Raw genomic sequence first — 144,179 nt, forward strand, 5'->3', positions numbered from 1 at the left:
TACCTCCAGCCCTATTTTATTTTATTTTTTGAAACAGGATCATGCTAAGTTGCTGAGGCTGGCCTTGAACCTGAGATCCTCCTGTCTCAGCCTCCCATGTACTAGATTTACAGATGTTTGGCACTAAACCTAGCTAGGGTATTTTTTTTTTTTTTTTTTTTTTTTTTTTGGTGGTGGTGGTACTGGGGTTCCTGGAAGCCCTTCTACCTCCGGGCTATACTCCCAGACCTATTTTTACATTTTTATTTGGAAACAGGGTCTCCTAAGCCAGCGCGCGCGGCTGGCTTCGAACCTGCGCGATTCTCCTGTCTCTGCCTCCCAAGCACGGGGATTACAAGCGTGCGCCACCACACCCGGCATAGCTAGAGTATTTTTTTTAATTTATTGTTATTGGTGCATTGTAATCATATATCACATTGGAATACAAGACTTGAGAGGACATAGAAACACACATCATCCAATTATCCCTCATCCAGTCCCCATCCCATTCCTTCCCCCTCCCTCGATCCCATGCTTGTTTGGTGATTAACTTTGATACATTTGTTTATGTACCTCCTGTGTTTTAAAGAGGCTCCATCCTCCCCTATTCCATACCCTCTGATTGGTCACCTTAAGTGCTTTGCTATAGGACCCTTTCTATAGCTCAACCTCTTCCTGTTGTCCCTTTCCTCCTAATTATTGCTGATTAGGGGAAGCATCTGGTTTTATTTTCTGAGATATTTCTCTGTGCATGCTGCATTGCAAGTACCCATCCCACTCTTGACAGCCCCAGTAGTGGCCTGGCTACCTGGTGGACTGATCCAAACCTCTCTGGCTCAAGCAGCGGCCTTGCCTTATGGGAGGCCCCGATTCTGATCTCACTGGCCCCCACACCAGCCTAACCCCTCGGCTGGCTCCAATCCCAGCCTCGGTGGCCCCAGCACTGGCCTAGCCTCAAGGCAGGCTCCGATCCTGGCCTCAGAGGCCTCAGTAGCGGCCTTGCCTCACGACAGGCTCCAATGTCGGCCACTGGCCCCGGCACCAGCCTAACCCCTTGGCAGGCTTCGATAGCTAGAGTATTTTTAATGTCAAGTGTTTCTTGCTCAATGTTGGTATACAGAAAAGCAACTAACTTTTTTTTATTAATCTTATCTCTTGCAACTCTATAACTAGTTATTCATTTCAAGAGGTTTTGTTGATTCAGATTTCCTAAATAGATATTTTTCCTTCCAACTCTGTAAGGGTTCAATTACATTGTTGGAAAGCAATGGTGAGTGAAGAAACCCTTCTATTGTTCTTGATCGTAAAAGAAAAGCTTCAAGTTTCTCATTAAGCAGGATGTTAACTGTAGGATTTTTCGTTAGACATTCTTTTTCAAATTGAGGAAGTTTACTTCTATTATATGTTTCTATCATGAATGATACTGATTTTTGTTAAATGCTTTTTCTATATTCTGCCTCTGATTCCTCAAATAAACTTTAAAATGGGTTTGTTAATATTCACAAAATAATTGATCTGATAATGTGATTTATCTTGTTGATGTGATAGACCACATTAACTGATTTTAGAATGATGAACCAGCCTTGTACATTTAGGATAAAATCCAACTGGTTGTGATGTAGAATTCTTTTTTGTATGTTGTTGTATTCTGTTTGCTAATATTTGTTAAGGATTTTTGCATCTATGCTCATATGAGATATTGGTTGTAGCTGTTTTGTAATGTCTTTATCTGGCTGGGGGATTGGAGTTATGCTAGCTTCATACATTGTATTAGGAAGTATTCCCTCTATCTTCTGAAAGAGATAGTAGATAATTTATATTTTTTCCTTAAATGTTTGATAGCATTATCCATTGAACCAATCTGGGCCTAGTACTTTGAGAAGGTTATTAATTATTAATTCAGTTCTTCAATATATACATGAGCCTATTCAGATTATCTATTTCTTTTTAAAATCTTTAAGCATGGCTTAATAGGAAAAGGAAATTTTTTGATTGAGACATAATATTTGTGTATATTTCTTGTATAAATTATGGCAACTCGATAGATAAATATAATGCATAATAATAAATCAGGGTGATATGTATTTTTATATTTTTTAACATTAATCACTTTAATATTAGAAATTTTTTATTCTTATAGTTATTGAAATATATTATAAATTGTTTTAACCAATAGTTACTCTGTTGATTTAAAGAGCCAGAAGTATTTCCTCCTTTCTAAGTTTTGGTGCCTTTGATTTTGATTTGCATTTCTCTGATAATTAGTGAAACTGAATATTCTTTTCTTATGTGTTGGTTATTTGCATGTCTTCTTTACAGAAGTGTCTGCTCTTTTGCCTATTTTAATAAGATTTTTAATAGATTTTTTGTGTTCACTTTTTGATTTCCTTATATATTCTGGATACCAATTTTTTTGACATTTACAATTCTACAAACATTTAACACGAACTCAATTTCCATTAATTTTTCCCCCTTTCTATTGCATGAATGTACCCCTCAGCAAAGGAATAAGGACATCGAATCGGTCATAAACTGCTTCGAGCTGTATAGGGGTGCAGTTGGGGGGCCTCAGCTTTAGGTAATATTCATGCATGTAGTTGGCATGGGGGAATCAGATGGGTCCGTGCCGTGTGCATCTATGACGATCCAAAGGGCCTCGATAGATGTCTGTCAGGTTCTGTCTGTCAGAAAGCTTTAACCCTATGAGACAACACTTACAATACAGGTTACCATGAAAACCTTAACATAGCACTTAAATGAGAAATTAAAACCTGTTTTGCTGACTTAAGCTGAAACACACAAAAGTAAGATGTATTAAGTTTATTTTGTACCACATGAATCCAGAAATTAGTGCTATGGAGACCTGAAATAGGCTTTGGAATAAAGATTTTAGATGATTTGATGAGTACCAGGTTACCTGGACAAACAGAATTTACCCTTTTCCTCTGGCACTGTTTGAAATTTACTTAGAACTTGCTGGTACACTGACAATAGGGTAACATTGTTATCTAGGACTAAGTCCCAGCCAGAAAAGATCTAAAAGTTTCCCTTGGCATGAGTGAAACCAAGCTGCCAATCTTCACCTGGACATGTATTTCTAGATTGCTTGCCTGGTGGACTTAACAAGCTATTTAATTAATTTCTAAGGCAAATTTCGAATCCCTATATGATATGACTTAGTCTCCTGTAACTTTTCTGGTAAACAACCTTGAAGCCAATTTTAAAGAATTATTACAGACTTTGGGGTCTCCCAATTTCATTGCCAAAAGTAATCCTCTATAGACTCTCTACATCTATCTTTGGAGTTACATACAAGCAAACCCCCAAAAAACATACCATTTAATAATGTTGTTCATATGCCAGCAATTTAAAAAAAAACATTTAAAAGACTTAACTGTTACTTTAAACCTTATGAAGTTAAGAGCATTTTAAAGCATTGCATTTGGCATTTTTCTAACTTCATAATTGAACTATAGATCACATGGGAAATTAAGACATTAGATAAATACCACTAACACCTTAAAACCTTAATTTCGCAAAAGGAGTGATATTAAAGACAATGCATATCTGATTTGACCACACACCTTAAAAACTGTATTGTAAATTACCACAGAAATCCACAACATCATAAATGCCTTCCTAGTGTCTTAAAACATTGATTTTGTCAACAGAAGATAACTGTAAGGTTTGAGTCGCTCCTGCCCCACAGGGGGCAGGGCCAGAAGCTAGGAGGTGGAGCTCTGCGATTCCGGGAGGGAACCAGGCCTCCCGGGTCCAGAAGAAGAGTGTGCAGAGTTCAGAGAGGAGCCCGAGAGGGAGGGACACACTCTCTCCCCCGCCACCAGCCCCCCATGCGGGGGGCTGGAGGCCGATCTCCCATGAATAAAGATATCCATAATATTTACTATGGATCTCCGCGAAGCTAGGAGGTGGAGCTCTGCGATTCCGGGAGGGAACCAGGCCTCCCAGGTCCGGAAGAAGAGTGTGCAGAGTTCAGAGAGGAGCCCGAGAGGGAGGGATGCACTCTCTCCCCCGCCACCAGCCCCCCACGTGGGGGGTTGGAGGCCGATCTCCCACGAATAAAGATATCCATAATATTTACTATGGATCTCCGCGTGTCTCTATGTGCCAGTGGGACTCGCCTAATAATATATTATCATTCATTTGGTGCCGATATACCCGCATCGGACTTATGGGACTTGGTTTGGATCTCAGCTTATTTAACTACATGCGCGGCCTCTGTGCGCCTGCCCGCCCGGCCCGCGGGCTTCTACAAAGAGCTGAAAGAAGACTGGACCTCACCGCCCCCGCCCTTGCCGCGCCCCAGCCCGAGCCACCCGCCGCCTGGATGGGCTGCACCTCGGCGGGCCCGAGCTGTGCCCCGCCCGGCCCGAGCCGCGTCCCAGCCCGAGCTGCCTGCCCGCCGCCTGGATGGGCCGGCGAGACCGCGCCGCGCCCCTCCGCCTGGACTAGACCGCACCGCTGCCACTGCCTAAAGGGGCCGTGCCCACCCGCGCAGCGTCCGCGGACCCCGCGCCACGCTGGACTGTGCCGCGCGCCTATGCTTTCTCTGCGCCTACCGCCGCGCCCGCGGACCCAGGATGAGCCCGCACTGCCGGCGCGCGCCGCTCCCATCACTGGGACAGGTCCGCGGCCCCGTGACCCCACCGCGCCAGACTGTGCTGCTTTGCGCCGCCACTCTGCCAAACGGCGCCACTCTCCCCCGGCCCGCTAAGTCCAGCCAGTGCCACACATGCCTTCTCTGCGCCTGGCGTGCTTAGACCCGCCCGCCCCTGCCTGCCAGATGGCGCAGGCCCCTGCGCCAGCTCTCTGCTGATTGCACCCTTCACCCTCTGCCTGCCCACCCCCGCTGCCCGGGTCCGGCCATTCCAGTAAGCACCCACATGGGATCACTGTGGGGGGAGGCCGCAAGCTTTGGCCCGCCATCTTTGGCCCACGTGTAATCACTGGGGATCCGCCATCTTTAACCCCTCCCACCTCATGGCCTCGCTGGAGGTCCGCCATCTTTAACCCCTCCCACCTCATGGCCTCACTGGAGACCTCAAATCCCTCCCACTTTCCACTCCTAACCAATCCTAGGAGTCGGCAGCTATTTTTTAAAAACTTTTCGCAGCCATCTTCAGGCCAGATCTCCACAGCAGCCTCTCTCAGCGGTAAGCTTCCTCTTAAGGGAGTAAGTGGGTTCTGCCTAACTCGGAGGATTCTGACTGACTGACTGACTGCTATTAAACCCGGTATACCGGTATCCTCCAGTTTTCCAATCGTTCAGGACGATTGCGAGATGTGTACAGAGACAAGAGACGTCTTCTCTCTGGCACACCTTATCTGTATTACCGAACTAGGCAAGGCCCTGGGACGCTGGGGGTACCTGCCTTTGTTCTTGCCCACTTACAAGTCATGGGGGGAAGTCAGCCATCAAAGATTGAGATTGACCCTCAGTCTCCGCTGGGCCGTGTATTAATTAATCTGCAGGCTCTGGGATTCTTTGGGAAACTGTCCCCTGAAAAACTCGTATCTCTTTGCACTAAGATCTGGCCGACATATGACCTAACCAATAACTTTCGATGGCCTCCCATGGGCACGCTAGATCCTAGGACGCTGATGGCTCTCAGTGAATTTTGCACGCGGTCAGCAAAATGGTGTGACCTCGAGTATGTACAGCCCTTCTGGCGGCTGCATTTTCTGTTTTCTCCCTCTACTGCTGCCCAGGGCATGCTGGCTGGAGTATCCCGTCAGCCACAGCCGCCATCTTGGACACCACGTGGCAACTCACAGGCGCCACCTGGTGGCCCTTCTGGGTCACATGCTTACAATTCTGCGGACCCACAGCCACCATCTTGCGATAAAACGTGGGGGCCGGGGTCTGACCCAGCTGGGTTACAAGCCCCATCTTCCTCTCTCCTGGCCCCACTTCGCGAAGTGGCTGGGACAGAAGGGGTGGTCTGGGTCCATGTCCCCTTTTCCCTTCCTGACCTCACTCAACTGGAAAAGAGACTGGGGTCCTTTTCTGCCAATCCTTATGGTTTTATCAAGTCATTCTAACCTCTTCTCTAAATCCAGACGAACGTGACCGGATCCTGAAGGCAGCCAGAGAGAGGGCTGACCAGACTCATTTAACAGATCCAGGGCTTCCTATCAGTGCAGCTGCAGTTCCATGTGAGGAGCCCCACTGGAATTATAATGTAAAGGAGGGAATAGAAATGAGAAATTATATGATACAATGTCTTCTTGATGGTATGCGAGATGCTTCCCATAAGGCGGTTAATTATGATAAGCTTAGGGAAATCACCCAGGGTCCAAATGAAAACCCAGCAGTTTTTCTTAACCGGTTGTGAGAGGCCCTTACACGCTATACCCGTCTAGACCCATCCTCTGAGGCAGGCTCGATCATATTGGCCACCCATTTCATTGGGCAAGCGGCTCCTGACATAAGAAAAAAGCTAAAGAAAGCTGAGGATGGCCCACAGACTCCTGTTCGAGATTTGATGAACATGGCATTTAAAGTCTTTAATTCCAGAGAGGAACAGGCCGAAGTGGAGCGTACTCTCCATCTTCGTCAGATGGCGGACTTACAGTCCCAGGCCCTGATAGCAGCCTTGAGGCCGGAGGAGGAAGGGCAGCTTTCCGGGTGGCAAGCACCACCCAGGAGAGGACGACAGTAAAGACAACCACCTCCAGGAGCCTGTTTCAGGTGTGGAGTATATGGCCATTGGAAAGGTGAGTGTCCTTTAAAAAGTGGTGGACCTCAGGTACCTCACTACAGGGGGTCTACCCTTCTGGACAAGGACCCGCCGCTGGCCCTATTTGGTCTGACCAAGGACTGACAGCTCCTGGGATCCCTCGTCCTCCTTCCTCCATCTTCCTTGCTGGCCCAGGGTAACTGCAGGTACAGGGTAAGCCAGTTTCCTCTTTGGTGGCGTGCTCGATCTTTCAGGCCTTAGTCTCCTTCTCAAATCTCGGTTCAGGGTGATGACGGCAGGGACAAATTCTCTTGCACGGTGTTGGGACCCACTAAACTTTGTTTCTCTCGACATAACTCTCTTTGATGTTTATATTTTAGCAGGTCCACTTGTTTACATACTATGGTGCTCTCCCTCCTCGGATGCCAAATTGCCTAAGTATTAAACTTCTAAAATGGGCAACTGATGCTCCTAATGCAGTAACAGGTGTTTGACCAGACAAATCCATACTCACTCAATGCTGAAAAGAGTGGTGTGGGGTCTGCTTCGGGAGTTGCTGCTATTAATAACTCTGGTCTAATGAAAAACTGGTAAAGGGGCGGTAGACGTTCTCCTCAGGAAAATGTTGCTATTTAAGTTAGTAGATCTAGTGACTGCCTTGTGTCTAAAAGGGCTTCTGCCCAGCCTGGGTTCCGCTCTCACGATTTTCTTTTTCTTTAATAGCACCTTGCCTGTTAGTCTCCTCAAAGCAAACCAGTCACCGAGCTCTCCAGGGTAACCTCCAACTCTCGCTGCGACCACAGCCACCTGCTCCCTTCCGGCGGCTCAGATTCCGATTTCTCCCAACCTGGGGCCCTTGACTGACGTCGCCCCTTATCAGCATGAAGTCGCTAGATGAGCAAAAAACCCCGCCCTTCTGCACCCCTTAGTCAAAGAGGTCAGAATGTAAGGTTTGAGTCGCCCCTGCCCCACAGGGGGCAGGGCCGGAAGCTAGGAGGTGGAGCTCTGCGATTCTGGGAGGGAACCAGGCCTCCCGGGTCCAGAAGAAGAGTGTGCAGAGTTCAGAGAGGCGCCCGAGAGGGAGGGACGCACTCTCTCCCCCGCCACCAGCCCCCCACGTGGGGGGCTGGAGGCCGATCTTCCACGAATAAAGATATCCATAATATTTACTATGGATCTCCGCGTGTCTCTATGCGCCAGTGGGACTCGCCTAATAATATATTATCATTCAATAACCTTATTTAACCACATCTCACAGGAGTCTAATTGGACAATTTTTCTGGTTACCATTTAACCAAGACTGATTGAGATTAAAAAAATGTATCTTTGAGCAATAACTTTAGTGCAGCCAGCAAAAGGAAAAAAAATATCTTTTGTTAGCAGAGGAGCTGAATTCTCTGGTGTGGCTAAGAATGGGAGAACAAAAGGTCATTCTGGACACCACAGGCTAAATCTGGAGTAAAGAGATGGCTCAGGGCTGGCCTGTTAAGCCCCCCTGCCCACACACACACACATTGGCTAAGCTTTTGGACCTTGGGCCGGGAAAGACGGGCAACACCTTAGATCTGGCCTCTGAGATCTCACTGTGATCACCTAAGGCTCTTTTAGTCAACTCAGGTGGTGGTAATTTACTGGGAACCTAGGTCTGGGGACCCCAGTTCTGGAGGGAACTGGGGGTGCTCAGCCATTTAATGGTCCCCCTTTGCACTGTGAGCCAGGCCTCAGAGGGCCTTTTTGGCATCCTGGTTGAGAGCATTTACTCCAGAGACATCTTTGCTTTCCACCCTTAAACAGACTTGAGCCTAGGCTTCTGTGCTCGGCCAGAGTTCTTTCATGGCTTTTGTCCATCTGTCTTTCCCTTTTCAAGTCCCTGTTAAACAAAATTGGCAGCCTGCAGTAGTAGACTTTGTCTGAGGATGGCCTCCCATTCTACCGGGTAAAGATTTAAGAATGCCAACACCTATTCTTTGAGCTGGTGATATTGCTCTAAACTCAGCCCTTAAGAAAAAAACTGCATATGGACAGATCGAACTTAAAACTCTCCCTCCCCACACTAGCTTAGCCAAGGCTGCCACAATTGTCTCAACCCTGCAATCATTAAAGAAATCTGGGTGGTCTCTGAAGTTAAAGAACAGCTGAAGATAAGCTACTTCAAACCTCTCTGGCTGGGCCACGTGTCTTTGATCCCCAGTGCATACTGTAGCCATACTTGGGTGCAGAAAAAAAAAAAATGAGAGCTTTAACATTTGGGATCCAGCTTTTTCCTCCGCTTTGGAGAACACATGCAAGTGGAGATCCGACACTTCTGGGATCCCCTTGAGAGAGAAAGGGTGGGGTTTTAGTGGCCTGTCTGAGCAGAGTCACCTCTGCCTCCCCAGAGCTTACCACTCAAAAACTGATGGATTTGCCTAGCATTTAGGATATTACTCCTAAAGCCAGTGGTCCAGCTGGGAGCGTCCAGCATGGACCGCATGGACCAGTTTTAGTGGCATCACTGTCCACCAGAAAGCCGGGGCAGATACGGAGTTAAAAGCCACCTCCCTCCTGTTCTGCCCACGGAATTCACAGCGCTTACCCCGTCTCTCAATGAGGTTTTGTTTTTTTTAGCTGAAAAGATTGCCATTTTCCATTAAAAAAAATGGTCTTATTAATTTACTTCCTTGTATCTATATCACTTTCTGAAAGGCCTAAGAATCCCAAGGCGCCAGTGGCTGGGCATGGCCTCCTAGTGAGCTTCCTCCTCCCTGAGGGCTTTTCTTATGCAAATGGAGCTGTCCTGCCAATTGAATGCCAGACAAGGACTCCTGGGTCTGGCCATTCAACCAGCAGACCTGCCTGGTTGAAACTTTTACTAGGTTTTTTTTTTTTTTTTTCTTTTTGAGCTTTTGGAAAAGCTTACCCATTAAGGCTTCCACTAGTTGCTGGTGACTACAACCTGCCATAGCGACCAACAGGGTGCATGTGGCCACAGTTGCTAATGGCCACACTTCCTAGACCCTGCCGCTAAAAGCAAACTAGAATCTATTTCTAACCACTGGGGGAAAAAAAAATTACTACCATTTGCTGGCTTGCGTCTCCTGTTTGGGGAGTTTTTTCTGTCCATTTACCCTCGTTTAGCTTATCACCTTAGAATCTGTTTCCCATTGCCGGGGGAAAAAACCTCACTGCTATTTAGAAATGGGGGCTGTCTCGTGTCTCCTGTTTGGGAATTTTTCTGGAGGTGGGCCATGGGCATTTCTCTTAGGTTTAACCTTGCATAGGAATAATAAGTGTCCCATGTGTGATGTGGGCAGACTGGATGGGCACTCATTGAGCCTATCAAAGGGGTTTCTTCCTGGAGGGATTCGACGCGGGCTAATTCCTTGGTCGGGGATTCCCCACGAACCAGAATTGCCTCCCAGACGCCGGACGATCACGGTCATTCTGTGGGAACTCCTTATCGCTCCAGGAAGGAACATACCTTTTGGGGTGCAGTGGTACTAGGACCACCGACGAGATGACCTGGAACTCACTTTCAGAGATGCCGTGATGCAAAGGCTGCTCTATAGTTGTTTTAAAGCTCAACAGCTCAACAGCTGGAACTAAAGCTGCTGCTGCCCACCGACCCATAGGCCAAAAAGTCCCGTGAAAAAATACAGAGTCATGTTCTCTGCGTTGCCCCAAGATGTTGGGCACCAAATACGATACGGTTTGGCACCCAAAACAAAGTCAGCCATGTGTGGGCGCCAAATATGTTATGGTTTGGGAAACTGTCCCCAGGGATCTTTTTTAGACCCCTGGGAACAACTTCCCGAAGACTCCCCAAAGAAAGAAAGAAAGAAAGAAACAAACAAACAAACAAAAAAAAAAAAAACCCAGAAAAACTGAAAAACACAGAAAAACAGAAAAAGAAGAAAAGATAGAAATAGAGAAGATAGTTATAGCCCCATGCCAAAATGGCATGGGGGGGGTGATTCAAAATGAATACACCCTACCAATTTATTTTTGAATGAATAGTTTGCAAATATTTTCCCCTATTCTGTAGGTGGTCTATTTGTTTGTTTTTTGCAGAATTGGAGGTTGAAAAACCTCTAACTACATCCCCAAACCTGTTTTTTTATTATTTATTTTGAAACAGTGTTTCACTAAGTTATGAGGGCCTCTAAGTAGCTAAGGCTGGCTGTGAACCTGGATCCTGTCTCAACCTCCCAAGTAATGGGATTACAAATGTGTGCCACCATACTTGTAGGCTGTCTCTTAATACTACTGATTGTTTCCTTTTTCGTGCAGAAGCTTCATAGTTTGATATGACCACAGTTGTCTATTTTTACTTTCATTACCTGTGTCTTCAGGGTCCTATGAGTCCTATAAAAAATGCCTACACTAATATCTAGAACTGTTTCCCCTATATTTTCTTGGAGTACATAATGTGAGTGTAAGATTAAATGAAGTGCAGGTGTGCCCCATTAGCATAGAGACACGCCGAGATCCATAATAAGTTACGAGAGGCTTTATTCGTGGGGGGTCAACCCCCAGCCCCCGCGTGGCCGCGGGGGCCGGTGGCCGGCGGGAGAGTGGCTCCCTCCCTCTCCCGGTCCTCTCTGAACTCTGCTCTGAACTCCCTTCTTCCGGGCCGGGAGGTCTGGTCCCCGGAATCGCAGGCTCCACCTCCTAGCTCTCGGCCCTGCCCCCACTTTACATTCCGACCTCTTTGACTCAGGGGTGCAGAAGGGCGTGGTTTTTGCTCATCTAGCGGCTTCATGCTGATACTGGGCGACGTCAATCAAGGGCCCCAGTCAAAGACCCCAGGTCGGGAGAAGTCGGAATTTGAGCCGCCGGAAGGGAGCAGGTGGCTGTGGTCGGAGAGTTGGAGGTTACCCTGGAGAGCTCGGTGACCGGTTTGCTTTGAGGAGACTAACAGGCAAGGTGCTATTAAAGAAAAAGAAAATTGTGAGAACGGAACCCAGGCTGGGCAGAAGCCCTTTTAGACACAAGGCAGTCACTAGATCTACTAACTTAAATAGCAACATTTTCCTGAGGAGAGCGTCTATCGCCCCTTTACCAGTTTTTCATTAGACCAGAGTTATAAATAGCAGCAACTCCCGAAGCAGACCCACACCACTCTTTTTAGCATTGAGTGAGTATGGATATGTCTGGTTAAACACCTGTCACTGCCTTGGGAGCATAAGTTACCCATTTTAGAAGTTTAATACTTAGGCAATTTGGCATCCGAGGAGGGAGAGCACCATAGTACGTAAACAAGTGGACCTGCTAAAATATAAACATCAAAGAGAGTTATGTTGAAAGAAACAAAGTTTAGTGGATCCCAACACCGTGTAAGAGAATTTGTCCCTGGAGCTGTTGTAACAGAGCCCTTTTAGATATGGCCTAAGCTGTGGGCAGAGGCTGCAGGGCTTGCCTCATCATCCTGAACCGAGACTTGAGAAGGAAACTAAGGCCTGAAAGATCGAGCAGGCCACCAAAGAGGAAACTGGCTTACCCTGTACCTGCAGTTACCCTGGGCCAGCAAGGAAGATGGAGGAAGGAGGACGAGGGATCCCAGGAGCTGTCAGTCCTTGGTCAGACCAGATAGGGCCAGCGGCGGGTCCTTGTCCAGAAGGGTAGACCCCCTGTAGTGAGGTACCTGAGGTCCACCGCTTTTTAAAGGACATTCGCCTTTCCATGGCCATATACTCCACACCTGAAACAGGCTCCTGGAGGTGGTTGCTTTTACTGTCGTCCTCTCCTGGGTGGCGCTTGCCACCCGGAGGGCTGACCTTCCTCCTCCGGCCTCAGGGCTGCAATCAGGGCCTGGGACTGTAAGTCCACCATCTGACGAAGATGGAGAGTACGCTCTGCTTTGGCCTGTTCCTCTCTGGAATTAAAGACTTTAAATGCCATGTTCATCAAGTCTCGAATAGGAGTCTGTGGGCCATCCTCAACTTTCTTTAGCTTTTTTCTTATATCAGGAGCCGCTTGCCCAATGAAATGGGTGGCCAATATGATCGAGCCTGCCTCAGAGGATGGATCTAAACGGGTATAGCGTGTAAGAGCCTCTTGCAACCGATTAAGAAAAACTGCTGGGTTTTCATTTGGACCCTGGGTGATTTCCCTGAGCTTATCATAATTAACCGCCTTATGGGAAGCATCTCGCATACCATCAAGAAGACATTGTATCATATAATTTCTCATTTCTATTCCCTCCTTTACATTATAATTCCAATGGGGCTCCTCAGATGGAATTGCAGCCGTACCAATAGGAAGCCCTGGATCTGTTAAATGACTCTGGTCAGCCCTCTCTCTGGCTGCCTTCAGGATCTGATCACGTTCGTCTGGAGTTAGAGAAGAGGTTAGAATGACATGCAAATCCCGCCACATTAGATCATATGCCTGCACAATATGCTGGAATTCCTTGATAAAACCAGAAGGATTGGAAGAAAAGGACCCCAGTCTCTTTTCCAGTTGAGTGAGGTCAGGAAGGGAAAAAGGAACATGGACCCGAATCATCCCTTCTGCTCCAGCCACTTCGCGAAGTGGGGCCAGGAGAGAGGAAGATGGGGCTTGTAACCCAGCTGGGTCAGACCCCGGCCCCCATGTTTTATCGCATGATGGCTGCTGTGGGTCCGCAGAATTGTAAGCCTGTGACCCAGAATGGCCACCAGGTGGCGCCTGTGAGTTGCCACGTGGTGTCCAAGATGGCGGCTGTGGCTGGCTGGATACTCCAGCCAGCATGCCCTGGGCAGCAGTAGAGCCGGTAGAGGGAGAAAACAGGAAATGCAGCCACCAGAAGGGCTGTAAATATAACAGGTCAGACCATTTTGCTGACCGGGTGCAATATTCACTGAGAGCCATCAGCGTCCTAGAGTCTAGCGTGCCCATGGCAGGCCATCGAATGTCATTGGCTAAATTATATGTCGGCCAGATCTTAGTACAAAGAGAAATAAGTCTCTCTGGGGACAGTTCCCCTGAGAATCCAAGAGCCTGCAGATTATATAACGCACGGCCCAGCGGGGATTGAGAATCGATCTCAATCTTAGATGGCTGGCTTCCCCCCATGAGTTGTAAGTGGGCGAGCGAGAACAAAGGCAGGAAACTCCAGCGTCCCAGGGCCCTGCCTAGTTCGGTACAGAGTAGGTGTGACCGAGAAAAGACGTCTCTTTTCTCTTTTACACACCTCGTAATCGTCCTGGACGATCGGAGAACTGGAGGATACCAGTATACCGGATTTTACAGCAGTCAGTCAGTCAGAACCCTCCGAGTTAGGCAGAACCCACTTATTCCCTTAAGAGGAAGCTTACCGCTGAGAGAGGCTGCTTTGGAGATCTGGCCTGAAGATGGCTGCGAAAAGTTTTTTAAAAATGGCCGCCGACTCCTAGGATTGGTTAGGAATGGAAAGTGGGCGGGAATAAAGATGGCGGGGCCTCCAGCAAGGCCATGAGGTGGGAGGGGTCAAATATGGCGGGGCCTCCAGTGAGGCCATGAAGGGGGAGGGGTTAAAGAAACATGGCAAACCTCCAGCGAGGCCTTGAGGGGGGAGGGGTTAAAGAAACATGGCGAACCTCCAGCGAGGCCGTGAGGGGGGAGGGGTTAAAGAAACATGGCGGCTCCTCAGTGATTACACGTGGGCCAAAGATGGTGGGCCAAAGCTTGCGGCCTCCCCCCCACAGTGATCCCATGTGGGTGCTTACTGGAATGGCCGGGCCGGGCAGCAGGGGTGGGCGGGCAGAGGGTGAAGGGCGCAATCAGCAGAGAGCCGGCGCAGGGGCCTGCGCCATGTGGCAGGCAGGGGCGGGCAGGTCTAAGCACGCCAGGCGCAGAGAAGGCATGTGCGGCACAGGCTGGACTTGGCGGGCCGGGGGAGAGTGGCGCCGTTTGGCAGAGTGGCGGCGCAAAGCAGCACAGTCTGGCGCAGCGGGGTCGCGGTGCTGGCGTGGCAGTCCGCGGGGCCAGGGGCTTGCCCCGGTGATGGGAGCGGGGCGCGCCGGCAGCTCAGGCCCATCCTATAGGTTCACGGGCACGGCGGCGTGGTCGGGCGCCCAGAGTGGCGTGGGCGCGGCGCCAGGCACAGAGAAAGCCAAGGCGCGCCAAGTGGCACAGTCCGGTGGGGTCCGCGGACGCCGCGCGGGCGGGCGGCTGGCGGCTCGGGGCCGTGGGCGTGCTCGCCGCGCGGCTCGGACCCGGGCGCGCGGTCTTGTCCTGGCGCGCTGCTCGGTGGGTCGGCGCATAGAAGCGGCGGGCGGGGCGGCTCGGGCCAGAGGCGCGGGGCGTGCGGGTGCGGGGCGGGCGGGCGGCGCAGGTGCCCATTACAGCAGAAGCGGCTCAAGCCGAGGCGTGCCACAGGCGGGCGGGCGCCGCAGCCCATCCCGGCGGCGCCGCGTACCTTTTTTCAGCTTTTTGCAGAAGTCCGCGGGCCGGGCGGGCGGGTGCGCAGAGAGGGGATGGAAAGTCCGAGTCCAGTAAGCGCAGATTCAAGCCAGGTCCCATAAGTCCGATACGAGTTTCGACACCAAAATGTAAGATTAAATGAAATGCGGGGATGCCCCATTAGCATAGAGACACGCCGAGATCCATAATAAGTTACGAGAGGCTTTATTCGTGGGGGGTCAACCCCCAGCCCCCGCGTGGCCGCGGGGGCCGGTGGCCGGCGGGAGAGTGGCTCCCTCCCTCTCCCGGTCCTCTCTGAACTCTGCTCTGAACTCCCTTCTTCCGGGCCGGGAGGTCTGGTCCCCGGAATCGCAGGCTCCACCTCCTAGCTCTCGGCCCTGCCTCCACTTTACAGTGAGGTTTAACATTTAGGTTTTTGATCCATTTTGAGTTTATTTTTGTGTATAGTAAGAGGAAGGGATCTAGTTTCATTATTCTGCGTATGCATTTCCAGTTTTGCCAGCACTATTTATGAGAGACTGACTTATCCATCGTATCTTCTTGGAACCTTTGTCAAAATTCAGATGGCTATATGTATAAGGATTAATTTCTGGATTCTCCAGTCTGTGTCTATTTTTATTTCTGTACCATGCTGTTTTAGTTGTTATACCTTTTGTGCATATGTGTGTGGTGCTCCGGATCGAACCCTGGGACATTCTACCTCCAAACTACCTGCCCAGTCCTGTTCTACTTTAATTTGAAACAAGATTTTGCTAGTGTGCTTAGAGCCTTGCTGGGTTGCTGAGACTGGACCAGAACTGTGATCCAACCTCCCAATTACTCGGATTACAGGTGTGCACCACCAAGCCTGGCTTAGTTGCCCTCTTTTTAGGATGTTTTGGAGTTGGTTATTGTAATGCATACAGTGTTTTTTGTTTTGTTGTTTTTGTTTTGTTTTGTTTGTCTTTCAGCTTAAAACTGCTTTGGCTATTCTGTGTCTTTTGCAGTTCCATATGAATCTTAGGACTGTATTTTTCTATTTCTGTAAAAAAGTTATAGCATTTTGATGGGATTTGCACTGATTCTATAAATTTCTCTGGGGAGTAAGTCATTTTAACAATATTGGTTCTTCCAGTCTACACACACAAGATATCTTTCTATTTTTTGTATTCTTTATAATTTATTTCAAAGATGTTTTGTAATTTTTATTGTAGAGATCTTTCACTTCCTTGGATTAAGTTTATTCCTAAATAATTTTTGTAGCTATTATGAATGGGCTTGCTTTCCTAATTTATTTAATCAAGCTCATTAACAATGTATAAAAATGCTAATGTTTTTGTATGCTGATTTTGTATCTTGCAACTTACTTAATTTGGTATATTCACATATGTATACACAGTAGATGGTAGTATTTCCATCTTCCCCTACCCTTTCCTTATACCACCTCCCTGGTACCCTGGCTCCACTGAGGTTTCTCCTCCCTTATCTGGAGTCTCTCTGGTATCCCAATTACTCACTAGCTCAAGTATATTAGAAAAAAATACATTCCTCCACTTTCTGTGACAGGCTAATTTTACTTAACATGTCCTTTCATTTTTCCTGAAAATGACAAATTTATTCTTCTTTATTGCTGAGTAGAATTCCATTGTTTATTTCCCATACTTTTGTAATCTATTCATCTGTTGACAGACTCTTAGGTTGGTTTCATAATTTGGCTATTGTGAATTATGCTGCTATTAACATGGGTATGCATACAACTGTACTTTTCTGATTTTAGCCTCTTTGGAAAAATACCCAGAAATGGTATAGCTGGTGGATTCATTCCTAGTTTTCTGAGAAATTTCTGTGATGATCTCCATAGTGGTTTTTAAAGTTTGCAGTCCCACCAACAGTATAGAAGACTTCCTATTTCTTGATGATTGCCATTCTGATTGGGGTTAGGTGGAATCTCAGTGTAGTTTTGATTTGCATGCCACTGATTGCTAATGACAAACATTTTTTCATACATCTATTGGCCATTTGTATCTCTTCTTTTTATGAAGTATCTATTAAGTTCAATTGCCTGTTTCTTGATGTGGTTATTTTTTTAGTGAAGAGTCCTTTATGTTCTTGTATATTCTAAATATTAGTCCTCTATCAGAGGGATAACTGGAGAAGATCTTTTCCCATTCCATAGGATTTCTCTTTAGACTCTTTGTAGTTTACTTTGATGGATAGAAGCTTTTTAGTTTAATGTCATCCCACTTAATAATTCTTATTTTAATTTCCTGAGCTTTGGAGGTCTTTTTGAATAAGTTTCTACCTGTATTTGTATGCTGGAATATTGGACCTAAGCTCTCCTCTGGTGGCTTCACAGTCTCTGGTCTAACTTCCAGATCTCTAATCCATCTCAAATTGACTCCTGTGTAGGGTGAAAGGTAAGGATTTAGTACCATTTTTCTACAAATAGAAAACCAGTTTTCCAAAACCATTTGTTGAAGAGCCTGTCTTCTCCAACATATATGTCTGGCACCTTTGTATAAATCAATTGTCTATAAGTGTTTGGGTTTGTTTCTGTATCATCTATTCAGTTTCATTGGACTATGTGTCTGTTTTTGTGCCAATACCATACTGTTTTTATTGCTATTGCTCTGTAGTATAATTTAAGGTCAAGAATTGTGATGCCTCCTACATGGTTCTTATTGCGGAAAATGCTTTGGCTAGTCTGGGTCTTTTGTTTCTTCATATGAAGTTTCTGACTGATTTTTCTACGTCTGTGAAGAGTGACATTGGTATTTTGATAGGAATTGTGTTGACTCTGTAAATCACTTTTGGTAGAATGGCCATTTTGATAATATTTATTCTGCCTATCCAAGAGCAAGGGAGAACTTCCCATCTTCTGAGATCTTAAAGTTTCTTTCCGTAGTGCTTTATAATTTTCGTTGTAGAGATCTTTTTAGCTCCTTGGTTAGGATTATCCCTAGGTATTTTGTTACTTTTGAGGTTATTGTGAATGGGATTGTTTTCTGTACTTGTTTCTCAGTGGATTCCTGATTGGCATATAGAAAAGCTACTGAATAATTTTTTAGGTTTATTTTGTATTCTGTTAGTTTGCTGAATTTGTAAATCAGCCCTAGTAGTCTTTTGGTTGATTTTTTTTTTTTTTTTGGTGTCTTCTAGGTATAGAATCATGTCATCTGCGAATAAAGATAATTTTTTTTGTGGTACTGGGGGTGGAACCCAGGGATTTCCTACCTCTGGGCTATACTCCCAGACCTATTTTATATTTGATTTGGAAACAGGGTCTCACTTAGTTGCTGAGAGCCTCACTAAGTAGCTGAGGCTGGCTTCGAACCTGTGTGATCCTCTAGTCTCAGCCTCCCAAGCATGGGGATTACAAGTGTGTGCCACCACGCCCAGCAAAGATAATTTTAATTCTTCTTTTCCTATTTGAAATCCTTTGATATCCTTCTCTTGTCTTATTGCTTTAGCAAGAGTATCAAGGATTATATTGAATAGAAGTGGTGATAGTGGGCATTCTTGTCTTGTTCCTGATTTTAAAGGGAATTCCCACAGTTTTTCCCCATTCAATATGATGTTGGTTTGGGGCTTATTGTATATTGTCTTAATGATGTTGAATTATATACTCCTGTTCTGATCTTCTGCAGTGTTTTTAAAAATTATAAATGGATATTTATATTACCAAATATTTTTCAGCATCTATTGAGATGATCATGTAATTTTTGCCATTAGTTCTATTTATGTGATGAATAACATGTATTGATTTGCATATGTTGAACCAGCCTTGCATTCTTGGGATGAAACCAACCTGGTCATGGTGTACAATTTTCATGCTGTGGTTTTTGAATGAGCATGGATAGTATTTTGTTAAGGATTTTTACATCTTATGTTCATCAATGATATTGGCCAGTAATTTTATTTTCTTTGGTTTTGTTATTAATGTGATACTGATATCATAGAAAGAATTTGGAAAAATTTCCATGCCTTTCAATTTCATAGAATAGTTGTGAAGCACTGGGTTTAGTTTATCTGTAGTTTTTGTATAATTCAGCTGGAAATCCATCTGGACCTGGGCTTTTTTTGATGGCAGGCTTTTTATTGACCTTTCTACCTCTTCGCTTGATGTTGGCCTGTTTAGTTTTATTTTTTATATATCTTATTGGTTCAATTTAGGTAGATTGTATAGGATTAGAAATCTGTTGATTTCTTCCATGTTTTTCAGTTTATTGGAATATAATTTTTCAAAATAGTTTCTGATAATCTTATAAATTTTCCCACTGTCTCTGGTGATGTCTCCTTTTTCATTTCTGATTTTAATAAATTGGGTTGATTTTCTCTTTCTTTTGGTTAGGTCGGCTAGGGGTTTGTCAATCTTGTTAATCTTTTCAAAGAAACAACTTTTTGTTTTGGTAATGTTGGGCCAGGACTATTTGAGGATGAAGAGAGCCACACACCAACAGGTTATTAAAAAATTAAAGGAATTTGAAAGAATTTAGCACAAAAGAAAATTACCAGCTAGTTGGGGCTACAATTCTCAAGCCAATTATTAGAGCTGTCCACTCTTTCAGGCAGCCAGGCCCTTTTTATGAAGGAGAAATCATAAAACCCTTAACTACATTTGATCTTTTTCCTTATTGGCTACACCCCCTTAACTGAGACAGGTATTAGTTTTTGATTGGCTAGCCCCCTCTTATATTCATGTCTAGAAACCAATTTATTTTCTTAAGGTTTCCCCAGCGGAGGGGTTGAACTTTGTGCTGAGAAGTTTACCTGCAGTTTATTCAAGAACAAAGGGAGGGGGAAGAGTGGTGATTACATTCAAGGGGTAGTTACAATTTCAAGAAGGCATAGGTTAAATTTTGGGAAAACAGTGCAAAGGTTAAATGGGGTTCAACATGTACATACATTCCAGAATTACAGCACTGAGTTGTAACAAAATGAAGTCTTATACAAGATGGAGTCACGTTGGCCCTTCAGGGATACTTTGTATTTTTAGATTTTCTATTTCATTGATTTTTGCTCTGATTTTAATTACCTCCTGCCTTCTACTGTCATTGGGATTAGACAATTCCTGTTTTTCTAGGTCCATGAGGTATGTCATTAGATTGTTTATTTGATGACTTTGTTTTTCTTATGTGGGCATTCAGTACAATCACCTCTTAACACTGCCTTCAAGGTGTACTATAAATTTTGAACATCATGTCTCTATATTTGTTTAATTCCAGGAATTTTTATTTCTTCCATTATTTCTTCTCTGATCCAGTCCTCAATCACATGACTGATTGATTCATGTTAAAAACACTGAATCAATCATCAGTCTCCTTGTATTTATATAATTAATTTTGGTTTTTCTGTTGTTGATTTATACTTTAATTCTGTTGTGATCTGAGAAGATGCAAGGAATTACATTTTTTAATTTGCTGGTGCTTACTTTGTGTCACAGAATGTGGTCTAATTTGGAATAGGTACCATGAGCAGCTGAGAAGAATATGTATTCAGCTATTCCTGGTTGAAATATTCTGTGTATGTCTATTAGGTCCATTTGGTTTATAGTGTTTTTTAAGTATAAAGAGTCTCTATGCATCTTTTGTTTGGAGGATCAATCTAGTGGCATGAGTGTTGTGTTGAAGTCTCCTATATTATTGTATTTGAGTCTATTTGAAACTTGATGTCCTAGAGTTTGTTTTACATAAGTGAGTATACCCATGTTTGGAGTATAAATGTTTACTATCATTATATTCTTGTTGGATTGTTCCTTTTCTTAATAAGAAGTGATAAGCTTTGTCTGTTCTGATATGTTTTAGCTTAAAGTCTTTTGTCAGATATGAGTGTTGCTACCCTTGCTTGTTTTCTTTCTCCATTTATATGGCATATATCTTTTTCCATCCTTTCACCTTTGCATATAGATGTCTTTGGCTATAAGGTGAGTTCCTTATAGCTGGATTGTGTTTTTTAATCCACATTGCCAGTCTATATATTTTAATTGAGGAGTTAAGACTTTTGACATTCAGTGTTATTATTAAGATATGCTTTTTGTTTCTTGTCATTTTGAGAGAATGCTATAACATTTCATGTTATCTTTCTTAGCATATCAGGTAGGTATATTTCTTTGGTTAATTTTTTCTGTGGTTGCTCTTGAGTTTGCAATATACTTTTATAACCAAACCAAGTCCCCTGTCAACACTATACCACAGGTAGTACAAGTACCTTATAATAACAAAATAATCCTAATTCCTCCCTTTCTTCCCTTGTAACACTGCTTCATTCCTTTTATTTATATATAAAAATATGCAATTGAATATTGCCCATCAAAGGCATTCTTCGTTTCTGTTAGTGTTTTTGAGCTCTGGCAATTCTTTTTGATTTTTTGAATTTCTCTTTGTCTGCCTAGATTATCCAAAAGTTCTTGCTTACTGGTCTACTTTTTATCTTATAGCCCTTAGCATATTATAGTTTTATAAAAATCCTGGTGTGATTAATTCCAACATTATGGCCACATGTGATTTGGTTCTGATGCTGTTATTATTAATAAACATTTTTGACTCAAATAAGTTTTATTAACCTTTACTTATTAATTATATGTTGCTCTTTTTATGTAAATTCAAGTTTCCTTCTTTCAGCAGAACTTTTTTTTTAAAACATTTATTTGATAGAGAACAATGAAAACTAATATTTGCATAGTTGTCAGAAGTGTTTAAAGAATTACCACATTTTTTTCAAAATAACATTTCTTACCATATCAGAAATATAACACATTTATTCTGTTAAGATATATAATTTAAAGTTAAATTTTGGAAGATGGTGGCAGGGTGAAACTTTAGCAGTGAATTTTTAGACTTAATGAAAAGCTGTGAGAAAGAGTATGTAGAGTTAGTTTTAGTAACTAAATCCGTTTCTGAGAAGAATTTCTATCACTGGACATTTAATTTCATAGATTGAATTTGTTAATAATTGGCACACTGTGAAGAGCTTTTTAAAAAAAACTTCTTGAAAGTTCTACTAGTAAAACAAAACAAAACAAAAACAACAACAAAAAAATCCTTGCCGGGTATGGTGATGCACACTTGTAATCCCAGGGATTGGGAGGTGAGACAGGTTCAAAGCCAGCCTCAGTTACTTAGGGAGGCTCTCAGCAACTTAATGAGACCCTGTTTCCAAATAAAGTATAAAATAGGTCTGGAAATATAATCCAGAGGTAGAAAAGGCCCTGGGCACCACCCCCAGTACCACACACACAAAATACTCTCAAAGTTTATATTTCTTCTACTTTTTTTTTAACTCTTAAATGATCATTTTGCAATCCATAGAAGTGTTTTTTTAATTTTTTAAAAATTTTATTGATTCAGTATATTCATACATCATATTGGGGTAAAAACTTGTGTGCAGATATATGTATATATCACCCATTAGCCCCTACCCAATTCCCACCCCATTCCCTCCTCATCCCTCCTTCCCTTGCTTGGCTTAGTGGTTGACTCCGATATGTTTAAGTACATCATGTTTTAGAGAATTTCATTCTTCCTCCCTCCCATTCCCTCATTTAGGTTTTCTTCTTTGCTCCTCTATAGGATTTCCTTTTTCATCTAGAATTCCTCCTATGACCCATTTCTCCCTAGCTTTCACATATTAGGGAAAGCATCTGATTTCTTATTTTTTGTGACTGACTAATCTTGCTTAGAATAATGTCCTGAAGATCCATCCATTTCCCTGAAAATGATGTAATTGAGTTTTTTGTAATAGCTGAATAAAATTCCATTATGTACATATCCCACAGTTTTGTAATGCATTCATCTGTTGATGGACATCTTGGCTGGTTCCATAGTTTGGCTATGGTGAATTGTGCAGCTATGAATACAGATACAATGCATTAATTTGGTAGTTTGGTTTCCTTTCTTTTGGGTAGGCACCCAGAAGTAGTATTGCTGGATCAAATGGTAGATTTGTTCCCATTCTTCTGAGGATTCTCCATACTCTTTTCCAAAGTGGTTGCACTTATTTGCAATCCCACCAACAATGTTTTAGAGTTCCCAGTTCTCCACATCCTTGCCAGAATTTGTTGTTGTGTTTTGAATGGTTGCCATTCTAGTTGGGGTAAAGTGAAATCCCAGGTTAGTTTTGATTTGCATCTCTCTGATTGCCAATGATGCTGAGCATTTTTTAATGCGTTTATTGGCCACTTGAATTTTTTTGTGAAGTGTCTATTTAGTTCATTTGTCCATTTTTTATTGGATTTGTTTTTTAACTTTTTTTTTTTTTTTTGGTGGTACTGGGGTTCCTGGAAGCCCGTCTATCTCCGGGCTACACTCCCAGACCTATTTTATTTTTGAAAACAGGGTCTCCTAAACCAGCGCGGCTGGCTTCGAACCTGCGCGATCCTCCTGTCTCTGCCTCCCAAGCGCAGGGATTACAAGCGTGCGCCACCACGCCCGGCTGGATTTGTTTTTTTAGTGTTGAGTTTCTTGAGTTCTCTGTATATTCTAGATATTAGTCCTCTATTGGAGGTGTAGATGGCAAAAATCTTCTCCCATTCTGTTGGCTCTCAGTTGAGGGTCTTGACATTTTCCTTTGCTGAACAGAAGGTCTTAGTTTCATGCAATTCCACGTATTTATTCACCTTTTAATTTGTTGTGCATTTGGGGTCTTGTTGAGAAAGTGTTTATCTGTGCCTATATATTGTAGTGTTGGGCCTATGCCCTCTTCAAGGAGCTTCAAGGTCTCTGGTTTAATTTCCAAGTCTTTGATTCATCTTGAATTGACTCTTGTGCAGGATGAGAAAGTGGGATTAATTTCCAATTTTCTGCATATAGTTAACCAGTTTTGACAACACCATTTGTTTAACAGGCTATCTTTTTTCCAGTGTATGTTTTTGGCCCCTTTGTCAAAAATCAATTGGCTGAAAGTGTGAACTTGTTTCTGGGTCTTCTATTCTGCTCCATTGGTGTATGTATCTGTTTTTGTGCCAGTACCATGCTGTTTTTATTACAATGGCTTTGTAGTATAGTTTAAAGTCAGGTATTGTGAATCCTCCTGCATGGTTTTTGTTGCTGAGAACTACTTTGGCTATTCTGGGCTTTCTATTATTCCAAACAAATTTAAGGACTGATTTTTCTATGTCTGTGAGGAATGATCTTGATAGTTTAATGGGCATTGTGTTGAATCTGTAGATCACTTTTAAAAGGATGGCCATTTTAATGATATTTATTTTGCCTATCCATGAACATGGCAGATCTTTCCATCTTCTAAGATCTTCTTTGATTTCTTTTTTCATTATTTCATAATTTTCTTTGTAGAGATCTTTTACCTCCTTGGCTAAGTTTATTCCTAAGTATTTTATTTTTTTGTGGGAGATCCTGAGTGGAAGTGTTTTCTGAATTTCTTTTTCAGTGGATTTATGGTTGGTGTACAGAAAAGCTTCTGATTTTTAAGATTGATTTTTTATCCAGACATTTTGCTGAATTTGTTGATTAGTTCTATATGCCTTTTGGTTAAGTTTATTGGGTTTTCTAAATATAGTATCATGTCATCTGCAAATAGTTAAAGTTTGAGTTCTTTTCCTATTTGTACTCTTTTGATTTCCTTTTCTTGCCTTATTGCTCTGGCTAGTCTCTAGTACTATACTGAAGAGAAGAGGTGAAAATGGACATCCTTATTTTGTTCCTTTTTAGGGGGAATTCTTAAAGTTTCCTCCCATTTAATATGATGTTGGCTGTGGGCTTATTGTAGATTGCCTTTATGATGTTGAGATATGTTCCTTCTATTCCAATTCTTTGCAGTGTTTTTATCATAAATGGATGTTGGATTTTATCAAATGCTTTTTCAGCATCTATTGAAATGGTCATGTGATTTTTGTCTTTGGTTCTTTATATGATGAGTTACATGGATTGATTTTTTAAGTTGAACCAGCCTTGCATTCCTGGGATGAACCCTACCTGATCATGGTGTATAATTTTATGTGGTTTTGAATGCATGTTGCTAATATTTTGTTTAATGGTTTTGCATCCAAGTTCATCAGAGAAACAGGCCTGCAGTTTTCCTTCCTTGAGCTGTCTTTATTTGGTTTGTGTATTAGTGTGATGTTGGTTTTATAGAATGTATTTGGAAGAGTGAGTCCCACTTTTTTCTATTTCACAAAATAGTTTGAGGTGTATTGGGGTTAGCTCTTCTATAAAGGTTTTCTAGAATTCACTTGGAAAGCCATCTGGTCCTGGGCTTTTCTTTGATGGTAAGCTTCATATTGCTGTTTCAATATCTTTGATTGTTATTGGTTGGTTTAAGTGTTCTACATCTTCTTGACTCAGTCCATTTGATTAATGGTGTTCTTTAGGTCTGCGGCATCTTTACTGACCTTTTATTGACCCTTTGTCTGGAAGATCGGTCTAATCATGAGAGGTCTGTTGCAGTCTCCCAGTATTATTGTATTGGAATTTATGTGTGACTTAATGTCACAAAGAATTTGTTTTATGAAAGTAGCTGCACCTATGTTTGGGGCATAAATGTTGATTATTATTTCCTCTTGCTGCATTATTCCCTTTACCAGTAAAATATGACCTTGTCTTTTCTAATAAGTTTGGGTTTGAAGTCTAACTTGTCTGATATCATAGTTGCTACTCTTGCTTGCCTTTGAGTTTTGTTAACATGAATTACCTTGCTCCATCCCTTTACCTTGAGTTTGTTACTATCTTTATTTGTAAGGTGTGTTTCTGGTAAGCAGCAGATGGATGGATTCTGGTTTTTAATCCATTTTGCCACTTTATGTCTTATTTTGCCATTTATATTCAGTGTGATTATTGAGAGATAATTTTTAATTCCTAAAATGTTAAGTTTTTATGTTTGAAATACTGTTTAGTCTGCTGGATGGAAAATCTTGTTTCTCTGGTTCTGGTGTGTATTATCTATTTCTTCTTCGTTTAATCTCTTTGAGTATTTTCTCTAGTGCTGGTTTTGAAAACATATATTCCTTCAGTTTGTTTGTCATGGAAGCTTTTTAGTTCCCCGTCTAATTTGATAGATAGTTTTGCTGGGTAGGAAATTTTTGGTTTGAAGTTGTTTTCTTTCAGAGTTTGGAATATGTTACTCCAAGCCCTTCTGGCTTTCATGACTTGATTTGGTAAGTCTGTAGTGATTCTAATTCTTTTGCCTCTGAATGCCACTTGGTCTTTTCTTTTTGTTGCCTTTAAAATTCTCTCCTTGGCTTCCACATTGGTCATTCTGACAATTATATCACATGGTGAACCTTTTCTCTGGTCCTGTCTAAAGGGAGTTCTCTAAGTTTCCTGGACCTTTGTATCAACCTCTTGCCCTATGTCTGGAAAATTTGCTGCTATTACTTCTTTGAAGAGATTATTGATCCTTTTGGTTTCACCTTCTTTTCCCTCCTCTATTACGATGATTCTTAGGTTAACTCTCTTAAAATGGGCCCATTTCTTCATTGTCTAATTCCTGCTATCATATTTTTCCTCAAGTTTTAAATTATGTGTTCATTTTTGGAGTGATCATCTTCTAGGAGCGAGATTCTATTCTCCAGGTGGTCTAATTGATTGTTATGCTCTCTTAAGTAAACTTATAAAGACAGGCTCTGTTAAAAACAGAATAACTTGGTCTATTTTGAAAATGAATCCTCTTCTCCTCCCTACCATTTACAGGAAGGAAGAAGTAATGTTTCTCCAATATTTACTGTAAGAACCTGGAGGTAATAAAATTTATGAAAGTATGCACCCCTACTCTCCACTCTCCTCCATGCTGGATCCTCCTGAAGTGTGTAACTGCCTGATTTGTCCACACTAAGACCCTGGCAATTTGTCAATTAAAATTTTTTACCTCAGCACTGGTTCCTGCAGAGGCTTTTGCTGGTAGGTTTCTGTCCCAGGAAGCTGATTCTTGAACTTTATCTATCTTTCCCATTTGGGAAGTTGCATTTAGTCTTGTGACTTCACTTACTATAAGAAATTTTCAGCTTGTTCAGCTTCTTTTATTTTTTAATTCCATTTTCTTTGTTCCTAAGTGAAGGAGGTACTGCATGAAGCTGACATGGTGTTCACAACACGTTGCAGAGCAACTGTGACCTTTCAGATGAGCAGAGATTTGTGGAGAGAGAAGAAGCCAACAGCCATGATGGTGGGGATTCTCATTGGTTTGTGCTTTGCTGGATCCCCTTCTTCCTGACAGAGCTCATCAGCCCCCTCTGTGCCTGAAGCCTATCCCCATTTGGAAAAGCATATTCCTGTGGCTTGGCTACTCTAATTCTTTCTTCAACCCTCTGATTTACATGGCTTTTAACAAGTACTACAACAGTGTCTTCAAGAGCCTCTTTACCAAAGAGATAAAAACAGGCTGGATAGGCAAATGGGTAGTTGTGAGGTAGAAACTTGAACTTCTCTTCTTCACCAGTGATCTGGGAGCCTTCCCTCCACACCTGAGAGCTATGCCATTGGGCTTGGATTGTGGAAGGAACAGCGCCAAAGGCTTGCATGGAGAACAAATGTATGGCAAGGGTACAGCTATGCCTTATTCCCATGTACATGACAAGCATTGCTAATGAGTCTCAATATGTCACTTCAATGAGCAGAAACCCCACCTCATAATCCTTTCAAGATGGCAATTCAAGTGGTTATTGCGAATTAGTTAGAACTGACATGAGTCAAAGATGATTTATCTTCCCTTTGCTCTCAGTGAGGGTCTTTCAGGACCCTTAGGAAATTGCCTCCTTTGTGAAAAAGTCCCCTCCCCTCCACTTTATTCTCTGGACTGAGTTTACCTTTCTCAGCCTTACACATGCCCCAAAGGGCAGTGTGACTCAATCTGCAAGATGACGATCACCTGAAGATATGTAAAAGAAAAAAAATGTTTAGTGTAGCCCATTTTTACTAAATAAGACTCTCAAAACAGTAGTTTGGAGATGTACATATTCTGTCTTTTTCTCCCCCAGTGAGAGATGCTGATGATTACTTACACTGCTCTTTAGAATGATTTTAAAAAGGGAATTCCTGGGGATAACCCAGGATATAGCAGTTTTTCACTCACAAAATGATTCCAATGTTGTAGCTAGAGTTGAGAGCCGTGGATGAGGTCTTTTCTCTGCTTCTTTACTATGAGAACAGCAATGAGAAAATTTCCCTTTACTTCACCATACTGATTTGTCTATGTAATAAAAATACTGTGTGGCATTCCTGTCTAGGCTCTGGATCATTTTATTAATAATGCACCGAGATGGGGAACAAGAAAACACATATTCAGACTGAAAAACACCAATGAAACCTCTAGTTGAGTTAATCTTGGCTAAAAGGCACTAGAAGTAATCTGTAGCCATATGTTCTAAGTAATTGTATGCAATTACACAGTCTCGGTGGTGCACAGCCACAAGTCTTGATTTCTTGCTCATATACCACTGGCTTGCTTGGGGTTTTGGTGATCTCAGTTGGAGTGTTGGACTCTTCTGGGTTTGGTTTCAAGCTGCACACTAGGTCTAGGCCTCCTCCATGTGTCCTCCATACTCTGGTCCATCAGGAAATGTTCTTAAGAGAGCAGGGAAAGAGGGCAAGCCAAACAAACACGTTTTTAAGACTCAATTATCTAAGAACTGTAAGCCAAGCAGAAGCCTAGAGTGAAGGGAGAGGAAGTACATTCCACCGCCTGCAGAAGGTATCAGCTACGGGAAATGAATGTCAACCAGTAATTCAATGCTCTGCATTTAAAAAATGTAGACAGGAAGAAAAAAACAAACTTAAGACTGTAATACAGAAATATTGCCAAACATTTGTTTAATTATATTTTTAGCTAAATTGTGATAGTGATCTCTTAACTTGGCTCACTGCAGTCTGTAGTGAGCACAACTTTCAGAGGGAGCCCTATAAAAATGAAGCCAGATCACACTGCTTTTCTTCTCAAAACTTTCTAATGGCTTCCCACAGAGGTCCCATTAACGTTCCCCAAATTCACCTGGGTATAAGCTTATCTCAGGGTTTTCACACATGCTATTCCCTCTGCTTGAAATTTTCCTCACTCAGGCCAGGCGTGGTGGTGCACACTTGTAATCCTCGTTCTTGGGAGGTAGAGACAGGAGGATGGCGCAGGTTCAAAACCAGCCGCACTGGGTTAAGAGACCCTGTTTCCAAATAAAAATATAAACTAGGTCTGGGAGTGTAGCTTGGAGGTAGAAGGGTTTCCAGGAACCCCAGTACCACCAAAATAAATAAATAAATAAATAAATAAAATCTTAAAAAACAATTTTTCCTCACTCACATATCCACGTGACTACTTCTATCACTGGGTAGAGACTGAGGTCTTCCCAAGCGTCTCAATATAAATTACAATAACCTCAAGCAAGAACTCCTGATCTTTCTTCCTTGCTTTAATCAGCATGCTGAAGCAACATATTAATTTACAAGCTTATTTGTATAGAAAGGCAGCTTCTCTTTCCCGCATTGCTCATTGGTCTACGTCCAGTGCTTGACACAGAATAAAATTTCAAATATTTGCTGGTTAAATGCATCAGTTAACAGGGATTTTTCTCTTATAATGAGAACATGGAGGCAAGTGGTCCTGACTACCTTTTCTGCTTGCAAAGCTCAGGGTGTTAGGGTGTCTCTTCTAATGGTCTCAGTATAGATGAAGTTGATGACTTGAAGAAAAGTCCTTGATGAGGTTAGTACTCTCATGATCCAAGCACTTTCCAAAAACCCACCTCTGAACACTGCTGCACTGGAGACCAAGCCTTCAACACACGAGTCTCTGGAAACACTTCATACTATATTATCACAGTGCAGAGGCAGCCTCTCGTTGTTTCACCTTCCCAAAGCTATTCTACCAGAAGAGAAGAGCCCCTTTCACACTGGCCTATTGTCCCTAAGACCCAAGCAAAAGAGAGTTTAACTGCTTCTGTCTCAAGGGTTTTATCTTCCTTAAGAAGGCACTTTTATGAAAGTAGAATCTTGTTTTTTTAAAAAACTAAACAAAATTAAAATGTAAAAATTATTTTTTAATAGATAATACATGTACATGGTACAAAATTCAAAAGGTACAAAAGGTATACAGTGAAAAGTCATTCCTACTCCTCTTCCCAGCAACCAAGGCCGCCAGGTTGCTGAGTAACCTCCCAGAGTTATTCCAGGCATATGTAAGCAACATGTCACAGATGTGTGTGTGTGTGTGTGTGTGTGTGTGTGTGTATGCACACACATCTACACATACATATCTCCAGACACATTTTTCTCCATTCCAAACACTAGTATACCATGTACCTCTTTCCCCCACTTAACCATGCATTTGAAGATCATTCCATGGCTGAACACATAGGGCAGCTTCATTTTTTTTTAATTCCTGCAAAATACTCCCTCATATGAACTAGCCATAATGTATTTCACCACTGGCCTATAATATGGTAGTTTCCAATGTTTGCTATTATAGACAATGCTTTAATAATAACCCTCATACACAGGAGAAATCCTTAGATGTAGCACTGCGGGTTCAAAAGTCTGTGCACTGCATGGCAGGAGTGGTCGGTTCATGCTCTCTGTGGAGGTTGTAAGATCTGTATTTCTCTATCATTCTGTCTCACTGCTGCTTCTCACAACCTTGAGGCAGGCATTGTCCTCCTTAGTTTCATGTGGCTTAGACATTTTCTACCAGTCAAGTCACCTTTGGACTCATGAAACATTTGAAACCCAAACATACTCATGATCTTATCTGACATTAGTGTTCACTCCCCTTTCCCATTAGTAAAAAAACAAAAACAAAAACAAACAAACAAACAAAAACTTCCAAAAGCAATTCCTTTGAAAGGCATGAAAACCCTGATATCTTGTTTCATCCCAACATTCACGGTTAGAGATCAACACAGTATGAGAGAAATCCACCTAGGCTGAAGAATAGAACTGTTGACTTGTTTCACACTAAACAGAAATTAGAGCAAAAGTTAAATATAAATTTTGTTAATATTGGGATGCAAAGCTGCAATTTGGAGAAGCCAATTTTATCTAAGCAGAATTTCCTGATCATCTACATGGAGCCAGCTACCTTGGGAAGACCACAGGAAAACAGGCAAGGTCCCTGCTTTTGTTGCCCTTATAACAGAAGACAGGGCAGACAACTGACCTTGCAAAGGACAAGAGGCATGTGCCATCAAGAGAGATAGCAGGGGATGGGCTGAAGGTGATCAGGCCTAGTGGCCACTATTAAGTGGGTTTGTAGGTAGCTGGGTGTGATGGCACATGCCTGTAGTCCCAGTACTTAGGAGGGTGAGAGAGGAGAAAGTGCAGGTTTGAGGATAGCCCTAGCAACTTAGTGAGGCTCTCAGCAACTTGGTGAGACCCTGTTTCCAAGTAAAAAGCAGGGTTGTGGGTATATCTCAGAGATAGAATGCCCCTAGGTTCAATCACCAGTACCAAAAAAAAAAAAAAAAAAAGGAAAAAAAGAAAAAAAAGGGTTTGTAGGTAATTAGTATATTAGGTAGTTAGGAAGAGCCACTGCCCAAGACCTTGGAGGGGATAGAGCTCTACATAGAGGGAACAGCAAGGCAACAGTCATGGAGGACACAAGCTTGTGCCATCTGGAAAACTAACAGAGCTTGATGAGGAGGACCCCGAGTATTCCCTAAGTCATCAGATATGTTGCAGACCAGGTGCTAAATCCCCCTAATGATTGTATACAATATATTTATTGTGGAAAAGGGGGAGACTAATATAACACTACTTAGCATTTTAGTCTGTTGTCATGTGCTAAAGGAAGGTATCCTCTAAGCTGAGTATGAAAGACCAAGAGAGGGCTTGGGATTCTGAAGATGGATCAAACAAGGCACTTTCTTGGCAATGCCTGGTTACACGGACATATGGTGGCACCCACCCTCTGGGACTCTTGTTGTCCTGATCTATATTAAGATGCTCTTCTACCTGCGGCCAACACTGGCCACAGGTAAGCTACAAAGCAATTCTTGAAGATGTTCTTCAAAGCATGTTTGCCCTTCCCAGCAGACTCTGGCTCAGTCAAAGCAACAAATAAAAGTTATTGCTAGAATGCTAAGTTCCCTCTTAACCTGACCTTGAACCACCTGCACAGTAGGCAAGGTGAGACCATACTGAGCAGCATAGTCGGCAGGCTACGGCTGACAGTCCCAAGTGCCCTTCCAGGCAGGTCTTTTAATAAGACAACTCTGCGGTCATGGGAATGGCATCTTGTGAGGTAGTCAGTTAGAAGGCTGCCTGAAGGCCTCCCCCATCCTCTGCTCAAGGTTTCAGGAGGTCCCAAAGGCTATGGTGCCGTGAGGGAGTTTTTCCCAACCTTGAAAGTGAAAGAACTCCAACCTGTACCACTGCTCCTGCCTCTGGTTCCATTGCCATACTCTGGACATGGTGGCAAGGCACTGCTGTTCTCAAAATATGGTCTGTGAACCAGAACCCAGTTAAAACCATGGACATTAGACTCAAACAAAAGCTTATGCTTGATAAGCTTGGAATTCACTCTGTTAGAACACATCCTCCTGTGTGACCCAACAACTGTTCTCTAACATATTGTACCTCCCTCTAGTGGCACTCACTGGCTGACCCTAGCACCCCAAGTATTTTCTCATGAGCATCGAGTCCTGCTCTATTTGCAACAGCTCTGATTTTGGTTTAAACCAGAGAACCCCCATGCATTCCATGAGGAGCACACGGGAGGGTGCAGAGCCCGGAAGCCAGAGGCTGGCTAAGAATTCAGGGCACTGGCAGCCAGCCCCAAGAGCAAGTGTACTGCTATGATTAATCACGGAGCTGTCTTTTTCCTGGGGAAAGCTGTTTCCTCTCAAAGAATACATTTAAAAAAGTAACTTAAGCATGTTTCCTCATAGATTTGGAAAGTCGGTTGGCTCAGCAGAACACAACACTATGTTATGTCTGGGCATAGAGAGGAACGTAGTACTGGGAGAGTACCCCACACCGGAGTGGTTTTTGAAATGACCAGGGCATGGGGCATCTCTAAGCCTGTAAGGCCTAATTCTACAGCCCTTCTAATGTCCTAATTACTCAGAGAGATGCTGTCCATGTTTTGGGTTGTTTACACAAACAGAATTCTCAAGATGGGCTTCTATAGCCTAATCTGAAGTGTGTTCAAGAAATGGAAACCAATTCATCATCTATATTAGGTCTTGTGGATTAAAAAAAAAAATAAAGGTCTTTATTTTCAAAATGACTTCCTGGGTCAGGTGTGGTGGCGCACGCTTGCAATCCCTGTGCATGGGAGGTGGAGACAGGAGGATCATGCTGGCTTAAGAGACCCTGTTTCCAAATAAAAATATAAAATAGGTCTGGGAGTGTAGCCGTGTAGCCTGGACATAGAAGGGTTTCTAGGAATCCCAGTACCACCAAAACAAACCAACAAATAAACAAGCAAACAAACAAACAAACAAACAACAAACAAAACCCCCAAATGACTTCCTGGTTGCTTTGGATGAGTTAGGCCTTACTTTCCACCAACACAGACAGGTGGACTCAGTAACACCAAACATCATCTGCTCCTGCATCCTTAACACCAAGGATAAATATTCAAATAATCTACCGCTGCAAAGTTCAGTTAGTGGGAGTGGGTGGGGCCTATGAGGTAACATGCTTTTCTGAACTGGAAATAATCTCAAACATAGTCTAACTACTGCCTATCTTCAAAGTGCCACCAGTTCATTTATTTTTAACAATGACTTGCTTCAAGTTAACTAAGCCTTTTCAAAATCTCAATGTGACCATGGCCCAGGGGCCGGCTGATATTTGTGGCCAGGAAGTGGCTTCCCCGAAATTGCTGCTCCTCCCCCTGGCTGGCTGGTGGTCCTTGATGGCCCTGGTACAAAAACTGATGGTACTGGTAAGCCAGAGGGATTTTTAAAAAGTCTGCACACCTCTGCTCTGTTAATTATATACATTAGGGAGCTAAAAATGAATATAATGTTCCATGACATGCTGAATTCTCCACTTGCCTGACATGTTCAAGTTCTATGTTTTATGATCCAAACTTGCTAGACAGTTTATATGAGCACAGTTTATTCAGAATGCAGTATAAACCATATACCGGGTTTTATACTGTGACTAAGCTGCCAGACTCAAGAGCCAGGGCAGGAGCTCTGTGTTTGCTACACGAAAAATGCTTACTTCCAAAGCTACCTCTCAGCTGCCCTTCGATACCCTCCACAGTGTGGTCCCAGCCCACCTGTCCGGCCTCGGTGCTAACACCCCTGCAGAGACGGGCTTACCTTTCTTTTCCCACTGTGTGTGTCCTGTGCTCCCCATACCCTCTGAGTACAGTCATCAGGTACCTTTACCTATACAGCCTTCCTACCTATTTCTGCCTCATGTCCTACTCTCTGGATTTGGCCCAATGCTGCTGTCTCAGCCTGTAGCACCTGCCATCTCCCACTCTGCCTGCCCTGGCAACAGTGAGCAGACACAGGGCCCCCTGCTCACACCGTGTGGGAACATGGGATGTGCTTTCAACAGAGGATGCAGAAGCCCATGTGTTGCTTGTGATTCAAATGACAACTGGGACACAGAAAGGTGTCATTCTTCCTGAAATGTCCTCAACATGAGGCACATCTTGAATTTTTGGTGAAATGAACCAGAGTAGTACATATAGGTTTACCCAATGGCATCATCTCCACTCTTGTTGCTAACCATGTATCCATGCCTTCTGGACGGCATCTTGAGAAGCCAGGAAAAGAAGGCTTCATGTCAGGTGAAAGGCCCAAATGACCAATATGCACACAGGCTGGTCATTTACCCAACACCTGTTTGTTTGCTGAAAAAAACCTCGAATGGCCAAGTTCTGTGGTCCTGTGGGCTATATCTGCTCCCTGGACCACTTGCTGGGGGTGGGGCAGGACTTTTTAAAAATATTTTCTTGGATCTCCCTCAGTGGTTGCTCAATTCATACTTGCTGAACAAGAGAATTCTTCTTTAGTCAGAGTCCAGACAAATATAGATGCCTTAAGTGTAATGTTACTGTAGAAAAAAGCCTTGAATGAACAGAGCGAACAGTACTGCCCACATATCTTCACAGGCTGATGGATGCTACCCAAGCCACAGTGCTCACACGGATTCCACCAACAGCAGCCAACAGAGATGAAATGGAAGCAAATAGGAGAAAGAAAACATTCAAGCAGTTTGAAATTAATACACCTGCATCTCTCTACTGTCACTTTCAGAACCATTGCATGATCTTGTAGTTCACATACAGTGTTAAAAAATGGCTGGAATGTTCAGGAGGCCTTGGCTCTCAACTTGGACAACAGCAACTCGTTCTTGCGGCCCTCCTGAAGGAGAAACAGAGAGAATGTAGAGAGGTGGTGACTATATGAGCACCATGTGGAGCCCAGTCTCACTGTCCTTCCCCCCAGTTCCACAGAAGACACCTCCTATGCAACTAGTTTCTTAGTACACGACCAACAGCATGGTGAAACCTAGTGGTGGCGTGTTGATCTTTTATGCCAAGACAGTTATAACATTACTCATTTTCTGTCAGACTCAAGACAAGATGGGAGGATTAGGCATTGACACTCTAAAAGACTTCACGAGGTTTCTAGAATCAAGGGGACAGAACAGAAAGCAGACAAGTAGCTGCTGGCCTGGGCTTTCTATGGTGAGAAGCAGGAGGGGCCTTGGAGACAGTTGCACCCTAAGAAATGATAAAGAAAGCCCTGGCATATGTAGTACGCAAAACACATTGAGAAGCTTTCATTCTAAGAACATTGAAGGCCAGGAGTAATCATAATTTTAAGAAGGAACTTTATAGAAAATAAGATGAGAACTATTCATTAAGAGGTATCCCCTCTTAAAAATGAGCTGTATGAAATCTGTGGCTGCACTTGCTGAGGAATATTGTGGAGGGAGGGTACTGGCCCTGTTCCCTCTTGGTGGAATCCAATGTATCAAAGTCCAGACCTCTGCATTACTTTGTATGTCCTTTTGGGGATATGTTTAAAAACTTCCCATGGTTGCCCTTCCTGTCCCCTTGTTCCGAGTGGCCTTGACAGATCAAGGCACTGCCATCAGCTAGCAAACCTTCTGCACCCTCATTCTGGGCTGGGAGACAAGGAACCTGTGGTAGAGATCGCAGGTATCAGTGGGTAGGCCTCCAGTGGCCATGCTTCTCTGGAGTCCCACTTGTTATGAGGGAGAAACTTTCGTCTGCCCCTAAACTCTCTATATTCAAGATCCTCAAAGTCAATCTCCTCCTCTCACTGGGCTAGGCTCAAGGGCTGCCAGTCCTCTTGGTTTGCCTGAGCTGAGTGCTAGTTTATCTGTACAGCTTGAACTTATCTTCTGCTTGGAGATCTGGGGAATATCTGGGCTTTTGGGCCAGAGGTCATCATGGTTCTCCTATTGGACTGCTAGAAGCAAGGTGCTCTTCTGATGCTTTCTGAGCACAAGTTCTGGAGGGGAAGGCAATTAATGCTTTCCAAGAATGGGAAGAGAAGTAATGTAATATTGAGTTCCATTTGTTCTATTAAAAAATCTAAGAAAACTTTCCTTTTGAAAGTGAATTTTTGAGATCTGTTAGAGGGGGAAAAAAGCTCTAGTTTAGCCAGGCATGGTGGCACATGTTTGTAATCCCAGTACTTGGGAGGCTGAGACAGGCAGATCACAGGTTTGCAGCCATATTCTGCTACTTAGTGAGGCCCTGTTTCAAAATAAAATAAAATAGGGCTGGGGCATAGCGAAAAAGAACAAGAAGAAGCACATATACTATTATATTTTTGTACTGTGCTCTAAAGTTCTGTGTATTTTTAAAGACTTCCATAATAGACATATAAACAATAAACAAATTTCAATTGTCATCCTACCTCTTCTAAGTGAAAAAAAAAAAAAGCCAAACTTGGCAGCATGAAAACAATTCTGTCACCATGGGTAATACTGTGGATCACAGCACGACAGGCAATATTTGAATTTTGCAGCAAAGATATCCCATGCTGTGTGTTGAGCGCTGATTAGATTTCATACATTCTACCTGAAGCCTTCTGGGAGACTACAGAATGATACGGCTGTCTCTCCAAAACAATACAAAGGGCCCTGTAGGTATTTCCTTCTAGAAGAAAAAGGAAACTGTCTCATCACCTGTCCCCTTCCTGCTGAAGACTATATCCAGCCCATTATGTACCAGGAACAGTTTAAGCAGTGAGAGGTTGGTTTACTCAAAATCACATCCCCAAAGCCATCTTCAAAATGTACGGTTTGTATTCATCAGTGCTGTTAGAATTTAAATCTTAGTTTCATAGCCTTTTGATAAACTGTAGATTAGTGATATAATCAATACAATACTGTGATTTAGTTGATTACAGAGTATGTGCTGTTTTCTGGCAGATTTGTAATTGATAAACTCCTATGAACAATTTGATTGGATTTTAGTGAAAACACACTTGTCTCTAATCAAAAGGTATTGTTATTAGAGGTGGCTGGTGTCATGACAAGGGCATGATTTGGTGCCTAAACAGTGCCCAAGGGAATAACTGATGCTCAGTGTAAACCGATCTCAGTGAAGGTGGTTGCAGGCCTTCTTGCCCCACATGCTGAGGTATCCATCTTGGACCAGCTTAACTTAGTCATACCTAGCTAAGTGTAAATTGTGGGCATGCAGACAAACTTCCAAGGACTGGATGGGATGATAAGCAGTTGTGGTAGGAATGTTTACCCTTTCCTTCCCTGAACTTATCCTCTGACTGCCTTGCTGTCATTCCCTTGGTTAAACTGAGACTGCTTCTCCCTAAATTTAACTTGTGACTGCTTTTCTCTAAGCTTAACCTGTGACCTCCTTGCTGTTTAGTCATTTTAAGAAATGCTTTGTTTAAACCCTCAGTAAATATGGACACTGGTTGAAAGAGAAGCAGAAGCTCTCTGCACTTCTTTCCAACTACCTCCAAATAAACTAAATTTCATTTATGACCCTGACCCATTATGTGACAACAAGAATAAACTTAAAGCTTCGGTAACAAGAAGTGGCCAACACAAACGGTAACTGCTACAGTGGCAAAAGACTTGCTCTGGACAACAGTATTATGCTTTGCATGAAGAATAATCATTGCCCAGCATAAATGCTAAGGACAAATAAATGCTAAGGACAAGGATGGTGTGAGAGTTCAGAGCGCAGGAGCAGAAGGCCACAAGTGTGCAGAGGGGAAGGGTTGAAACTGAGAGTAACCACAGACCACCATCGCCACCTCCTTTTCCTCAATACCTGTGGTGGGCCCAAATGATCTCACGGAAACTTGCGGAAAAAAGTTGAAGACTTTGGAATGCTGACATGACTGCCAATTTTATATTTTTGCTAAGTAAAATCTCAAAAAGAGAAAAAGACGACAATCTCCATTATTTTATAAGAGAAAAGTGATTTTAACACAAGAAAGGGGGCATGCTAGTTTAAGGTAAAATATATTGAAATGACACAAGTAAGGACTTATTATATTCACCCTCCTTGCTGGACTTGGAAGGAATGCAGGCAAACATCTGATCCTGGGGTCTGTGTATGTGAGGCAAGTTACTGTGTCTGTGTAACTGGGACCACAGGAATTCTGAAGCTTAGTACCTTGAAAGGAGCCTGTACTGCAAAAATAAGCTTTTCCATTTTGTTTTATTCACCTTGACCCTGTCAGCCTATACTTTCTTTTTGTTTCTATACCGTCAAAAGCAGCACAGGTGTGTCCAAGCAATATTTGAAATGCAATTCTCTTCCTCTGGGCCTTCTTTCTTTGTGAGCTTTTTGAATTAAAGGAAAGAAAGTGTTCCTGGGGAGCAGCAGGGTGGTTCATTTCCTGTGTACTCAACTGGCCCTCCTGAAACTTCAGCTCAGCCTCTGCCAGACAAGTCCCAGAGGGCAGCCCTTGCTCCTCCTCAGGCCTCGGGGCCTTCAAAGTGCTGCTTCCTCGCTGACTCTTGCTCCTCCCATGGCGCTTCCTGCTCAGACCACAGGGACCTTTCCAGACCGCCCTCTAGCTGATGCCCTCAAAAGACAAAATTTACAATTGTTTTTACTTGTTCGGTAGGGTCTCTGTTTCTTTCCTTCTTATCTGTCTCCTAATGTGAGCTCCCTGAGGTCAGGGACCAGGTATGTTTCTGCTGTGCTCCTGGTTTATGCCCAGGGGCACAGCAGGAACCAGGAGAACAGTTAAAAGGATGAAGGATTTTGAAATGTTGATGGGATGTGGTTCTCAAAAGTTAAATAATTTCTTTTAATAGATGCAGTCTTTAAGATGATTTGTCATTTTTACCTTTAATCATTTCTGAGTAATTTTTTTTTGTACCACTGCTGCCTGCCCCTCTCCTCACCTGTCTCCCAAGCCTCCCCACCTTTTAAATCTAGGAATTTGTTGGGTAAACAGTATAAGTAATCTTTTCAATCTAATAATTTTTTTCAGCAAAAAGTGTCTACTTTTTGCTGGATCCAAAAATGTATAGGTTATGAAGATCAAAATGAAAAAAAGTTAAATTGCAAAAAAAGGAAGGAAAAGTAAGAGAAGAGATGAGGAAGAAAAGTATAAAAGTCTTAAAAATAAAGAAGTATGAAAGATTATATTTCTTATTACACCAAATACCAGAATAAAACCTACCTATAACTATTCTGTATTTTCAGTAGTCTCTGAATTCACCAGAACCACAGATTCAGGTTAGAAAGGAGAAAGGAATTTCTGAAAATAAAACTACTGAGAGACCCTGGAATACAACAAAATATAGTTTTCTTTTTTTTGAAAATCTCTTAAGAAAAAGGCAAACACTTCTTTTTAGAATAGTACAGAGTAACTGTCCAAATACAGAAGGAAAAAATCTGGGACAAACAAAAGTGAGCTGAGTGTTGGTGTCAGCAGGGGGCAGACAGAGCCCTGGATGTTCTCTCTCCTGACCCACGAGGAAGAGGTTGAGGCCTGGAAGGAGCAGGCCGCTGCCAAACTGTGCTCCTGCTAAATGGCAAAGGCAGGATCCACACCCAAGCCTGCCACACTTCAAAGCCGAATCTCTCCCCCCACAGATTCTCAAGGTCCCTCTCAGCCTAACACTGGACGGAGAGGAGACTCTGTATGTGAATCCCTAATAGTTTCCATGTGGACCTTGATGTGCGCTTATGGAGTCATTTTATTTGAGTTGAAGGCACTTTTCTCAATGTGAAAATAAAATAAAGCTGGGCGTGGTGATGTACGCTTGTAATCCCCGCGCCTGGGAGGCAGAAACAGGAGGATCGCGCAGGTTCGAAGCCAGCCACGCTGGCTTAAGAGACTCTGTTTCCACAGAAAAAAGTATAAAAATAGGACTGGGAGTGTACCCCGTGGGAGTGTAGCCAGAGGTAGAAGGGCTTCTAGGAACCCCAGTACCACCAAAAAGCAAAAAGAAGAAGAAGAAGAAGGAGGAGGAGGAGGAGGAGGAGGAGGAGGAGGAGGAGGAGGAGGAGGAGGAGGAGGAGAAGAAGGAGAAGGAGGAGGAGGAGGAGGAGGAGGAGGAGGAGGAGGAGGAGGAGGAGAAGAAGAAGAAGAAGAAGAAGAAGAAGAAGAAGAAGAAGAAGAAGAAGAAGAAGAAGAAGAAGAAGAGAAAATAAAGAAAATGAAACTAAAGAAGCGCTGTTTCTCAGAACATCTAATTAGCACCTCAAGCCTGGCCAGAGAACAAGGCAATCTTCCACCACTGGGACGCCATATATCAGGTCACACCACGGACTTGTCATTTCCGAGGACACACAAGACGATGATAAAACATGGTGCTTCAGTTTTTAAAGCTCATCTTGAGATAAACGTAAATTTTAACTTAGGCTTGGCACACACTGCCCAGCCTTCCTCTTACCTCTTTGAAGTCTTTTACAGTTTTGAAGTATAGCCTCTGCTTTTCCAGTAGTTCTAAGTACTGGTCATTCAACTGGTCTCTTCGCATTTTATTTTCTTGCTTCTTTTTTTCCATCTGTTGAAAACATTTTGGTAAATGGTGCACAATGAAGAAGCATGTGACAAAGGCTGGCAACATCCAAAAGGCAGCCATTATCATCCTGTTCATGGATTTCCCTCCAGTACTTTCTTCTGTACATACTTTCTGAGGTTGGCTTAGTTATATGTATTTTTTCTTTTCTTTTCTTTTTTTTTTTGGTGGTACTGGGGTTCCTGGAAGCCCTTCTACCTCCGGGCTACACTCCCAGACCTATTTTTTTTTTTTTTTTTTAAACAGGGTCTCTTAAGCCAGCGCGGCTGGCTTCGAACCTGCGCGATCCTCCTGTCTCCGCCTCCCAAGCGCGGGGATTACAAATGTGCGCCACCACGCCCGGCCTAGTTATATGTATTATATAACAAAAAGGCACTACAATTTAATATTCAGTAGTTCTTTTATCCGTGAAATTAACTAATTACATTTTTTATGTCATTATAAACACCACCACAATGAACAGGTTGGTGATTCTCACTGGGGAGAACTTGATGAATGAAGTCAGGAGGCAGTTCTGATAGTCACAGCTGTGAGTTGGGGGCGCTACGGCATCACTATGCGGAGCCAGGGAAGCTGCTCAATATCCTACAATGCACAGGGCAGCCCCACAGTGGAGAGTTATCTGGCCCAGAATATTAATGTGCTGAGGCTGAGAAAACCCTATTTAAATAACTGTGTATTGTATAATAAAGTTATGTATCTTCATTTTACTTAATGTGACTTTTTTATGTTATAAACTTTCTATAGTAATAACTTTAAAAACCACATATTTCTGATCACTGCTAACTTTCTTGTCATTCTACTTGTAGACTACAAGTTGTTTCCAGGACTTTAATCTCATACAGATGCTAGATTTTGATTTAAAAAGATTTTTCTAAGTTACCTAAAAGATTATTCATTCAATAAATACTGGCTGGACACCTACAAGGAACCTAAATGATGTAGCAAACAAGGCGAGGTGCCTGCTCTCAACTGTATGAGACTGACACCAAGCAAGCACCTACTGAACAGACACAAGTACCACCCAGGAGTGGTTGGCACCCTGGAGAGAATGAAACAGGGTTGGTGGAGGGGGCGGGAGCATGGTCTCTGCAGCCTGGAAGGTCAGGGGCTCTCTGAGGAGCTCATGGCATCAGAGCAGAGCTGAAAGTGACATGTGCTACTTCCTGGAGATACACTTGGAGAACTGGCCAGACGGGAAGTGAGGGCAGGAAGAGTTATGGCAGACAGCTGGTGCTTGCTTAGTGAAATCATGAGCAGAGCTTTGGCCTGGCTTTGTTGATGCTGACCTTGACAGAGGAGAGGATCTACAGTTAGGAAGTACTAGCTACAGATGAATTGACTTCACTGCACACAAAGTTTTCTCCACCCTCTCCATACTAAGGACCTCTGTGACTTCCAAGGTGAAATGTAACTAATGTCCTTCCCTGATCCTGTCCTGACCCTGTGTCTGCTCCTGTGTTCAGAGATTCTGCCCTCCAGAGGCTGATTGCCTCGCCAGCTCCCACTGCTCCCTGGGCTCTGCTTCCCCAAGCCACCACTCTCCCTGTGGGGCCAGGTAGGACCTCATAACTAGGTCCCTCCCGCCTACCTAGCACAGCAGGCAGCTCTAGACTAGGTCTCTCCTATCTTCTTAGTACATTAGCAAAAACTTGGACTATGAATAATTTTGTCCTAGTGATAACAGGCAATAAATTGAAAGCAGTTGAATTCCATTATGAATTTGTCCAGGACCGGGTATGGGGGTGGTATGGCAGTGTAGAAAAGGAAGGAGCTTAAGCCAGAAAGGCCCAGGCTCAAATCTTAGCTCCACATTTACCGTGGATCATGGACAGACTGTTGAACATTTCTGATTAACAGGTCCCTTAGCTGTAGAATGAGAACAGTATCACCTAGATTACAGGTCTTGTCATGAGGATTATGTGAAATAACATGTTAGATGAATGATAAAACATTTGGTTCACAGTAGCTCAATAAAGGCAGATGTTTTTGTAATGTTTAAAGTTCTAGAACGAGTGCCATGAGGTCAGTGGGAAGAGTCCCCTTACTCTCAGAATCAGGAGCCGACTCCCAGCTCTGAGCTTCATTCCACTCTCCCTGGTTTCCTCTTCTCACTGGAACCACTCCTACCCCTCAGCCATCACCTCTCCACTCCAGGTCAGGAAACCGAAGTGCTTCTGCTGAGCGCTTGCTTACAGTGTTCCAGAGATCAAGAGACTTCCCTGTGTAAGTTCAAAATGCCTGCCAATTTGATTTTACTCAGAAGCCCTAGAAGGAATATTAACACCTGTTCTGGTGTGTGTTGGCCTATCATCACATGACACCCTGCACCTGCAGTTCTGGAGACTCTGTCTTCTGGAAGGATAGAGTCACCTGCCACATGGATGTGAGCAAGACCTGTCATGGCACCACTACAGAGAGGCCTGTGTGTTTAACTTTATGAATCCCCCTCCATCACCAACCCTATCTCATTTTCTGTATTTATTTTTGTATTTGCTTGACAAAACACATCCACTCAAATAAATGCTGTTGTGCCAAGTCGACAGACTGACTCCACTCACAGTGCCAATCAGTATTCAAAGCCATCTGTAACTCTTCGGGCACTGCTATTAGAGTCCACTTATTCAGCAAATAGTCCGGAGTGCCCACCAATGGGTCAGGGGCTATGTTAGCTGCTGAGGACACAGACTTGAGAGCCTGCTCCTCCCTGGCTTCCTTGGCCCTCAGGCCCTCTAGTGGGGAGGCAGAGACAGAGGCAGCTTCCTCCACAGGCCATCACTGAGGTGCCTCCAGCCTAAGGCCTGGAGAGACTGGAGGGAAGGAGGTGGCTGGGTGCATTTCCTCTTCCATGAGTGCAGTACCCAGCTAACAGAAGAGAAGTTGAAGGAGGAAAGCACAGTAAGTTCCTGCTATTCTTTACTTTGAGCCTGGGTGGCTCCTGAGGAAGCAGCAGCAGGGTGGAACCATCCACCACACATCAAGGTCTATGTCATCGTGGGCTTTGGACAGCCAGGTTCTATTCACCCCACAAGCAGATGATCGAGAAGGGACGCGCTCACTCGACCTGCCTCAGGTGAGTGCACTGGACAAGGGCTGATGTGTGTTGTCATCTTGGTGGCTGCTCAGTGGGAAAAGTCAAGCTTCTCACCAGTAGTACTCCCTCCTCCCACCCCCAGATCTATGACATCATTTCACTCAAGTAATGAGAGGGGAGATTAATGATGATTCTCTATAGGGAATGAGGCACGGAGAACTTTGACCCTAGCTCATCTTGTGATACAGGATTACAGGTAGCTTGAATGTTTGTCTTTTGTAATTGTTTTTTTTTTTTTTTTTTTTTTTACCTATAGGCAATTCTTTCTTCCTTCATTGTTTTACTAACTGGCACCACTCACTGGAGTACTTTGTCCAAGATCCTGAAAGAGGTTCAGAGTTCCCAGAAGACTTACTGCTGAGCCTGAGGATCACTGTAGTCTATTACCTTTTTACCTGGGCAAAAGCAAGAGGCACTTGCGTGCACTAGTTAGGATCACCTAGGAGCATGGTGGGAAACCACAGTAGTGAGTCTGCTCAGCCTGAGCAGCGGGTTCATCTCCCCAGTGGCAAAGGCAGGCCCATGTGCAGGGCCACAGGGAGGGCATCTCACGCTGCACGGGCGCTGTATGCTTCTCTGCAAAGCCCTGGGGCTTCCACACCCTCTCAGTTCATTTCTGCTCTTCTGACTTTTAAAGTTCAATTCCATCTCACTTTAGCAGAAATTAAAATCAATGTTTTTTTTTTTTAACCTTTTTAACCCCATAAAGGTCTTTTGAAAACAAAAATTGTCTCAAACTCTTAAGACTCCTAAGAAGTGAATCTCTAGTGAAGCAATGATTCAATGGGGAAGTGACTGAACAAGAGAGGCAGCCTGCTAGGGAAGGTGAGAGTCCTCACCTGTACGATGGGGAAGAGTATTCACCTGGAGGGTTAGCACAGTGGTGGCGCACAGTAGGTGTTCAGTAGCTACCCTCAGCCCACAGGGCAGGGCTTTCCTACTGCAGAATCAGTTGAGGTCGGAGTGTCATCAGGATGCAGAACAAGCACACACAGGGACCACCACCGCCATGGTGTTGCACTACAGAAAAGAAGCCACTCACCTTCATCCGACTTTGCTTAATTCCTTCTACAATCTGTTCCATTTGACGTAAAAACTGGTCCCGGCCAGCAGGAGAGGCCATGGCTCTGAAAGAGAAGCCAGCAGAGGTGTGACCAGCATACAGGACTCTGAGAAAGGGTGTGTGTAAGCACCAAGGAGTCAGCCCTGTACCCAGACTAAGCCCTAAAAGGCCACAGGCCTTTTCAAGGCACAGTGAATCCACAGTGGACCCAAGATCCCAGGCAGTTAGAATTTTAAACCTCTCAGGAAGGCAGGAAACTCACTGTGTTCTAGTAATTGAATATCCATCTTTTATTTCTCACTCTCCCTACAACTTTTTAAGCTAATGTATATTTTCTTAAAGAAAGATATAATTAAAATAACAAAAATACTTTTTTAACCTTAAATTATGGCATGTACCACTTAAGAAATAAATTCAGCATGGCTTTTTAAGACTGAGGATTGGGAGACTCTGCTCAAGATAGAGAGGCATGCTCTGAGTTTTCCTAAGGCCAGAGCTGGGAAGCCTGAGTGGATTCCCTGCTGTGCTGAGACCTTTCTCCTCACCTCCAGCTCTGCTGAGGTGAGGGTGCCAGGGGATCAGAGCACACAGGACTGAGAATTCTTCCAAAAGGTGGGCTGACGGAGCCTAACTCTTCACAGACCCTCGAATTGTAGGGTCTCTCAATTACCCGGAAAAAAGATGAGGTACCATTTTTAGATATGTCACAGGGCTTTCAAACACTAACTGAATATGAATTTTAATCAGAGAATTGTGATGGTTTTGGTTTTTATTATTTTTGTTTTAATTAGAAAACAAGCTTGACATCTAAAGCCTGTAATTCAGGAAGATCTCAGTCTTACTGTTTTCCTGGTCCCCTGCCAGGGGCCAGTAGAGGTGTGTGCTAGAGAAAAAGAAAGCCTGCTGTCCAAGGAGCAAGCCCCGGGCTTCAGGGCACCGGGTGGCATAGCCCATCATAAACCTGCTTCTGGGTTACTGTGATATGGGTGCAGGTTGGATTTGCCATCCAATTTGTGGAGGAAAAAAAATCTTATCTGAAAGTAACTTTTTCCCTAAGCTGTTCCTTTTTGTTCTTAAAATTCACATCATTATCTTTTGGTAGGACTCAAGAACACTGTACGCTTGCACTTAGCAGAAGTACATCTGCACTTAGCAGAAAGGGTGGAAGTTTAAGAATCATGCACTCAGCATCAAGCCCTGCCTGGACCTTTCTCAACGGTACCATGGCCAATACAAAGTGCAGGTGACCAGGATGTTTTCAGAACAAAGGATGGACTGTACTTACTGGGAGAAGTTCTCATGAATTGAGTTCAGCAGGCTGATCTGGGGAAGTAAAAAAGCAAACTGTAAGTAAGCTAAACGATCTAGCACTTCCTCAACCACTGAGAGCTAGCCTACTTTCCAGATACTGCTTCTTAATGGAATACATACCTCATTTATGTAGATTAAAGTAACACCAAAGAAACATTATCCTAGTGCCATAGTTTTTCTCAGGTAATCCACCTCTGTCTACTCAAAGAAAACTCTTCCTCCCACAATGAACTATCATAGTATGTAGGTAGAGGGCTCCTTATATGGCTCTAAATGCCAACTGCAAAGATGCTCAGTTAATACTAGGGCTCTATTGGCAAAGTGGTACAAGAGGTGAAACACTACTTTATTTCCAAGGTGATCAGTGGAGGGTTGCCAGTCTGAGTGAAGACTGAGAACAAAGTTCTATCCTATTCCTTCCCCAGGATATTCTCACAGGTGTGCCTAGCCACTGGGCAGCTGAGGGAATGCATCCTCCATAGCTCACTTGCTGCCTTAGCTCCCCCCACCCAACAGGACCTTCTTCCTGCCCCAAGTGATGCAGTCCCAGGAAGGCTTCTGGGTCTGGAGTCTAGAAACTTGGGATATTTTCTGGCTGGAGACCTATTCCATCTGTGAGCTCAGGACTAAGCAGTTACCACATTTAGACTTCTGGTTCACAGTCTGCAATGTGGAAGTGACATTCTTTTCCTTAAGGATCCAAAGAGAGGGTTTAAAGCTAAAATATCACAGGTATAAATGCATTTGAAATAAAATACACAATTTATTCAGATGCAAAGTTCTAAAAGTTTTTTTTTGGGTACTAAAAAGCCCAGCCTGTGTCCCCATCCAGCCCAACGCTCAAAGTTTTTTAAAAATGCAAAAGCTTTAAAGCTGGGCATAGTGGCACACACCTGTAATCTCAATATTTTGGACACTGAAACAGGAGGTCACAGTGAGACTCTCAGCAACCTAGTAAGATCCTATTTCAAAACAAAAAATAAAATGGGGCAGGAAGAGTAGCTCAGAGGTAGAATACTCTTTGGTTTAACCCTCAGCACCATACAAAATACAAACACACCAAAAGAAAAAAGAAAGAAAGAAAGAAAAGCCAAAACTTAAACCACTTCTGATGAAGGCAGATCAACGGGGTTCAATCTTGTGAGAAGGGGGCTGACCTATCCCTAAGATAGGATTGGTGAGTTGCCTCATGTCAGGTAGGAAAACCCTAAGGCCAAGGGATAGGGGGGCAGAGGTATCCCCAAGTCTGACACAAAACTTACAAAAGACACTCATTTATTCAAACATTTATTAAATGCTTATTGTGTGTCTGTTGCTGTATAATGTTCTGGATACAGAAAAACAAAACATAACCCTTCCTCCAAGAGTGAATTTGTCTGATTTGGTTGACAATAGGCAATAAAAGTGACAAAAATTACAATGCACATTTTCTCATTTTGTTTCCCTCAATACCACAATATAATCAGGTGTGATCCTGTTTCCAAGGAGAGGAAAATGACCCAAGCTGAAACTCATATGACTCGGAAGCTCATGCACTCTCTGCTACGCTGTGCTGTTGTAAAGACTGGGACTACACTTTCTTTAAAAAAAATTTTTTTTTTTTTATGGTACTGAGGATTGAATCCAGAGGCATCCTACTTCTGACCTATACCCCCAGCCCTTTTCCTATATTTTGTTTTCAAACTGAACCCTGCTAGGTTGCTGACAGTCTAAGTTTCTGAGGCTGGCCTCAAACCTACAATTATCCTGTCCCAACCTCCCCAGCACTGGGATTACAGGTATATACCACCATGCCTTGCCAAAACCACACCTGCTTTTATTAAAACATAGCTCAAATCCTGCTCCAATCATGTATCATCTGACATGGGGGACCCCGGAACACAAATGGACAACCTGAGTGGGCGGCCAGAGAGCAGGTGGTGGGAGTGTTGCACTTATGCCAACTCTTTACTCCGCTTTGATTTTTGTTCCTTGTAGTTCATGCCTCTGTCTGCCACTGATGATTAAACAGCTATTTTCTCCTTGTAAACTACTGCAAGGCCACCTCCCCACCCAATTCCATTCAGCTGGTTTCTTCCTTCTTTTCACACTCAAACTAGTCTCCCTGGCTCTGGAGCTTGTCCTTCCTGGCAGTGAGTCCCAGCACTTGGCATCCAGAAGGCACCCTGCTCTTTCCATTTAAACGCATCCATCCCTGGTATCAAGTCCATCTGATCTTCCTGACATAAACAGCACTCACAGCTGCTCATCTGATTGAGTCTTCTTATAAAGTTTCTTACCTCTTTTTCCAAATAAACCTTTTTATCATCCAGGGTATTATACAATGTGAAGAACTGCTTGGTTTCTTTGTGAACTGCTGAAACTGCAAATGCAAAAAAAATCAGCACATGAGTAAAAACAAGTATTAAATTGACCTAAGAACCCTTTCCCAGATGAAGCACGTTGCCAGGACTCAGCTCTGCGAGGGGTGGGAGTTAACTCTGTTGAAGCCGCATCTTGGAAGCTTTTCAGCAGTCTTAGGACCAAGTAAATGCTAATGTCTGTAGAAAGGACTCAAAGTTGTAAATCACTGTAATAAATGAAGCAGCCTTTCCCCTCCAGACAAGGTCACTGACGAGAGGAGGAACCATCCCAGGCATGGTAAAGAGAAAGCTTCATTCAGTAGCCCTAGGGGCAATCTAGAAGATATAACTGCATAAGTCAGTAAGGGAACTGGAAAAGACACTGCAGGCAACTAGTGGTCATGTATCTGAGACAGGATGCAAGTAAGAACAGATATAGCAGCAGAGGAAGAAACAGAAAGACAATGGCAACTTTGAGAGCCCTTCCAAACTTGCCAAGGCATGGCCACAAATACAGGCTGAGGAGAACTGTCCTGGATGTAAATATGATGCCATGAAAAGCAAAGACCGCATCAGCAAGAGAGCTTGTGGGGAAGAGCACGTGGAGAGCCAACTGCAGTCTTCATCATGGGTCACGACTCACGTCTCACAGAGGGCGGGAAGTGAAGAGGGTGAGCAGGAAAGGTCAGGGCTGATCAGATTGGTAAAGAATCTGTCTGCAGAGGCGGTGGGAGTGTTGCAGGCTGCTCCTGGGATTTTGAGCAGGACAGAGATCAAATGCAGCCCATTGTGGATGGCACCTGTGGACTGTATTCTGGTGTACCCTCCACCATGCTACAATGGAACAACGCCCTTGCCTGCTGTCCTCCCCCAGCCTCGAGAGCTTGCATGTGGCCGATGCACCTACTCTGGCGGTAGAGTTCAATAAATCTCTTCTGATACTGTATTAGCTCGGCTCGGCTGGGCACTTCATCAATCTTGCGATGTAAAATTGCTATTTCTCGATTTCTTCGTGCCTAAATGTTAAAGATAAGAATAAATGACACTATTTGGTAAAAGGCCTTATGTATTCTCCCAAGGGCCAAAACACTGTCCCTACTCCCACAGGGCCCAACTACACACCCTAGAATTCAGACACCAAATTCCGTCACTGGCTTGAGGTCCCCATCTGAGATATTAACTGCCCTTCCTGTTTTCTATCACATGGGAGGAGCTGTGCTGTGAATGGAACCCCAAAAGCCATCAGGTTAATGGACCTGGAAGAAGATTCTGAGTGGGAAGGGCTTCTGTGGTCGGATCTGCAGCCATCCTGGCAGGCCACACAGGTCTGGAGGGCAGCTCACTCTCCTACTGGCAGGTAGGGACCAGCAGTGAGGAAAGGTTCCCAGACAGCGGGAAGCCACAGCACCTCGTTGCCTCCATACATTATGGTCCAAATTTCTGATTAAGTCCTATGATTTACTCCTTAGATACCTTTCCATGTACTGGGGACACTGCCCCACTTACTGCAGACGGAAGACAGAGCGGTACAGTGCGGGCAGGGCACAGGTGCTGCAGGAGTGTCTTGGCTCACACACTGCTTCCACCATGTCTACGGTCTCAGCACTCAGGGGCCCTCCGCACTGCCTTTCCTGTGTGCCTCCGTTCCTTTCTCCACATCCTCTCCAAATGTCCCACTTGCTTCACTTGCAACAGAAGACATGGATCTCTAATTCACTGGAAAACACGAGCCCCCAGGTGGGAAACTCACCATCAGCTCTTGCAACCAAGCCCCAAACAGGGTCTCTGCAACTCTGATTAGAGGGAAGCACGTATCTTGGTCAGGCCAAGGCTATGCTCCTCACTCCTTATGGGGCTTGGACTCTGACTCCTATCTTTGCCCAGGAATCTTCAGATATAATTATTCACCCTTTTCACTGTTATCTTTAATCTTTTTCTACTGGTTTCTTCTTATTAGAATTTAAATATGCTCAAGTTCCTAGATCCTAAGGTTTAACTCTCCCTAAACCTTTCAGCCTCCAGCCTCTCTTTTTCTATTTCTAGGAACCTCAGAGAGAACCAGCCACACAATGCCTCATCTCCCCTCCAGTCACCTTCAATCCATCACAACTTGCTCACTGAATGGCTCTTGAGAAAGTCACTCTGGGGACATGGTCAAAGGACGATTGAGTCTGAGCTTTTAGATGCTACCTCCAAGCTGTATTTCACATCCTCAGCTAAGCTCTCTGCTCATGAAACAGGGACATTGGTAACATGGGGTCCTCCTTTCCCCCACCTAACCTCACATGTGTCCTCACCAGGGTTTGTCCTGGTCCTCACCTACATTTTTCCAGCCTCAGTCATCATCTACACAATAAATATACCCAAAGCCCCAACCCGAATTAGTCTAAGAGTTAGATGTGACATTTTTTCTTGGTTGGGTAATCCAGACATCTCATTAACCCATTCAAACGTCCACCCTATACTCTCTTTTTAAGCTTTCTTTCAGGAGCAACACAAATATCTATCTATTCTTGTGTCAGAAACTTAAGGATCATTTGACTCCCCTTTTCCTCTCACCCAATTGAATCCAAGTTCCATTAGATACAGTTCCTCGCCCTCCCCTGCCAGCTCCAGCTCCTTCTCCACTGCCACTGCTAAGCCAGGCCTTGGCAAGCACCTGGTCTTGCTGCACCTTCCCTCCAGCTGGTCTGGAACTGCCCTTAGCAGGCAGTTTCATATAAGCTCCCTTGTAATCTGATGCACAGGGACATACTTTGGTTCTCAAATAGCTAGCCATCCAGCTCCCAAAAGAAAAGCCATCCATTCATTATTCCTGAGACCTGGTACAGTGCTAATATTCAGTAAGCACTCAGTCAAGAAATTTCCAAATATGTAGCTGTAGTGTCCTGAGATTATTTAGTTCTGTGCCTCTTTAAAGGTCAGAACAGTGTTCTTGAATCAAGGACATATTTGACTCATCCAAATTTAACTAAACAGCTCAGCAAAATATTAGCCAGAAAGAGGGAAAACAGGATTGGACAGGCCTTGTAGACCTTTGGCCACTCCCACCAGAGAAGAGAAGGCCTGAGGCAGGGTGCAACACAAGGTAGCCCTTGGCTGCTGAGCTTCCATGAGCTGGTTAGTGACAGTGTAAGAATCTTTAAAATTTTAATTTTGACTCTCAGTGAATTTAGTTTTAGCTCCAGCTTTAAAATTCTCTTTCCAAGCCAGGCATGGTGGCGCACGCTTGTAATCCCAGCATTCGAAAGGCTGAGACCAGAGGATTGCGGTTCGCGGACAGCCTCAGCTACTTAGTGAGGCCCTCTGCAACTTAGTGAGACCCCGTTTCAAAATAAAGAATAAAATAAGGCAGGGGGTATAGCTCGGACGTCAAATGTCCCTGGGTTCCATCTCCTGACCCAAAAAAAAAAAAAAAAAAAAATCTCTTTCACAGCTGGGTGTAGTGGTTGTAATCCCAGCATTTATGAGGCTGAAACAGGAGGATCAGAGTTCACAGACAGCCTCAGCTACTACTTACTGAGGCATTTTGCAGCTTAGTGAGATCCTGTTTCAAAGTAAAGAATAAAAAATAGGGCTGGGATGTAGCTTAGAGGTAGATTGTCCCTGGGTTCCATCCCTAGTACTAAAAAAAAAAAAAAAAAAAAAAGAAAGAAAAATTCTCTCATTGTTGATAGCATGCATTTCAAAGAAAAAGAACTAGATAAGAACACTGGAATTCAAACCCTGGCTCTGGGACTTACTGGCTGCTTCATTCTGGGCAAGTATTTCATCTATTTCAGTCACCTTTTCATACAGAATGTGAGGCTTGTAATAGCGACTCTTCACCTGGGGTGAAGTTCAACTCCCATGAAAGATGGCCACATCAAAACACCAATGTCAAACACTATCACCAGCATCTAAGTTGTGGGTGACACTCAGATATAAAGGGGACTGTAAATGGTGACCTCATTACTTAGTGTGTCTAGTTCTTACACACTAAGACTTTATAAATGCCACAGAACATTTAGACCTAGTTAGATGCATCTGTGTACTGTTTGTTTTTTATTTTACTCACCTGTAGTAAACGGATCTTGTATAGTTTCTCTTTCTCCATATTATACCGTTTGTCTAGGTCCTCCTAAAAATTGGAAAAGGACACAATTATCTGGAAATAAAAAACTTCATTCTTTGATGCAGTTTTCAAAAGTTGCATACATTTTACAACATCTCCCATGTCCTGAGCCCTCAAATACCTTTCCTAAAATGGCCAAGTTTAGGGTCTGGATCCTATTTCATGTGAGACCCTTGGCACCCTTTCATATCATGTTTATGATGATAAAGAAACAAAATCTGTTGTTCTGATTCTGTAGAGATGGGGCTGGTTCTCTGCTTTTACTTAGAACTGAGATATCCAATATGATAGCCACGTGTGGCTAATTAAATTTTTTTTTTTTTTTTGGTGGTACTGGGGTTCCTGGAAGCCCTTCTACCTCCGGGCTACACTCCCAAACTTATTTTATACTTTTTTTTTTTTTTGGAAACAGGGTCTCTTAAGCCAGCACGGCTGGCTTCAAACCTGCGCAATCCTCCTGTCTCCGCCTCCCAAGTGCAGGGATTACAAGCATGCGCCACCACACCCGGCATTGGCTAATTAAATTTTCAAGAACCAAAATTTTTAAAAATTCAGTTTCTCAGTTATAAGAGCCATATTTCAAATGCTTGGTAGTCACATGCAGGTGGCGGTTACTATACTGGATGGTAAAGAGAGAGAATAATTCTATCACTATAGAAAGTTCCTTTAGATAGTGTTGTTATAAATAATAAGGACACATGTTCCTTGCACTGAACCAAGTGGGAAGCAGGGCTAGCCTGTTGGTTGTCCCAGCATGATGTATACGCAATACTCAGCTTCCAACAGCTGCGCTATAGGAGCCTTAGCAGATAATGAAGAGGAGCCCTTAAGGCAGTGCACAGAGCTACCCACTTTTCTTTTCCATGTCTTCTTCCTTTCTTCTTTCTCCTGGAGGTCTGCTGATGTGCTGTGAGCTCTGGTTTAACTCATAAAGGAATCAGCAAACTCTAGCCTGTAAGCTATACCTATAGTTTGCAGACCAAGTTTGCCTTTCTATTTTTAAAAACAAAGTTTTATTGGAAATTAGTCATATCCATTCACTTACATGGTGATTATGGCTACTACAGCAACTGGTCTGCAAAGCTAAAGATCCCTACTATTTTCAGCTTTACAGAAATAAGTGTGCTGAACCTGGAATGTAGCACAGCAGAGAACAGCTTCACCCTCTGCATGTGGCCATGTAGGTTTCTCCCCTTCTCGGGTGACAAGCCAGTGTGAAGACAAAGGTGCTTGCACTGCTGGAATGGGAGAACATTCACTGAAATAGTGACCTTCAGGGCTGCCCCAAGGGGCTGGGTGTATGAAAAGGTACAAAGTCCTGAGATCCAGCAGAAAAGGAGGTGGCTCTAGAGATCATTAAAGTAGGCATGAGAAAGTGTCACAGGACAATGGAAAGCTGACTGCCACACCGCCTGAGGACACCAGAGAATGAGCAGATACTTACATCATGAGGAATCATGGAGGTTGAGGCACCATGTGGCTCTCCACTGGAGAGAGTCTGAAAGGATGAAAACATCATAAACACCTTTCCTGAGTAAGGGGCAAGGGATTGAAGCTGAGGGTCTAGATGCAGGAAAGAGTGGGAGACGGGAAGGACCGTGGAGCTGGGAAATGCCTTGATGCTCACTGAGCACTGTCTGAAGAGAGAACAGAAAGCAAACAGCCCAGATGTGACGCCTAGAGTTTAAACTGTTCTGAAATGTCTCAGTTACACCTTAGTGAACTATACCATAACTGTTCTTAAGTAACAGAATCCCTTTAACAAGATGCACCGAGAAGAGAGACATGATAATGAAACTTTGTGTTCTGTGCAAACTGAAAGGCTGATGGGGCTGGTGGTCACGCAGCTGAGAAGACAGGCTGTAGGGTGATGGTCCCGGGACTCCGCTGACCCCTGGCTCTGCGCTTACTCATGTCAGTCTCTTCTCAGATGTGAAATGTGTGAGGAGGTGCCTCCAAGGCCCGGATTCCAGAGCAGTTGGTGGCAGCACAGGCCCAGCGGTAGGGGGCCTGGACCCTGGTGCTGGCTGGCTTGACAATTCTCTCCCTGAGTCTCACGGTGCCCTTTATATAAGAGGGAGGAAGGATGCAACTGATGGGCTCTAAGGCCATGACTTGCCCCCCACATCTTGCCAGAGACTCTCAGGAAATATGCTTTGATGTGAGAAAGGGAAACCAAATGGAAGAAATCTTTCCAATCTTATTTGGTGAGAGAAACAAACTTCAATTTTCTGTCCCTATTTTCTAAAGTAATGTTTAACAGAGACTCATTCTAGTTCTCTGAGAGAGTAAGTCCTATGCCCAGAGATCTAACTGGTCAGATGATTTCTTTAAAGCTGCTCAGTCTGAGGCTCCTCTTTTATGTTCACAGTTGCCATTTGGGAGCAGGGCATTTCCCTAAGGAGGACAGGGGAAGGCGAAATGGGCAAATGGGAAGGAAGTTTAAAAAGTAGGCAGAGTGGGAAACAGAGCTCAGATACTAATTAAACAGAGGAACTGCCTTTCTATCCCAGAAAGAAGAGAAAGGAGAAGAATGGAAATTGAAGAGGGGAACTTCACAGGAAGTAAAGAGTGGAGAAATGTGTGTGGGTGGGGTTTGAACCAAGGGGCATTCTACCTCTGAGCTACATCCCCAGACCTATTTAATTTTTTACTTTGAAATAGTGTCTCGCTAAGTTGCTAACTGGCTTTGTTAAGTTGCCGAGGCTGGCTTTGGACCCAAGACCTTCCTGTTTCAGCCTCCCAAGCACTGGGATTACAGGTGTGTGCCACCACACCTGGCATGAAATGTGTATTTCTAGGTCCAGGTTAAGTCCACCAGCATTCCTTTTGGGCAGGAGACGGTTTGGTGGCTGGTCCTCTAGAAATCCTTCCACATGCAAGCCATGACAGCAGCAGAGGGTCCTGAGGGCTAATTTAAGCCTTTACCTTTTCATCTCCACTTGGCGTTCTCTCAGCTTTCAGGTTCTCAATCTCTTGCTGCAGCCTTGTCATCTCCTCCTTTAAAAATATGAATATTCACATAACTGAATGTAATTATTTACTACTTGATCCAGAAGACTTAATCTCACTATTATGAGTTTATAATAGGACAAAAAGCCAATGAGGAAGCAGCTGCTCTGATTCCCCGTGCTCAGCTTGGGGAAGCATTTTCTGCAGGACACTGGCAGCTGTCTGTCAGTCAAAAGGGGCTGGCCTTTCTAAAGGGCACATTAGGTATGCAGCAATCACTGTGACGGAAGCAAATGAGTGAGTGGCCCAGAGCAGGGCTCCAATCAGGCTACTGCTTCCTCTCCACAGTGGGCCTCAGCTCTATCCACCTGTCCACCTCACCAAGTCACCCCTCTACTTGCCATCCTCCCTTAAGATCCAACTTCCTGATGGCTCCTGGGTGGGGCTGGCTCTCCCCTCCCCTGGGGCTCACAGACAACCTACTGGGCCGCTTTTCCTGCCTCCCACTGTAGTCACCTATGCATCCATCACCTCTGCCACTAGACTACAAGTTTCTAGATGGCAGAAGCTCAGGCTTCTATATGTGTCGATACCCCTGGTTTTCAGTCATGACTTTGTATGTTGTTCTTATTGTTGTTATTATTATTATTTTTGGAACTGGGGATTGATCCCAGGGTTATCCTACCTCTTATATATATCCCAGCCATTTTTTAAAAAATTGAAACAGGGTCTTGCTAAATCTTAATAAATTGCTGAGGTTGGCCTCAAACCTGTAATCCTCCTGTCTCAGCCTTCCCGGTACTGGGATTACAGGCTTGTGCCACCATGCCCAGACTAATGTTATTATCTTCAAAAAGGCCATCTATCAACAAAACAGAATGCATTTTTCAAGAACATTTTAAGATTTTTCTTTCTAAGACATTTGGAAATCAGGTAACTGTTGAATGATCCGTTTGGGGGTTGGGCACGCAGTTTTCATCTCACTACTCTGGTGTCCTCATGTGACTGGTGCGTATCTGTCTGAGGACAATACACAGTACACTGAAGAGGAAGCCCACGGCACAGCTGAGGTAAACCGCAAGTTTTCACAAGAGTTTGGGTTTGTTTGCCAATATCAAAAAGCACTTACTCGGCAATGTGCTTTAAACTCCTGTTCCTGACTTTTCAGATTTTCATTCATGGCTACAAGTGCTCTCAAGTTCTGCAGAATACTGAAGAGAAAAGGCAAAAAACAAACAAACAAGTGACGTATGGCAGCAGGCCATTATGATTTTATAAATGAGAGCTAAAAACTGCTCAGATAAAGAGGATTGTTTTTAATTTCCTTTGTCTTCTCTAAGAGTCTATTTGGCTTTCCACAAGTGTAATGACTTTCATTTAACTGACCCCATTACTTATTTATATGCCCAAGACCATCAAGCAGCTCCAAACAAACATTACAGATTCCAGAATTAAAATGTCAACTACAGAAATATCAATGAGCTTCAATAGCACTGATATATTTAATACCAATTATTCAACTACACTCAGGACATACATAATATTGAGAACCATTTTTAATATCCATTCTGAAAGGAAAATAAGTTGCTTAAGACCATAAAAAAGCACTAATTTGAAAATAAAATGTGAACTATCTGACAGTATTTTATTCCATATCTTGAAAGAAAGATTCCTAATTATTAAGCCAAGTGGTCTGTGGGTACTTATTGCTAAAAAATGTTCAACAAACCAGAATAGCTCATTCTGTGCTTGAAACTTTTTCTGATTTTTATAATTTTACTCAAATGAGCAACAACTAGATGTTACTACCCAAATGTCTGGATATTAAGTGCAAAACATTCAGATATTAAGTCCTTCCTCTCCTCTAACTACAATTAAAATTATGGGAGGTGGAGGAGGGGGGACAGAGAGGTGGAAGAAAAAAGTTCACAGAATCTTGGTCAGGTCAAAAAGAATTGCATCTAGTGAACTAAATAGACACTTCACAAAAGAAGAAATTCAAATGGTCACTAAACATATAAAAAAAAGTTCAACATCATTAGCAATCAGAGATCCAAATCAAATCTACTCTGAGATTTCACCTAACTCCAACTAGAATGGCAATTATTCAAACACAAACACAACAAATGCTGGTGAGAATGTGAAGAAGTGGAAACTCTAAAACATTGTTTGTGGGATTGCAAATTAGTGCAACCACTTTGGAAAACAATATGGAGGATCTTCAGAAGAATGAGATCGAACCTACCATAAAATCCAGCAATACTAACCCAGGGTATCTACCTTAAAAAGTAGAAACTAAACTACTAAAACTACTAAAAAGTAGAAACTAAACTACTAAACTAATGCATACATATCTATGCTCATAGCTGCACAATTCACAATTGCCAAACTATGGAACAGCTAAGACATCCATCAACAGATGAATGGATTACAAACTATGGGATATGTATACAATGGACTTTTACTCAGCCATAAAAAAAGAACAAAAATACATCATTTACAGGGAAATGGATGAAACCGGAGAACTTTATGCTAGGTGAGATTAGTCAGTCACAAAAAGTAAAAAAATAGGATTCTCTAATATGTGGAAGCTAAGGAGAAAAAGGGTCACAGGAGGAACTCTAGACGAGGAAGAAGAAACCATAGATGTAAAAATAAGGTGACCTGAGGGAGATGAGAAGGGGGAAGAGGGAAATTCCCTAATGTACATGATGTACATTCACAAACATATCAAAGTCAATCACTAAGTCAAACATGAGAAGGAGGGATGGGGGAGGGAATTGGGAAGGGCTAAATGAGTGATGTATGCATGTATGCTTCTACCATCTTGTACCTCATTAAAATGTATGACTACAGTGCATCAATAAAAAAATTGAGCCAGGCGTGGTGGTGCACGCTTGTAATCGCCGCACTTGGGAGGCAGAGACAGGAGGATCGCACAGGTTCGAAGCCAGCCTCACTGGCTTAAGAGGCCCTGTTTCCAAATAAAAAAGTATAAAATAGGTCTGGGAGTGTAGCCCGGAGGTAGAAGGGTTTCCAGGGACCCGAGTACCACACACACACACACACACACACACAAAAAAAAAAAAAAAAAAATTATAATTAGAAACAAACAGTATGGAGGATCCTCAGAAGAATGGGAACAAACTTACCATTTGATCTAGCAATACCACTTCTGGGTATCTACCCAAAGGAACAGAAACCAAACTACCAAACTAATACATGCGTATCTATGTTCATAGCTGCACAATTCATCATAGCCAAACTATGGAACCAACCAAGATGTAGATGAATGGATTACAAAACTATGGGATATGTACACAATGGAATTTTACTCAGCCATAAAAAAACACATATCATTTACAGGGAAATGGATGAAACTGGAGGACATTATGCTAAGTGAGGTTAGTCAGTCACAAAAAATAAGAAATAGGATGCTTTCCCTAATATGTGAAAGTTAGGGAGAAATGGGTCATAGGAGGAACCCTGGATGAAGAAGGAGATCCTATATAGGAGCAAATAAGGTGTCCTAACTGAGGGGCTGGGAGGAGGCATGAGGGAAACTCTCTAAAGCACATGATGTACTTAAACATATCAAAGTCAATCACTAAGCCAAGCATGGGAAGGAGTAATGGGGAGGGAATGGGGTGGGGTTGAGTAAGGGCTAATAGGGTGATATGTGCATGTATTTTCCACAAGTCTTTTATCCCATTAAGATGTATGACTACAATACACCAATTAAAAAAAAAAAAAAGATTGCCGGAGAAAACCCTGAAAAAATAAAAAAGAAACAAACAAACAAAAATGACTACATCTCTTCTCCCAGGGAGACAAGGCTGAAATGTAAGGTGGCAACAACAGACTTCTCCAAGAAGAACCAGGCTGGGGAAAAGAGTCAGAGGGAGATGTTGCCCTACATGCATGTTTTTGTACAATGAAGATATTACTCTTTTTAAAAACAGAAGAGCAAAAATATGCTCTTCAAAGGTGATTAGGAGAAGTATGAGTAGCTCCGTGCAGCCCAAGAGTTTGTCAGCAAGAGCTGAGCAACTGTCAACCCTTTCAAGATTAAGTTCATGGACCCGCACAGGGCCAGGACCCATGACCCCTGGCTGTTTTATCTGGTGGAAAAAACAAATTAAGCCTCCAGATACTGGCAAATTACTGTCTTCAAAGGGAAAATAAACGTATGCTGAGACCACTTACCTTGGGTCAGCTTTGGATTCTATCTTCTCAAGGGCTGCTTGCTCTTTGTCCAGTCGCTCACTATGACTCCTCAGCTGCAAGAAAAGAACAGAGAAGGCCTCATTGCTGCAAACATGGTAGCAGAGAGGAAGGCCAACGTTTTTTTTCCTTTCCTTAGTCCACACTTGAACCTGTGAACTCCCAAGTTCCTGGATTTGGCTGGAAATTCAGAAAAGAGATGGACCAAGCTGGTTGTCAGGTGTATGTTTGTAATCTCAGTACTTGGGAGGCTGACACAGGAGAGCTGCACACTCAGGAACAGCCTCAGCATTTAGTGAGAATCTCAGCAACCTAGTGAGACCTTATTTCAAAAACAAAAAATAAAAGAGGGCTGAGGATGTAGCTCAGAGGTAGAGTGCTCCAAAGTTGAATTCTCAGTATCACAGAGGAAAAAAAAAAGAGGAAAAGGAAGGAAGGAAAAGGAAAGGAAGTAAGGAGGGAGGAAAAAGAGAAAAGAAGGGAAACAAAGCAATGAGAGGAAACAAAGAAATGGGATGGGTGAAGAGCCAGCACGGTAAGGCCAAAGTCATACTTCTCTAGACACATTCCTCTGGTTAAAGAAATTTAGCAATGGCTTCAAATCACAGCACCAATGACCGGAAAGCCAAAAGTAATTCTAAGAGCAGGTGCCTTTTGGTAGCAAGGAGGAAAGAAAAAAGTACCAACACCTGGGTTTAAATCTCAGAATATTGCTGTCACAATAGGGTTAAAACCTTAGTCCCTTCAACAATTTCAAATCTTTTTATAAAGCAGATAAGGGAAACTTGAAAAAAACCTCACATTTTAGTGGATAAAATGTGCAATAACTTCATACCATAGAATATTATGCTAAAAGAGCAAAGTACCTTTTATAAAAACGCATGCACATGCGCACACTGCACAGAGGACTGAACCCAGGAGCATTCCACCACTGAGCTACACATCCTTAGCCCCTCCCCTCCTGTTTTGAAACAGTGTCTTCTTAAATTGTTGAGGCTGGCCTCAACCCACAATCTTGTCTCAGCCTTTCATTTACTGGGATTACAGGCACTTGGTTTACAATGACATTTTTTCTTTTTTTTTTTTTTTGAGCTATACCCCAAACCCTACGTTATATTTTATTTGGAAACAGGATCTAAGTACTTGAGGCTGGCTTTGAACCTGTCATCCTCCTATCTCAGCCTCCCAAGTAGTAGGACTATAGGAGTGCACCACCATGCCCAGCTAGGAGAAACTTTAGATACATTAAATGCCCTTAGAAGCAAAAGAAGTCACTACATATATTTATAAGAATCAGCCCCACAAATAGTAAATTAAAGTTGTTTGTACTGGTGAGGAGTCAGGCAAGACCTGTGAAGACCTGGTGCCCTGTGGCAGCCGTGCAGCCTCCCCCAGCGATGTCCTGTGCTGCTGCCATCTGTCTACTGCCTTCCACACCCTGCTTTACTTTTCCTAGATTTGTTAGAAAGATAAGTCTTCTGTTTTCAGTGCCATTAGGTTATCCTGGAAAGGCCAGTTTTGTTGCAAAGGTCAAAGCCAATTATCTTGGCGTGAACACATTGTAGAGCGCTCATTTTGCCCAACCTCTTTTTGAGCAGGTCAGGATACCCAGGCCTGGAGATGAATGTCATTATTATTCACAGATTGAAGAAATCAAATCCAGCACTAAGTTTTGTATCACTTCCCATTTTTCTAGATAGGAATTAGTTTGAATTATTAGATAGTAAGCTCTCTGAGAGGGCTTTGGTTCCAGACAGCCTGCATTTGAATTCTGCCACCTACCGCATGGCCTTTGGCCAGTGACTTAGGCTTTCTGCCCTGATTTTCCCATCTGTAAAACAGGGGTGAGAATAGCATGTTGCTAGGGTTGCTATGTAAGCAGTGGGCCTAGAATACCCCCAGCGTATGGTTGTGCTGGTTGTTATTATTTGAAGACAGAAAGACTTCCCCTCACTATTGACTTAACTCCCTCCCTCCACATTTATAGTACATGAAAAAAAGCTCAACACAAATGCTTAATTTTATTGTGCTTAGCACAAAAAAAATCACTTTACAATACTTAGAAAGTATATCTAAAGGCATATAAATGTCCTAGAAAATCAAGACATTTTGCCTTTAATCTCTTCCAAATTGCTATTCAGACTGATCCGTGACATGGTGACTTTGTGCTAGGGACTGCTACAGTGAGAAGAGACAGAGCCGCAGGGATCCAGCCCCACAGCCTCTCATCCATGGAGAAGGCGGCCACAGTCAGTGTAAAGGAAGCACATGTCCAAACGCACCATGGGCCTCTTTAGAGAAAACGAAAACAGTCTTTTTCTCCAAGCCATCCTCCCCTTTTTAAACACTCAGGCAGTAACTGAAGGGACCAGTCCGTCAGAATTGAAAAGCTTTCTCAGGTTTAGAGCATGGAAGTAGACTGTAGACTGCCACAGAAATAACAATCTCAAACTGGCAAGTTTCACTTGAAACTTTAGAAAATTAGGGAGCAGCTTGGTTTCAGAGACATCCTATGAGATTCTAGCTTCCAAGGGGTCCAGACAGTAGGAGGTAGGGACCACAGCCACAGATCGAGTAAGCACCAAGTTACCAGAGTGCTTTTCAGATCCAGAGGCAGACAGCTGTCACAGAAATGCAAGGGGCAGAGACATCTAAATGCTTCCCATCTGTTTTTGGCTCGTGTCCTCGGCAATCACGAGTGGGGTGAGCACACCGCAATGCTGACAAGATGGCACACCCGCAGCCTGGACTGGAAGCTGGAGCACACGCACCCCAGCCCTCCTTCCTGTCCTGCAGTACCCCACTCCACCTAGAAGATGAATGGCACCTTGCTCTCAAGGAATTCAGCACTCTAGAGCAGATACATAACCTGCTGCTTGAGGCGCAGGAGCCTGTGAGACCTGCAGCTCCTCTATGCCCCTTTGCCCATCAGGCTGACCTCTCCCATCAAGATCACTATAGGCACAAACATGGCAGCCCGAGTACACTGAAGGCATGGTCTCACACCTGCGACTGCCTCTGCCTTGAAACGTACTGGACGTCTGGGGACAAGACTGTTTCCCTGACACGAGCCAACGAAACACAGCTTCTGCTCACCATGCTGCTTAAAAACGAGTCTTGATGGAGGTCTGGAGGAAGGAGGATCTGCTTACCTCTGTTAGTGTTTTCTTCCTTTCATTGTATCTGGCTTGTAGGTTGGTATGATTTGATTGCAGCTGTAAATGAAAAGATAAAAGACATTTGTTCTCATTTGGTGCTTACACAGCATTATAGATGTGGATGGTATCCTGACTTCACAGATGAGAAAAGGGAAGCTCAGAACGATTTAAACTGAGAAAATGCAGGAATTTTAGAAGGGTTGCCAACAATATGTGAAAAAAATTCTCAAATATTTTAGTACCAGGTAGGTGTCATGCCATATACTAGATACTTTCCTTTATTCAGTGAAAGAAGAGACATTATATTTAATCTATAGGCAAGAAAATGAGGAGGTTGACTAAAGTATTATCACTGCCAACTGATAAAAGCCAGAATACAAATTCAAGTCTACCTAGCTTCTCTATGGCTATATTCCATTCAATTAACCAATTTGCCTACTCAGATCACAAACTGCATTTTAGCACTCAGGAATCTTGCCCAGAGTATGACTGACTGGCTAACAATGCCTTACACAAGAAAGGACTCAGGATTTCAACACTCAGAGAAATAAAACAGATTACCCACACTGTTCAAAGTTATGTAACTATAAACTGACATTTCAAAAACGTAAGTTCTCTCTTCTAGATTGTTTCCAGTGGCCCAAACTGGTCACATTCCTGCACACACTGGTCATCTTTAATAATATTACCCAGGGCAACAATAATCTTTGTGCTTTATTAAGAACCTACTATATATTAGGCAGTATGCCTAAACAATAATAGGTTCTTGGCAAATACAAGTTTTGAATCAACAACAAAACAGACCCAAAAGCTCAGGGGGACTTCCCTCTCAGTAGAGAATGAGCTAGAACTGCCTTTTGGAAGGAAGTATAGTATCTCTTCTCATGTTCAGATGGAAGGCAGAAGTGAACACCCCCTGTGTGAAGATACGCTGGCTCCTTGGGTCTTCAACAGCCTCCTTTAGAGCATAAAGACACATGACAAAGAAGACTCATCCTTGATTCCTATTATCCTGATTCCATGACGAGATCCTTTGCACCAATCACGTTCATGTTTTTATCACTGGCAAGGTTCATGAGTAGGGGTGATACTACTCTCTGGCTAAGAACTTACTATAATAGCTGATGTTTAAACAAATGATTGAATAAAACCCAAATCAAAGCCAGCCTATGCACCCTTCTTTTCTCATGATGTAGAGTGTGTGGGTAAAATCAATGTCTTGTTTATTTAGCTATGGCAGAATTCTAACAAAAGAAATTCAAACAAATGACCAGGCAGGACCATCTAATAACCTTGAATATATGGGATTTATATTCAAGAATGAAAAAATGCACAAGCTCAAAATGTCAATGAGCACCCATTTTTAGAAAAATCAGTTGTTACAGGATCTTACTCCTTCCCAAAACCTTCTGGTACAAGCATGTGTCTGATTAAACTTGACCAGCCACTGATGCAACTGAAGTACATAACTTCTCGTCACCCAATGACTGTTCCTGAGTCAAACTCTCCACTCTCCTCTTATGTCTACTTTCCAGGGCAAATGCATGAATGTCTCCCCAAAACAGTCCCACCCATCAGCAGGTATTACAGAATGCCATCCCTAACAGCTCTCTCAAAAATGACCCCATTTCCTTTATTTCCTTCTCATCAAGAGCTCACTCATGACTACTGCATCAGCCTCCTAATGGTTAGTTCTCTTGAGTCCCTCTGGCCCAAATCTAATTAATTCACCCTCCCACAACAAAGAGAACAGTCTTGGTGATGGGCAAATCGAGTCAGAGTACTCTCCTACCTCAACCCTCCAGTGGCTTCCATTGCTCTTAACACGTCCTCAAGTTCCTGTTTGACCAGACTCTGCTCTGCTGACCCCAGCACCTCACTTAGACTTTCTAACTGCAACTGAAACTGCCCACAGTTATTCCTTCCCCAGGCCTTTGCTCTTAGCCTTCCGGTCCCCCCACCCCACCAAGCCCTCCACACTTCCCATATGGATTCCTGCTCTGCCACTGCTGACTCACCTCCCCAGGCCCAGCCCTCCCTCGGTGACCTGGGGCTAGGCAAGGTCTCCTGTCAGTCCCTCCCCAGACTTTCCTTTCAGGACTCATCACAATGGTACCTAAATGATGATGAGTATGATGGATGCTTCCTTTATTGTATGAATCCCCTTTACACCTTGGATCCTTGAGAGCAGGGGTCAGAACATATTTTTCATTCCCATAGCTTGGCACAGCACACAATATTGCTCAGCAAGTATTTGTGAATGAAAGCTATTCTTGCTCTGTGATCTTCTATAACAGAGGCTGGCAAACTTTCCCTGTGAAAGGCCAGACGGTAAATATTTTAGGATATGTATGCAAATGAGGGTTCATATGTTCTACTTAAATTTTACTTGAAAGAAAATGAGTGTGGGATCACCTTTGACTAATCTACTGTGAAGATCTCTACTTCTCAAATTACTCTCTTCTTTGAAGAATGGTTTCATTTACTTGAATCAAATTATAAAAAAAAAAAAATACTAACCTCTTCCAGATGTCTGGTCCTCTGCGCAATCTGCTTATTTAAGGAGATGACTTTCCGATGGTGTAGCTGGGAGGTTCCTAATTTTTCTGGACTTTCTTCAGATGATAGCTCAGACTGCTGTGGGGTGAGGGGAGGGAAAACCCAGAGCACTTAATTAGTCACCTAGATTCATGTGACCCACTCCTGCTCTGTCTGGCAAAGAACTCAGACTGCGCAGCAGTCATGCCAAGCCAGGGCTCTCTTCAGAACCTGAAACCAAAGAAGGAGGTCCTGACACACTGACCCAAATCCCTACCACGAGAACCTACATTCCTGGCAGAGGGAGAAACATGGGCAAAGCACAGATCTACACATCTGATTTTGTTGACATCACAGAGGAAATTGGGCACCATCCCAGGGTCTTAAGGAGGGAGAATACATGGCCACAGCCATAACTTCCTAACATAACTTTGGAGTCATCAAATTATGAACTAAATTACATCAAAGTACTATAAGCACATGGTTAATAGTCTAACTACTCAGAAGAACTTACAATGAACAGCAAGTCTCCCAACTCATTAATCCCACCCATGGGCCCACTTCGTTAGCCATTTCTTATTTCCCATGTTAACAAAGGATAGACTTGAGAGTTAAAAGTTGCTGAGAAAGGTCAAGTAGAAAACTTCTGAAATTGTGTAGGTGAAGAGGGGATGGAAAAAGGGGCCAAACAGGACAGAGAATTTGCCAGGACTGGACATAGGTTAAGGGGAGGCCTCTGGGTAGGTGATGAGGTGAAGGTGGCGGAGTATTCCAGGAGAGGAGATGGCTGTCACAGAGAGATCACCAGAAGAAGAAAGCGGCATGGTGTAGATCCAAGCACCAAGCCAGCTTCAGGTTCCTTGGGAAAGCCTCAGGAAAATGAAACAGTTATAACAGCTGTCCTTAACATGCGTGCTGGGTTATTAGAGATAGTTTTATTAAATAAACATCCCTAATAATCACTTTTTTTTTCTTTACTGAAAGTACCCCAATTCCAAGCTAACCACTGATTTTAAGCCCAAGCACCACAAAACTATTTGGGTACTTGACTTTTGCTGTGTTTTACCAGTGATCATGAGCTTGAGAGTGTGGAAGCTGCACCCCTGGGGAGAATGGATGGGAAGTAAGGAGGAGAAGAAACCACAGGGTCACAACCATCATTTATTTTGGTTAAGGATTTCTCTAAATAATTCAGCAGCATTATTAACAGAAGGGCTTTATTGTTTTTTTTCTGTTTAATAACTCTAAAAGTAAAAACACTCAGCAGGATATGTCTACATAAAGCAGTAAGGAACATCATTTTCTGCTTTATGGGCTGATAAGTTATAAAAAAGAGAAAACCTAAGCATTTGTTATCACAATATACAATATATCTAGCCTTGAAACCTGAGACTTTGGAAAATGCCAATTAACAAACTTCAGCTTGTATGATTTCTGAAAATTAGAAGTTAACTTTTAAAAACTAACTTGGGACATACCAGGTATTCACAACCTATAGTCTGGGGAAGGAGAAAATTTCTGAAAATTATTTGAGAGCATAACAGGAGGAGGAGAAAGGACCATCCACTTCATATATCCAAATCATTTGTCAGGAAAGAGATGCAATTAACTAAATGTATCTTCTCTATTTCCACTACATTACCTTAAACTATATTAATCTGGCTACTTTTGTACGGCATATATTTAATAGTTTTGCTTTTGTAACTCATTTCAGCAATGGTTTTTAATATCCAATTCAGACTCCTTGATGTTCACTTCCAGCATGTCACTGGACTATCCTGAGTGCATTTTATACTAGCAGAATTAGATAAGCATTCTATTCTGTTTGAAATAAAATATTCCCCACTCTGGGGCTGGGATGTAGCTCAGTGGCAAAGTGCCTGCTTTGCAGGTGTGGTGCTCTGGGTTTGATCCCTGGTTCCAAAAAGACAAAAAAAAAAAAAAAAAAAAAAAAAGAAAAGAAAACCCTTTCAAAATATATCCCCCACTCACTGGAACTACCTGGTATGATATGCACCTATGTTTGACATCAGAGTTATTTTAGAGTATCCTGACCTCTGCTAGTACCTGTGTAGCTTCCAGCATGAGATGAGGGCAGATGACTTGCCTGCAGAGGTTGAGTGTCCACTCATACGATTCTCTCTGCAGCTTTGGCAGGAGCTGGATAGAGTCTCTGACTTTTATTAGAATTTCCTGCTGAGTTTTATATCCAAAGTACCAAAAGCATGAAAACCACCTCTACTCAGCTTCTATCCTTCTATTAGTAAATGTGGCACACATATAGCTCTGCTTTAAAACTATGAACTTCAAACTTCACTTAAGAGAACTCTTCTTGCAGGTAAACCAATATCTATTTTGGTATCTGGAAAAAAGATCTCTGGGCTAGCTGACTGGCTAATATCTCTCTGCCTGTCTGCCTGCCTCTCTACCTAGATCTGAATTTAGAGCCACATGGTCCCACGTGAGCCTTTCAAGGGCCCTGTGAGAGAAAACTTCTTTTCATTCAAAGATGTTATCTTTTCTTTCCTCATTTTGTCATGACTCTGCAGTAATCTTTCTTATATATTACATGGCATTTGCTACCACTGCTCTGATGTTAGTATGATTTATTGTTTGTAAATGAATCAATGCAGAAGCTATTGGGGTTCAATATTTAGGTGTCATTAAAGAGGTCCTGAAAATAAAGTGTTGAAAACCACTACTTTAATCTGAGGGGCCTGGCTCACTTGGGAATCTTCCCATTGAGTAAAACTCAAGAATATATCCACTAATGAGGACAGCCTATGAAGTGGACCCACCAAGAGGTTGGTCATCATTTATAACAATGAAAGAGGAAAGGTCTCCCTGATTCCACTCCTACTGAACAGGTTATTCAGAGAACCATACAAACAGAGCAAATGTCTGTGGAACACAGACTCTCTATGGAGTCTCTTAAGTTTGTCTGTACAAAGTATTAATGTACATTAATACTAGAATATTAAGTACTATTTCCAGATTTGACATTTCTCTAGTCCAATTAAAATCACTAATATGTACGTGTAAATCTGTGAGTTCCTCCATTATTTGCCTCCACACTGCCTAGTCAATGGAGCACTGTTCTATCTAAGTATCCAAACATACTTCTTTTTATTGGTGCACCATGATTATATATTACAGTGAGGTTTGGAATGACAGAAACGTGCATGCACACAGCCCTTGGTATGTTTCCCTCTGGATATCACCCTGTCCCCTCCCTGTACCCAGACATAACACTGAAACTGGTACTGATAGCTTCATTTATGAACACAGACTTACCTGAACTGTCTCCATTAATTCTCCCCTCTCACCTCCTCCTCTGGTTCCCCAAGGCTCCTACCGTTCCACTAGGAGCTCCCCTCGTTTATCTGAAGTCCCTTTTGTTCCTCATTTCTCCCTAGCTTCCAGCTATATGGCCTTTCACTTTGAGACAGGCTAATATTATTAATATGGCATACTATTCCTTCGTTCTATCCATTTTCCTGAAAATGACACAAATTTAATCTTTATGGCTGAGTAAAATTCCATCATGTCGATATACCATTATTTCATAATCCATTCACCTGCTGACAGAAACTTAGGTTGGTTCCATAGTTTGGCTACAGTGAACTGTGCTGCTGTAAATACGGAAATGTATGCATCACTATAATATTCTGATTTCACGCCGGGCGCGATGGCGCACGCTTGTAATCCTAGCACTTGGGAGGCTGAGACAGGAGGATTGCACAGGTTCAAAGCCAGCCTCAGCTACTTAGTGAGGCTCTCTGCAACTTAGTGAGACCATTTCCAAATAACGTATAAAATAGGCCTGGGAATATAGCCCAGAGGTAAAAGGCCCCTGGATTCCACCTCAAGTACCACAAAAAGAAAAAAGAAAAAGAAATATATGGTAGGGCTGTAGTTTAGAGATCGAATGCACCTGGGTTCCATCCCTAGACCCGCAAAAAAATAAATAAATAAATAAATTAATTAATTAATTAAAAAAATTCTGATTTCAAATTATTTGGGAAGATCCTCAAGAGTAATGTAGTTGGGTCATATGGGGGTTCCATTCCAAGTCCTTTGAGATATCTCTATACTGAGCCGGGCTTGGTGGCACACACTTGTAACCCCACCATTCGGAAGGCTGAGACAGGAGGATCGTGGTTCACAGCCAGCCTCAGCTACTTAGTGAGGCCCTCCATTACTTAGTGAAACCCTGTTTCAAAATAAAGAATAAAAAATAGGGCAAGGGGTGTAGCTCGGAGGTCAAATGCCCCTGGGTTCCATCTCCAGACCCGCAAAAAAAAAAAAAAAAAAGGAAATCTCTACAATGATCTTCAGAGCAGCTGAACATATTTGTAGTCCCATAAACTTTCAAACATACTTTTTATTGAGCAATTTAAAAATGAAAGAACAGAGCTTCAACTCTAGGCACTAAACAATTTCTAGAGATACATTTTTAGGGAACACAGAGAGTTCACAGTGAAAAAGCACATTAGAAATCAAAATATCATGAGCAAATCAGACAACAGAATTAAATATGAAAAGACAAAAACACACACACTTCTCAGAAGCCACAGAGATGAAAACCAATCACTTTTGTGTGACCGTTCAGCTTATCTATCTACAAGTATCGACAACTCTTCCACCTGTCCTTTCTATAACAAAATGACAGCACCATTCATCAACTTGGCTACTATCTCCAGGACATACCCTCAGGTTTTGTTTGTTTTTTTGGTGGTACTGGGGTTCCTGGAAAGCCTTCTACCTCTGGGCTACACTCCCAGATCTATTTTTTATATTTTTATTTGGAAACAGGGTCTCTTGCTGGCTTCGAACCTTGTGATCCTCCTATCTCCACCTCCCAAGCGCGGGGGTTACAAGCGTGCACCACCACGCCCAGCTGCTACCCTCATTTTGTGTGTGTGTGTGTGTGTGTGTATGTGTATGTGTGGTACGGGGATGGAACCCTTCTACCTCTGGACTACACTCCCAGACCTATTTTATATTTTTACTTGGAAACAGGGTCTCTTACGCCAGCGCGGCTGGCTTCGAGTGATCCTTCTGTCTCCACCTCCCAAGCACGGGGATTACAAGCATGCGCCACCATGCCCGGCATCAGTTTTTACGTAGCATGTGCAGTACTCCCAATAGTAGGGTGTGGTGGTGTGCAGCTATATTGTAGTAACTGGGAGACTGAGACAGGAGGATTATAAGTTTAAGACCAGTGTCAGCAACTTAGACTCTTTCAAAATAAAAAATTAAAAGGGCTGAGGGTGCAGCTCAGAAGTAGAATGTCCCTGGGTTCAATCCCTAGTACAAAACAAAATAAAAGTACTTTTGCTGGCATCTGACCACTGCAGATAGGCAGCATATGACCATCCACTTTCCCTGCTCAGAGACTCCCACTAATGAAATTCTATGAATTTCAGACTGTTATTTATGTAACCTGAGTCTAAGGCTTTGCTCTGGGTCCCACAGTGAGCAACACAAACGCTCAGAATGCACTTAACACTTAGGGGGCAAAACAAAATCCCAAACCTCCTGCTTTAATCCTCATCATCTACTGTCTGCTCAGACGGTATGATCAGCAAACTGTGAACTGGTACAGTGAGTTTTTCTGAAACAAACAATTCACAATGATCTCCTCATGTGACATTCCCAGTGTTGCTCAGACCTGACGAGCTAACACCTGTTTCATTATGTAAAGTGATAAAAACCTAATATGTCACAAGTTGTGCTGTGTGGTAAGAGACCCTGATAAGCTGACAATTGACCAGCTGAAAATGTTCTTTGCCATTAATTATTGTGTGTTACAACATGAGTCACAAAGAATTTAGAAAATCTTGGAGCAGTTTAGGGAAGCTGACATATTCACCGTCGTTCTCTTCAGATATTCAGAATTTATAGGGATTTTCTCAGTTCTGATAATAGTTTTGTATTCTCCCCCTTTTCTCCTATCCTAACCTCCCTGACATATTTCAACTGATCTTTTTCAGAACTCCCCCCCCCCACCATCTTTGTGGTACTAGGGATTGAACCCAGGGAAATTCTACCTCTGGGCTACACTCCAAGCCCTATTTTATTTTTTTAAATTTTGAAACAGGGTCTCACTAAATTGCTGAGACTAGCTGTAAACCTGCAATCCTCCTGTCTCAGCCTCCCAAGTACTTACAAATGTGCACCACCGTGCCTGGCTTTTCAGACCCTATTATGTGTGAAGCGCAGAGGTAGGCACTGGATGGTGGCAGACAAAGACCTGACCTCTGGACCTGCAGTTTAGTCAGGCAAAACTGACCCACTTAGAAATGAAGGTGTTCTATCCTCCACATGCTCTCAATGCCTAAACTGAGTCACAGAGAAAAAAAGAATCCTGAAAGCTCTACTCACCTTCCCTCCCTTCACAAATATCTATGAACTCCCTCTTATTAGGCACTGGAGACACAGCAATTCTGGTCCTCATGTACAGCAAACATCCCAATCCTGGGATTCAGGGCACCGTGAGGGCTCCGTGGAGGAGCCTCTGGACACTTATGGATTATAAATCTGGAGGTGTCGTATATTCCTCTTTCTGCTGCTTTACAGGAACCAAATTAAATTGAGTTACATATCTCAAAAAGAGGCTTTGAAACACATGGGTTATTTATCATGCTATGCCGTTAAAACCACATGTGAGGTTTACAAATGAAAGAAACCTGCACATGTTTCTACCTCATTTTTATATCCCAGTTTCTACTGACTTTCCAAACACTTGTTCTAGGCAGGGTGTCAACTGCTCCTTGGTTACATGAGCTCTTTCACATTTTATCCTCCAAAAACTATCTTGGCCTTTTTCTTCACTAAGCAAAAATAAATTCTGGTCATAGTCTAACTTGGGTTTTTCTCAAGTCCCACCCCACCAAAAAAATTCCCTCTTGAGCATTCTTCACTCTCATCTCTAGTTCCAAGGGTTTTATTACAGAGATCTGAATGTGGCAGCATCAATTTTAGATGAAGTGCCAGTGTCTAGTTTCAGCTCAATCTATGGCCATAAAATATAAAGACAAAACCTAGGTGTGGTGGCGCACGCTTGTAATCCCTGCGCTTGGGAGGCTGAATCAGAAGGATTGCACAGGTTCAAAGCCAGCCTCAGCTACTTAGTGAGGCTCTCAGCAACTTAGTAAGACCCCGTTTCCAAATAAAGTATAAAAAAACAGGTCTGGGGTTATAGCCTGGAGGTAGAAAAGCCCCTGAGTTCCACCCCCAGTACCACAAAAATAAATAAAGACAAATCAACACACAGTATGGACAAGCCTAATATGGCCCTATGACCCCACTTCCTGGTGTGCACCCCTGCTGTAGAGTAATCCCCTCTCCTTGACTACAGATGGGAGCTGTGACTTGGTTCTAATCAACAGAATATAGTAATGTGATATAGGTACCAACAGAACATTAGGGGTGATTTTATGCATTCCATCAGTGTGTGTATGAGGCTGCAATGTCCATCATACAAGGAGATGCCCTCTCTTGATGGCTTTGATGAAGGAAGTGCTAAAGCTGGAAAGGCCCACATGGGGACAAACTGAGCCTTCAGCTGACAACCAGCAAGAACTGGTGACACCTGTCACAAGGAACTGAGTGCTGCACAAGCACAGAGGCTTGGAGGTGGATCTTCCCCAGTGGAGTTACAGGTGAGACTGCAGCCTTGTAACACTGTCAAAGAGGGGCCCTACCAAGCTGTGGCCAACTGCTGACCAGTGAAGCCATAAGATGATAAATGTTTGGGGATAAGTAGTTTGGGAGTTACTGCATCTGGGTCACACTGCTATGCAGCAATGGTAACTGTACTGACGACCTGGGAGTGAGAAAAACATCCTCTGACAGCTGTGAGCTGCCTGGGACCATCAGCAAGACTGAAATGCTGCTGGGAGCTGGCCTGCAATTACAGTCAGGCTCTGGTGTTAAATACAGAACACCAGCACCAGGCCAGGCTACCCATGACGGTGAGCACGGATCAAGGCAGAAACATGACCGTTCTGTAATCGCATTTGAACGTGGACAATCACAATGACCTAACATCCCCTATACTCACTATTATACACACACAGTTTTAACCTTGATCCACTCTTCCTGTCATATAAAGAAGATTTATTTAGATAATTATTCATTAATAGTCTTTCTTATAGCACCCAAAATAGAAATAAAGCTCCATGTCCTTGAACCCTCCCCCAAATAGCTAACACAAATCCAAATCTTAAGCCAGGACTTTTAAACATTGTATTTCTAAGATGCCCCAAATCCTACAGGTGTATGTACTACCTCAACCCAACCAGCAATAAACCCAACTTGTTCAATCACAGGTATGTTCCTAGTTGAACACAGCTAGTCTTTGGCTGGAGGGCACCAATGAAATAGTAACATGTGAGTCTATCAGGCAATAGCACCCAACACTCCAAGTGTGACTTTATCATGGGACTTGAATGAAAACATAAGCACAAGCCAATAAAACAAGAAAGTTCACCTGTGGTTTAAACTAAACATAAAACACAAAACCAGAATGGTGTTTAAATGTTTTTCTTTTTTTTTTTTTTCCAGGGGAGGGTACCAGGGATTAAACCCACCCAGAGGCATTCTACCTCTGGGCTACAAATATAGCCCCTTTTTATTTGAAACAGGGACAAAGTTGCTACGGCTGGTCTCAAACTTTCAATTCTCCTGTCTCAGCCTCCCAGGTACTGAGATTACAGGCATGTACCACTGTGCCCAGTTAAATTTAGCTATTTTGAAATGAATATAAAAGTATTATTTGATAAATGGTATTAGAATAAGTGGGCAGGATAACAAAGGTAGGATGAATGTAAATTTCAGACTAAATAAAAAATAAACTCTATATAGGTTAAACAATTAAATAATAGTGATCAGCTGAAATGTAATGAACTGTTTTTTAAATCAGATCCATAGAAATGCAATGAACTAATTTGGAAACAATAACAAAAAAAGACTGGCCAATTTAGGCATCATTTCCTTGCATATAATGAAAATCAACACAAAAGTAAAATGAAGTGCCAACAAAATATTTGGATCGCAGTGACAAAATATTTAAATCTAGAATATAGGTTTTATTCACATTTACAAGAAAAATATGTGCCCCAAATATAAATGAGTAAAGTCTGTAATGGATAACTCACAAGAGAAAACAGAGTAAACAAAAATGGTATAATCTTGAATCTTCAGTGGCTCAAGGCAGTCCAGCATGGTAAGCTGGACAGGTGAACATCAAAGTCAGAAAGGCCAGGGAGGAACCATCACCACTGATACGACTTTAAATTGCTACAAATTACTTGTATAGCAGCAGAAAAGAGGAGTCGTAACCACCCACTTAAGTCCTTGGAAATCTTTCAGAAGAAACTAGGGTTCTAATTTTATATTAGCTACACGCCAAATAATTAGAAACAACTTTGTGAAGGTGAGGAGGGAGAGAGGAAGGGAGGGAGGGAGAAAGAGAAGGGGAAGGAGAGGAAGAGAGAGAATGAATGAATGAGAGAGAGAAAGAAAGATAGAGAAGAAAAAGTAAGCAGGCAAGCAGACAGACTAAAAACGCAAACAGCTGAAGAGCTGCCATGAGCCCGGCACTGGGAGTGGGAGGCATTTGGGGCTCACCTCATTTAACCTTCACAACACCTGCCAGAAAAGTAGTAGTATTCCCATGTCATAGACGACGATGCTAGGACAAAGAAAGGCCAAATGATTGGCAAAGCACACATAGCTGAGGTGGAAGAGAGATATGAACCAAGATATGACTGCATGTTCTGTGTTTTTTTTTTTTTTTTTTGCGGGTCTGGGGGTGAAACCCAATGGCATTCAACCTCTGAGCTACACCCCCTGCCCTATTTTATTTTTTATTTATTTATTTATTTATTTATTTATTTATTTATTTATTTATTTATTTGGTGGTACTGGGGGTGGAACCCAGAGGCTTTCTACCTCCGGGCTATACTCCCAGATCCATTTTATATTTTATTTGGAAACAGGGTCTCACTAAGTAGCTAAGGCTGGCTTCGAACCTGTGTGATCCTCCTGTCTCAGCCTCCCAAGAGCAGGGATTACAAGCGTGCACCACCACGCCCGGCTTATTCTTTATTTTGAAACCAGTTCTCACTGAGTTGCAGAGGGCCTCGCTAGGTAGCTGAGGCTGTCTGCGAACCGTGATCCCTGGTCTCAGCCTCCCGAATGCTGGGATTACAAGCGTGCGCCACCACGCCCGGCTTGCATGTTCTGTGTGTCTAACTCGACAGTCTCGCCGCCTTTAGACATAAGTGAGGATTGCAACCATGCACACTATGAAGACCTGGGGGTAAACTGCAAGATAACGTGCAAGTGTGAAATAACTGTGTTGTGGAAATAGGATTAAATATAGTTTAATTTCAAACACTGTCAACTTTAGTGCTGCATGATCTACTCAATGAAAACAGATTTGAATCTCCCTGATTGCTAATGATGTTGAATATTTTTTAAAATGTATATTGGCCATTTGTATTTCTTCATTTGTTAAGTGATGCTTCAAGTAAGAAACTGGACACAAAAGAGTTGATGGCATAGAATTCCACTGTATGAAGTTCAAATACAGTAAAAGTAACAAATGATAATGTGTATAGTGTTACAAGTGTTACAAGTTAGAAATATAGTTACTTTTGGGTTAGCATTTTTTCTTTAAAATAGTTTCACAGGTTTTGTATTAGGTCTATGCTTTGAGAAAGTTCTTTAAGATATAAATTTATAATTTATGTATTTTTCTGATATTCATTAAGCTTCAATAATTTACACTAAAATGCAACAAAAGTATTCAATTTATTTTGTGCTACATAAGTAACATCTAGTTAAGATGCTCAAATCATTGTTAATTCCCAGTTCTGATCAATGTACCAAAGTTATGTAAGAAATTCACATTAGGAGAAGAATAAAATATACTGGAATGATGACATGTTTATAACTTTTCCATAAATCATGAGTCTTTCAAAAATAAGATTAAAGCAAAACAAGTTTGAAGTAAAAAAAAAAAAAGAACTATGGTATGAGAGACAGAGACAGAGACAGAGATAGAGAGAGGGAGAGATGGAGAGAGAACCAAGCATGAGTGCTTCGTCTTCTCCAATTCTTCATGCAGAGTTTAACTAGGTATGCCCTTGGAAAGAGACTTGGCATTTTCTCCTGTCCCACATTCCAACTTCACTTCTAACATCATTGTGTCTACAAGAAGAGAATAGTGGTAGGGAATAGTACAGAATCGCTATCAGAATATAGCCTCCAGAGTTGGGCAGAGATCACTATACTAGGGCGGAAAAGGGAAGGCTCAGGAGATGAGCGACCCAGGAGGAGCCCTGGCAAATACAGAGCCGCCCAAGAAGGCAGGTGAGCTTCCTGACTCCGCCTAGGCAGAGGACTGGGGACGAGAGGCATACTGTCAAAAAAAGGAGGCTCTGGTTGTCTGTTTTCCCTCTTAAAATAATCAGATGAATCTACATGCAGTGGATAAATCTAGAGACAAATCAGAGTACTGTAGAAACAGCAGTGTGTGCCTGATCCAGTTTTTTCTTTTTTTTTCTCCCTCCAAAAACACCCGACTCAGCAAGAGTGGTACAGATTCACACTCTTGCCATTCAGAGGTGTGTGCTAAAAGTGAATTAGTCACCCTTTCCACATCTCCATTTTCAGGTCTTTTTAGGATAACCAAAACCTTTTCCTGGTTAAATCACAGATGACACTTTGATGAGTTTTATCCTTTCTAAGTGGAAAATAAAAAAAGAGGAGACTTTGGAGTCTCTGAGAGTTGGATTAGAAAGCTCATTTGCATGGGGGACGGAGAACAAGAAACTCTACCCCAGACATTCCAACCCCTCTTCTTCAGTCTTGCTGAGAAATCCCTCACTTGGTGGGAGATATACCTGCTTGCTGTGTTTAGGGCAGGTTATAGGCAACACTTTTCATGACTATACGATCTGTGCAATCATTCCAGAAGGTCAGCACTGCACAGAAGGTGGAGACAGAACTAATTTGTGGTCAAGGCTTCTGAGGCAAGGAGAGCAAAGCCAAATACTCCAATGGACATCAACATTTTACAGGAACAGACTGAGTATGGCTGAGGAAGGAGGGATGTGAAACAATGCCCTGTAAATCTGATCTTACAGATACTACATCTCAGCCAGACTGAAATCAGTTATGTGCAAAATGATTAATCACCGCCTCTCTGAAATATTCAAGGTCCTCCTGCCTTTTCTCAGGATGGAAAAAAAAATCTAATACTGAAATATGACTTTCAGGCCTTTGCTCATTCTATACTTTTAATAAAGTAAGAACAAAAAGATTTTGCCTTGGGCTTGGCTGAATTATGGGGTTTATCTCCAAAGTGGCAAAAAGCTTCATTCCTCAGCCCAATTGCCAAATTGAGCCCAAGTTATAAGAAGCCTGATAGGAAAGAAAAAAATGCCTGTGCTGGACCTCAGGCGACGATGTATCAAGGCTGGTAACTGCTCTGAGAGACAGACTTTCTCTTAATATTTATAGATAAATGAGCACTGCAGAACAAAATTAATTTAGCTAATGGGCAAATGCTGATGGCTGTATGTGGCCAAGCCTGGTGTGTATGTTTTGACAAATATGGTGGATGAATTACAACCATATTTCACCACTGGAGGGAGAAGGGGTAGGGATGTGGGAGAACAAGCCTTGGGGCACTGCCTGAGGTGAGAGAGCAGGGTGTGCACCTACCTTCTCTGCATACTCAGACACAATCTGCTTGATCTCCTCGGAGCAGAGACCCACGATCTGGCCCACGGAGCTGGCGGTGAGACGGCTCTGCAATCACACGGGGATGTTCTCAAGGCCGTGTTTTTAAGCAAAACTGAAACACCTGATACTATATTACTAAACAAATAATACTCTATTGGTTTTGCTCACTTCCCTGACAGTGAAGGAGGAAGGCAGCCTCAGGACAAATGTCACTCAGCTGGCTATGCTGGCTGTTCCTCAGGCCTTGGGACCACTGGAGAGCCGTTCCCCTGCGTTGCTGCCCCATGCCCAGGCCTCCCGGGCTCACTTTTAAAAAGGGCCCGCAGGAGACTGTGGGGGTCTAGGAGTCAGGGAAGAGAGCAAAGCAAATGGGTGAAAAGGAATCTATGATTCCCTAAGGTTTCTTTACTGCTATAGGACTTTTCCTGGCCTCAGAAGAAATGATCCTTCCAAACAGCTGGCTAAACTTTCTGGATCGACCTTGTACTCAGCAAAGATAACGATAAACCTGGGCTCCTGTCTTCTGCCTAGATGTATCAGCAGGAACACGAGGCGCTTGGGCACAGGGAGGGGTCTGTGGCTGGGAGGGGAAGGGCTGAGGTGGCTCTGGTAGCAGAGGCCTCTGAGGCTCCAGCAGGGAGGTCCCACTCTTACATGGACCCTTCAGATTTCCCTCCAAGAGGCCCCAGGGATGGCAACTGTGCATCACAAAAAGGTTTGCAAAGGAAGGATCTGAGGACGGGAGGGGCTCTGGAGAAGGTGGCCCTCGTCTTCCCATGCCCACGACCACTGCCCTCACCTCTTCATTGGCCATGGCCGTCATCTTGGTCATCAGTGATTGAATACGCTGCTGAAAGAGGAATGGGGAGAGCAGCAGTGAGAGGTTCTGCCATGTAAGAATGAAGCAAAAGCCCGCCCGGGTCTCTGGTGAGATGCCAGGGATGCTCCATGACAGGTGATGAAAGGGGGCTGATGATGGAGGCAGCTCCCAGAACAGGCTGTGGGAGGTGCTGGTCATCTGGAGAGCCAAGGAAGGGACTACAATCTCCCCATCTCCACAGAAACCTCAGAGGCATGACGTGGGCCACACACCTCTTCAGCCACTTGAAGTTCATCTTCTTCATGGGCATCTGCTTTTTCTGCAGCTGACAGCCCTGCAGGAAGTGTTGTTTTCTTGTCCTCAGCCTAGAAAGAAAATTGTGAGACCTGCTGAGAATCAGAGTTGGAGAACCAGCTAAGGACAATATTGCAAAGATGCATGGGTCTATGAAAGAACACACGGATCTGGAGAGCTGTAGCAGCCTGTGAGAAGAGACAACCAGAGGCCAGCCTGGTGCTCAGACTAGAGCAGGTAGGGAACACTCTGCCGGGCTCACTGACGTCATCTCCATTTCTGAACTGGTGGCTGATTATCATTTGCCAGACACCCTTTAGAGGAAGACCCACTTTAAAGTCTTTAAGAGCACAGAACTGCTAAAGCACTGTTTCTTCAGACTACCAGTGAGACCCATAGTGGCACATGAAAGTAATTTAACAGGTGTGACTACTGTCTACATAAATGAAAATAATAAAGCACATCAGAATGCGTTGTAGGTAGTAAAGGGTTCAGTGCTGCTTAGTGAAGCATTTGGTTTTGGGAATTATATGTGCAATGAATTACAATGAAAAATAAAATTTCAAAGCTGGGGCATATCTCAGTGGTACAGCACTTGCCAAGCATCTGACAGGCCCTTGGTTTAATTTCCAGTGCTGCTGCAAAAGAAAAAAAAAAATCATTGCTGAGGATGATTTAAAAAAAAAAGCCTGAAAATCATGGTTCTGAAGGACAAAAATTTAACTTGCTTCATCTCTTAATTAAATTGCAAGATTTGGAGCCAGGCACAGTGGTTGCACATCTGTAATACCAGTACTTGGGAGGCTGGAAAGGAGGACTGCAGGTTTGAGGCCAGATTCAGCAACCTGGGAGACTCTTAGCACTTAGAGAAACTCTGTTTCAAAATTAAGAATAAAGGGCTGGGGTATAGCCCAGAGACAGAATGCTCCTGGTTCAACCCCCAGTTCCAAAAAAACCAAAAACCAAATAACCAACCAATCAAACAAATCCCCCAAAACTCTAGCCCCAGCTTCCAGATAGCCTGGACTGTCTTCCTCAAATGTGGGCTGATGTCCATCCATCTCTGGCATCCACTATCTGGGTGACCTCAGGTTCACCAATGAACTCTGGGTATTAGGGTCTCTGGGGGTTGAAAATGTAGATCATTCTCAAAAGACTTCTTCTTAGACCACCCCAACTCTAAGATGCTTTACCACGATGAGTCTACCACTGCCCTCAGGACACCCTGCTCTCCTCACTGCTTAGACATGACTACAGGGGTCATGACCTTGAGGTCAAATATGCCAGCTGACAAATGACAAGCCCAATCTGAACACTATTTCATGGGTATCTTGTGGGTTATTTCAGTCTTAACCAAATCACCTTATTTCAGTACACACACAATTTTCTTCAAACTCAAATTATCAAGTTAAATATACACACCAACCCTTCTACACTAGATGACATGTGACATGCATGAATCAAGTCTGAAACACATTTGCTCTGAAGGAAATTAATATTTGGGTGAGTAAAAACACAAGAAAAAAAATGAGAATACCCCAAAATATGGTATTATAATTAGTGCACAACCAGTTGCCAATAAACTGAAGTCACTACGACTAGTAGTAGTTGGCATTCATAAATGTTCAGTGTGTTGCATCATTCTAGGTCCTTTACACTTCAAATGATATAGCGAGGCTGTGAGAAGGACTGTTAACTGCCTCCGTTTAACAGGAACTGTGAATTAAGGTATAATGATCATAGAAATTAAAAAAACAACAACAGTGAAGAGAAAAGGCTGGGATTTAAAACCAGTCAGCTAGCTGGGCGTGGTGGCGCACGCTTGTAATCCCCGCGCTTAGGAGGCGGAGACAGGAGGATCGCACAGGTTCGAAGCCAGCCGCACGCGCTGGCTTAGGAGACCCTGTTTCCAAATAAAAAATAATAAATAAAACCAGTCAGCTGCTTTAGAACATAAGGTCCTGACATTGCCACTGCCCCCTGTGCCAGTGTAAACAGAGCCCCCTAACTGGTCGAGAACTGCTCTGGCAGCCCTGGAGAGGACTTCATCTTCACAGTCTTAGAACCCACGTGACGGACCCTGAGGTGGTGACTTTTAATCACCTTTTACCTCCAGCCCAGAATGAGAGGGCTGATCTGGCTCCAGGGCCTGAAGAGAGAGAGGCAGAATGGAAATGCCTGTACGTAGATGCAGAAGTCAAAGGAAGCTGCCAACTCCAGCTTGCCCAGGGACCAGGGCCTGGCCAGCGGCATCCCTGCCATACACCCCTCCCTGGCTTCTGTGGAAGTTACCTCCATCTCTCCAAGATTCTCTCCCATGATTTATGCTTTTCTTACCTTCTCTGTTTTGCTCTGGCGGCTAAATCCGTATCTCCTGCAGGCCACAAAGAGGGGGAATTCAATTACTATTAAAAAAATCACAATAAAATCTATCAAATGCATTTTGGTTGGATTTTTATATAAAAAGCACCAAAGAGAATTTAAGCTATTTGGTAATTGGAAAAAATGCTTCAAATGCCTTATCCCAAAAATTATTTGGCCATTTCTTAAATAAAGGACCAGTCCTTTGTTTGCTAAACAAATAATGTAAGCGGGAACTCTATGATGGTATAGAATATTTCCCTAAAGGAGTCATTACTCTTTGAACCAGGAACTGAATTTCAGAGCCACAGAGTAAGCTGAAAGTCTTAAAAATATCTGTATAACAAACGTGAATGCATTTGCTCAAGCCAAACATGCTCTCTAATGTTACTTAATAACTGAGTCCAGCACATTTTTTTATTCTCAACATAAACCAAGCATGATGTCAATAATGTATACTCACTTTATGCAACTTTAAATCAAAAAAGGAACACAAACACACTTCAGTTTAAATTAGTTTACTTTCTCTTGGCCCTAATTAATCTATGCTCTAAAAAAATTACAATGCAAAAACTATTCAACCTAAAACAAAAAGCAGAATGCAAAACGTTCTACCTCACACACTATAATTAGTTTGTAAGAAAATAAACTTACATGCAACCATTTAAGAAAAACAAGTTAAGGGAACTAACCCAGGCTGGGCCTTGCTGCATGCTCCCTGTGATTAATGAAGCCCTTTTGCTAAAAACTCCTGTCAGGGCACTGTGAGCTCAACCAGGGACCCTCATGCAGGGTCTCCCTGAAGCCTCACTTCTTCCCAGAAGTGTCCTTGTACACAGAGCACTCCTTGTTTTCTAGGTTTGTAGTCTATGGAGACCCTCGGAGCAGAAGATACACCTTCAGGCAGAGAGCCCTTATACAGGGCTCAGAGAGTTTACAGATAAAAAAAAAAAAAAAAAAACCACAAAAGCACAAACCAGTAAACAACTAAACCTGAATGACTCCATAATTTCCAGATCCCATCTACTGTTTTTGTTTTTGTTTTATTTAATTAATTAACTTATTTATTTATTTTGGTACTGGGGATTGAATCTAAGGACATTCTACCTTCAAGCTATACCCCTAGCCATTTTTATTTTATTTAGAAATGGGTCTCACTGATGCTGGTCTCAAACCGGAGATCCTCCTGTCTCAGCCTCCCAACTACTGGGATCACAGGCTTGCCCTACCATGCCCAGACCATTTACTCCTCTTTAAAGGCAGAGGCTCTAGGAAAATTCTTCTGACTACCTAAAGCTAGATCAGCCTTCCAGTGGTGTGCTTCTGCAATGATATCTGAAGCACACTCATAGCATATGTACAATAAACGTAATCCTCCAGGCCTGCTTAGTAAGCTCTTAAAGGACAAGGAATTTGCTTCAATCACTATTTTTGTTTTTTTGCACTGAAAATATTTGAGATATAATTCATACAATAAAAAGTTGCCATTTTACAGTATATGCTCAGTGGGTTTTAATGTACTCAGTATATTGTATAAACATCACTACTATCTAAATCCAGAATGGTTCTTCCATTCCTAAAACAAACCCTGTACATATTAGCAGTTACTACCAATTCCCTGCTCTCTGCAATCCCTGGCTACCACTAATCTACTGTCTCTCTGGACTTCAACATTTCACCACACTTACATTTTAACTGCTTAACAACTGTTGCAGGTCAAATTAACATAATTATGAAACTATTTGGAACCCAGGTCAAACCAGGGAGTAACTGCCAAAATAAAGACTGTGAACCCTAGTCTTCTTTCATTCAACAATAATTTACTAGACACTGTCTATGAGCATGTTATAGGCCTTATCATCACAGGACACAAACAGTAAAAGACATCATTTATTTCCTACCACAGAATGACTCCAGGGTAACTCAAAGGTCTAAGACTATGGAATAAGCTAACTCTTAGCATCCTTGAGGATGTGCTCCAAAATTCCACTTGAAAGTCAAATATTCAGCACATAAATGCATTTCCTCATAACAGCAATTTTACAGCATGGTTAGGTGTTAGCCTCCAAAAGTTGACTGGACAAATAATAAAACTGAAATATTAAACAGTTGCAATTTTTCAAGTCTAAAATAAAAACCATAAGCCTTATTATTCTAGCACCAAAACATTTAGAAAAATATATCCAAACACATTTTTTACAGATAGACAGTCCTGAAAGCCTTTAGTTAATCTGGCTCAAAGTCCAGCTTTATTTGAGCAACTCAGAGTTAGAAAAGAGCAAGAATCTGCAATTGCAGAGGGCACTTCAGGTCTAAGGCTACAATGAGTGACCTGTGATACTGTTTCCAGGCTTTCTTGCTCTAGGAATTAAGACATTTTCCCTCTTGTCAAGACATGAGCTGAGCTGGGCGTGGTAGTGCATGCTTGTAATCCCAGTACTTAGGAGGCTGACATAAAAGGATAGCAGGTTCGAGGCCAGCCTCAGCTATTTAGTGAGGCTCCCAACAATTTACTGAGACCCTGTTTAAAAATAAAGAATAAGGACTTCCGGGAAGATGGCGACCGAAAAAAGCGGGGCTTAAGAGCCCCGCTAACAACTAATCTCCATTACCACAAAATCAGCGCCTTTCATAGCCAGAAAACACCATCACCAGAGAAACAAAAAATCACCAGGGTCGAGAGAGAAAGCGGACTGAGAACAGAGCTCAGAGCCACAGAGGAGATACACCGGCCTCACGCCCGAGGCCGTGGCAGCAGCGCCATATTGCCGGCGGCAGCGGCGAGTTCACCGGACAGCTACAGCAAGCCGAGGTGAGCCGCTGCGGAGCAGCCAGGCGGGATTTCTCGCTGCAGGTAAAATCTAAAGCTCCCAGTGGCTGAGCTCAGCACACGCTGCAGGGATTCAAAGTGGAACTCAAAACCAAGAAGAAATACGCCAGCCTCACGGCCAAGGGTGTAGCAGCGGCGCCATATTGCCACCGGCGGCAGCAGCAGAGAATTCACCGAATTCAGTACAGCTACATCTGCGTACTCAAGAACAGTGAGTCAAATTGTGGGCCACAGAGGAGAAATCCCAGTACTGTACTCCCTGGGACTTGACCCAGTGGGGGAGGGGCAGTGGCAGAGATATCACACCATAGGAGAACGTGCAACCTGGCACCCTCCACAGTCTAAAGCAGCCTCTATCGACTCTCTGGGTCGGAGACTCTGTGATACAACCCAGTAAAGGAGTAGTGGGGTCTGAGATACTACTGACTCGAGATCCAGAACACCTTAAGTGAAGTCATAGTGACCCAAGGGAAGAACCCAGAGAAGGCACAAACTTCCTAAAACATGGGAAAGAGGAATAATACTGGAGCAATGAATGCCCACAACCCCACAACATCAGAACCCGATAAAACAGAAAATCAGAGATTTCTAGAAGATCAAATCAGGAAAATAACTGTAGAAATAATAGAGGTGCTTCGAAAAGAACTCAGAGAGAGCCAAAAAGAGATAAAGGATGCAATTAATGAAGTAAAGGCCTCAATTCAAAGCACAAAAAACCAATTAGACCACATGGAGATCAGAATCTCGCTCTTAGAAGATGATCATTCCAAAAATGAACGCATAGTTTCTAATCTAGGAAAAAATATCCGACAGCAGGAATCTGATATTGAAGAAATATGGGCCCATTTTAAGAGAGCTAACCTAAGAATAATTGGAATAGAGGAGGGAAAAGAAAGTGAAACCAAAGGGATCAGCAATCTCTTCAAGGAAGTAATAGCAGAAAATTTTCCAAACATAGAGCAAGAGGTTGATACACAGGTCCAGGAAACTTATAGAACTCCCTTTAGACAGGATCAGAGAAGAGGATCCCCACGCCACATAATTGTCAAAATGACCAATGTGGAAGCCAAGCAGAGAATCTTAAAGGCAACAAAAACAAAGGGCCAAGTGACATTCAGAGGCAAACCAATTAGAATCACTCCAGACTTCCCAAACCAAGTCATGAGAGCCAGAAGGGCTTAGAGTAACATATTCCAAACTCTGAAAGAAAACAACTTCCAGCCAAAATTTCCTACCCAGCAAAACTTTCTATCAAATTAGATGGAGAAATAAGAAGCTTCTATGACAAACAGAAACTGAAGAAATTTATGTCTTCAAAACCAGCACTAGAGAAAATACTCAAAGAAATTAACTACAAAGAAGAAATAGGTAACACATACCAGAACCAGAGAAACAAGAGTTTCCATCCAACAGACAACTAAGATTGGTTATCTGTGGAGATTCATTATTTATGTTAGTCTTTAACCTATCTCTAAATGGTATTGCCTTTATTGTTAATTTTTAGGATTTCTAGTTGGAATATTAATATACCTTCAGATATAGCATTTGGAAATATTTTATCCCATTCTATTAGTAACTGTTAACTCTGTTTACATTGTCTTTGGATATACAATATTTTTTTTTATTTTTTAGGGAGTTTGTATACTCTTCTGTTGCCTGTGCCATTGAAATCATATCCAAGAAATCACTGCCAATTTCAATGTTGTGAGGTTTTATGACCCAGATTTTCTCCTAAAAGTTTATAGTCTTAAGATTTATATTGAGGTCTTTTATCTATTTTGAGTTAATATTTGTATATGGGATTAGGTAAGGGTCCAAATTTATTCTTTTCCATGTAATTATTATGTTTCAACAATATTTAGTTAAATATTATTATTTCCACCACTAAATGTTCATGGAAACCTTGTCAAAAATAACTTGACAATATAGGGAAGAATTTAGCTCTAGGCTTTTATTTAACTCCAATGGTTTATATATCTGCCTTTAGAATAGTACTACACTGTTTCAATTATTGTAGCTTTATATGGTTTGAAATCAGAAAATATATATCTTCTAGCTTTGTTCTTTTTCAAGATCGTTTTGGGTATCTAGAGTCCATTTTCCATATTAGGATAAGATTTTTTTTTCTGAAAAATAAATATATAAATATATGATAGTTTCACCTAAAAAAAATAGAAAAAAAAATTCTCTGGTAAGAAAGAAAGTAAAAAGAAATATTGAAATGTTATCTTTAAGTCATCAAAAGCTTGGTATCAGACAAATGAAACTGTTATGTGAGATTATCATTTTTAATTTTGGATAAATTGCTATAATACTAGATGTCAACCACTAAGCCAAGCATGGGAGGGAGGGATGGGGAGAGAATGGGGTGGGGATCGGGTGGGGGCTGACTGGGCGATATGTGCATGTATGTCTACAAAAGTTTGTATCCCACTATGATGTATGAATACAGTGCACCAATAAAAAATAAAATAAATAAATAAAGAAAGAATAAAAAATAGGACTAAGGGTATAGCTCAGAGGTAGAATGTCACCTGGTACCACACAAGAGAAAGAGAGGGAGAGAGAGATAGGGAGAGGGAGAGGGAGAGGGAGAGAGAGAGAAAGAGAGAGAGAGAGAGAGAGAGAGAGAGAGAGAGAGAGAGGGAGAGAGAGATGAGCTAAGATGAAAAATAGAAACACAGATAAGAAGGGCCTTGGATTCCTAAAGCCATGGTGTCACACAGTGGGGATGAGGAATTCAAGAGTGCCAGCAGCCAGCAGACAGCAGCCTCTCTGCCTGGAAAAGGAGAAAGAGGCTGAGGCTTCCCATACACGGGGCTGCTGCTGGGGGGAAGCACACACAGAACAGGCTGACCTTGAAGGGGTGCTCAGGACCGAACCTAATTTGAAAAGGCCATATTTAAGGGCAGCTATTGCTGCCAACAGAGACAAGAACAGGTAGTAGCTAACATTTACTGAGTGTTTTTTTGTTTGTTCATTTTGTTTTTGCAGTACTGGGGATGGAACCCAAGGGTATTTTACCTCCAAGCTACACCCCTAGCCCTATTTTTTAGTCCTTTTGAGGAGGTAGAAAGGAAATAGGCAGATAGGGAAAAGGCCTTGGTAGAAAAAAGTTAATTTCCTGAGTTTCCTGAGGGGCGACAAATTCCTGAAATTCCAAAGGCTCAGAGATAAGAAGGCCAGAGCTTCACAAAGCCATCCTGAGTTTCCTAATCAACAAACCCACCAAGCAAGTCTGGCATTCCTGAAAGGAGACCCTTCAAAGGACTTGCAAATGCCCTATGCAAATTCTCCTTGGAATCCCAAAAGTCACCCTAACCATAAACAGACTTGCAAGTGGTCAAGCTTTGGCCAGTTGGATGGCAAAGGGGGGACTTTCCCTGCTCGGGACCCCTCCTCTTGTGGGGAGCTGTTCTCCTCTCCCTCTCTCTCTCTAGCTGTTCCCTTCTCCCTCTCCCTCTCCCTCTCCCTCTCCCTCTCCCTCTCCCTCGCAGGTCGTGTTGGCCCTGAGAGAAGGCAGAGTGCATCTGAGGGCACGTGGCTCCGGCGACTCTCGAGTAGTGACCTGAAGGCCTCTGCTGGACATCATGGCTGGCCAGGCCTCTAGGGGTGACCTGTACCTCTTTTCTGGCAGATCACGTTTGCAACTGATGGGCACTTGGCTCGGGCGATACTCGGGTAGTGACCCTGAAGGCAGCTACTGGACCCGGAAGAAAGCAGCCTGCACCTGAAGGCAATTTGGCTTGGGCTACTCTCAAGTATTGTCCTGAAGGCAGTTGCTGGACCCAGAGTTCTAGCCCCTTCGGGGGTCTTCAGCCACCCTTGCCCCATTCCCTGCTTCTTCCAATAAACCTTTTACTCCCCTTCCTGAGGTCTGCGGGTGTCATTCTTCGCTCATTCTCTCAAGAAACCCCCGTTTCACTTTTATTTTTGAAACAGGGTCTCACTGAGTTGCAAGGACCTGGCTAAGTAGCTGAGGCTGTCCGCAAACCACGATCCTCCAGTCTCTGCTTCCTGAATGCTGGAATTACAAGCGTGCGCCACCATGCCCGGCCAGTGAGTGTTTTTTACATAGGACAAACTGCTCAAGTTACTTTCATATATATTGTCATATAATCTTTACTTGACAAGAAAGAGCTCCGTGCAGTGGAGAGTGGAATCAACCAACTCCAGCAGAAACCATAGGCGAGAGCGGGAAGGAAAAGGAATGGGGCCCTGCCAGGGGTCACAAGGTATCCAATTTGCTGTTAGTTTTCATAACCATTCTCTTCTGTTCTCAGACCAAACAACAAAGACTATAGGCCTGTCTTTCCTACTCCTGGAGCCACAAACAATATTTGCAGACAATGATAATGATACACTTTTAGAGTTTAAGACACCCAAGTTCAAGTTCCAAGTTCAGCTTCTTAACAGTTCTGCTACACTGGGCAACTGACTTCAGCTTTTCTGAATTCTGTCATGATGCTTCTCAATGAGGTGAATGAGCCAAATAAACCATCAGAGCCAGGCATGGTGGCTCACGCCCATAATCCCAGTACGTGGGAGGCTGAGGCAAGAAAATTGTAGGTTCGAGGTCAGCCTCAGCAATTTAGCAAAACACTTTTTCAAAATAAAAAAATAAAATAGGGCTGGGTTGTAGCTCAGAGGCAGAATGCTCCCGGTTTCTGTACTGGTATTGGGAAGAGGTTTTAAAATTTATTAGTGTATCAATATTGGGAAAGAAGTCCAATTTTAAAAATATATTTTCTTTACTAAGAAAGCCAAGGCTAGCTAGCAGGAAGAAGGGGACTTGTAATTTACATTTTAAAGAAGGCTGGAGCCAGGAAAGAAGGTTTCTTTACAATTTCACACATCTTGGGGAATGAAACAAAAGGTATAGGCCTATGTTTGGAGACAGGATGGCTCCCCCCCTCCTGCCCCAAATCTGGCTGCAGAGATAGCAGAAGCAAAGCAGGGGCTGGAGATAAGGGGTAGCATTATCTCCAGATCAAAGGACCTGCCTGGGACTTGGTCGGGATAAAACACTTAGTAAACTGGAGTTCTATGGCATTTTCATTCGAATTGCCCCCCTGTGCCCCGCTCCGGCACAGAGCTGTAACTATCTCTATATTTCTACCTTTTTAATAAACTTCTTTAAAATCTTCAGCAGCTGTCCAAGCGATGAATACTTATTCTTAGCTTAGGACAAGAATCCACGGTTTTTCTGTTTGCCTGTTTGTGTGGTGGTGGTGGGGGAACTACTTCTCCCCAGGCACACACCTGCACATTTCACCCGCAACAGTTTCCATTCCAGTGCCAATCAATCAAAACAAACAAACCACTGAATAGCCAAAGTATCTACTCTCTCTCATCTCACAGACACCCTTTTCTTGCCAGGAAAGCAAAAAGAAAACAAAATAACCCCTCTCCTAAACAACAACTACAACAACAAAACAAAAACAGGCAAAACCCTGGATTCATCAAACATCCACTCCAGGACTGAAAATCCTCAGAGTGGATTAAAATCCTTCACTCTTTCTCACACTTAGAATTTGAGAAGAATTGTCGGGCGTGGTGGCGCACGCTTGTAATCCCCGTGCTTGGGAGGCGGAGACAGGAGGATCGCGCAGGTTTGAAGCCAGCTGTGCTGGCTTAAGAGACTTTGTTTCCAAATAAAAAATATATATAAAAAATAGGTCTGGGAGTGTAGCCCAAACCCCAGTACCACCACCAAAAACAAAACAAAACAAAACAAAACAAAAAACCAACAACAACAACAACAACAACAACAACAACAACAAAAACAAAAACAAAAAACAAAGAAACCTGAGTGTTGCTCTCTCCCCTAAAGAGCCAAGTCATGCTCTGGCCTCAAACTGCACCACCCAGCAAAGAACCTGCAGAGATGTTCCAAATTTGCCAGCATTTACCTGGTAATAATGAGCACCATTTACAATACATGTGCAAACAATCCCACTTGAAATTTCAGAGCAAGATACTGGTCTCAGTCAGATTAGCAACTTACTGAATCTGACATCTTTTCATCACAAAGAATGTCTGCTTTCCGTGAAAAAAAAAAAAAATGCAGGTATAAACAACACAAATTAATAAAACTCATTATATTCCCCCCAAATATTCCTTAGATCTGGGACATGTGACACCTAGAGATTCTTACCCTGGCTCTCCCAAAGCTGTACATCCGCCCCCACCGCTTGGCTGATACCTGGGCAAGCTTCTTGAGCACACAGGCTCTCCACTTTACCAAGCTTATGCTTAGAAGGGTCACATGCTTAGTTACTGTTGTTGTCTTAAAGTTCCTAATAAATAATCATTACTAATTCTCAAAAAGGGGCCTTGCATTTTCATTTTGGGCCCCTCAAAGTGCGTGGCTGGTCTGGGTGGTGCCTGACTCAGATAAAGCATTAAATTCACAGCAGTAACTGCTGGACTGTGAGGGCAGCTACCACACCTGGTAAGGTTAGAACTAACTCAACCTCCTTTGAAATAGGCTTGTTTTTATCTTTCAGAACAAAAGACTTGACTTCATACTATCACCTCAAATTAAAAGAGAGAGATGGAAAGAAAAAGAAAGGGAAGAAAGAAGTTATTCCCTTTCCAGAGAAAGCTGGACTAATTAAACCTAATTTCCTTCCTACTGATTCTCTCCAGTCTCGAGGGGAGGAAGCCATCAAGATGCTTGCTCAGGGAGATGCTGGCGACAGTGCAGTTAGTTCCAGCCATCAGACAAGGGCTGGGTTGTGAGGCAGAGCAGCCAGCACAAAGGAGGGAAGCAGCAGGTAACGTACTCACAGCCAGAGGTCAGTTACCCTAAGTAGAGAATGTAGGACATAAAGTAAGTTAAGACCCAGTGGAGAGAAGAATGTCCTGCTGGGTTTTTGTTTTTTTTTGGTAAACTAAGAATATAAAATAAGAACTTTTTAAAACTAGTGATATATTTAAGAAGTGACACAACTACTGAAGTCTTTGGAACAGATTACAGGAAATCATTTATTTTTATACCAACAGTATAAAACTGCTACAGATTACTGAAGATTTTAATAAGTGGCAGGTACTCAGGGCACACACTAATCCCACCTCTGCAAAAGCTACAGGTCCCCCAGGTCCTCAGGAGGGTGGAGACATGGAACTGCAGACACTACCACCAGAAATGTGGATAATCTAATGCCAGAGGGAGAAATCCCTGATGGCAGAAATCTCACCAACTAAAAATAGTAAACTCAGAGGAAGCCAACTCATCTAATCCAAAAAAACAATTTAACAACTTATGTTTTTCTTTTAAAAGGTTTTATAAAACACTTAGACTGGGTCCCATCATTACCTGCCATATTCCAAAAGCGTAGCATGTACTCGAGAGTCTTCATCAAGCAGCTCCTCTGCCCCCTGCTGGCGTTTGTATTTCCGACGGGGCTTGTAAACATCCTAGATGGACAAGATGGACATGTAGCTGAGTGTGAGAAGGCTCTCCTGCACTGGCTGCTGGACACCTCCAGCCAATGAGGGGCACAGTTCTTTTCCCATTATAGTCAAAGCATCCCTGGCTTTGTTGCTGGGAGATGAAGCCCGCTCTTCTGAAGACAGAGGGCAAGGTTTGTGAAAGCCTGAGTGAGATACTATGAATGGGCCTCTGGTTACCTGACAGGACTTATTTACACCTATATGACTCAACTTCTGAAAAAGAGAAAAAGTTCTACCACCAGGAGAAAAAGCTCTTTAACAGACGAGGGCCCTTCACTCTTAACACTTGCTGCTAACTGCTACCATTCTGTATTATTTATAATACATGTAATAATAGCTACTATTTTTCTACTGTAGCAGGAGTGAAAATAATGGACACAACAAAAACAGAAAGTAATCCAGTACTGTTTGTTTTGTATTTATTTGCTTTAAGTTATGTAATTTTACAAATAATACATGGATATATTCCTGTAACAAGTTTTTAAGAGTACAAAAGATGAAAATTCCACCTCACCCCTTCTTCCTAGAGCCAACCTCTTCCCAGAGGTGTTACTGTTAGTGTGATAGGTACAAATTCTTCTATCACTTTGTCTATGTATTTACATGTATTACATACAAATAAAACCTAAATGTAATTTTTCTCAACCCAGATGTTGCCTCATTTAACCATCTACTGAGGCACATTTAAGTAATTTCCAATTTCTCACTATAAATAATGTTTACATTTATAGCAAATCAGGAGGATAAAAACTTAGACGTGACTCAGAGGCCTGAATGGTGCTTATTTATTTTTTTATTTTTTTGGTGGTACTGGGGGTGGAACCCAGAGGCGTTCTACCTCTGGGCTATACTCCCAGACCTTTTTTATATTTTATTTGGAAACAGGGTCTCACTAAATTGCCTAGAGCCTCACTAAGTAGCTGAGGCTGGCTTCGAACCCGTGCGATCCTCCTGTCTCAGCCTCCCAAGCGCGGGGATTACAAGCGTGTGCCACCATGCCCGGCTGAATGGTGTTTATGGTACCAAGCAGAGCCTAAAATCCATACTGATTTATGTCCCCACCAATTTGCTAACTACATCTTTGGCAACAGTAAGTATTTACAAGCTTCTATATTTTATATGTCATAAGTAAAACTGTTTTATTGGTTTGCTTTGTCGTTCCCAAATTACTGGTGAGGCTGGGATTATTTATTTACCATTTATCTTGTTCAAATCTTTTGCTTTATGGCTTATTCATTTGTCATTGTCTGACTGACTGTAAGCATACAACATAATCTGAATATTAATCTTTGATTTTTATTTATAAAGTAATATTTTTCCCTTAAACACTAAAGTGTATCAGCTTTTAATTTGGTGAATTTTAGTCTTACAACAATTTGTATACAGTCAGTTTCAGCAATCATTTTCTTCATAGTTCTCAGATTTTTTATCTTACTTCTTATCCCAGATATTGTTAAAAAAATCTTATACTTTTATATAGTTTATATTATAGCTTATAGTTTATATAATAGTCTATATTATAGACATTTATTTCTTTTATAAGTTTTATAGCTTATAGTCTTTTAGTTTATATAGTTTACATTTAGTCTTTTTATAGTTTTATACAGTTTACATTTATATAAACTTTTTAGTTTTTTACATTATATAGTTTATACTTAAGTCTTTTATTCCATTAAAAATTGGCATAGTGAAAAGTAGGAATCTAACAATTTTTTTTCAAAATAGAAAATTAAGAATCACAATATTATCAATGCCTACATATATACTGGATTTCATATAATGTGTCTCTTCATTTCCTTGTTTATAATTTTCCATCCTGTTTCCACTTCTTTTTCAAAATTTCTATCTTTATACATCCTCTCTTTCAAACAAATTCCAGTACCAGCTTGTTGAGTGCATTATGACAAAACATTGTTGATTTTTTTATTCATATTATAGCATATTTACAGATTACTTTGGGAAGAACTGGCATCTTTATAATCTTAAGTCTTGCCTTGAGAAGCAAGGTTTGTCCTACACTGAAGCCTTTCTTATTCTTGAACAGAGGCTTTCAAGTGGACAGTCATTACTCATCCAGACCGTTCCACCATCCAGTTACAAGCACATCACGTACCACAGGCATACCCGTTAACCCAAATTCCTAAAAAAAATTTCCTCCATGGCAAAGGAGATTTCAGTTTTTAGACTCTAATACTAGAAAAGTCAGGGTGTTACAAACCCTTCAGAAATGTATATTTGCAAACAAAGATTTATCCTATACCCTTTCACTGATTTTTTAAATCATCAGACTGTGTGATTTTTGTTTGCTTTTAAAATGAAGATGCAGTCTTGTTATGTTACTCATAACATATGGCCCCGAGCTCCTGAGCTTGAGAAATACTTCTGCCTCAGCCTCCTGAGTAGCTGAGACCTCGTTTGTAAGTGTAGAAGTAAATAAAGACCTGTACTGTACCCCCCCTCTTTTTTTTTTTTTTGGTGGTACTGGGGGCGGAGCCCAGGGGCTTTTCTACCTCTGGGCTATACTCCCAGACCTATTTTATACGTTATTTGTTTTTGTTTTGTTTTTTGTGGGTCTGGGGATGGAACCCAGGGGCATTCAACCTCCGAGCTACACCCCCTGTCCTATTTTTTATTCTTTATTTTGAAACTGGGTCTCACTGAATTGCAGATTGCAGAGGGCCTCACTAAGTAGCTGAGGCTGTCCGCGAACCACGATCCTCCAGGTCTCAGCCTCCCAAATGCTGGGATTACAAGCGTGCGCCACCACGCCTGGCTTTTATACTTTATTTGGAAACAAGGTCTCACTAAGTTGCTGAGAGCCTCACTAAGTAGCTGAGGCTGGCTTTGAACCTGTGTGATCTTCCTGTCTCAGCCTCCCAAGCATGGGGATTACAAGCATGCACCACCACGACTGGCTTTATATCTTTCTATATCCATCCTTAACTAAGTACATAAGTATTGGCATTTAGTAGTTGCCAATAAATGTAGATCTTTACCCTAGATGGTCTGTTGTTCTACCCAAATGAATGTGTTTCTTGACTGCTAAGCTGGAAGTCAAATGACACTTCCATACTTGGGGCTCTGGAGTGAGCGGGTGAGGGATGTGCCAGCAAGGTGTCTGGTTGCTTGTCCTGGACAAGCCCAAGACAAGGAGTACTAAAGTGTTTCTTCAGATAATGGCATTTTATGCCATGTAGAATTGTTCTCCCATGATAATTATAGTTAACGCTGTTATTGTTTTGATTTTATAATAAAAACTTTCATGTGATCTATGACACACACTATATAAACTCAAGAATTTTGTGAAGAAGAGAAAGGAACATAGCCTGGTGTGATGCTGGAGTGCTGTTCTCACCAACTGCTGCCACAAATAGCCCCTTGTCTCCTCCTGGTCTACATGAATAGGAAGCTATAAATAACATAAAACAGACTTAGAGTGAAATGAAAAATATAATGAACCCACATGACATAGTTGCTGTGTATAATTTAATTTCCCCTGAGCTCTGCTATGATAGCGGTGCTTTATAATTGAGCTTAACTGCTATCTTCCTTAGTTACCACTGGAAGAATCAATGACCCAAGACAGGAAATTGGATTTCTCTAAAAAAGAATTAACTTCAAAACAATAGCATTCTGAAACGAGCAGCTAACAGGACCTTTGATCCTGACCAACATGACAATGTTGGTTTCTATGTATTTTACAATATAACGTCTATGCCATCACACTCATACCACCTTTTGCATGAGGTAGAGAAAGGGCACATTCTATGTTCACTTTACTACTGAGGCAGGACACATACTATTATTTTTACTTTAGTACAAAAGAAGCAGAGATAAAATAATTTGTCCAAGATCCCTAGGATACTATTAAGCCTAGAATGGTATCAGACCCTAGGTACTTTGACTTATAATCTTAAAGCTTTTCTACTATAGTAACTTGCCCCTGCTAGACATTCTAGCCACCTCCCCAGGCACTTCAGCTAGCTCTCTCCTGACACTTATTCTATAATCTGGAGCTGCCACATAGATCATCTCTGTAGTTTGCTTTGTAGACCTAAATACTAGAGGTTTTCAGGCCAGTGTTAAAAGAACTATTGCTAAGTCACCTTTTAAAGCAATCTAGTCCCTTATCTGTCACTGACTAGCTGAATGCTGGGAAAGGCAGGTCCCTTGATGGGTCTTGGTTCCTTATCTATAAAACAAAGGTGGACTGGTACATCTTGAACACTACTCCCTGTCTCTCATTCTTTGTGCTCTTTTAATCTGATAAAGGTACTGATTTGTAACATAATTCTGTCAACTTAAGCTATGAGACTAATTTTTTTAAAATACCATCCTTTACACATGATCATGCTCTTCACAAAGAAGATATACAACCAGGCAAAACATCTGTAATCCAAGTACTTGGAAAGCTAAGACAGGAGGATTATAGGTCTGTGGCCAGCCTCAACAACTTAATAAGACCCTCAGCAACTTAGCAAGACCCTGTTTTAAAATAAAAGTGGTCTTGGGGTGTGCTGAGGTGGAATGTCCCTGGTTCAGGCTCTAGTACCCCTTAAAAATAAAAAGGTATATAGAATTAACTTATTCTTGTGCCATTAATGCTCACAGCTCTCATTTACTAATGATAGGTATATGCCAGGCAGACAGACCTCTAAAGATGATCCTCGTATATAAAGGGATAGTAATCCTTGTTTCTGTCTACAAATGATAAAACATAGATGGAGAGGTTAAAGAACTTGCCCGTGGTCACCAAAGCAGTAAGTGACAGATAAGATGACACCAGCACTCGGTGTCAGAAGTGCCCTGTAAAATCATGTTTACCTCGACACTGATCATCCTCACCAGGGTTCTGATATTCTGTCTTGACAGCTGATAAAATACAGATGAAGAGGGTGAAGAAATTCAGGCGCCCCTTTTGAAAGCAGAGGACTCCTGCACTTTGAGAGTCAGGCCTCCACTGGCAGGCCTGCTGATGAGTCAGTCTCACCTGCCAGTGCAGCTGCTGCACCCATCGCTCCAAATGGCAGAGAAGCAGAACAGCCTGGCACCCACAGCGACTGCAGCAAACCCCTAACTGCTGCCTTCACAATTAAAGCAGACTACTTCTTTGTTGAAGTAACAGAGGAGGCTATAAAGCGGCCACTATCAATCTGGCATTCTGCATTCAAAAGCTGCAGTGGGTCAGACCATGCCCAGCTCAGCAGGAAGTGACATTTCCTGTAGTTACCTCCACTGCCTTCATCTGCTCATTTTCACAGCCCAAAACTAACCCTAACAGACACTCCTCACCTAGGAGCTGTGGATAAACTCTGCCTCTCCCTATAGGGCTCCTCTGATGTTTTCACCATGTCAGCCTTTTGTCACTAAGACCAAAATACTTGACAGCTTAGAGGAGGAAACACTTATTTTGGCTCATGGCTTCAGGTCATGGTTAGCTGACTCCGTTACTTTGGGCCTGAGATGAGGCAGAATATTACAGCAAAAGGGCATGGCAGGGCAAAGCTACTCAGTTCATGATAGACAAGGAAGGAGAGGCAGGAAGGGATCAGGGAGGGACAGGTAGGAAAGAGAGGGAGAGGGAGAGGGAGAGGGAGAGGAAGACTGGCGGGGGGGACCAGGAACAGAAACAGATAAGAGAGGGAGGCCAAAAGGGGAAGGGGAGAAAGGGAGTGAGCAAGCGAGAGAGACAGACAGAAACAGAGACAGACAAAGAACAGAAACAGGTAGGAGAGTGAGGCAGGAAGGGGCCAGGGACAGATAGGAAGGGGAGAAAGGGGGGTAGGTAGAGAGAAGGGAGGAGAGAAAGAGAAGTAGGAAGGGTGGGGCCAGGAACATACAAGTCCCCATGGCCTTGCCCTCCATGACTTACTTCCTCCAGCCAAGCCCACCTGCCCACAATTTTCATCACCTCTCAGGAGTACATTCAATTAATCCAGCAAATGGATTAATCCACTAGTGGGGTCAGAGCCCTCAGGGGCCGATCTTTTCACCTCTGAAGACTGCCACATTAACACAAGAGCTGCTGGGGGTATTCCTGGCCCAAGCCATAACAACATTCAATGTCCTGAAAAAACTCTACAAAAAACAAACAAAACAAAACAAAAGCAGCCTATAACTGGGACAAATAAATCAGTTTCTTTTAAATGTTCTTACACTAATAAAACAGCAAATAAAGCCAGGCTGGTGGTGCACACCTAAAATCCTGGTACTTGGGAGGCTGAGGCAGGACAATTGGAGGTTTGAGGCTAGCCTCAGAACTTTATGAGGCCAAAATTAAAAAATAAAAAAGGCAAGGGGTATAATCAGAGGTAGACTGCCCCTGGTTCAATTCCTAGCACAAAAGAAACAAGATAGGAAACAAGGTGGAGGAGAGGATGAGAGATGGAGAGAGCTCTGTGGCTTCTTCCAGAGACAGCCCTAGACTCGGTCCCTTTTACTTGAGAAGAGCTCTGATATACAAATGTAGCTTCTACTCTTTGAAATCTAGCAAAAATCTCACTTCAAGGATCCTTGAATTAACAGTGTAACTTGGCAGGTGAGAAACTGTGTCATGTAAATGAGTCAAGACTCGCCTCTGTGTCTTGACCCTGACCCTGGGTTGTTAATTCTTCACAGCAGACTGAGACTCCTTAGTCCACAAGCTGGCCAGAACCAAACTCACAGTTTTACATACAAAATTGCTTAAACATAGTACACATAGGCAAACTGTTCACACATAGGCCTGCCTGCTCTGCATAGCCTTCATAACTGTCAGCATTTGCTCACCAAGACAGGATGGGCCCTGGAACTCTAAGGATCCCATGCTGCGCCTGCTGCTCCTGAGAGATTCCTGACCCAGAGACTCCCTGTGCAGCCCTGAGCCTCCTCTAGGGTAACCTGGGAGCTCCTTTGTCCTCTTCCCCTTCTGATCACTGGCTCCTGTGCCTAAAGTTCCAGGAGGGTTGCACAGTATGAGGGACTCCTCTGCCCCACAAGCAAACCTGTCAAAGTATCATCCGAATAAAGCTGGAATACGCCACCACTATGTTGTGGTCAGATCTTTCTTCTTGACAATCTGGAACATCGTCTAGCACATGGTTAAGTGCTTAATTAATATTTTAAAATAAACATATAGAGTCAAACCAGGGTTTCAGTCCTTGCTCCATTACTAACTACTTCTCTGACTTGGGACAAATTACTTTAACCTCTGTGGTTTTCCATCTGAGAACAGGTGTAGGTAGAGTTGTGAGGACTAAGATGTATTTTTACATATATTTGCATGTATATTAATATCACTGTTTATTTATATCACTGCATTTGCATTTTACATGTTGGATGAAAAGGTCTCCTCCCAGCACTCCCCATGGAAAAACATGTTTTTAACACAGTCTCTTAGTTGGTCCAGTAAGTTCAAAAAGGTGTTTCCTCCCAACTGGATGGAAGCTCTATGAAGCCTTTTTATTTTTTCCTCCTGTTCCCTCTATTCCCTGCAGATTTCTAAATATTACCAATATATTTATTTGGGGCTTTGGGTACAATTTTGAGGGCATTCTTTATTTAAAGGTTAAGTACAAGTTTTTGACTCTATGGGATATATCCTAGTAAATAATTAGAGATGAAAGAAAAAAATTAGCTATGAGTATGTCTTATATGGCCTAGGGTGGGGGGGAGATACAAGCTAAACTAGTTGAATTTTTTCCATACAATGAATCATCTACATGAAAAATGCTATGGCATGGAAGGATATCAATATACTAATGGAAAAAATGAGCAAGCAATGAAACAGAACACAGTGTCCTGTCATTTTCCCCCAATCTCAGTTCTCTTCAGTGATATGCATAAGCCTTGGTTTCTTACTTGTGACATCAGTGCTTTATCCCTGGCTGCGATATCATGGTCTTTGCATCTTTCTTCGTTTTTTAGTATATCATCAGTACTACAGTAATAGTATTAGAGAAAAGTAACCTTTTAAAATAAAATATTATGTACCAAAAACCTGGGCAAACTACGTTAACTATATAACTAAGGTCAAATGCAAAAAATTAAAATAGTTTTCTATGTATAGCTAAAGGTAAGAATAAACTAAATGTTTAATATTTAAGTGTTCAGTACTTTTTTCTCTAAAAGAGGTTATATAAAAACCTGCTGATGAAAGCACAAAGGTGTCGCATTATAAGAGAAGAAAGATTATCTCAGGACAGGGTAAGCTGGCCATCCACTCTCCCAGGAAGAGTAGACATCTGAAAGAGTGCCTGCAGAACTGAATATGTGTGCAGGGGGCGTCTAACCATCCTGATGTCTGAGTCTCTGGGACAGAGGTGACCAGAATTAAGTCACCATCCTTACTGCAATAGCAGTGCCAGGAATGTATGGGAAAGCACAGACCAGGGCGGGTCAGATGAGCAGAGAAGCTAGCGCCTGCTGCGTGGGAGTCAGATGTAAATAAAAACCTGGCTGCCTCTTCCTAGCTCTGCAGTTATTCAGGAAACTTATTGACCTTTCTGAGCTTTAATTTCCTGATTTGCAAAATGGAATTGATAATGTATAATTCTCTGAGTGTTGATGAATAGTAAGTGCCTAATTAGATTTCAGGTACACAGAAGGCACTCAGTAAATACAAGACAGCTACACACATATTTTATAAAAGGCTGGATCTGGAGGCAAGCTACGTGTGTGACTGTCCCTATATTATTCCCTAATTTTCCATGCACAATTTAAATTTGGGATTCCAGATTCGTCAATAAGAAAGCAGGCAAGAAACACTGAGAAGTCACCTGAAAGGCAGATCTGGAAAAAAACCAGGAGAAGCCAATGCTCTCTGGAAGCCCAGCCTCTCACAAAGCCAAGGCTGTCACCAGGGCTGGCTGCTCCCTCTAGGAAAGGAGAGGTCTTCCTTGGGGAGAATAACAACAAATACACAGCAAGCTGCTCAGTTTTTTATACTGCTCCCAAGAACAGGCCAAGGAAGTATAGTACAGTCCTGGCATCTCCAGCAAACTTCTGGGACTCTCATTTCTGGAACTCTCATTTCTAGCCAACTAAGGAAGTGCTTGCAGAAATGGTAGAAAAGATGGATGAAGCCCAAGAAGACAGCTTCTGAAGGGACAAGTGTCTTCAGCAGAAGAGAAAAGCAGAAAACAAAACACCCCAAGGTAACCCTGAGCCAATCCATAAAACTTCTTTACCTTTTCTGCTTAAAATGTACTACCTGTCAACTGAAGGCTAAGTTCACACATACATAAGAAAATAAACGAAGTAATCAAATCAAAATCCAAGAGATGCATACATCTTTCTGTATTCCTTTATTCTGACCCTCCTAATCATCAGCAAATAGCATTTTATCCAGAGGCTCAAAGCAGAGTGGTTACCAGATCAGGTTTGAGTCCTGGTTCTATTGTCATTTAAGACCCTGGTCAACATATCTGTGCCTCCACTCGTTTCCTCAATTGTAAAACAAAACAAGTAGCACGCGCACGCGCGCGCACACACACACACACACACACACACACACACACAAAAAACTATTATTTGATAGAGTTGTTTTGAGAACTGGAACTCAAATAATGTTTGGGCACTATGTATTTGTCGTTATAGTTATCTCCTTACATTCTATGCAGTTGAGCAGGAGGCTCTCCATTACAATGAAAAGTCATAGCTACACTGGCCTTTTAAAATTCTGAGTTATATAATAAAATACTATGTTTTTCTCACTCTCTACCCAGGATTCTAGATTGAGAATTGCACAGGAAGCTATTCAGTTAAGCATTAAAATATTTCCAGCTTGTACTTACTGTTTTTGAATAGGTAATATAAAGAGATCTGGTTTAAAACTCTAATAGTAGTGTTTGTAGTGAAAAGAAAATTTCCCTTCCTTCCCAGTGGCCAACCCCCATTGCCTGTTTGGAAGTAATGCTGTCGCTCTTTAGTACCTTTCCAGCAAGGAAGTACCATTTAAAACAGAGAAAAGTAACAGCTTATTTAATCAACTGGTTATGATTTGTCATGACAAATGTTAGGGGAATCTTTAATAGCATAAGAACGACTTATATTGTTAAGGAAAAAAATTTACAAAATTATAAAGTATGATTACAATTCAGTATATTAAAAACATGAAGTAATAAGACTAAAGATTTAAAGGGCTGTATCTGTGTGGTAAGTGTAACATTGATTTTCTTGCCCTGATCCTATCAATCCTTTTTAAAACAACTTAAAGATGTTCTAAACACCTATTTCAAAACCAGGAAAAAAATTACTCTGCTGTATATTAATTTCTTGTTATTTTTTTCCTTTTATCTTTTCTACTCTGAGCAGGGGTCTCACTATGTTGTCCAAGCTGGTCTAGAACCCTGGGTTCACGCCACCTTCCTACTTCAGCCTCCCAAGTAGCTGGGGTGACAGGTATGCATCATCACCAGGCCAAATCTGAAAACAGTACCGAGCCCCAAGTGTCACTACTTTAAAAGTTTTCCACCCCATCTACTTCTACAATGTCATTGAGGAAAAGATAAAATTTAAAATTACCAAGTAATAAAGACTTTTTGTTTTACATGAGCAGTTTATGTCTCTCAGCAGCAAATGGTTATTGTTCTTTTCAGAGTAATCACCTTAGGAGAAACAAATTTATCCTTAAGTCAGTTTGAAATACATTTCCTGGAAAGACTCTATAGGCAGTTCACAAAGCCACACAAACCAGACCTTACCCAGTCCTTATCCTTACCATGCAACCCAAGCCAACTGCACACAAAATGCACCTGATATTTGAGTAGCATATTAACACAATAGGTTATACAATTACTACAATGAACTAAAGCCACATACATAAGCATGGCTGAATCTGTTAGGTAAGATACAACTCAGATGAAGTAAACAAGATGCAAGGTGACACTGCATTATTTCTTGAAGAAAGGGTACACCCAGGCACTGACGTTTCCCTCCTGACAGCTGAGGCAGAAAGCTGTGAGGATGGAACAGTATTACCTTGGCCCTGACTCAGAGTGTTTTGCAAAGAACAGCTCTCCACTGACCCCTGTGCTGGGGAAGTGGGTGCCTCTATACAGACTCCCAGTAACTAAAATGCACTGGTATGGTGACAAAAGCCACCCAGAGTTCCCTGCACAAGGCTCACAAGCCCCTGTGCCTCTCCCACGCCTTCACGGGGTGGGCCTGGGGCACTTAGCTCTAGTTCCACCCCCACTTCATCAGGCACTCCTTGGAGCTATTCAGTGCTTATCCCTGCCACTAGGGTAAGAGAAAAAGGGCTTTGCATTTGGACAATTCTTAAAACTGCAACTAAGCACACAGTGCACCAGCCGCAGCAGATTCTCTATGGGTTCAGATGCTGAGCACGTGAAGCAGGCTGGGCTTCCTTCACACCGCTGAGGCCAGCTCCAGGGCAACCTTAGCAGGTAAGCTGAGATTTAAATATAGGGCTGAAGGCTCTGTGGTGTTGGCACGGGAAAACATGGGTGAGGGAACTTACTGACAGGTCAACAACTGTCTTGACAGCCTTGTCTTTTCTCTTTATGAAGTCATCATCCTACAAGACAAAACAAGAATTAAATATACCCACATGAAGATTAAAACTTAATGATTAAAAGCCTACCATGTAATCTGACTTCTCAGTACTACTTTTGCCAAAAGCTGTCTCAATTTTCTAAGAGTTGGAATATATTTACCAGAGGAAAAGGCTAGGAACTCAGCAGATGGCAGCAATACAGATTTCTACCGGCAGTAAGCAAGAGGGGCCATGGAGTGCAGTCTTAAGACAAGGGTTCTCATTCAAATCCTATGAGTGATGTAATTTTAGGGAAATGGCCAAACCTAAGCCTCAGATTTTCTACTTGCAAAACAGAGACCATATCTATTTGAGGGGACAGTGATTATAACTATTCAAGAATAGAAGGTATATTATGTGCTAGTAGTGCCGTGTAGTAAGCATTCAATAATACTATTACTGTCGTAACTATTATGAATTGTTACTGCAAGTATGTTCTAGGCAAGTGGTCTTTTTTCTTGGGGGGGATACTGGGGATTGAACCCAGAGGCATTCAACCTCTATTATACCACCAGCCCTTTTTTTTTTTTTTATATTGAAATAGGGTTGCTGGGAGTGGTGGCACATGCTTGTAATTCCAGAATTCAGGAGGCTGAGACCAGAGGATCGTGATTTCCAGAAAGCCTCAGCTACTTAGTGAGGTCCTCCAAAACTTTGTGAGACCCTGTTTCAAAATAAAGAATAAAAAATAGGGCAGGGGGTGTAGCTCAGAGGTCAGTGCCCCTGGATTCCATCCCCAGACCCCCACACACACAAAAGAAAGAAAGAAAGAAAAAAAGAAAGAACGAAAGAAAGAGGGTCTTGCTAGGTTGCTGAGAGTCTTACTATGTTGCTGAGGCTGGTCTTAAAACTGCAATCCTGTTGTCTCAGACTCTCAAGCTCTATTTTATTTTTTATTTTGAAGCAGGGTCTGGCTAGGTTATTGAGTGCTGGCCTCAAACCAGCTCCTTGTAAGATAGCTGATCTTCCTGTCTTGGCTTTCCAAGTACTGGGATTACAGGCATGCACCTCTGCACCCAGCTGGCAAGTGGTCTTTCAGAAAGCTTTACAAAAAAATTCACTCTTGGCCAGGCGTGGTCACACACGCTTGTAATCCCTGCACTTGGGAGGCAGAGACAGGAGGATCGCACAGGTTTGAAGCCAGCCGCGCTGGCTTAAGAGAAGCTATTTCCAAATAAAAAAGTATAAAATAGGTCTGGGAGTGTGGCCTGGAGGTAGAAGGGTTTCCAGGAACCCCAGTACCACCAAATATATATATATATTTTTTTCACTCTTGGTCTTGTAATCTAATATAAATTCTGGATCGAGTAGTCAAATTCAAAGAAAATGACAAAACTACAGGGCTTTACACTTAGTAGTCATCTAAAGAGCCTGTTCTAATAAACCCTAGGGGCCCATTTCAGCGCTGGGGAAGACCATAAAGGGGCAGAGATGCTAAGTGGGAGTCAGAGGTGGGAGGGCTGAGCTTACTCTGCCCCTTCCTGGGTGGTCTCTAAGTTAGTATTCATGTTTAGGTGCACAAGAAAAGAAAAGCACCATACGGATCTCAGGGAGATGTAGGTCTTCTAATACTGACCTCGGGGAGACTGTAGTTCTTCTGGAACTGGGAGATAGAGTAGGAGCGAATATAGTCACCCATCTCTTCTTTTGTCTCTATAGCTCGTTTCACCAGCCACTGGGGAAGGAAGTGGGAAAACATGAGTGAATAGAGATGAAATCCTGCTCCAGCAAAGGCCCACCAAGAGAGAGCAGACCTTGTGAACTCAAATCAGCGTGGCCAGACTGAACAGGTGTAAGAATCTGTCAACACGTGCTGTGTGTGTGCAGGTCCTGGGGATGGAACACTGAGGTGTTTTACCTCAAGGTATCACCCAGCCCTTTTTATTTTTTATTTTAAAACAGGGTCTGGATAAGTTGCTGAGGCTGGCCTTGAATCTGTGATGGTTCTGTCTCAGCCTCTGAAGTACTTGGATTACAGACGTGCACCACCACGCCTGGCTAACACATGCTATCTTACAAGGAGCGCAATTGGCCAGGCATTTGGGATGCTGAGATCCATTGGGACCTGTGTGGAGCACATGCGTAGGAGCTATAAAGCCTTACTCCACATCCTCTGGCCTCAGTTTTCTTTTCTATAAGATCAGTTCCTTGATATTCTTGACAACACAGAGCTCCTAGCAGAGTAAATGAAGTAACAATACCAGGGTGTTTTGTAAATACCTATAGCACAAGGAAAATACAGCTACTCCCACAACCACTGGTGCACTGCTGGCACCACAGATCAGGGAAAAGGGGAAAGCCACAGAGAACGTCTAGTAAAATTCCTTGTTTGAAAGGTGAAAATCCCCACAATATTGTGGTTTGAGGACAGTGTGTACTGAGTACAGAGGCCAAGGCATCACGCTAGGCTGATGCTCCTAACACTGTCTCTAGGATACTGTAAGGCTGAGTGTACCGTGGAGTCTCACAGAACCCGAGGCAGAGGGTCTCCGTAATTTGCTCACTGATCTGAGGTTGCAAAGCTGGGAGTCACAACTCAGAGGCTCTTCCCACCCGATGGGCTCTGTGATGCGTTGTCCAGCTCTGAGGGCTCATGCTCAGAAGCACCTGCTCTTCTTTTTTCTCCAACTTAAAACTCCATTTAATTAAAACACACACCCATTCACATCATGTGGAAGATTCAGGTGCTGAGGGCAAGACTGGTGCACAGTGTGGAAAGAGCCTCTGCTTCTCCTCCGTGCTCTCGTTCATTTCCTTCATGACCAAAGGGCAGGGTGCAGAAAGCAGACACTCCACCCTGAAGGGCCTCTTCAGCTCCATCTCACTGCATGGCCCAGCCCCAGACCCCGCTCACCCTTGCTGACTGGAGGCAGTGGCTTCCCTCTCATCTTCTCCTATCTCCACCGGGTCTTTGGCCTCCAAAGTTCTAGTGTAGGACAGAGTAAGGCCTAATTCCTAGCAATCTGGACTTTGGAGGAAAGGTAATAACTTCATAGCATGACTATGCTGGAGGCCTCAATAGTCATCAACACTAGGCCGACTTCCCTTCGTCACAAAAAGGTCACCTGCCTCTCCATACATCAGAGAGACGGAAAGTCCAACCAACAAACACATCAAATGCTTTTTTTTTTTCTTTTTGGTTTAGGGGATTGAACCCAGAGCTAACACCCTTAACCCTTTTTTATTTTTTGTTTTGAAGCAAGGTCTCACTAGGTTGCTTGTGGGTGCTCCTAAGTTGCTGAGGCTGCCTCGAACCTGTGACCCTCCTGTCTCAAGTACTAGGATTATAAACAGAGTGTGCCACCACACCCAGATACAAATCAAATTCTGAATTAACCTTTCCACCTCAAATTTACAAATTTCATTCACACATTTACAATATTTATGGTATGTGGAGTAAAGTTCAAGGGATATCAACATGTACCAATAGCACAAACTTCTTTTTCACAATTATAAAACACTTACTAAGACATCCACCCTTCATCTAAGCACTTAGCCATTTAACACATACTAACTGACTACTAATGCTATCAGGTAGTTACTGTTATAATCTATTTAACAGATAACAAGTCAAGTCATTTGCCCACGGTCATATAGCCAGACCTGAGATTTAAGCCTAAGAAGTCTCCCACGTGAGGCCACTCCAGGTTGGAATTACAACACTGGTCTAGCAAAAGCTGCGCAGCCTCCTTCCCAGAGGCTGCAGGGATGACAGTGGGGGCCACAAGGCTCAGCGGCAGGCGTTCAGGCTGGAACCTACGCCTGTCTACTCACTGGATCTCTGGCCTTAAGCAAATCAATTACCTGGTAAGTCTCACTTTCCTCAAAAGTAGGACTACAGTTTTAATAAAAGCTTCAGAACACTATCAGGATTAGACACAAAGGACTGCTCACACAACAGGGAACAACCCAAGTCCCTGGTCCTCCTCTTTTCCATGTGCCTTGAGGGGAAGCCCAGAAACGACAACTGGAGATGTGAGGCAGCTGCACAGTGTGGGCCACTTAACCACAGAGAAAGCCTCAGGATGAAGCCAGATGGAGGAAAGTTCCCCATGAGACGTTTAGAAATCAAGTATGGACCAAGTACCTACAAATTTTCCTACTGACAAAACACTGAGCAAGACAACATGGTGCTGACTTCATGAAGGTCACAGTCCAATGGAAAAATATGATCGCATACTTCAATCTGTGTGGCTACAAACTGCAGGCTAGAGAAGCCCGTGAGGAAGGGTACATGGCCACAGGACGGAATGTGACAAAGGGACCTGTTCTAGAGGGGGTGTCAAGGAACACTTTCTTGAAGAGGTTTGGTAGAACTGAGCTCTGAAGGATGAACATAAATTAAGAATGTAAGGAGAGAAGGGAAAAGCATTCCAGCTCAAAGAAGTTGCATATGCAAAGGCCCTGTGTCAGGAGGAAGTACAAGATGCATGGGGAAAGTCGGAGGGGCTAGGATAACAACAGCAAAAGAATAAATGAAGTTTGACGCTAGACTGGAACAGACCATCACATAGAGGGATACAGAGTTCTAACTTTAAATATATATACATATAATCAAAACAGGTGGTAGTATAAAACAGGGCAATGCGTTTAGAATGCTAACAGGAAATACTGTCATGTTCTGCTGCACCAAAATGATCCCACATCCAGGTGATCCAGACAGCGCAAGAGCCAAATCTGTTACAGAAATTCTGAGGTGCAGAGGACAAGAAACCACACTGATTATCTCACCTGCACCACAGGAAATATGTGAATGAAGTCCATCCCCTGGATCTGGTGGGGCTCCAGCTGGTGTGGACATTTCATCCTTGGAAGCACTGACACAATCTTTTCTGATAAAGCTCTGTCCAGAAAGAAAACAAGAAAAGCATGAGAAACCCGAGTGGCCCTCAAGACACTCCTAGCTGGAGGGCATCCCAGGAGAACCTGGGCTTCTCAGTGCCAGGCTGATGCCGGGCTATGATCGCCTCCTCCTGGCTGGCTGCAGCATAATTCAGGGATGTGCACGGAGTCATAAAACTTCCCTCAGCCTTTTTGGTGGTACTGGGGTTCCTGGAAACCCTTCTACTTCTGGGCTACAATCCCAGACCTATTTTTATACTTTTTTTTAAAATTTGGAAACAGGGTCTCTGAAGCCAACGTGGCTGGCTTCGAACCTGCGCGATCCTCCTGTCTCCGCCTCCCAAATGCAGGGATTACAAGCGTGGGCCACCACGCCTGGCTTCTCTCAGCCTTTTTAATAAGATTCTGTTCTTCCTACCTTTTTGAAGTTAAAATATTGTTTCTTTATGAAATAATAGTGATTTTAGGTGAGTTTTTATTTGTACTACCCTTACATAATAAAATAAAAGCTATCAGTGCTCTGTATTCATTTGCATTTCAGTTCACTGACCTGTTTTCCGTTAAGTCTGGGAAGCACTAGGACACACCATTTAAATATCCTTTAGGCAGCAGATAATCAGTAGACATTGCACCAAGTACCCAGAATATTAAGACAAAACATGGGGCTTCATTCCCCCAAAAAATTTGGAGTTCTCGATTCTAGTACACAAATATTTTTAAATATTATGTTTTTATTTCCTTGCTTTGGAGAATATTTTAAAATCAATCCAGGACTTGGGAGAACTCATTTCCTTAAAAAAGGGAGTTTCCACTACTGACTCTCTGCAACACCCAGCCTTGGGCTTCTCCTCCAGGATGACTGGGGTTGGGAAGGAAGGACCCAGGCTCCCTGAAGTCATCTAGGCCAGGAGGTAAGCATCCAACCTCTGCTGGCAAGCTGCTCAGCTCAGCCTGGAGGGATGGCTTTAGGGTAGGAGTGACAGATGGTCTTGTGTGCAACTGTTTCATTTTGTAGCAGCTTTAGGCCTCTATCTCTGGTAATCCACTGGTATTTGATTTCTAACAGTATGGTTCCTGTTTCTTGTATCTTAATTGGTTCAATTTGAGAGAAAGAGTTAATTTAGTGGGTCTGTTAAAACCCAAAGCCATGGTATAAAGACTGGGAACCTACAGACTGTCATCGGGGCCATGTGGAGAGATGGAGACTTGTAGCGCAGTTTCAGTCTCATCCCTACCCCATCACAGCAGCAACTGTAGTCTTATGTACAAGTGCAGGGCAGTGCTCTCAGGCAAAGGCCCTGGTGAACACAGGTCACTCAGAGCTCAGCAGATGCTTCAAATCAATAAACTCTGGGTCTGCCAAGTGGTCCTTGTTCAAAGAAATCTTTCCACCTTTGTCCTGCTGTAGTTTAATAGTTCTTCCCAGGAAATAAGACCAGCATCTAACTCATGCCTGTGTGAGGGCGATGCTTTCCTAGCCTATGCACCCCTCTAGGTCTCAGGCCCTTGATCTTAGTAGGAAAGAAGTGGCCAAGGGGCAACAGCGAAGCAGCCCTCGAGAAAACAGCCTGCAGAGAACACTGAGACAGTGTTTGGTATCTGGAAAGCAGCCAGGAGACGGACCAAAGATTAAAGCTGCTGAGGACAACAGACACTCCCCACTAACTATCAAATCAACATCAAGTTCAACATGGTAAGAGAAAAGATATGAGGGGGAGACTGATCTCTCCCAGCCACCATACACAGGAGGAATATCTGCCTCTTTCTCCTCCCCAACAGAGGAGAGTCTGATCCAAAAGGCCTGAGAGGAAGGAAACTGCTGTGTGGCTCTTAACAGCTCCTGTGGCCCTGCTTTCTGCGCAGCCTGTCTCTGGGACACGTTAGTCTTAATAAGTGTGGCCGCCCAGGGTTACCTGGGGCTCAAATGAGAGTCTGATAGGGGAATATTAACAAGCCCATTTAGCAATATATCTATGGCTTTCTAACAGGCTTTATTTTTTATTTTGATTTCCAGACTCCCATGCATGTTTCCTAATTTCTTCCAACTTGGAAGAGGAAGAAAGGAGCCCTGCTACCCAACGCCAAGCTTGGCAGATGAAGATGAGTACCAACGCTGGCTTTGAGTCTGCTCACTGCAGGCCTTATATTTATACATGCTGAGCACATCAGCCACACAGCCTTCCCAGCTAGGTTTTGGTCCAGCGGGTGGAGAGCTCCCTCTACTGGCTACAGACCTACCAGTTTGCTTAGGGTTTCAGATTCAGTAGCTTAATAGAGACCAGGATCCCAACAGATCCAGCCCTTGTGGTTTCCGCTCCTGAGAGATAGCCTACTCACCCAGTTCACAAAGGTGCCAAGGGGAGAATACTGTGGTTCATCTCAGGGTTTATGACCCTCTAAAACTCGCCTCCCAGAAATTACTGCCAAATCTGGACAGACTCAGCAGCACATGGAAGCGGCTGAAGGCATAACACTGCCGGAGGTGGGACATGGGAGGAAAAACAGGCAGGCTAGGGCAGGAGATGACACTCAGGAAAAATTCCCACAGAACTCTGCTGGCCCCAGCTCGGCTTCTCCAGCTTCCTAAAAATGAGAGGTCCTTAGCCTAAGGTTTTAATACTTATCATACAAATGATTAGTCTAACTCCTTTGGTTTTTAAGTGTTCAGTTCTCCATTTTCTCCTCTACTGCAAACAATCTGAAAAAGAGTGAGTGAAATATAAAACTAACTTCCAGCTTTACCAACCACCATGGAACTTCTGGCAAGTCATCTGGTCCCTCTGGTCTAAAATTCACATTCCAAAATAAGATAAGTGCTTGGAACAGTTGCCTTTGCCTGGAACCCCTCTTTCCTCAAATCTTAGCGCTCACAGCATGCTTCATTACCTGTCCTACTGAAAACCCCAACTGTGCTGTAGAATGGGAAGGGGAAGACACATCAGCTTTGGTGTGCCCTTTGGCAGTATTTAGGTTTTTTTGACCTGGGTGTGGTGGTACCTGTTTGTAACCCCAGTATTTGGGAGGCTGAGAGAAAAGGATCACAAGTTCATAACCATGACCTCAGCAATTTTGTGAGGTCCTCTGCAACTCAGTGAGATCCTATTTCAAAATTAAAACATAAGCTCCGGGCGTGGTGGTGCACGCTTGTAATCCCCGCGCTTGGGAGGCTGAGACAGGAAGATCATGCAGGTTCGAAGCCTGCCTCTCTGGCTTAAGAGACCCTATTTCTAAATAAAAATATAAAAAAAAAATATAGTTCTGGGAGTATAGCCCGGAGGTAGAAGGGTTTCCAGTACCACCAAAAAAAAAAAAATATATATATATATATATATAAAATAAAATAGGACTGGAGGTGTGGCTCAGAGGTAGAATGCCCTTGGATTCAATCCCAGTACCACAAAAATAAATAGATAAAAATTTATTTTCCTGGAGAGAATACCCATATAATAAAAACAAAGAAGAATAAAAATCTACCTCTGGATTTAGTCTCCTTTCATCCTCCAAATTAACTTCCACCCAGATTAGAGGATTCAGGAAGTTCTGGAATTAGTGTTAAGAAATTTCACTAGAAATTTTAAGAAAAAGAATTAGAAATAACCTGAACATGAAATGACTCGTATATACTAACTGTATAACCCTGGTTTTTTTCAGCCTCATTTCTGTCTGTAACATGAGATAATATCTTTTGCAATAAAAATTTAAGTAAAATATATAGAGCATGCCCAGCAAAATTCTGGCATACAGTAGACACTTATAAGGTAGTTCTGTGATTATTCATGCATATGTGTCCATGGCTACTCTCAGACTGTAACAGCAGATCTGAGTCGCTGTGACAGAGACTAGAGACAAAGCCTAAAATATTTGCTATCTGGACCTTTACAGAAAAAAATTGTTGACCTCAAATTAAGTTAAAACAGGAACAATGAGTAGAGTTTATGACACTATAAAAATAAACATATAGCACAAGAATAAGATGAAAGAATTAAAAGTATAGAGATCAAGAGAGTACATGTGAAGTATATTATTAGAAAATTTAACTGATAAAGCACATATTATAAATATTATGGTGGTCACTCAATTTCAAAAAGTACAATGAATAAGCTAAAAGTGAAGATAGAATAAAGCCACAGACAAATACCTAATCAATGCAGAAGAAGGAAGAAGAAAAAACTGAGAAATAAGGCAGGCATGGTGGTACATCCCTGTAATCCCAATACTTGGAAGGCTGACACAGAAGGGTCACAGATTTGAGGCCTGCTCATGGTAACTTATCGAATCCCTGTTCCAAAATAAAACATAAAAGAACTGGGTATGCAGCTCAGCAGTAGAATGCTCCTGGGTTCAATCCTCAGTATCACAAAACAAACAAAAAGAACTTAGAAACAAAGAAAAATAACTAGCAAGAGAACAGATTTAAACTCAAGCATATTATAAATACATTAAATACAGGTAGTCTAAGCATAGCAATTAAAAGACAGATTGCCAGGTCTGGTTGCTCACACCTGTAATCCCAGTACTTGGAAGGCTGAGACAGGAAGATTGAAGGTTTAAGGCTAGCCTCAGCAACACAGAGAGACCTTCAGCAACTTAGCAAAACCCTGTTCCCAAACAAAATATTAACAAAAGGGGGTATAGCTCAGAGATAGAATACCCCTGACTTTAATCCCCAGTACCACAATAAATAAGGAAAGAAGAAAGAAAAAATAATCAACTGTATGTCTAAAAGAAACCAACTTTTAAAATGAAAATGAAAAACTTACAGTCGAGAATGTAAACATTATACCACCAAATACTAATCGAAAGAAAGAGTAGCTATATTAATATCAGATATAATGAATTTCAGAAGAAGAAACGTTACCAGGGAGAAAAATGACCATTACAGAATGAAAAAACAGGTCAATTTACCAAGGAACAAGTTTGATTTGTCTGCTATTTTCTTAACAGATCTTTAGAAAGATGCTAATAGCACAATTTGTTTTGAAAAATCATGTATAGCTTCGGAAAACTGTCTATAAGATTTTCTGATCGGTGGCATTTTCCTGGGTTTAAAACCATTAAGTTTGTTTTGCATTGTCTAACTAAATAAATAGCAATAGAAATGGGAAAAAAAAAAGGGCAAAACAAAACATACTTAAGGATATGCTAGGTAGATTTAACTGAGGGCTGAAAATATTGAAGATGATCTACAGGTAAATATTTAAAGTTTATGCTAAGAACAAATACAATTACTATAACATGAGAAATGAAAAAGAATGTGAATATAAACATGGAATTATCCCTTCCAAAGAAAGAATGTGAATGTGGTAAGAACATTTAACTACCCCTTCCAAAGAAAGTCCCTTCTCCCCTGCTTAGATCTTTCCCTGGCAAATGCTAATAACTTACATTTTTTGACCTATTGTAGAATTTTCCTGAAAGAGCAAATCAACATCTACATCAAAGTTGCAAGTGGTGATACACCAAGTCATTCCTCCTACTACCTGTAAGAAACAAAGAAAATACTTGTTTTTCTCTTTCTAGTTCAAGGAAAGGGAATGATGATAGATAAATTATAAACAGTTCTTACGGACTCATTAACATACAAAATTATATATTTTGAGAGAAAGAATGTGTCTCGCTTACCTATAATTCATCTAAAATAGGACTGTTAATAAAAACTGCTGCAATGACATAAATGTTCTCTATACCCTCCAATAAGCATGTGCTGGCCACACGTGGCTACCGGGTACCTGAAGCGCACTAGTGTGACTGAGAAGCTGACCTTTATATGATGCATAGATCCTCCTGATGGCGAAGGCGTCACACATTCTCAGCTAAGAGATTTCTTAACCCAATTCCAGGCAAGTGCCAGCACTGGAATTGTGTGTTTTAAAGACTACATCTGGGCAGCAAGGCTGACATTTTGTGGCTAATACTTAATTTCCATATATCTTATCATTCCCATTTACTTAATCAAGTTGAGAATATCTGCTCTATTTTGTTTACAGGATTTCTCTGAAATGCAAATAAACCCAAAGCTAAAAACCCATTTGAAACAAAATCCTTTTTAGATACAGATTGATATTAGAGAAAACAACAGTGAATTTTATGTTTTTTTTAATTAATTAATTAATTAATTTATTTATTTATTTTGGTACTAGAGATTGATTCCAGGGACATTCTACTTCTGAGCTACACTCCCAGCCCTATTTTATTTTTCCGTTTGAAACAGGGTCTTGCTAAGTTGCTGAGGCTTGTCTTGAATCTGCCATCCTCCTTTCTTTGCTGTGTTTTAGATTCATGTGAGATGTTCAATAGAATACAGATTCCAGGAACCCAGCTCAGACCTAACCAATCAGAAATTCAATGGGTAAGGCCTGGACATGTGCATTATAAAACAAACCAGGGTGGGTCTGTTATGTAACAGTAGCCAGAACTGTGCCCCTGTACCACTCGTCACTGGCTTCCCAAAGACTCCCTGCCCTGCCCTGCCCTGTAGGTGCTAAATACTTTCTGAGCACATCCACAGTGGCACTGTTTGTTCTATGCATGTTGGTTTACTTGTGTCTCTTCCCTACTCTATAAGAGTGGTGCTCTTTCTGTGCAGGGTTAGTGTTTTATCTCTGTGCCTTCAACACCTATTACTATATCTTGGGTGTAATAATTGTTTGTGCTTTTGCTAAATTAAGACTATACCACAGAAGACTTCTCCCTCCTCCAAACTTACTGCATTTGCTATCCATAAAGTATCTGTTGACTGTTTGTGAGCATGTTGACTTGGGATATGTCATACTTTTTTTTTTTTTTTTTTTTTTTTTTTTTGCAGAACTAAGGATAGAACCCAGGGGCTTTCTATCTTCGAGCTACACCCCCAGCCCTATATTTTTTTTTTCTTTATTTTGAAACAGGCTCTCACTAAGTAGCTGAGGCTGGACATGAACTTGTGATCCTCCTGTCTCAGCTACCCAAGAACTGAGATTACAAGCATGTACCACCACACCCAGCTGAGATATATGATTATTAACTCAGATTATTTTCTTACATAAGCTTTATTATCCCTATACAAATTGTAAGATCCTTGAATGAAGAAGCTATTTATTTGGCTTATTTTCATCTCCTAAAATTCTATAAACAGAAAATAAAGTCAACTGTATTTACTGACTTACCATTAATTTTTTTGACTATGAAATTTGAAAACTCCCATAAATGTATTTACATTCAGGAGAATGAGTACATGGAAAAAGAGGAAGTCAGAACACACCCTGTTCATCTTTTCTCTGCTGAGGTTAAGCATGCCATTCTGATAAGAAATATTCTGAACATTAGAAAGGTTTCCTCTCACCTTGTCAAAAGGTGATAAACCTTTAATTCTTGCTCTGAAGTACCCAGCTGCAACCAAGAGTTCCAGAATTTCAGTCAACTTGACATTTTGTTCTTCATCTTCTCTCGTTTCCACCTAGAACAAAAAGGACAAGTGCGGCTGGTAAAACTATCTCGATTAAAGGAGTGTCAAGTATACCCCCTACACCCTCAATCTCAGCATCCAGGAACAGGTGACACTGGCTAAGTCACTGCATCTGATTGTCCATGAAAACTCAACTCAAAAGCATAAGACAGAAGCATGGGGAATGTTGCCAGAGTCCCAAAGAAATGAGGTTCCCAGCCTCAGTGAGGTGCTAATCCTCAAAGCTGGAGGAAGACTGACTATCACATGCTAAAAGAATCCAGGGAAAGAGAAGATCCCTTCTCTAACAATGGTTTTCTTTCTTTTTTTGCGATGGGAGTCTATGTGGCTTAGGTTGGCCTGGAACTCCTGACCTTGCCTCAGCCTGCTGTGTACCTGGGGTTATTAGGCACATGCCACCACACCTAGCTTTAACACATGATTTTCTTGACAGGCTTCTGAATTGGATCATAGATACCTTACAGATAGTAACAAGGAGTTCTTTCTGTGTGTTTTAAACTTTATAATCATCTAAGTCTGGAAAGTTACTGGCAAGAGGGGTAAGAACAAAGGAGGGAATTCAAATATATAGCTTTCTCTGTACTTCCCTCTTTGATCTCTAACACAAAAATAATAAACACTTCCAACCCAGATATCTTAAAAGGTAATCACTGCCATAAAATGGGATTTCCTTAAAAAAAAAAATGAATTCAGCCAGGTGTGGTGGTGCACGCTTGTAATCCAGCATTTGGGAGGCTGAGACCGGAGGATGGCGGTTCGCGGACAGCCTCAGCTACTTAGTGAGGCCCTTTGCAACTCAGTGAGACCCCGTTTCAAAATAAAGAATAAAAAATAGGGCAGGGATATAGCTCGGAGGTCGAATGCCCCTGGGTTCCATCCGCAGACCCTCAAAATAATAATAATAATAATAATAATAATAATAATAATAATAACAACAACAACAATAGTAATGAATTCATCAAATATATATTTATAAATTGGGATTTGATTTAAAATTAATTTATATCCTTCCTCATCCCAGGTATTGATCTATTACTTAAATCTGTCTAAATATTCTAGTACTTTTATTTTCACTATTATTTCAGAAAATAAAAAAACACCCTCTATATAAAATAACATCATGGTATCCTGGTTCAAATTCTCAAACTCATCTCTAACTGCTCCCTCATGCAATAATGCCTGTCTTCTTCCTGTACCACGAATCTCACATTTATCTTCCGCTTTTATATACTTCGTTCCACCCCTATTGAAACGGCCTCTACACTTCTCTTCCCTGTTAATTTGTCTTGCCCTGGGCTTCCTAAAGCTTTCATATAATCCCTCTTCAGCTAACCCCCAGTCCTCATCACAATGCATCATTTAGCCTATAAGATAAACTCTTAATTTTTTGGTTTGGAATTTAGGTCTCTGGCTGCCACTTATATTCTCATTCTTAATCTCCCCCAAAACAATCTGAACATGGCCGTGGCCAATTGAAATCAGCACTGCTTATTCCCATTTCTATGCTATTCACACATCCCCCTTCCTTGATATTCTCTAACCATCCAGAAATCACCTTCAAGTTCTAGCTCCTACTGGATACCACCCTTTACAAATCCAGCCAGAAATGGTCATTCCTACATTTCTATTTTTTCATATAGTTAGTGTCCTTTAAGCAATTAAGTATCACCCTCTTCTGAGTGACACATCTGGTGTTAGGTACATGCCTATCTTCCCCAGCAGACTATTAGCTGGTTTAGGAAAATAGAAGCTATATATTATACATGTATGTTTACCCTACTATACCCCAAACAAGAACACATCTATTACATATGGAATGACGTAGTTAATCATTACATAAAGCGCATGACCTAAACCAGTCACATATTAACAAAATGTTTTCGTAGTCATGACACTTCTAACAGAAATTCAAGTTTACTTTGAAGTACAAACTTCCAGGAAAGAGAGAATGCACATTTACATGAGTAAAGTTGAACATGCAATTATTAAAGTAACTGGTAATCCTTGACAATGAGGTAGGAGTGGGTTGAGGGAGATGACAGCATTGGGCCATTACTTATTTTGCCCACCTCACCACCCCAGGATTCTGATCCAGTCTATCAATGATTCTAAAGAGCAACATTCTTCAGTTACCAGTGGACTTACAAAAATAAAGTAAATAAACTTTCTTTCTTCTGCAAAAGATCTAGGATGGCTGGGAAACATCTACAAATTAAAGAGGCTCAAGAAAAAGAGAAGATAGAGATCAGTTATGTTCATGATGATAGAGCAGAAAAGAAAATGAGATTCTAATATTTTCTTAAAACTCCTGGGATGTAAAATAGAAAGCCTTCATTTGTTCAATCATCATTTATCATGAAAATAGTTCCAAGAAGAGGACAACATCTCTGCCTTAGAGGTACCCACAGGCCATTGTACATACATGGCTCAGGATTTTCATCCCCTCACGCCCAGAACGGACAAGTGTACTTTTTAACTTGCTGGCACAAGATACTGGATGTGGATGTTTGACCCCAACTCACATTGTTGGTTAATACTGAAACAAAATAGAAAAGGGCCACTGGCTAATATGCAGGAAATAAAAGAATATCCTCTCTTAAAGCCATAAAAAGTCAACAAGGTGGTTAATATGCCTAGTTGTTAAAACCAAAATTCTGATAAAGATGAATGATTGTGAGCTCTTAAACCAGGCCCAATAAATTTTCAATTGCCCTGCCCTGTAGTTCATGTAAGCTGGAAGGCAAGGCCAAGTCTACCAATCTTTCTAACCGTCATATGCATACAGTTAAAATTAAATTTAATGAGTCAACTGGACTAGTGACAGCTTGATGACAGACTGGTCTTCGGTGGTTGTTTGATTACGTTCACCCCAACCTCCTCATTGCCAGGAATTGTCTTAGGCTCTTAGAAAAGACAAAACAGACCCAGCCTTCTAGCAGTCAGTGAAGAGTTATTAAACAAGGGCTCCACAGGGGCAGGTTGCTTTTTAGTTTAGAAACTGTGGGAGCACTGGGTTGGAGATGTTAAGGTAAAATCTGGGCGATCAGACAGGAGTCTATAGCAAAAGGCCAGGTAAAAACTTTCTGAGAATCTAGAAGAAAGTGGTAAAAAGAAACTTCAAATATCACAGTGTGTATCTTAACCTTCACAATCCCAGGTGAAGTCAAACTTTCATGCAAGGTTTTATCTCAAGCAGGGATTCCTACACTATACTTGCTAGACTTTCTTAAAACAACAAAATGGATTTACATCCTAGGAGCACACAGTGATGATTATGTCAGTCCAGAGATTACTATATTCCCAGCTGGGCACGGAACACAATGATGCCTCAATTAGCATTAAGAAAGATTTGAGGACGTGGGAGGGGCAGAGAAACAAGATCTGCCACAGGCTTGTGTGCAGGGACCTCTCACCATGTTGAAGAGTCAGTCCCCCTGCCAAACGCCTGCTTCACAACCTGAGGAAGTGCATAGAGATGCACTTCTCTCAGGAATCTTAGCAAACTAGACTAGTTTTTAAATAAATCAACTGGAAGGTTAGGTAGACGGGAACCACCTGGTTAGTAATATTTGCAACCAAAAGAAAATGAATGCACTTTCCCTGAATTCCTAGCCAACACGGAAATTCAGAAACTTCTGATGATCCTGTCCCTAGGACACCTTTAAAAAACACCCACTATCTTCTGCAGAATTAGCAATGTTTCCGCCTGGGGCTCTGTCCCCACCCGACATGACCCTGGTGCACACACAGCTCCCAAACTTCCTCCTGCAGCCTGGGCCAGGATAGGGATAAATGCAAAGGGTGGCATTCTCTCTCGATAGCCGAGCAGGTGAGGCAGGCCGCCCGGGGACCCCCGCGGGCCGGGGGTGAGCGGGTAGGTGCCCCAAGGTCACCGCCCTTTGCACAGCCCAGCCTGGACAGTGCCGGCACGCGTGTCTCGTGACTACTGCGCGCAGCAGCTTGGCCCCTGGAGCCAGCCCTGCAGCGCCGAGGGTGGGGGGACTACCCCGGACGACCGCGGGGCTGGGACTCTGGACTCCGCGGAGCTTGCAGCAGCTTCCGAACAGGTATCGGGCCGGGAGGCCCCCTCTGTCCCAGGAGACCCCGGTGCCGCTGAAGTTTGCCCCCACCCACCCGCCGCCTCTCTGGGTGCAGGGGACCCGCTCGCCCTCCTCCGCCGCCGCCAGGTCCCGCGCTCCCCCGCGGGGCGCACACCGGGAAGGGGTGCGGCGCGCGCAGCCGGGGCCCCGCTCCGCCCGCCGCCCCGGGCTCGGCCCTCTCCGCCGAACCCCGACGTGTCAGCGAGCGAGAGCTCCTCACCTCCGGGAGACCCTGGCCCTCCGGCCCCCTGGGTAGCCCCATGATCCGTCTGGGCGGACGCGGGGCAGCAGCGAAGCCCGCCGAGCCTTCGGAGGAAGCTGTCCCCGCAGCGAAGCTGCTACCGGGGTGGAGTGCAAAGCGGAAACTTCCTCCGCCGCAGCCGCCGCCGCCGGCCCGGGGCGCCGCGGTCCGGCGGAGCATGCGCACTGGGGCGGAAGCGCAGAGCGACTGCGCGTGCGCGGCGGGCCGGCCGGGGGCGGGGCCGGCGGGGAGAGTGCGTTCCTCCAGCTGACCACCGCTCTGCAGGAGCCCAGCGCGTGAGCTCCGAGTGTTCCTCTCCAGCGCTTCATGAAGGCGTTCTGCCTACATCTTAAGAACATTCTGCACTCTGGGTACCTCCCCTGCCTCTTCCGGATGCCCCCAGTGAGTCCGGTTCTCTCCGCAAGCCGACTTTGGAAGCCTTCTAAGCTCCGGAGTCAAGAGTCCAGGCACACCTGAGCCTGGAGATGTCAGATCCCGGCTGGGTTGCAAGCCCTCATTGACGCGCACCTCGACCAGCTTCTTCTAGCCGGACTAAGGGACTGAGCCCCCAAGAAAGGATTCCTCCTTCCTGCTACCCTCTCCAGAGTCTACGCTAGTTGCTTGGGATAGTGTTCCCCAAGTCAGTCTCAGTCTCCCGGTCCTCCGTTTCACGAGGGTTTTTGGATCTTCCTGAGGAAAGGGACATCTCTGAGAGTGGGATTCTCGTGTTTGAGTCATTTTAGCTGCACATTCCTGACATGATACATCTCGATACATCTCTTGTCTATCCCAAAGGGTTTTCTTTCTGGTCACCAGGCCCATACCCGCTCTTTTTCTTTTTCTTTTTTCAGCATTTTTTTCTTAAGAGATGGAGACAGAGGTGACTTAAATAAAATCTCTTGTTATAGAACAGATCCTTTTTTGGAGGGGGCAGTGTAAGACTATGGGCTCCTTGAGATCAAAGAGGGTGATGTGTGTATGTGTTCTCTTTTCATCCCGAACATTTTAAAAACAAGTACTCAGTAGATGTTTATCCTTGAAGAAATACTTTGCACTTTTGTACTTCTGGAGTTAGCCCTTACAGATCAGAGGCTTCTCCAGAACCCAGATCAAGTGGGTCCTAATAAGAGCAGGGCTGGGAGGCCCACACCTGTAATCCTAGTACTTGGGAGGCTGAGACAGGACGACTGCAGGTTTGAGGCCAGCCTCAGCAACTTAGCAAGACCCTGTTTCAAAATAAAAAGGCTGGGGGTGTAGCCTAGAGTGAGAGTGCCCCCAGTCACCAGTGCCAAAAGGGGGGGTAGGGAGGAAGTCTAAGGACACCGTTTCATCCTTAAACATAACTTGCAAGTATCACATAATGCCCTGAACCACCGTACACCCCTAGTCCTCAATAATTTGAGAAATGTGAATACTCAAGGGTTGAGGTGGTAATCCTGTCTGGGTCTAATGACATCTCACTCTTACCCACTATGAAACCAAAAAACTCAATCCTAGAGTTCCCATTCTCATAACTCCCTAAATATTGTTGTAACCTTAAAACTGACCTTCACTGAAATGGCAAAGGTGAGAGGGAGTGGAGCATGTAGATCATGTGTGGACACTGTGCGGCAACCACAGAGGTACTGATGTCTCTGGAAAAGCAGCAAAATCTCACAATGCAGGTGAGTCTAAATAACACTACATTAAGCAGGCCAGGGAAAAGGGCCAGGAGAATAACAGGACTCAGAGATGCTACACCACAGGCCCCCTGCTGTAAATGTCTTGCAAAGTTTTAAAGATACATTAGTGCTAACTTCCCCACTAAGAAACTGTTCCATTTTACTGTCTGTGTAGGGTGACAGGGGCAGAGTTGGACTAGCGATATGCTTTCTACTTTTTAAAGATATCAGCAGCCAAGGAAGTTTAAGCACAACATATTTTGCACACCCTTGCCGATGACCTTGAACAGTGGCAGCAGAGATTTGTGAGGAATCTCTAGATACCATTCTTCCTAACATTTGGCTCCAGGTGCCTCCATAAGCACTCCGCTTCCCTGGTGGGCTACTTTGGGGATTAGGAATTGGTCATTCTGTTCTTTGCACATTCAGAACAGAGAAGTGTGATGTTCTTCCAGTTGCAGGATTCTCCAGAGCCTCACAAACACCTTCTGGTTCCCAGGTAAAAGGGTGCCATAGTAAAGATCTTGTTAGGATCACCTTTATCTTGGATGAAGGTTTCTATACAACCTCCATTGCCTGGTTTCCAGGCTTCCAATGCTACCACTCTAGGCTCTTACTATAATTAAGAAGAAGTTTGGGGAAGTCCTGCAACAGGAAGGACTTTAGAAGGCATCTAGTATGAGCCAGGCATGGTGGCACACGCTTGTGATCCCAGCATTCGGGAGGGTGAGACAGGAGGATCGCGGTTCGCAGCCAGCCTCAGCTACTTAGTGAGGCCCTTTCCAATTCAGTATGACTTTGTTTCAAATAAAGAATAAAAAATAGAGCTGGGGGTGTAGCTCAGAGGTAGAATGGCCCTGGGTTCCATCCTCAGTAACACACACACACACACACACACACACACACACACACATCTAGTACAATAATGGCTGTTTGGAAAAGTAGAGTGACACACCTGAGTTACACGGCTGGCAGATCTCTGACCAGAAGCCAGATTTTCTGATTCATAATGTGCTTTCAGTCATCCATCGATTCATTAATATTACTGAGTTCTTCCTATGTCACTTGCTCTCAAACTTGGCAGTACATTGAAATCACTTGGTCTCATCTTCAGAGTGTCTGATTTAATTGTTTGTAAAGGTACATGGACAATGGATATTTTCCCTTGGAATTGGAATATATACTCTTTTACATACAACAGTAGAAAACAATGGCTTCATTATGTGTACGGTATGCTTCTTTATTGATCACAGTGGCATAGAAAATTAAAAATCCATAAACAGGTGAAATGAGTTCTTCCTAAAAATTCTTTGTGTGAGGTACTTGAGATTGAACCCAGGAGCATTCTACCTCCGAGCTACACTCCCAGCCCTATTTTACTTTTATTTGAAACAGAGTCTCAGTAGGTGGCTGAGAGGCTCACTACTTGCTGAGGTTGTCCTAAAACTTGTAATTCTCCTTTCTCACCTCCCAGGTACTAGGATTGCAGATGTACACTACCATGCCCGAATCTAAAAATGCTTAATTGTATACAGTCACAAGTGGCAACGTTTTACCATCTATGTACTATCATATTTAGCATGTGCTATTTCTATAGTGCAGTAATAGAGCACAAGTATTATAACCTGACTTAAATGACTACTTTTAGACAGAAGGTAAAACAACCCAACATAGACGCATAAACTTGGATGAGTTCTTAGAATGCATTTTCCAAATAAATTATAGTTTTTTAATTTTCATAGTTTTTCCAACCACTCTCTATTAGCCACATTAAAAAGCTTTTGACAAGAGCCAAGCATGGTGACACACGCTTGTAATCCCAGTTCTTGGGAGGTTGACACAGGAGGATCTCAGGTTTGTGGCCAGCCTTAGCTACTTGTGAGGCCCTCTGCAACTTAATGAGACCCTGTTTCAAATAAAAGAATAAAAACTAGGGCTGGGGGTGGGTACTCAGAGGTAGAATGCCCTGAGTTCAATTCCCAGTACTGCAAAAAAAAAAAAAAAAAAAAAAAGATTTTAACAAGGACCCAAGCACATAGCAGTGAATAAACATGCTTGAGGGTATCTCTTAGGGCAAATAGCATATTCTTTCTAAAATGATTTAGTAATTAAACACTTCTTATGCTAGTGGGGCAAGTGGATTATTAGGCCACTTGGATTATTAGTGGGGCAGGTGATTTGTGTTAGCAGCCAGTTTGGCAAGAGTTTGTGCCAGCTTGGTGCTGAAGATATAACAGCCAACAAATGAGACAAAATAGTTACTGAGAGAAATTAAACATGTAAATTAACAAGAGAATATTGGGTAAAAAATAAGTGCTCTTAAGGGATCGGGGAGGGGCGGTAAACAGTGCAGTGGAACTGAGAATAGCTGGAGTCAGAGTCTCTTTTCGAGGACAGGAGCAGGATCTGGATATTGGGGCCATTCAAGGGAAGACCTAAATCTCGAGATACCCTGAGGAAAGCCCAGGGAAAAGCATTCCCAGTAGAGGCATCTTCAGTGTTCTGGACAGCTCCCTGTGGCTCTGGAGAGTTTCCCTGGGCGTTTTCTCTTTGTTTGCTGCTGTTCAAGGATGACCAGGGAGGACTTTGTCAGCAGAGCCAGCCCAGGATGTGAGGATCAGGTGTGGGGCTTGAGGCCAAGGGGTCCATATATGAGTCCTGAGAATTCGGATTTGAGTTGTAGGATCTGGGGATTAGAATTTCAGTAGCAATTTGGCAAGTAAACAAGAACTTCAAAAATGTCTTTGAATGTGATGTTTCTACATGTAGGCCACATGTACACAATGTTACTATGATAGAAAAACCTGTAATCCATGTAAATAGTACATAATAGGGGCTGGTTAACTATATCACAGTGTATTCATTTGGTGCAATATCATGTTGCCTGTGAAAATATGCGTGCCAGCAGGCCATGAATGAAAAGGGCAAGAGATGAGGCTATATAAATATTAACAATGTCTGCCTGTCAAAACATCATTAAAGTATTTAAAAGGCAAACTAGAAAAGAAATGCCCATTACCTGTGACAAGAATCCTTCCAAATGAAAAAGGAAAATTCAATAGAAAAAATGAGCACAACACTTGAATAGAGAATTCCTGAAGGAAATTGTCACTAAACCTAGGAAAAATTTTCAGCTTCATTTAAAAAATTAAAATGAGGTCTTTTTGCGTAGAAGAAATAATGTTTTGAGGACATTAGACTAACACCAATAGCACTCCTGAGTCACTGCATTTTCATGACAGTTCTGGAAGGCAATGGGGCAAAGTTTATTTTTCATCCAACGTCTCTTCTGTGCATCCTCTGTGCATCTTCAGTGCATCCTCTGTGCCAGGCACTGAGAAGAGTTCTCATTGGGGATGCAGGAGGTGCTTCAGCACTAAGGGGCAAATGGAGTTCTCATGGCTACCACGAGGTTCTATTGGAACTGTGTTAACAGAAGACCATAAACTCGGTGGCATCTAAACTACAGAAATTATTTTTTTACAGTGTTAGAGACTGGAAAATCTAATATCAGGACATTATTGGATTGTCTGGTAAAAGCCTGGTCCTCACTGATTGGCTGCTTCTCATTGTAACCTTATGTGGAAGAAAGGATAGGGGTGTCTCTGGATCCTCTTTTATTTATGTATTTATTTTTTTGTGTGTGGTACTGGAGGTGGAACCCAGGGACTTTTTACCTCTGGGATAAACTCCCAGACCTATTTTATACTTTATTTGGAAACAGGGTATGACTAAGTTGTTGAGAGCCTCACTAAGTAGCTGAGGCTGGCTTTGAACCTGTGTGATCCTCCTGTCTCAGCCTCCCAAGCGCTGGGTTTACAAGCGTGCGCCACCATGCCCAGCTTGGGTTCTCTTTTATATAGTCACTAGAGACCTAGTCACCACCCAGAGTCCCATTTTCTAATAGCCTTGGGGGCTAGAAATTCAACAAGTGAATTTTAGAAGAACACAAACATCCTCATGAAAGCAGAGGTATTACCAGCATTTAGTACCCAGCTGTTACAGATGCATTTCCTGTTGTCAGTGGAGAATGTGGTAGGCCCCAAAGACCTCAGTTCTTTGCTCAAGAACTGCACATGCTCATGAGCTGCCTATGAAAGTTTTGTGGAAAACATTATTTAAATAACATAGATTGGGGAAAATGAACTGGAGTTGTATGTTTGAACAAGGATAAACACGAAAAACATAAAGTCAAGTCTTTAAAAATAACATTTGCAATTATTTGCTAAATTTACAAGCATGGAGACTAGTATTACTCAATGCTTATGAATACATAAATGGTGTTATAGTTTGATATAACCTGTCTCCTAAAGAGCTCGTTTATTAATGTTTGGAGCTGACTAAGTCATGAGGGTTGTAATTCCAGCAGTGGGTAAATTGTCATGGATTTACCTGGTGTGCTTTTAGGGTACGGCTGGAGCTGGTGGTCCCTGGGGGTGTGGCTTTGTGGGTTATAAATGATTCCTCTTCCCCTGGTTCACACTTTTGCTTCCAGCCTCCACTGATGTGAGCACAGCCCCTGTGCTCCTTCACTATGTTTCTTATCACCATGTCCTGAGGCCCACGCTCCCTGGCCTCACATGGACTGAACCTGAAACCAGAAGAAAATAAATCTTTCCTCTAAGTTATGCGGTCAGTCTTTAGATTATATTTGCAAGAATGCTGACCAGAACAAATGGATAGTACTTGTGTGAAGCAGATTGAGTAATTATGCTTTTGACTGAGGTTGGCTCTGGGGAAGGATGGGGGGAAAGCAAGAGGAGGAACAGCGAACCTCACTACTTTTGTGTTCATTTCTTGGGAAAATAAGGTCTAAGAAAAATCCAGTATAATGTCACGGAGAAATATGAGTGATAAATATGTGGATGTCTATTATTATCTTTAAATTTTATTTATTTTGAAGTAAAATATATGAAAAATAAAGAAGCCAGTCACAAACATGAATTAGAGGCTAGAAACATGAATTAGAGGGGACAGTTGATGTAGACTCCTCTTTGGAGAAAGTTGACTATAAACACAAGGAAAGAAGTTAGATGGTTGGGGTCAGCATGACTGATGGAATGTTTATTGTGTTGGCCTTTTAAGATAGCAAAATCTTAATTTTTCTTTATTAAATTGTAGGGAAGGTGAGGGCATTTCCAGCCTCCATGAAATGAAGGTCAACTCCCATCCTCCATGATATGCGAGCCACTTCTGTCTATGATGTGAGAAGGACTTCTGTCTTTCATGACATGAGAGTAACTTCCAACCACCATAATGTGTGATCAACATCTGTCCTCCATGATGTAAGAGCATCTTCAATCCTCCATGATGTAGGAGTGACTTCCATCCTCCATGGTGTAGAAGCAACTTCCATCCTCTGTGATGTGTGAATAACTTCTGACTTCCATAATGTGCACATTTCCATCCTCCTGTCCCAGTATTAGGAAGTTGCCCTGGTGTTGTTTCCCAATAAAAATGTAAAAGGTGGTCAGAGCCTGGATGCTGCACAAGCACTTGGGCAGGGAAAACTGCAGCTTGGCCTGTTATACTTCAGAACTTTCCCTCCACTCTCCTTTGCCCCAATGTTAACCCATAGTAATAATGTAGAAGCAATTAGAGCCTTAGAAATGTAAAAATAATTAGAAGCTCTGAGGTCACACGTAGCTCTGCCTGAAACATCTTAACACTGTAAGAATAGACAGAGCTTTGTCCTTGCAGCTGCACCGGCTGAAATCAGTGCCTCTATCTCCCTTTTTCTCTGTGACCCAGTCTTGGTATATAGGATGAAAAATCCATATGTTACTTCAAAGTACCCATAATTGGTTGGCAACTGATACAGCAGAGATAGAGAAAGATAGATGATAAACACTTGCATCCAATAAGTGCCCTGTCCAGAGACAAGGTAATACCACTTGCCTGGGAAATGAGTTGCTAACCCATTGACTTGGTAACACCGATAAGAAAATACCAATAAAAACTGTTTTTAAGAGCCAGGGGTTCAAGAAGAGAGAGAGTTTCATTTTCAGGCTTTCCAGCATGTCTCTTCAGCATTCTGCTTTTTTTTTCTTTCTATTTTTTTATAATAGACTTGCTTAAGCTGCATCCAAGCTATCTATTAATTCTTCAGTCTTCTTGAGTAAACATACCTGTTTTGTTTTTGTTTTGTTTGTTTGTTTGTTTGTTTTGCAGTACTGGGGATAGAACCCAGGGGCATCCTACCTCTGAGGTATACCCCCAGCCCTATTTTTTTATTCTTTATTTTTGAAACAGGGTCTCACTGAGTTGCAAAGGGCCTCACTAAATAGTAGCTGAGGTTGTCCTTGAACAATGATCCTCCTGCCACAGCCTCCCAAATGCTGGGATTACAAGCATGCACCACCATGCCCAGCTAACATATCTATTTGAATCGAGGAAAAGAGCCCACAATGCTGTTACAGCCATCACACTCCAGGATGTGAGAGCAGTTTCTGGACTCCATGATGTGAGAATGACTTCCATCATCTGTGATGTGAGAGTGACTTCTGTGCTCATGATGTGAGAGCAACTTCCATCTTCTATGATATGTGGGAGCAGCAACTTCTGGCCTCCATGATGTGGGATCAGCTTTCAGCCTACATGTGAGAGTGACTTTCATCTTCCATGATGTGGGAGCAGCTTCTGGCCACCATGATGTGAGAACAACTTCCATCCTGTATGGCGTGAGAGCAACTTCCATTCTCCATGATGCGAGAGCAGCTTTTATCCCCCATGATGTGAGTGGCTTCTGTCCTCCATGATTTGGGAGCAGCTTGTGGATTCCATGATCCCGGAGCAGCACTCCTCCACACTGCCCGCCACTGTGGCTGCCAACATTTATGCTTTGGAGCTAGCCCCATGGACTGAAATCTCTGAAAATCATGAGTCCCGATAAATCTTTCCTTTTCTAAAAATAAAAAGAAAACATTTATAATATAAAATTAAAATGTATGGAATAAACTAGTTGAAAAAGAAAAAAAGGTTTGAATACACAAACACGGGGCTTAGAACCTTACAAATGTCTCTCAGAAAAAATAAAAAAAGCATTCCTCCCCCAATTAGAATGTCAGTTCCTCGAGGAAGCACAGAGCTGTGTGTATTCTGTTTATCTACACGTCCAGAGTCTGCCCTGAACAAGTGCACTCTGGATGGATGATGGATGGAAAGGTAGCCAAGTGTGGTCATATTAGCATAAGTGTGCTTCAGAGTGGCCACCAGGTGGCAGATGGGACAGTCAATGATTATCCTTTCAGAGAAAGGAGTTCCTATGGTAGCTACAAGATAATAGACCAGAGTTAAAACATTTTCGTTAGGTCAGTTTATATAAGAAGAATACACCCAGTATTAAAGTGGAAATTTTGCCGGGCGTGGTGGCGCACGCTTGTAATCCCCACGCTTGGGAGGCGGAGACAGGAGGATCACGCAGGTTCGAAGCCAGCCATGCTGGCTTAAGAGACCCTGTTTCAAAAAAAAAAAAAAAAAAAAAAATATATATATATATATATATAGGTCTGGGAGTGTAGCCCGGAGATAGAAGGGCTTCCAGGAACCCCAGTACCACCAAAATAAATAAATAAATAAATAAATAAATAAAATAAAGTGGAAATTTAGAGCTTCCTCTCTCTCTATCTTTAAAATGTTCAGTAGTAGGGATTGAACCCAGGGACATTCTACCTCCAAGCTATACCTCTAGCATTTTTTATTTTTTTCAGTACTGGGGTTGGAACCCAGGGGCATTATACCTCTGAGCTATACCCCCAACTTTATTTTTATTCTGTATTTGAAAACAGGATCTCACTAAGTTGCAGCGAGCCTCACTAAGTAGCCGAGGCTGGATATGAACCACGATCCTCCCATCTCAGCCTCTCAAGTACTGGGATTACAATTGTATGCCACCACATCAGGCTTCCAGCACATTTTATTTTATTTTAGTGGTACTGGGGGTTGGAACCCAGGGACTTTTCTACCTCCGGGCTATAGTCCCAGACCTATTTTATAATTTATTTGGAAATAGAGTCTCACTAAGTTACTGAGAGCCTCACTAAGTAGCTGAGTCTGGCTTTGAACCTGTGTGATCCTCCTGTCTCAGCATCCCAAGTGCTGGGATTACAAATGTGTGCCACCATGCCCAGCTCAGCACTTTTTATTTTAAAACAGAGTCTAGCTATGTTGCTGAGGTGCTCACTAAATTGCCCAGGATGGCCTCAAACCTGTGATCTTCTTGTCTCAGCCTCCCAAGTACTGGGATTACAGGTTTGTGCCACCACACATGTGCCTGTTGTCCATTGATATATCATCTCAAATATTGTCAGCTTAACCTTTCCTGGAGAAGGAATGCTTGCTTAAAAAGAGAGAGAGAGAGAGAGAGAGAGAGAGAGAGAGAGAGAGAGAGAGAGAGAGAGAGAGAGAACCGGACTTACGGTTTGAAAAGGAACTTGCTATAATTTGGATCTGCTACTTTTGGAAGGTGGTGAAAACTGTTAAGAACTGGGGTCTAGCTAGACCTGTAATCCCAGTAATTGGAAGGCTGAGCTAGGAGGATTGTAGGTTTGTGACCAGCCTTAGCAACTTAGTGAGACCCTCTCTCTGTGCCTTGGTAAGACCCTGTTTCAAAAGGAAAGATAAAAGGGAGGCCTGAGGGTATAGCTTAGACATAGAATGCCCCTGGGGTCAATCTCTAGTACCACACAAAAAATGAAGTAGAGTCCAGTGGAGATGTTTAGGTCATGAGGTTGTGCCCTCGAAGCCCATCATGGGATACTGCATTCTCTGTCTCTGTCTGTCTGTCTGTCTGTCTCTCTTGTTCACTCGCTTGCTCTCCCTGTCCATGAGTTGAACGGGTTCCCTCCACCAAGTCCCCACACCAGGTGCTGCTTCACTGCAAGCCCCAAAGTATTGATCCAACTGACTGTGGACTGAGACCTATGAGTCAAAATAAACCTTTTCTTTTTTTTTTTTTTTGTTTTTGTTTTGCGGGTTTGGGGATGGAACCCAGAGGCATTTGACCTCCGACCTAAACCCCCTGCCCTATTTTTATTCTTTATTTTGAAACAGGGTCTCACTAAATTGCAGAGGGCCTCACTAAGTAGCTGAGGCTGTCCGCGACCACGATCCTCCAGTCTCAGCCTCCCAAATGCTGGGATTACAAGTGTGCGCCACCACGCCTGGCTACCTTTTCTCTTTTTAAAATTTATGATCTCGCCAGGCATGGTGGCGGACACTTGTAATCCCCGTGCTTGGGAGGCAGAGACAGGAGGATCGCGCTGGTTTGGAGCCAGCCTCGCTGGCTTAAGAGACCCTGTTCCCACATAAAAAGTTAAAAAATAGGTCTGAAACTGTTATGTGAGGTTATCATCGTTAATATTGGATAAATTGCTATAAAACTAGATGTCAACCACTAAGCCAAGCATGGGAAGGAGGAATGGGGAGGGAACGGGGTGGGGATCGGGTAGGGGCTAACTGGGCGATGTGTGCATGTATGTCTACAAAAGTATTTTCTTTATACCATTATGATGTATGAATACAGTGCACCAATAAAAAAAAAAAGGAAAAAAAAATAGGTCTGGCAGTGTAGCCCATAGGAGTGTATCCCGGAGGTAGAAGGGCTTCCAGAAACCCCAGTACCACCACATAAAATAAAATAAAATAAAATAAAATAAAATGAAATAAAATATAAAATTTATGATCTCAATTATTTATTACAGTAACAAAATGCTAACACAGCACTAAATAAATATGTCCACTTTTTTTTCTCCTGAAATCCCACTAAAATGGTGGGAAGCATACAATTCCTCATGGATGAAGAAGATGGAAGAAAAAACTAAAATAATATTACACTGGTTAAACTTGATGGGGTACAAGCGTGAAACAATCTGGTTCTCTTTCTGTTCATCTTTTTTAAAGTTGCTCTGTCAGATCTCCTTTCCCCACACGCAGACCTGAATGACATTTTGTGAAGATTTTAAGCCTCTTCTGGCCATCTTTGTAAATTAGAATAGTCTCATTTTCTGGCATTAAAAAGTCCCATCTAGCTGGGCGTGGTGGCGCATGCTTATAATCCCCATGCTTGGGAGGCGGAGACAGGAGGACTGCACAGGTCTGAAGCCAGCCTCGCTGGCTTAAGAGACCCTGTTTCCAAATAAAAATATAAAAAATAGGTGTCTGGGAGTGTAGCCCGGTGGTAGAAGGGCTTCCAGGAACCCCAGTACCACCAAACCAAAAAAAAAAAAAAAAAAAAAAAAAAAAAAGGAAGTCCCATCTAGCCAGGCGTGGTGGCACATGCTTGTAATCCCAGCACTTAGGAAGCTGGGATAGGAGAATTGCACAGGTTTGAAGCCAGCTTAGGCTAGTTAGTGAGGCTCTCAGCAACTCAGTGAGACCCTGTTTCCAAATAAAAATTTAAAATAGGTCTGGAAATGTAGCCCGGAAGTAGAAGGCCCCTGGGTTCCACCTCCAGTACTACAAAAAAGTAGAGTTCCATCTAATATAATCTTTAATCTTTTATTAAATTCACACCTTATCCTAGCTTAGGTCTGACCTCAATTCTTCCAAGTGAAAGTGGGGGTATGTAATCTGTTTTTTCCCCTCTCTCTTACTCTATTTCTTCTCTTTTTACTGACACCTTTGTGTCATCTCTAGTATTATGCCCAAGGATCAGAAGAGGGAACTTGTAATTGACAGACTCTTCTTGGTATTGGTGCCTCCACATGGCAGGTGCCCCACAGCTGACCACTTCTGATGTGGGTGGACTAGCAGGACATTTTTCCTATTCTTGAGTGGCACCTTTAACCTGTGCTCTTCTCCCCACACTTCAGGGGTTGAAACACCATGCAGCTGACCTCCCACTATGCTCTGCTCCCTCCCCTCATTCTCCTTCCAGGCACTCTGGTTGTAGCTTGTTCTGTTGAGCCTGAACTCTTGGGTGTGGTACTTTCAAGCCCATTCTTTGCTGATTTCTCACTTCTTAGAAAACTGACAAATCTTTGTCAACTCGACAATGTAAATTCTGACCATGCTCACTGCAGTCCTTTCTTTGTTCCACAAATCCATCTCCAGGCAGCCTCAAGGCTAGGGGTTAGAATTTCTCTGCCCTATCTGATTCCTAACTCCAGAGATTGCAGGTCTAGTTCTCCCAAGAACTTTGTTTTCCCACACTGTGTTCAGGTGGCAGAGTAGAGCAGGCACACAAATGTACTTCAACCATGCCTGGCTGGGCTAAGATGATGGTCTCTCTACTCCTGACAGATAATCCTAGTGACTTGAGCATGTGCCATGAAACCTCATCTTGCTTGACCCAAGAGCCAGGAAGAAGCATCTATTTTAAATGTTTATACTCCTCAATATAATTTTCTGCCAAAATGACAATTCACTTTAAAATAGTCTCTAGCTTGTGTATGTATGTATGTATATATGTATCTATCTGTCATCTATCTATCTATCTATCTATCTATCTATCTATCTATCTATCTATCTACTTTTCTTCATATATGGGCCAAACGTGGGAGGTAGAGCACAGGGCTTGTTTTGCTATGAATTCACGATACAAGTCTACATGAATTTAAGCATTGGGATGGGAGGGAATTTTAGGATTTGAGATTTAACCTCAACTCCAAAATTTGTTAAAAACTTCACTTGAAAGCCTGTTATAAGCTGGGCACAGTGGTGCATTCTTATAAACCTAATTCTTCCTGAGACAGGAGGACCACAGGTTCAAGGCCAGTGTATAATAACTTAGCGATACTCTATTTCAAAATTTAAAAAATAAGAAGGGCTGGGGACATAGATCAAAGGTAGAATGGCCCTGTGTTCAATCCCCAGTACCATATATACAAAGAAAAATTTTAAAAGTCTGTTATACTATAATTACATAGTGGTAGATAATTACTAATTATGGATATATTGCTAATTAGAAAATGAAAAGGGTCTCTTTCAAAAGAAAAAATAAGTGAAATTTAAAAATTCAATAAAGGAGTTGGAAGATAGAGCCAAGGAAATGTCCAGGAGGTCAGATGTCTAGATAGAAAACAACAAGTGAGATTTTCAAAGAAATACTAACAGTGTCCTGGTTGAAAATATTTTTCAAATGCCATACACAAGAAAAATGATTCACATCAGGGCACATTATTATGGCATTTCAGAACATGAACAATAAGGAGAAGATGGTACAGTTTTACAGAGAGAAAGACCAGGTCACATAACAAAGAAATGAAAATTATAAATCTGTGATTTCTCAAGAGTGACACTGGAAGCTGGGACACAGTGGAACAACATGTTCAAAATCCTAAGGAAAAACTCTTTGTAGCCTAAAATCCTATACTCTGGTGAGATTTTAATCAACTAGGGGGACAACATAAAACTATGCTTAAGTATGGAAAGCACAGCTGCTGGGTTTCTGCACAATGTCCATTATTCTGGTCTCCCTTCTAGCAGGAAGTTGCTCCAGTGCTAGGGCTCTCAGGCTTCTCTCCAGGACAGAAGTAGACATGTGACCCACTTCTGAGCAGTCAAAAGTCAATGGATGGTTTCCAAGAAAACTCCTTGAAAGTGGGTAAGTTTCAGCATGCACATTGTTTGCTCTTTTTGTTCTTGTCCTCCTGTCTGGACGTGAAACTTGAGTTGGGACTTTTTTTTTTGCCATGTCTTTATTGGTTCTTGTTGACTTCTGTGTAATTTCCTGAATTCCAAGACTTTCTCTTTTCTAGTTCTATTACCTAATCTTGAAACCTTTCCCCACCCAAAGACAATAAATACTTCCTTCAATCAGTGCTGTAGCTTAATGTCTTACTGTTTTCTGTATTCCCATGCCCAGTGGAGTAAGTTCTTGAATACATTTTTTGGTATGGTGCTGGGAATTGTGCCTTGTGCATGCTAGCCAAGCATTCTACCACTGTAGTACATCCTCACCACCCTTGAGTACACGTTTCTGAAGAATACATGAACCAAGGAGTAACAGACACCAAGTCATCTATCACCTTCCAAGAAACCTCCACCTCCTTTCAAGGCTTTTGCACTTGATTCATTGAATCTTTCTTTGCTCACGACCTCCATGACTTTAACATCCACAAGATCCTTCCAACTCCTTGACCTACTGTACCTTGACGTCACTTAAGGGGATGCACTAAACAATTCTCAGGTTCTGTTTCTTCTTGCATTCCTATTTTCCTCTTTTACAAGTCTTTCTTGCCTCTCACTGGGACAATCACAATATTTTTCTTCACCCTAATGCTGCTGCCACCAGAGTTTTTCATCTGAATAACACAGCTTCTTGAGTTAAAACCCCACGTATTAAATATTAAATAAGTTTTCCCTTCATGATCTGGTGCCAAGATACCTTCCTCCTGACCTCTCAGAGACACCCCAGGCTTCTCAAACCCACCTGGAATTACCACATTTTTTTGCAATTGTTGACATCATTGCCTCTGCCCATAATTGTACCTGCATTCTCTCCTGTCCACAGCCTTTCATTTCAACCAACTGAAATTGAACCCATCATCCTGGGACCAACTCCAATGCTGCTTTCCCCTCTGAGGCATTCCCCAATGGTTCAAGCAGAATCAATCCCTGGACCCTCCATGGCTTCAAAAAGACCTAGCATTATGTTGATTATAACATTTATTTGAATGGATAGCATCATATATGGCTACCTACCATATACACTGACTCAGGATGCCCCACTTTCATAACCCTCACAGACCCGATGAACTACGCCTGGCGTTGTACTACATGCCCAGAAATTGTTAGATGAACTGAATTGAGATTCCAGGAGCTCTCTCCGACTGCATTTTAAGTCTAGTTTCTTGTGAAAAATAAGAAAGGCAACACAATGCATATCTGCTCCCTTAGGAAGGCTGCCTCATAATTATTTTAAAAGTTTTCTATTTTATCAAAGCGCCTTAGAAATGGCTCCTTTTTCAAAGCTCCTCCAAAGTATTATTTTCCTAATTAATTATTGTGGAGGGATAACTGTTGCATAAATCAATTTCCAACTTAGTTTGATCGTGATCACTAATGAAATAGATTGGAGATCTGGAGCCCTGAAGAGAATGTTTTCAGATGAATAATATATTTTATTTGTCAGCAGTCCTCAGGCTCAATTTATGGTGAAATTAACTGAAAGTGGATTGCAAGTAATTGTCAGCTCATTGTCAGTCTGCATTTCTAAAGCCCTGAATAGATAGAATGACGAAAGGTAATTTCGTTTTTATTCGTAATTGCTTCTGGATAATACCAGAGCCTTTGAAAGAGAGCATGTGGCTGTGCATTTTGAAAATTGTAAAAAAAATGGAAAGCTTATGTTGAATACCAGAAATTCTTCATATGTTAGATGTAGCAGAATTAACATTTCTAAGGCTTTTGCAGTCTGTTTCACTAAAATTGTCTACAACAGTTAACATGATTTTGAACTTGTTATCAAATACACTATTTTAAGTGTTCATGGTGATAGGATGGAGATCTGAGTCCAGTTAGTTTTATAGTAATTTCTGAAAGGGGTTAAAAAGACAATAAAAATATTTCATGCAACATGAGTCAGTGGAAGTGTTTGCTACTAAAAATAACCATTAAAAAGAATTACAGAATTTCAGAGTTTTTGTATTGCAAGACTTATTGGGGAATTTCCAATGTTAAAGTGCACTATGATTTTCTAAGGGCAAGAAATGAGCAGCATTCCCAAACTTACCTGAAACATGAATGGAGTGGGAGAAAGAGTATTAGCAAGTCTTCAATAAAACATAATGTGAGAAATGTGATCTGAAGTCTGACAGCACAATGCGTAGGTACTTTCTGCTGGGTAAGTAATTTATGACACTGTGACAAGCAGTGAGCTCCTTTATCTTAATTTATTTTTAAAACAAATGTGATTTGTTCTCTTTATTTTGAAATAATGTAAATAAATGACAGACAGCTGAAGTCATTTGATTGTTCTCTTTCACAAAGTCTTATTTTAGTGACTTGTATAATCTTTATTTAATTTTTTATTTTTTTAATTTGGTGCATTGTAAATTGCATATCATATTGGTGTACAGAGTGCCAGGTAGATGCATGTACATAGTTCTTGGTGCTCTACCCACTAGGTCTCCCCCATTGCCCCTCCTCCCGCATGTCTTTGATATTGGAATTGTCAGTTTTGTATACATTCATAGCATCATTTCTCCAATTTCATTCTTTATGACTTCATCTCCCACTCTGATCTCCCTCAGTTATTCTCCTGGAGTCTCTGCTCATCTATATGCTGTTGCCTTTATTTCTAAAAATCTCTCTAGTTTCCATATATAAAAGTGATCCTGGGCATCTTCCAAAGAAAATTAAATCAGAACATTATAATACTTGCGTATCCATGTTCATAGCAGAACAGTTTACAATAGCCAAATGATAAAACCAGCCTAGGTACCATCAACAGATGAATGGATCACAAATTTTGGCATACACATACAATGGAATTTTACTCAGCCAAAAAGAGGAACAAAATCTCCCTTTTCCCAGGAAAATGGATGGAACTCAAGAATATCATACTGATTTCTGGTGAGAATCAGGTCACAGCTGAGCCAGCTGTGAAAGATGGGGAGATGAGGGTGGGCACACATTTTCTTGGCTCAGAGGCTTTTGAACTATCTCCTGTTTTCAGCCTGAGCCTCCCAGTCGCTCTTCAAGCCTCTGCGGCTCAGGCCTGAGATTGTCAGAATCCTACTGGGCAATCCCTCCCCACCGTGTCCCCAGCTGGGCTCGGAGGTGGCTCTGCCCCTCTCCAGTGAAGAGTCAGCTTCCTACCACTCATCCATCTGTCTGTCCACTCCCCAGAGCTTGTGGCCTTCTTCATCTGCTGTTGCCAGTGCAGTCTTCTCCATTGTTCTCATTGTCCTTACAGGTTGACACTTTTTAGAAGTTACTTCCCTCACTATCTAGTTGTGTGTCAGGAAAAAGTGGTGATCAATGATGTGTTCTAAATCTCCCATCCTTTTTGTGGGGGGCGGGTCTGGAGATGGAACCCAGGGGCATTCGACCTCCGAGCTACACCCCCTGCCCTATTTTTTATTCTTTATTTTGAAACCAGGTCTCACTGAGTTGCAGAGGGCCTCACTAAGTAGCTGAGGCTGTCTATGAACTGCGATTCTCTCGTCTCAGCCTCCCGAATGCTGGGATTACAAGCGTGCGCCTCCAAGCCCGGCTTTAAATCTGCCATCTTAAACACAAGATATTTGTTGCATTTGTTTTTGAACCTACAACCCCTTGACTTGGTTTCCTACACTCGACATGCTCCTAGTGCAAGTGTCCACTGACTTCCTCATTTCTAGGTCAGTAGACACTTGTCAGTCCTTTTTTGCTTAAGCTTTCTGTATCTCAACCCCTGTTTTCTACTCCTGCTGGGGGAATACTCTCTTGGGCTGGGCCTCCAAAAAGCCCTGCAACTGTTCCCTCTGTCCCCTGCCCCGGCTTCTCTTCCTTTGCTCTCTCCTTAAATGGAATTCTCCAGAACTTTAGCTTTGGACCTCTTTGCGATCTCACCACAGCTTCAACTGCCTTGTGTATAGGATGACCCCCAAATATGTATCTCCATTTATGTTAATCGGGGTTTTCAAGAAAAAGAAATAGAATTCAAATTTGCTTAAGAAAGAAAGGAGAGTTTAAGCTTATTTATTGGAACCAAGAACTCAACCACGTGGAAAGGAAGAGGGTATCTCTTTCCCCACCGCCATAACCTGGTTCCTTTGAAGGACGTGGCTTTACCAGGCCTGCCTTCATGCCAGTTTTTCGGGCCCCAGTGGAGAGGTGAGTGTCTACCTCACCTAATCTACAGGGACTGTCTGGGATTGCTGTGGGATTGCAAAGGAGAAGTAGGTCATCACAGGAAGGGCTGCAGAGGAGAAGGACATATTGCATTTGCTTTCATAACCTAGATTCTAGATTCAGGACACCAGGGGTGTCATCCTGGGTCGTTAGGCTTTTTGTCCTTTAACTGTAAAATGAGAAGGCTGAATTTCTAAGGAAAGGCCCTCTGCCATGATCTCTATGTAATTCCATGAAAAATGGGCATAAAAAAAGAACCTTTGAAGGTGCCTCTGGGCAGTCTGAAGGGTAGCAGAACATGGTCGTTAAGAGCATGAATCTGGATTCTGATGGGCTGGGTTCAAAATTGTCATTCTGTGCTGGTTCCTTCATTGTGGGGTTGTGGGGTTTGCTTTGTGGGTGTGTGATCTATGCAGGTTTGCAAGGCCCCAGGCTCAGAGAGCCTCATGCTGGCTTAAAGCTCATCTGTCAAGGTCTTCAAATTTTTGGTAGTTTTACCTTTGAATTTATGGTTTAGTAAATGAATTCCTATGAGACATTGAAGAACATCAGTGCATAGAGAAGATAAGCTTGGTAGTGCATAGAGAAGACAAGCAGGACGTGGGTGTCCACAGTTCCTTTCCATCTTGTCCTCTTAAAGAGCTGGTGGACCCACAACATGTGGGACCTCAGAGAAACCCCAAATGGGTACAAACAATGCAAAATACATGTACTACTGACTTCCCACTTGGACCAGAACTTGCTTTAAATGCAGAAAGAAGGTAGTGGCATTGGAAGAAATGAATGACAGGGAACCCCTGCATGTCCTTTTCTGTACATGATATTTCCCTATTTGGCAACCACTTATGATGGAAATGATGACACAGAAGGAAAAATAATTTAACTCCCTTCCCTCTGAGGTACTTCTAAATCATCAGTAGGCCCAAAGTAAGTAGTGTTGGTAGAATGTGCACATCTCAAGTGAAAGAGAGTTGAGCTCGTCGTGTGCAGGATCTCTAGTGTTCTGGTGAGAACATGAAGGAGCCATAAAGCAGTAAGGTGTGCAGTTTTGATTATTCTGCCTACCAGTTAAATACTTTCATATTTGCGTTTAAAATTGGCATTGTACAATACAAAATGAATGACAAATTCATATTAATAACAAAATTTAAAAATTCTTTACCTCTAATGACATTAAATAGCAAATTTTTTAAAAGGCTTTTTATTTCCATGCCTTTAACGGCATCTTTTTTCTACTTTTGAGACAAAAGACCTCATTTTTTGTGATACTGGGGATTGAACCTATGATCATTCTACCGGCAAGCTATACCCCCAGTCCCTTTTTATTTTTTATTTCAAAACAGGCTCTCACTAAGTTGTTGAAAGTGGCCTCAAATCTGAAATTAATCCTTCTGTCTCACCCTCCCAAGTACTGGGATTTCAGGCAAACACAGCAAAATCCAGCTCCACATTTTCATTTTGCACTGGACCTGCCCTGCATGGGCAACTTACCTGTTGGTGATTCTGTTTCCCTATCTGTTACATGTGCACAATTACAGTGTCCCCATCATTAGATCATTGCAAAAATGAACAGTGCTTGCACCCCACAGGCACTCAAGGAAAATGAGCTTCTTTTAGGCGGATGGTGAGTGCAGAGGAAATCCACAGATGATTTGCAGCATTTAATCTTCCATTTCCCTTAGTTACTTTATGTAAACCAAGCCAGTTATCTAAGTGTCCTGCACTTTGCCTCCATTGGAGAAGTTGAATATAACTGGCCCTCCATACTCATGGATTCATATCTATGGATTCAACCAAACATAGCTGGAATATATTTTGGGAAAAATAATTGAATGTGTACAGACATTGTTGTCATCATTCCCTAAACAATAGTAAAACAATTCTCATAACATTTGTTTTGTGTTAGGTATCATAGGCAGTTTAGAGGTGATTTAAGTATATGAGAGCATGTGTGTGGGTTATATGCAAATACTCAAAATTTTGTATAAGGGACTTGAGCACCTGCAGATTTTGGTGTCCTCCAGGGAGGAGAGGGAGGATGTCCTAAAACCAGTCTCTCATGGCCAGTGGATGACTGTATTTCAATGTCATTTCATTAATGGTCTTCCTTAATTTACTACTTAGAAGATGCCATTCAAATTACCAGAATATACGTTCAGTGGTAGAACAACAACAACAACGAAAAAAACAGAAAACTATCTCAGGAGGAGAACACTGTAAATCAGACTTTCTCAGTTCCCAGGGCTGAGATGTAAGGATTATTCAAGTGGAAAGAAAAGCAAAAGACATTTACTACTTCCTAACAACAGATGGCGGTGTAGCTAAGCAAATGGAAGACATTGTTCCATGTAAGAGAAACTCAAGTTCAACAGAGGAAGCCAAGCTATAAACAACATATGGAAAACAATGAATATTTTAATTAGGTGTTAATAACTGAATATTGAATCCTTGTCTTCCACCTAACTCACAACAGTGTTATGACAGCTAATTAATAAGTGATTGCAAAGAAGATGATTAATTATTTACAGTAATAATTAGAATAGCTTACATGCTTGTAATCATAAAATGGTTTTCCAAAGTAGATGAATGCAAAGCAAGTTATTATTCTGTAGTTACAGGCATACTTCTGCACCTCTTTTGGGATGATTTCTATCATTCCACATTGTCTGGGTTTTCTACACAGGCGCCAGGATGCATTGGTTCCAACTTTCATTCTAGCCATGGAATCATAAATGTAAATTTTTTAAAGGATATCTTGTCATAGATATTTGAAATTATATACATAAGAGTAAATATGAAAGCCCGCTGTGTGAGGGAACGTTTTGGAAAGATAGCCATAAAACAAACCCTAACAAAACCTTGGACCAGAAAAATAAAGTCTCCCCCTAGAGTCCCTGTCTCTAGAGTCTGATTCCCATATATAAAAGCAAAACTAAAAAGCAAGTGAATAATCCCAAACTTATCCTCCTCCTCCTTCTCATTCTACATTTCAAATCTCTTTGAACTGCCTCATGTCTTCAGGATATAATAAAATCCCTTGCTTTGGAAAGAAGCCACGACAGATATATCTCAGGACCTCTCCCTTTCCTCTCTGCTAGTAGCAGAGCTAATGCAGTTTACTTATTAGATGAATCACCATGGATACTGATACATTCAAGCCAAGTCTACCCCAGTGAGGGGAATTGGAGAATTGAGGCAATTATCCTTATAATTTAAATAAACAAAGTTCCTCTCATTTTTGTTTCGGTTACCTGAATTTTTCAAGTGACTATCTAATTTTAGTTTTGAATTATTAGAGTGGTTCTTGCCTCAAGTCTCTTATTAAATTAGCTGGCAGGGATATGGACTCCTTTATGCTAGGCAAATGTATCCCTGCACTTTCTATTTTATCACCCCAAGCATTTTTACCTGACATTTGGGGAAACGGTGCGAATAACTCAAGACTAGGATGAAACATTTCTGGAAGGCAGAAAGTATTCAGATCTTGAGATGGTTGTTGGGAGAGACCAGATATCTTCAACCTGACAAAGACATTCATAATGCTATGTCTTTCCTGGCAATGTGGCCCCCAACATGTCTGGTGTGGCCCACATGTTTCTTGCTGGTCCCAGGCCAAGCCATGTCCGGCACTGGCACTTCCAATTGGGAATTTGGGGCTGGTGCTGGCTGCTTCCCCTAACCCCATCACTCTTCTGAGATCATGCCCCCATCTTTGCGAGTGGGAGGTATGGCTATTATTTCTAAGTAATAAAGCATTATGTCCATATTCAGCATCTTAATTGTTTAGCACCCTTTGTGTTTGCTTAGCCATTGTGTGGCTTCAGAAAAAACCCTGGTGATGGTAACTATTATGGTATGAGACCCAAATGACTATGACCCACATTTATTTCCATACTGTGCATTTCTTTCTTTTCTTTCTTTCTTTTTTTTTTCATGTCTAGAGATGGAACCCAGAGGCATTTGACCTCCGAGCTATACCCCCTGCCCTATTTTTTATTCTTTATTTTGAAACAGGGTCTCACTAAGTTGTGGAGGGCCTCACTAAGTAGCTGAGGCTGTCCACGAACTGAGATCCTCTGGTCTCAGCCTCCCGAATGCTGGAATTACAAATGTGTGCCACCATGCCTGGCTCCATACTGTGCATTTCTGAATACTGGTTTCCAACTTTTAGGCTTTACCACTTCCTGAAATTTGTCTGGCTCTGTGTGACTCAGTGTTGAAGGTTCCACGAGCTACCTCATGTCTAATCTCTTGGCACTTCCAGCAGTAGGCAGCTACGTTGCAGGTGCACAGGCTAAGTAAGCATGCTGTGGGCGGAAGAGCTCTATGAAAGAAATGGACATTGGCAGCTCGTGTACATGGGCTTGAATTTTATTTTCTCACTTTAATGATGTGAACTATTTCTAACCTCCCCTGAACTTCAACTTTTGTTTCTGTGGAATAGGGATAATAATACATACGTAGCAGAATAGTGATTAGAAATAACTTATGTAAAGTGCTTTGCCAGAGGTGACTGTTTAATAATGGTGCTATGGTTAGAACTGCTTGTTATGCAGTCGGGGTGCAAATATTTTTATTCTGTTGTCATTATGCTTCGCTCTCCTTTCTCTGCCTCACCAGGACTTTACCCCAGCATACTGATTTTCTTTTCTAAAAACATAATGTGAGCCCAACACTGCAGAGAACACAGATGACATGGGCTGCTGTGACTCATGTCTTCAATGAATTATACTCTTGGGACAAAAAGACAAAAGGGTATGCATGAAACAGTGCAAAAGACAATAATAATAATAATAATAATAATAATAATAATACCTCAAATATATAGATTGAGTACTGTACTCTGTGATAGGGTCTATGTTAAATGTTTTGCAAATCATATCTCCTTCCATCATCATGGTAAGCCAGTAAACAAATATGATTACTGTCATCCTTGTTTTACAGAAGAGGAAAAGTGAGACTCATAAAGGTGTGGAGACTTGCCCACAGTTACACAGCTAATGGTGGCAGAATTGAGACTTAAAGTTGGACATCTGATGATAGCATCTGAGCCCTTTGCCACTCTGCTTAATTGCTTACATGGTTATATTAAGTGGTGCAAAAGCTGTCCATTTCCAGAGACCAGAGAGGCCATTGTACGATAGAATTTACCCAGAAGGATTCTTGGAAGAAATGTACCTTTGATCTCATAAGGCTATCTTTAAAGTGAAATGGTCAACAGTGGGGCGCAGTGGTGCACCCCTGTAATCTCAGAAATTTGGGAGGCTGAGGCAGTAGGACCACATGTTTGAGGCCAGCCTAGGCAATTTAACAAGCCCCAGTTTCAAAATAAAA

The 144,179-nt window shown here is 42.5% G+C and overlaps 1 protein-coding gene across 1 annotated transcript; it reads right to left on the reverse strand.

The window, feature by feature from the left end:
- Positions 1-35,232: 35,232 nt before the first annotated feature.
- On the reverse strand, positions 35,233-120,585 carry CCDC93 (CCC complex scaffolding subunit CCDC93; the record flags this gene model as incomplete). The annotated part of the gene is made up of 24 exons (XM_080688793.1): positions 35,233-35,286; positions 40,793-40,906; positions 45,058-45,142; positions 46,364-46,401; positions 48,669-48,751; positions 49,639-49,747; positions 52,789-52,851; positions 54,290-54,343; positions 55,774-55,845; positions 56,927-57,008; positions 60,004-60,077; positions 63,174-63,236; positions 65,700-65,816; positions 78,459-78,545; positions 79,279-79,329; positions 79,572-79,664; positions 81,931-81,967; positions 92,106-92,206; positions 103,704-103,760; positions 105,355-105,453; positions 108,510-108,621; positions 114,006-114,100; positions 115,942-116,055; positions 120,385-120,585. 24 exons carry the CDS (start codon positions 120,583-120,585, stop codon positions 35,233-35,235), a joined length of 2,055 nt encoding a protein of 684 aa, XP_080544919.1.
- Positions 120,586-144,179: the final 23,594 nt, after the last annotated feature.

This window comes from Muscardinus avellanarius (genome assembly GCF_963383645.1).
Source record: "Muscardinus avellanarius genome assembly, chromosome: 2".
NCBI lineage: Eukaryota > Metazoa > Chordata > Mammalia > Rodentia > Gliridae > Muscardinus > Muscardinus avellanarius.